The sequence below is a fragment of the Arvicola amphibius genome, chromosome 7 (assembly GCF_903992535.2).
Source record: "Arvicola amphibius chromosome 7, mArvAmp1.2, whole genome shotgun sequence".
In the NCBI taxonomy this organism is placed as follows: Eukaryota; Metazoa; Chordata; class Mammalia; order Rodentia; family Cricetidae; genus Arvicola; species Arvicola amphibius.
In genome coordinates this window covers 104,202,088-104,346,266 of record NC_052053.1, presented here as the reverse complement: position 1 = coordinate 104,346,266, position 144,179 = coordinate 104,202,088, and the positions used below count along the sequence as shown (strand labels likewise).

The 144,179-nt window shown below is 41.9% G+C and overlaps 1 protein-coding gene across 1 annotated transcript; it reads left to right on the top strand.

Annotated features, from left to right (window-relative positions):
• The first annotated feature begins 43,858 nt into the window (after positions 1-43,858).
• Positions 43,859-132,425, top strand: Syt16 (synaptotagmin 16). Its single transcript, XM_038337761.1, is given in 14 exon segments — positions 43,859-44,381; positions 101,853-101,999; positions 102,002-102,064; positions 108,161-108,418; positions 113,598-113,623; positions 113,625-113,705; positions 113,707-113,757; positions 113,760-113,810; positions 113,813-114,002; positions 114,005-114,039; positions 116,942-116,965; positions 116,967-117,044; positions 117,046-117,136; positions 132,112-132,425. Coding segments are annotated over 14 exon segments (1,932 nt in total).
• The last annotated feature ends 11,754 nt before the right edge of the window (positions 132,426-144,179 follow it).

Here is a 144,179-nt window from a genome sequence, read left to right as displayed (position 1 = left end):
ATAAGAACCTGTGAATGTAAGTGGAGGTTTAGAATGCAGTTGGGAATTACGCTAGTTTAGGAGAGTGGCAGTAGGAGTTCTTTTCCCGGGTCTGTGACCATCACCCATGGGTAACTAACCGGCTTATAGGTTTATAATACCAGACATAATTCCCTCCTGTCAAGTGGGAGTTCATTCTGATGAGATGGCTGTTGGTTGTCCTGAAGATACAAATGGCACTATTGTACCCTCGGGGCTATCTTGCCATGCTGTTTTTTTTTCTCATTTTTTTATTAAAGATTTCCATCTCCTCCCCTCCTCCTCCCCCTTCCCTCCCCTCCCTTCCACCCATACCCCCACTCCACCCCTCTCCAAGACAAAGAGCCATCAGGGTTCCCTTCACTATGTCATGCTGGTTGTTTTTGTGGTTCCTAGACTTTGCAGCTGAGTAGGACCATTGATTTCTTTTCTTCCTTGAGAACTTGCATAGCGCTGTTGGATGCGATGAGAACTAGGCCTCAGGGAGGAGGTTTCCAGGTCTGATTCCTCTAATTCTCGTGCCTGAAGTATGTGATGTCTTCAGAAACAGGGTCTTACCTTCAGGTTCTGGAAGGTGACTAAGGCCAGTGGGAATAGCCTACATTGTTTTGGGAGAGTCTTCAAATTGCACAACCTATAAATTGAGGGGAGCGTTCCATTGGGAATTACTTTAAGAATCACTTCATGTCAAAATATATTTAAAAATCTTCAACCTGTTTACATCTCAAGAATTGGTTAGCTCTTTAAACTGGCTTCAATCTGGCAGTGGAACTGGGTGGGGGAGGAGTTTGAAGGTATCCTTTGGCTGAGCCAGGTGCTGCTATTCAAGGTTGGGAATCAAGGAACCTCTTAAATAGATCTGTCATAGCTATGTTAGACAATCAGCACTCACATATGCCAAGTGGAGCCAGACCCGATATATAATCTTCCCTTGATGTGGAATGATAGTCACCAGTGGGATGCCCGGTACAGATGGCTTTCCATGCTTCAGTGCACGGCCCCTTGGGATATGGATGATGTGCAGTAGAATGACGTGGGCATGTAAGTGGGTGGAAATTTTCTAATGTGTCACAATAATAACAATACCGAATCCTCTTGCTGCTCAGCTTCTTCTAGAACTTCAGCCCACGCGGCAGCCTACTTGGTTCACATTCCTATGTGAATGCTAGACAATTAGCAACTGATAATGAAAAATGCCACGGGAACCAGTGGGAAAATAATAGCTTACTCCAAGGATATAATGAAATGAAATTAGCACAGACAGTAAAACAGACAATTTATAGTGTCTTTTTTTTTCTTTTTGTAATTAAAAAGAACCAGTAAATACTTAGAGTAGAGAAATCTGAGAATTGATTAGACTCCCCCATCTGCTTTGGAAGAGGCATTCCCCCCCCCACCCCACCCAGAAATCCATCTAGAGGAGCTGCCTTATTGGAAGGTACTTCTACTAAGGTACAACAGTTTGAAAAGTGCCTGTTTTATTTGAAAACCATGACAATTTTATTGCCCTTGTTACCTAAGTGGCTGTCATATGGTCCGTCATAGGCCATATGTCAATATCCCCTTAGGAAGGGATGCTAACACTAGATACTTGATTTTAGTGTTGGGGTTATACACTTTTGATCTTGGCTAAAGTATCAATAGATTTTGATGTTCTCAGCTAACAAATTCTTAGCAACAAGGTAAGCTTGCTTCTGTGTACAAGTAATTTTCTGAACACAAGAAAATGTGTTGTACATGAAATTAGAAATTGAAAGGCCTTTAAATTTTCCATGTCTAGCGATCTCATTCTCTGTAGCCTCGAACATTTAACCCTATAACATTACTTTTTGTGAGTGGGCAAAGTTTTTAAAAAAACAAAGCATTTTATAATAATCATTAAAGTATTTAATTGCTCTAGGGTACAAGAAAATGGCTTTATTTTTTTCTCCAAAAAGGGATTGGATTAGTTTCAAACAGTTCTGTTAAAATTTCAGTCTCCCTGTGTGGGTAGTCTTCTGTGAGTTGAAAAATAAAGAAGTCATAAACAAATCAAAATTATAGTCACTCCAAATGTTCTCCAAATGCATTTGTTTAGGAGTGTTGGAGAAAGTTGAATATTATTCTAAGATATTTTATCCATCTGAAGTAGACTTCTTTCTAAATTGCTTTTATTACCAAAATCTATTTACTTGAAAATTAAATTCCCCTGATTGATCTAAAAACCATCCCAACAAATACAGAGACCCGCAGCTGGACAATGTTTAGAAAGTGAGAGACCTTGGAACACTCGGTCCTAGATGGGATGTCTCCATCAGTTCCTTCCCCTCAAGGCTCAGGGAACCCTGCAGGAGAGGAGGCAGAAAGATTGTGAGAGCCAGTGGGGATGGAAGATGCAGAGAAAAGAAGGTTTTCTAGAACAGCAAGACTGATGCTCATATGAACTCACAGAGACTGAGGCAGCATGCACAGGTCTAAGCCCGATGGAGCCCCAGTACTGAGAGAAGTAAACACCAACCCCTATCCCTAACCTGGAGTGATTCCCAATTGATAAGCACTTGCAGTTAGTTTTCTTCAACAGAGTCTCACTGGAGAGACAACCCACTCTTAGGGGCAGTACCTGGACCACACAAACCCAATTTAGTGGTATTTCTGGGTGTTTTTTTTTTTTTGTTTGTTGTTTTTGTTTTTTCTCTCAATGTTTTGTCTTGACATTTAAAAAAATAATCTTACAGGTATTTTGCTTATATATTATGGCTTCTAATGTTTTTATGTTTTTGTGGGATTCCTGTGTCTATGAATGTATGTGTCTGTGTCTGTATGTGTTTCTTGTGCTTTTTGTGTGACTCTTTCTCTATTTCTTGTTTGGATGTTGTGCCCAATTCTTTCTTTGTTTTTATTTTGTCTTATTTATGTTTTTGAGATGCCTGTTTGTTTTTCAATGAGAGATAGGGAGAGAAAGAAAGGAAGAGGATTTAGGTGGGTGGGGAGGTGCCAAGGATCTGGGATGAGTTGGGGGAGGAGAACCCATGATCAGAATATATTGTATGAAAAAAAAATTTATTTTCAAAGACATAAAAAATCCCACCTACATCATACAACTGTATAAGCTCTGGCGTTTTCATAATATACGTTTTTATTGGGTACATGTTCCCAATTTTATCACAAGATTTTATTAAACTGAGTAATGTCAGATGGTAATGAATGCGATTGCCCCATGCTAACTATTCAGGGTTCTTTGCAAAGGCTAAATTGTACAAGGCCAATATATTGCTCCATTCAATTCAGCTATGAGAGCATGCTAGAGAGATTCCAACAGTCTAGAAATGTTGGCAGTGGCTTTAAAAACTGGCAGAATAACCTAATCCCTTGAGCTTCTTCTCTATCTTCTTTTCCTTCTGGGAAGATGAAGGATGTCTGGGCCGGTAGGGAGCTGTCACAGTGTCTAGGGGAACTCAAACCACGGAGGAAAGTCCCAAAGCCTCGGAGCTTCTGTTTGTGGACGACATTGCCGCCTTTCTGCCATTTTCAAGTGTTACTTCCAAACTGGTATGTTTGAGCAGTAAGGGAAAAGAGATCAAGCTTGGTTGATGAGTCTTGACTTCTAGAAGTGTGTGTGTGTGTGTGTGTGTGTAGGCTAAGTGAGAATTTGTAGTTGAACATGTAAATCAGATAGGTTATACCACTTAATTGTCAGACGAAGATGGGCACATTTCAACACATATATTACTATATTAAAGATAGCTCTCCGTGCAACCCCCAAATGTATTCTCAAGTGTTTTGAGAGATGATTGGTTGCTAGTGACTCCATATGTTGCTATGTTTTATTTTGGAACATGTTAAAATCTCACTTAGGTTTCATTAAGCCATTCCTTCTCCCCTATTTTTTGAAAAGTCTATTTTTTACTTCCAAAGAAGTTGTTTGAACACGTAGTTAACTTATCCTTGTTAGCTATTCCTAGGATGAAGGTTTAAGCGGCGCTGCACATTCCCTCACAGCGTGTGGATATACGTGTGTATGTGTGCACATACGTATGGAATAGTTCACAGTTCTAAGATTATCATTTATCCATGAAGGCTATTGAGTATATATCATTTAATTATGCCCCAAATTAGAACCATGATACAGTATGCTTTCAAATATCAAAGATAATGTTCATATATTTATTTTTTTATTGTAGAAGTTTTGTATAGGGAAAAGAGTAGGAATTACAGATCTTATTTGATAAAAATTCTGTTTTTAAAAAACAACTTTTTCAATGTTTATATTTTATTTTTTTAAATTTTATTTTATGTGCATTAGTGTTTTGCTATGGGTTTCAGGTTCCCTGAAACTGGAGTTATAGACAGCTATGAGCTGCTATGTGGGTGTTGGCAACTGAACCCGAGTTCTCTGGAAGAGCAGTCAGTGTTCTTAACTGCTGAACCATCTCTCCAGGTCCTTGATAAGAATTCTTAAATGGTTTATTTAACCTTGTTCTCTCTCTCTCTCTCTCTCTCTCTCTCTCTCTCTCTCTCTCTCTCTCTCTGTGTGTGTCTCTGTCTCTGTCTCTGTCTCTGTCTCTCTCTCTCTTTCTCTCTCTCTCTGTGCAATGTATGCATGTGTATATGCAGGTATACTTATCCATGCGTCCACATGTGGAAGCCAGGCATTGAATTTATTTTTCTTTCTCTGTTTTTCCACCTCAGTTTTTGCGCCCAGGTCTCCCACTAAACCTTGCCAGTAGTCTTCTTGGATCTGCTTAGTGTTGGAGTCACAGGTGTGGACAGCCACACACAACTTTTACAAGCCCTTTGGGGATCAGACTCAGGTCTTCATAACCTAACATAGCATAACATGTTTGCATAACATGTATTTTATCCATTGAGCCATCTCTTCAGCCCCCCACTCTTTCTTTCTTTCTTTCTTTCTTTCTTTCTTTCTTTCTTTCTTTCTTTCTTTCTTTCTCTTTCTTTCTGCCTTGTGAGTTGTCTTTATTTAGGTGTGCATCCACAGCTCAGCATTTAGTGCTTCCGAACAGAGTTAAAAACATGGCAGTGAGCAGGAGACCAGATCCATTGATAAGAAAACCCCGCGACATAGCACTCCTCCAGGTCCCTGTGGAAGGCCTGAAGAATGGCGCAGAAAGCAGAGTCCCTAGGGTCAGGGCCTCATGTTCCAGCTGTCTGGCTCCACTTCAGGGTGACCACGAGAGCCCGTGCAAACCTCTTCAGCATGTAAAAGTAAAGCGATAAGTACAAAAGGAACGGACAGAACTGTGTGTTAGGACTGTTGGGGTGCCCTTTCTCCAGGGGTAACCACCAAGAGGACCCTGAGCTCTGCCAGGTTTCAGTAGCCCCTTAACTGATTGGTTCACCTCGAGACCTGAGCTCCCAGCTGGTGGTGGTGGCAGGCTGAGGCACAGGCACCCCCTTTCCTGAATGGTGGTAAGTGTGATTTGGGGCTCAGTGAGGGGGACCTGGTCTTTCCAACTTCCTTTGATTATTTGGGCCACAGCAAGTGTCGGGTTGTGACAACTAGGGAGTTGAGGAGGAGGGAGAAAGCAGCACCCTCTGATAAGGTGAGGGGGTGAAACTGGGATGCTCTGAATTCTTCACTGAAGGCCAATTATGGAGGGAATTGGAGGATTATAATCTAAGTCCAACCAAGAGTATGAGTGGAGGAATGAGGACAGGTGATGGCCGAGAAGGCATAATACTTAAGAAAGAAAGCAGGGGTGAAGCCAAAGTACCCCAAATCCAGAAGTAGTTCCATGGGCTGCTACCTGAAGACTTACTATTTGCTCTAAGGGCTACTATGCAGTAGTAGCTGGGGGCACGGTGGAGCCAGCATCAGGTAATTGTGTGATATGTCTTGTGTCTGTGTATAGTTGTATTAATTGTGCCCACCGCTCCTGATGGGCACACCTTCTTGATTCAGGTAGGCAGACACTGGACATTGGCTACACTCATCAGGAGACAGTACACAGCACAACTTAGGTCTTTCAAATGGGCAAGAAATTAGGATCTGTACAGTATCTCAGGATGAAGTACGATCGAAGCTTCCTCTCCAGGACTTTGAGGTCCTAAAAGATGTATCTAGAACATTTACTACTGTGGAAAGTGAAGAGTTAGGTTGGATAGGGGAAGGGGAGGCTGGAACCCTGGTGACTAATTGCTGTAATATTGTCCTTTTGGCAGCTGTGGCAGCTTCATGTTCTTTTTTTTTCCCCCGCCATCACCACGCACTGAATTCCTGCAGATGACTCTGATGCTGTGGGAATTGTGCCTCTTTGCCAGCACCGCCATCTCTCTTGGGTCCACCACTCCAGTTGAACTACTAAAATCACTCTTGCTGACATTTATTACAAACCTGACAGACGAGGTGCTTCTGGGTATTTAGGGCCACAGTTGATTTTAAGGCTTGCATTCATTTTTCATGAATGGTTCCTGAAGAGCCAATTAGCCATCCCTGTCTGTCTTTAAGTGTCGCTGCTTCACCGACCTCTAGACCCCAGCCAACTCTGCCCTTGTCTACTCCTTCCTGACCTTCATCCAGCTCTTCCAATAGTCAGAACTCTTAAGGGCCTTTTAGTTCAGAGCCTGTGGTGGCTGCCGTCTTACACAGCCATCTCTCCTTCCTTCTTTCTTTTAATGAGATTTCCCATGCTTCCTAGAGTAGACTTTACACCTGAGGAAGGAAGAATCTGATCTTTCTTCTGTTGCAGTTGTTCAGTTATTTCCGGTTTCAACCTTACTATTTTTGTTAAATGTTCTTTTCACTTTCTTTTTCCCAGCTCTTGTGAGTCTGATAGCTTTGTTTGACCATGGAAGGGAATTTATAAACATCTAGAGACGGTGACACAAGACTTCTCTCTATCGCTCTATGCTCTACGGGTTCTTTGGGCTCTTGCTTAAAACCCAACAGATGGAGCCTTGCAAGGCCTTGCCAGAGATACAGCTAACTTTGAGGAAGTTTTCAGCATGAACTATGTGACCGAACTTCACAGCCATCTGATTTCCAATTTAGTAATTACTGGAATAATTAGCTGAGCTGCTCTGCAGATGGCACTTAAGTTTCATGACATATGTGTCCTTGTCATCCATAGCAGATGATATATGGAATATTTGTTCCTCACTATGATATGATATATATGATGCGAAATGCCTTTAAGGTTTTTCTTTCTAAGCTTCTAATTTTGTGTAGGCCCAAACGAAACATCAAACCTGCTTTGGCTTGCATTGTCAGAACTCTTGGCTTGCTGTGTTCGCTGGTGCATGTCATCTGTAGCGCTGTGCTGTTGGAAGCTCTGATGACTCTTACAGTATTTAAACTCTATTTATAATTTTAAATGTTGAATAATAAAATTGCAGAATGTTCAAACATGAGGATCATCATTTATAACAAATCTTAGAAAACTAGAATTATTCTTTTCCCCGTACATTTCCTTCCAGTCTTTCTAAAAATGGTATGTTTGGAACGTAAAGCTTATTTTTTTAAATTAAAATTCATATACTATAAAATCCGTACTTCAAAAAATTAAGATTAAAATTTTGGGAGGAATTTCCTCTATGTGTACTGTATTCACATCTTTTTAAAAAATAGAGATAGAGAAGTGATTTATTCCACTATACGCATGTACACAGTTAGTCAAGGAGAATAGCAGTCCCGATGGTAAGAGAGGTCAGCCATAGTGGAGATGGCATCAAACTGTAGTGGTCAAGGACCAATTCCTAAAAAAGCAACTTTTATCAGGGATTAATTTAATTTTAGAAACAAATATAATTTTATGAACTAGAAATTTCATTCTTTCACAATTTGACAGTTCACCTATGGTACAACTGTCAGGTTAGAAACATATCTTTTCAACTTGGTGGTTCCAAACTAAACACACACACACACACACACACACACACACACACAAAACATTTCGCAGAAAGGAAAAGAAAAATGGAAACAACTCAAAAATATCACTAATGAGCACATATATTTATGGGGAAAGAGGAATGTATAGTCTTCCCTGACCCCCTTTATTGAAAATAGATTCTTTTCTCATATGATATATCCTGATTATTCCTCTCAGTTTCTCCTACATCCCCTCTCCGGATCTGTTTTCTTTTTGTCTCTTATCAGAAAAGAACAGGCTTCTAAAAGATAAGAACAAAACATAACAAAATAAAATACAATACGATAAAAGAAGAACCACCACACTTTAGTTGGACAAGGCAAACCAACTGAAGGAAAAGAGTACAAGAGAAGGCCTTAGAATGATCAGAGACCCACTCATTCCCTCACTCAGGAGTCCCAACGGCTTGGCTTGGAGGTATTATTTGCATGAGTATCCCAAATTGTAAGTTTCTGATCATGAGCACCTGACCTGAGCAGATAGACCCATGGAGCAGATGCCAGGAAATGTCCTCTGCTCCTGCTGCATGTCCTGTGAAGATGGGCTTTGCACCCACAGCCTTATCTTCTTTAAGAGTTACGCTGAAAAGGAGTGATGGCCATGCAAGATGGTGGCTACCACAGGCTCTGGAGTAAAAGTCCCTCAAAATTTCTGACTGTTGGAAGAGCTAGAAGAAGCCCAGAAAAGACTAGGCAAGAACAAAATTAGCTGGGGTCCAGAGGACAGTGAAGATGTGTCACTTAAAAGAGAGAGAAGAATGGCCATTAGATCTTCAAGAACAATTTGTGAAAAATGAATATTGTATTAGTCAGGGTTCTCTAGAGTCACAGAACTTAGAAAATGAATCGCCCTCTCTTTCTTTGAGATAAAGAAAATATAGATAAAGGGAATTTATTATCATAATTTACAGGCTGCAGCCCAACTAATCCAACAATGGCCAGCTGTGAATGGAAAGTCCAAGAATCTAGTAGTTGGTCAGTCCCACAAGGCTGGGTGTCTCAGCTGGTCTTCTGTATGTGCTGGAGTCCTGAAGAAGTAGGCTTCAATGCCAGTGAAGGGATGGATGTTCTGGCAAGGTGAGGACAAGAAGGCCTATATAGGCTTTCAGAAGAAGGTGTGGCCCAGATGAAAGTTGTGCCTTCCCACCTCAAGATATGGGATTAAGGGCGTGTGCCATTCCTCTTCAAGATCCAGATCAAAAGCCTTTGTCATCCAGCCTCAAGATAAGGATCAAAGGCATGTTATCTTCTTCCTGCCTGAAGATCTACATCCCAGGTGTGCCCTCTGTTTCTGGATGGTACTTCATTTTAGATACTGTCAAGCTGACAACCAAGAATAGCTGTCACACCTACCTCTTGTCAACTTGACACACAATCATTTCTCCTTATGTCATGATTAATTTCCAAATGAAAACAATAACCCAGTCATAATAACGCCTAAACATAACCATCCCACATACAATTGTAAATGCATTATATATTTAACCAGGTTATAATTATGCCTAACATGATATAACTGTCCCTCATACAAGCACAAACACATTATAAATTTAGAATAGGGTAATGTCCATTGGGGGACATCCTTTTAACTTTCAGTATCTCAAGCTTAAATATGATAGACACTGATATTTTCTAAATTAATGTTAAAGAAATTGAAAGAAAATACAAAGATCTTTACAAATGCATTCTTCACAAAATATAACAGAAACACCCATGCATATCATAATCCTCCTTTCTGCAACTGGTCACGTGACCTTAGATGGGATTTATAGCTACCTCCTTCTACTACCTTTCTGTACATTTGTCACCCTCTGTAATCACCTCAGCAGGTCTTGGCTGTTTTCCTGGAGGAATGACCCATATCCTGACATGTCTGTGCCCTTTCTCACCCTGCCTGATTATGCTGTTTTAATTTCCCATTAACTTTAATCACGGGACATGATAGCACCAGGATATGCCCTAAAGGATCTCCTGCATTCCAGACAGAATCCTTCTTACCTCCATTGTAGAGAGGCAGTCCAGTTTCCATGGTGATCTGGATTTAGCACCCCTCCTGATCCTGTTATTCCTTTCTTAGCCTGTTGATTTAAGGGCATTAGAAGGCCAAAGTGACCCGGGGAAATCTGAGCTTCTGGTTCAATGGAATGTTTATTGTGGATCCTGGCAGGAGTACTCTCTACCCTGGAACCAAAATTTCTAGACCAGCAGAATTTAGGGTTGTGCAAACAGGAAGCAAAAAACTTTCTTAATGGGTCACTCAGGAGAGATGATAGTGAATGGAACTTTCCCTTTTCCAGTCCTGGACCCATGGATCCTGAATATGGGGGAATAGTACTATATATTGGACATTGATTCAAAGGGTATATTGCCTTCTGGAGAACCCTGTCACATCCCTCCATGCTGCTGTCACCTAATTGGCACTGTAATTGTGTCTTCAAAAGGCCATTTCATCTTTTAATCAGGCCACCTGCTCCAGGACAGTGGGGAATATGGTAAGACCAGTGGATTCCATGATCATGGTTCTGTCACACTTCTTTTGCTGAGAAGTGAGTTCCTTGGTCAGAATCAATACTGTGTGGAATACCATGTTGTTGGATAAAGCATACTATAAGTCCACAGATGGTGGTTTTGACAGAAGTATTCCATGCAGGAAAGGTAAATCCATAACTGGATCAAGTATCTACTCCAGTTAGGAAAAACAGTTGTCTTTTCCATGGAGTGTGTTGCCCAATGTAGTCAACCTGACATCAGGTTGCAGGCTAGTCACCCTGGAGGATGGTGTCCTAGCTGGGGGTAAATGTTGGTCTCTGCTATTGGCAGATCTTACGCTTAGCACAGTTTTAGCCAGGTCAGCCTTAGTGAGTGCAAGTCAGTGATACTGAATCCATGCATAACCCCCATCTCTGCCACCTGTACTTTGTTCATGTGTCCATTGGGCAATGACAAGAATGTCTGGGGAGTGAGGCTGACTGTCTATAGAATGGGTCGTCCTATCTACTTGATTATGGAACCCCTCCTCTGCCAAAGTCACCTAATGATGAGCATTTACATGGGACACAAACATCTTCACATTCTTTGCCCATTTGGCAAGACCTATCCACATACTTCTTCCCCAGATGCTTTTCTCATCAGTTTTCCAATTGTGTTCTTTCCGAGTCCCTGATCAGTCAGTCAGTTTGTTGGCTTCAGCCCATAAATCAGTGAACAACTGTACATCTGGCCATCTCTCCTTACAAACAAACTATATGACCATGTGTCCTGCCTGGAATTCTGCCCACTGTGAAGACTTCCCTTTCAGGGTTGTCCAGAAAGGGATTGTAATGCTGCAGCTGTCCACTGCTGGGTGGTACCTGCGTAACATGTAGGACCATCAGTAAACCCAGCCCTAGTCTGCTCCTCTCAGTCAATAGATCACAGGGAACACCCCATGAGACTATAGGTGCATGCTTGGCAGCAGACAGCATTGTAGCAGGAGTGGAAACCAGAGGCATTTGGGCAACTTCTTCATTGCTTGGGCCTTCAGGAACCACTCAGGTCTGATCACATATATACCACTTCCATATGATAATAGCCAGCTGCTCTGCTTGTCTTTATGACTGGGTGAGTCCAGTAACAGCCAACTCATGATAGGCAATTCAGGTCGCATGGCAACTTGGTTGGCCCATTGTCAAATGTTTGTTTTTACTTAGGCCCAATAGTAGGTCAGGAGCTGTCCTTCAAAATGGAGAATAGTTGTCTGCCTTGCTCCTAAATCCCAAAGATCTCTTCTGTGATTCACCTCTGGACCTAAATTCCTAGGAGCACCTCGTCTGTCACGTTTATAAAAAAAAGTCAGTACGAGTGATGTGAACAGTTCAAATAGAGTGGTGGACCCAAGAGCCATGGCAGTGCCAGCAAAAGAGGCACAATTTCCCCAGCATCAGAGCCATCCTGCAGGAACTTCCGTGGGTGGTGATGGCAAACAAAACAAACAAACAAATAAACAAACCAAAAAAACGGGGACAGGAAGAAAAAGGAATGGGTACATATAGAGAGCAAGTATTCTCAAAATACATTTTATCCATTAAAGGAGCTTGCTGCCTCCCAGACGGTCCAGATTGAATGCCCTGGAGACTTATGGGAGGAGAGAAGTGATTCACATAGTTGTCCTTTGACTTCCCCCTTCACCCCTCCCTCGGCAAACATGCCTCTAATTGGCATCTGCGACACACACACTAAGTAAAGATGTTACTAAATGTAAATTTAAAAAATCCCTCCTTAAACATAAAATGCAAAATTGAACAGAAAAACAACCTCAAAGTTTTACAGGAAAGCGAGCGACTCTGACTCGCACTTTTGTCTGGGGAAATGCGGGTAGGAATACAAGAACCCTCATTGAACCACGGGCTGCGGTAGTAGCTTACCGAAGATAGCAATGGTTCAACTTAGGACGATAACCTTGTCAGTACCCGTTCTGTAAAACAGATGTGCCACCATACAGAGAAACCTGGAGTGATCAGTGTTGGCATGGCGCTGGAGTTGACTTCCGTCCCTGCCGACGCCCAAGACACCTCTAGTCTGGTTGGATGATCAGAACTATGGTCTTTTAGGATTCAGGCAGAGTGTTGCTTGATACCGACAGGCTACAGCTGGTGCAAGACACGGACCTGGTAACTGTGGTCAGACCAGAGATGGCCGTACCATGGGTTGCGAGGCGCTGAGAGCATCGCTGAAGATGTATAGGGGACCGCCTTTGGTGGCGGGGCTCTCTCACTGCAGCGAGAATTTTTTAGTGTGGGTAAGAAATATGTATCTGTAAAGGGTTTTCGTTTAAAGCGTAGGCGTCAGTTGGAGGTCAGAAGAAGGTTTTGTATCGAAGTACATATGGTTGTGGATTGATCCTCTCCCCCTCCTCCCCTCCTCCTGTTTACCCAGGAGATCTCCTCTATTTCTGTTTCCCAGGGGAAATCTTTATGTCCCTCTTAGGGTCTTCTCTGGGGCTGTGAACTGTAGCCTGGCTATCCTTTGCTTTACCCGTAATATCTACTTATAGGAGAGTAGGTTTTAACACCGGAGAAGGAATGCTTCAGGAACAAGACAGAGGGACCTTCTAAAGTGTGAGGGCGAATAGGCAAAAGGCAAAAACTTCCTTCTTCCATGTCCTTTTGTGTGGGCTGCCGCCAGAACCTGAGGCCCCGATTTAGGGTGGGTCCTCTCATCTCTTGTGATCCAATCAAGAAAATTCCTCAAAGGTGGGCCCGGCTTCTGGGTTTTAGTTGATTCCAGATGTAGTCAGACTGACAATCACGATTAGCCGTTACAATGGGCTAACGTTTCTCTTATGATCCTTATTTCCTCCAGTTTCATGCACTCCAACGATTTGTTCTTACTGACGTTTGTTCTGTAATTGAGTCCTTTGTACATAATGATTTCTAGATTTTTTTAAAACTGAACCTTGTCTTGGCTCAACTGTCACTTCCAGTAGTCTTTCCTGAGCAGGACCTGCTTGATGTGCTCCTAGCAGAATTAAAGAACTGTGTATTAGGGACTGGTTAGAGTGTGTGGTATCATGTCCCATCATACTGTATTTTGGGGTCTGCCAAAGCACATCCCTTATTTGTCAACATTGATGGGCATATCCTTAAAAAATCTTTTTCAAGTTGCTTAATTTGTATGCTTCAGGCTGTTGTATTTTATAGTAGTGTGGGTTTATAGCACTGGACAACCATTTGTAGCTCAAGCCATTTGGAGAATCTGCTGTCATGTCTGTGATAGTGCATATCAGGCTTGTGATAGGAAGATAAAGAAGTTGTGGGGCATTCGCCAGAGCGGACTGTTCAGACCTGGGGTTAAGCCAATAGAAAGTCTTTATTAGCCGGCCAGCAACTACACTGGTTGCTGGGGATATCAGTGCAGCCCTGAACCTTTCTTGGGGTGAACTTTTTCTGGGTTGACATACTTCACTTAGCAAGAACAATGAGCTAGAAGCAGAACTACAGCGGCCCCAAAGCAAGATTAGTACATCTTGAGACTTTCTCAGAACTATATGGACTCTCATGAATCCGGCCTTTGTTTTAGTAGTTTTGGCAGGTGGTGATGTCTATGTGCTGAGTTTTACTGCCTGAATGGTACTTCCGTCATGGAGTCAGTTGTGCTAAGGTCTGTTACGAAAAGTGGTGTTCCGTGTTGAAGAAACCCCACATGCAAAGACATGGTGTCTGTCCTGTGAGAAATCTGCCTAGTGAGGTGAACCCAGTCACAGCTCCTCCCTTTCCCTTTAGCCCCTTTTGGGGATGTTACCAAGAGACAGGCTGCAGAGTGTTTGATATCCCCATGAGCTTAGTACCGAGTCTATTCAGTTGTGAGGAGCAGAAGTTGGGTTGTTGTAACAGTGGTGACATTTTCTTTTCTCCGCTTGTGTTTTCTTGCCAGTCACTCCTGAAGCCATCGGCTTCCTGTCTGCCGTAGGGGTCTTTGTTGTCCTGCTGGCTGTCCTCGCGCTCTTCATCAACAAGAAGCTGTGCTTTGAGACCATAAGAGGCCACCCACACCTGGAACAAAGAGGGAAGAGAAAGCAGTCTTTGAGAGACAAGACTGGAGGCCACCCAGGACTGGGTAAGCACCACATTTTATGTTCTCCTGAGCCTGGCAACCTGACGCCGCCATTTGAAGAGCTAAAAAAGCAGCTCTCTTTCCAAGGTGGCCCCATAAGAATTCACAGCTGAACTGGCCTGCCATAGCTGTGGTAGATATGATAAATGGCACCACCAAAGGATGCCTTAGCTCCTCCCGGTGTCCGTAGAGCTGATGGGGAGGACCTCCATTGGCTCTGCTCTTTAGATCTGTAGCTTGAAGAACCCCCACCCTCACCCCCACCACAGTAATCCTGAAGGAGAAAAAGTGTGCGTTGGTGGGCAGGAATTAGAAGTGTTTTACCTCCATGATGGAACAATACTGACTTGTTGCTGTGTTAGCTGTTTTTTTTTGAGATATTCATGTTCAAGGGCCATTCCCATCTTGGAACACAGTAGCCCCCTTTCCAGAGAGAAAGTTTCAGTTTCCAGAACTAACTCTATTTGATGAGGGGGAAGTCATCCGAAGAAATAACTTCGTTCTCTTGAAGGACATAGTTTTTCAGTTGCTTAAGTATAGAATTTGGTCTTGGAGGACACCATCCAGGGTCCGGGTTGCCACCCAGGGAGATTAGACATGGAAATGTTCTGGCTCTTGGTAGCCAGGTTCTCACTCTCCTCTCACACGCCCCTCAGGTGATGTGTTGTAACTGGTCAAGGAGCAACGTTGTATGCTCTTTGGGGTAGGCCCAAGGTTGTGAGAACACACCCTCCAGATCCAGGGGAGCTGTGGACCAAACAGAACATTTGGTTCATTGATAGGGCAGCTTCTGTAGCTACAGGTCATTCAGCTTTATTGGTAGTAGGGACATACTTTAGACGTTTAAGCAGGCCAATTATCTATTGTGTCATGACAGACCACTCAAAACTTAATAGCATACATATTATCTAAACTTTTTTTGTAGTTTTGGAAACATAGGAGTGGCTTAGTTGGCTGTTCCAGATCAGGGTCTCTTAAGAGGCTGTAGGTAAGTAAGTCAGTGGGCAAAAACACTTGCAGAGTGACTGGAAGCTCAGCTGCAGTTTTGTGGATGCCTCCAGGGCTCCTCGAATTTTCTCAGCATAGCAACTGGTTTCTGAGCTCAAGACCCACAGGGAGTAAGAAGGAGCCACAGTTCCCTTTTACAACCGCATCTACAAAGTCACACATTGTCACTTCTGTCCCCTTCTGTTCTTCACTGACTCTAGTCTACGCCCAGGGGACTGGGAATGAGGCTTCACTCTTGGAGGGACAGAGTATCAAAGAGGGTGCGAGCATGTTTCAGAGTCACTGTGGAGTCCATCACGGGCAAGGGTGTAGCAGCTGGCAGATGATCCGTGCTGCTGCTGGTGTCTTGCCCTTTTGAACTCCACTTGAAGCATCAGACTCATCTTTAGAAATTAGAACAGATTAGTTTATGGAGTTTATCATATAAAATCGGGGACTTGTGGATCCTTTAGCCACTACTATCCCAGCTGGGTCTAGGTTAAGGGAGAAAAGTAGGTATTGCTCGGCCATAGTCTGATAAGGAGGTGGACTTCAGAATGATTCTTCTCCCTTGGCTCTGACTGCTACTCTGATGTGACCTTGGTGAATGAGGGAACCATTCTGACCTCCGGTCTCTTATCTGCATGTTGGGATTATTGGATCCCAGCAAGGTTGTCTTAGAATAAATGATTTATTTTTGTAAAGGTTCTGGTGTAGCATCTACCGTGAAGGTCCTTGTGGAACTTTAACTATAGTTGTTGAGCAAACAAGGAAGCCTTCTGACGCCGATGCCATATGCCAATACGTTACATTCTTTACTTAAGCTGGGAGGTTGAAGCTGGCGAGGTGTTTGCCTTTGCAAACAATAATTACTAGGACTAAGGTTGGAGCTGTTTGAAATACCCCCCTTTTTCTCTTGTTTTACTTGCTAATTTTGAGTGTTTTAAGGACAATTCTAAATCATACCTGCAAAAACATTGAGATTTTAAGATCACATTGGAATACTAACGAGAAGGCACACAGTAGTGAAGAGTTCTAGCCTCAGACTCAGGGCAGAATCACCAGGAGTAGCTTTGGAAGGGGCCGAATCAGGAGCTTCTTCAGATGACCCCGGGAAGCCAACGCCTTCCTTTGACATCGCTGCTCGGAAAGGGTTCATTTGTCATGGATCAGAAGCCATAGAAAACACACTTCTTCCACATTTTACCTAACCTTTGATATTTTCTTTAATTGTCATCTCGAATGCACTAATCTCTCCACGAAGTCGGGATGTTCCTTACATATTTTGACAATCATTAAGGAAGGAAGGCAGCCGCGTGTGGTGGAGAGAAGCCCGGGGCAGACCCTTGGAGCTTGCTTTGCTGCTAATTGGTCACACAGTATTTTGGGAAACCCACTTCACCTCTCTGGGCCTTAAGTCCTCATTTGCAAATTGATAAGTCTGGACTAGTTTCTCCCAGCTCTCTTTCTGTGATCCTATTTGGCTCATAGGGTTGCCATAGCAACTTCAGGGGCTCTGTGAATGGAAGAGACCTAATAAGAAAGATTAAACATCATCTAGGCCATCCTACTCTTAGATGGTACCGTATGAAACCGAAAATTTTAAGGGCTAAAAAGATGGCTTTAGCACCCATAACTAATTAACCATTCTAATCCATGCAAGGGGTTGAAACATGAGACAAGTCTCTTAACTCATCTGGTGCTGTCAGAGATGAAGGAGCAGTGGTTTGCTTTCTGCATCTGCTGTGCAAAACAATTTGCCCGACAAACACTGCATCTTCCTCTAGGCTATGTGTTTTTCCATAGTCAGAGGTCTACTCGTATCACGGTGCCTGGAATTAGAAAGGAGAAGACGCGGTGAGACGGTATCTTCCTAGTAACACAGGCAGGAGCAGTGACAGCTGGCAGCTGACATTTATTTAGCACTCGCTATTGCTGTGGCCAGACCCAGTATTCCACACGTGTTATTTGCTTTCTTTATTTAAGGTGCTGTGTGAATCCCTGGGAGTGATTATTTTGGGGGAACTATCACTTGGATCAAAGAAGGCATTCTTCAACTTGGAGATGAGAAATTGATTGAAAATATAATCCCACAGTGAGAGGAGAGAGAAAAAAGAGAGAGAGAGAAAGAGAAAGAGAGAAAGAGAGAAAAAAAAGAGAGAGAATATAAATCAACTAAATGGATTTTATTTTGTTTTTTTGAGACAGGGTTTCATGCAGCCTTTAGACTTGTGGTATATCTGAGAATTATCTTTAATTTTTTATTATTAATCTTTTTTTGTGTGTGCTTATGAATACCCCAGAATTTTGTTGCATGTGCCCATGATTACCAACAGATCACAGAGCAACTTGTGGGTTGGTTCTGGTCTTTTGATGTGTGAGTTTTGTGGCTCCAACTTGGATCATCAGCCTTGGCAACAAGCACCATTTCCTGATGTGAGCCATCCCGCTGGGCTCCCAAGAATGACCTTACACTTCTGATCCTCACCCAACTGATCTACAGCCCCAGCCCCATCACCTTACAGTTCCTTACGGGCTCTGCACTTTCCTTGTTGGTTGTGCTGTCCTCACAGTCTGACTGACCACCAAGAGGCATGTGGGTACTTCCCAGGCACAGCTGTCAGGACAGAGTTTGATTCCTCTCCTCCACAGTAGCTAGCAGGAACAATGCATTGTGGTAAATCAGCTTTGATCTATGCTGCAGTGTTGTCTGCTTTCAATGATCACTGGCAGTGAGGGTAGAATTCTCAAGACCAGATTCTTTATCCAGAATGAAGCGTATTCAATCACATTGAGTGGACAAGTTGAGAGTTTAGTTTCTCAATGCACAACGTGGAAAAGGGCCTCCAGAGAAAGAAGGATGTGGGGTGGGGTGGGGTCCCCTACATAAGAATGAAAGGAGAAAGAGTTTTTATATTTAAGCAAGCAGACACATAGCTGGTACTCAGTGGACAGGCTATGGCAGCTGGTACTCTGAAATGAAGTTGTTGAAAGGTTTTCTCTCAGCCCAGTGGTGGTGGCGCACACCTTTAATCCCAGCACTTGGGAGGCAGAGGCAGGCAGATATCAGTGAGTTCGAGGCCAGCCTGGTCTACAAGAGCTAGTTCTAGGACAGGCTCCAAAGCTACATAGAAACCTTGTCTCGAAAAAGCAAAACAACTCTTTGCAGTTTCTAAAAGGCTCTGAATGGTCCCTTCTGAGCCCACTTCCACCTCCTCATCCTTATCTGCAACTGTGTGATTATTTACTGGTCTAGCAGAGCATTCCTACACACCCCGCAATGCCTTCTACTTGGGCTGTAATAGCTGCTATGTTTTTTTTCCCACATCTATGCATTAGGTTATATGTTCAAGTAGATATTTCCCATGATGTAGCTCAATGAATAAATCTATTTAATCATCTATTTTTACCAGCAAGGAAGCTGTGACTTACTAAGACAAATGTTTCTCCTAGGCCAGTGCTCAACCTTCCTAATGTTGTGACCCTTTAATACAGTTTGTTCCTCATGTTGTGGTGATCCCCAACCATAAAATTATTTCATTGCTGCTTCATAACTGTAATTTTGCTACTGTTAGGAATTGTAGTGTAGATATCTGATATGCAACCCCCAGGTTCAGGACTGTTCTAGGCTATTCTTAATTTCTGTTTTTCTACTTTGTCACCTGCCTAATTCAACCCGCTCCATCATGCTTTTCCATGAAGATGGGTGTGATAGAAATTGGACAGGTGGGTTTGGGGGTGCATTCCTTTTATGCAGCTGCTATTGCAGATTTCTGCATACTCGGTGACTTAGTGGAAGTTCTTTCTGGTGCAATGCAATTCTGGATCTGATCCTGACTTGAAGTTAGGATGCTTACGAGGCCACACTCTTCCTAGGGGTTTCAGGGAAGTCTGCTACTTGCCCCTCTCCTTGTCAGGTGGCTGCCATTGTCCTTGGCATCCATTTGCCTGTACTTGAATCACTCTGGTCTCTGCTTCTAACTTCACATCATCTCTATCTCCTATATTTCTGTCTCTAGTTTGTCACTTGTCCTTGTATTTAGTCCTCACTAAGATAATCCAGGAAGCTTGTCTCATCTCATATTGTTATTTATACCATCAGATAGTCATACCATTTTATTTCAAATAAAGCAACAACGCCCAGGTTCCAGGGCTATGGATGTGGCCATACCTTTCGGAGGACTACCATTCGGGTTATAGGAAGAGGATGACATCACCTGGGAATGTTTCTCAAGCACTGAAGTTAGAGTTGATAAAGTATGGGACACATGGTTCTCTTTTTATGGTCCTCTGGTAACCACTCCCCACACTTCCCAGGCAGGGTTAGGAAGGTTTGACAAAGACATAGGATCATAGCCTGTCAACTGTTTATGACGTGGGTGATGATGAGGTATCAGGGACGACAACTCTGGTCAAGTTGAGCTTTGCTGGAATTCAATCCTCAGCAGCTTTTTACAAAAGTTATTACCCAATGGCTACAGCAAATTGATTAAGAATAGGGAGTGACAGCAGCAGGGAAATGTGTATCTTTAAAAAGGATTCCAGGGACTTAGAGGTGAGGGCGAGGTGGGGTACCCTGATGAAAGGAGTGAAGATGAATACCCCTCCCTGTGTCTGCTTCCACCCACCAGTGTTTGGGGGCGGGGATTTCAGCCTTACTGTTTCTGTTCAACCTTGGATAGCGAGGGAGGTATGTTCTTCACATGTTTGCTCACCTACATACCATGACTCCTTGCACAAAGACTGGGTTCATGGAATTAAATAATGAGTATTTGTGAGTATCTAAGACTATGATATTATAGATGTTTTAGTTAAGGTTTCTGCTGCGAAGAGACATCATGACTAGACAACTCTTATGAATATAAGCATTTCATTGGGGGTGGCTTACAGTTGAGAGTTTTAGCTCATTATCAGCATGGTGGGAAGCATGGCAGCATGCAGGCAGACATGGTGCTGGGGAAGGAGCAGAGAGTTCTACATCCTGACTGTCAAGAAACAGGAAGATGAACCGGATTTGAGCATCTGAGACCTCAAAGCCCACCTCCAGTGACACACTTCCTCCAACAAGGCCAGCCCTATTCCAGCAAGGCCACACCTCCCAATAGTGCCAATACCTGTGAGTCTATGAGGCCATTCTCATTCAAAGCACCACATTCCATTCGCTGGACCCCATAGACTTATAGCTATATCATCATGCAAAATGCATTTAGTCCAACTTCAAAAGTCCCCATAGTCAATAATGGTTTCAAAGTTGTTTAAAAGTTCAAAGTTTCTTCAGAGACTTATGCAATCTCTTAACTGTAATCCCCTGTAAAATCAAAATGAAAAATCAGATCACACACTTCCAATCTACAATGGCACAGGAATACATTACTATTCCAAAATTCAGAGAGAGGGAACATAGTGAGGAAATACTGGGCCAAAGCAAGGTAAACTTCAAACTCTGTATCTTCATGTTGGGTGTCAAAATGCTCTTCAGATCTCCAACTTCTTTCAGTTTTGTTGACTGCAACACACTTCTCTCTCTTGGGCTGGTTGCACTCCCCGTTAGCAGCTCTTCTCAGCAGGTGTCCCAGGTCCCTGGCACCCTCAACATTTTGAGGTCTCCAGGACAATCCAGGCTTTATAGTCACAGCTTCACAGAATGGCCTCTCTAGGCCTCCATTCAGGTACACTTCTGACATATGCCTGCTTAGCAGCTTTCCTTAGTCATGGAGGCAAATTCCATAACCCTTTTCTTTAAATCAGAACCACATGGCTAAAGCTGCCAAGTTCTGCTGCTTGCTGGGGCTGGAGCATGATCCTCTCATTCAGTTACATCTTTACCAGCTTTCTGTGTCTGATGGTTTCCTTAACTGCCTAAGCTTGGCTGTCCTGAAACTTGATCTGTAGACCAGGCTGGTCTCAAACTCAGAGATCTGCCTGCCTCTGCCTTCAGAGTGCTAGGATTAAAGGTGTGTACTACCACCCCTAGCTCTAAGTTTTTCTTTAATTCCTTTTCACAAGTTGGAATCTTAGCTGGATGGGATCTTGCCCTGAGGTCCCCACTCCCTTTATTCCATTTAACATCAGAATTTTCTTTAATCTGTTTATCTCCTTGAACACAGATCTTAGCTCCATTCCACTTCCTGATGCCCCCTTTTTCTCTTGAAATTACACAATTTGTAACTTTCTCGTTCAACCTGCTCCTTTTCATTATAGATCTGTGTAAGTGTGACCACTAATAACCACTTGACACAGTCCATACTAGGCTGTTTTGAAATCTCTGCAAACACAGTTCAAAACTCTTCAGTTTAGTCCCAGACAGATTTTTTGGACAAGCGCAGAAAGCAGCCACATTCTTTACCAAAATACCACATGAATAGTCTCTAGGCCACACACTAACGTTTTTCTCCTCTGAAACCTCTTGAGCCCCACCCCCACAGTTCATCAGGTCACACTTGGCACCACCGTCTTCCACGAGCCTACTGGTACGGCCCATTGAGCATCATGTAAAGCATTCAGTTGCTTTTCTGATCAAAATCCCCGAAACCCATATTCTTTGAAACAAGAGCATCGTCAGGTTTGTCACAGCAACTCGTCCCAGTCCCTTATACTAACTTCTGTCTTAGGGTTTCTATTACTGTGAAGAGACACCATGACCATACCAACTTTTATAAAGGAAAACATTTAATTGGGGGTGGCTTTCAGTTCAGAGATTTAGTTCATTATGGTCATGATAGAAAGCCTGGTGGCATGCAGGTGGACATGGTGCTGGAGAAGGGGCTGAGAATCCTACATCCAGATCCACAGGCAGCAGAGAGAGAATGAGACTCACTGGGCCTGCCTGGCTTGAGCATCTGAGACCTCAAAGCCCATGCCCAGTGACATACTTCTCTAACAATGCCACACCTATTCCAACAAGACCATAGCTCCTGATAGTGCCAGTTCCTATGAGCCTATATGGCCATTTTCATTCAACCACAATAGACATATATTCTGAGACTCACAAGATTTCAGTAAACTTGTCCAAAACATAAAAGTATAGCTGTCTGAGCTTTGTATTTACTAGTGTTTTAGTGTTTATTTTAACAACACTGTCTTTCTTTTATGCCAAAATAAGAAAAGCCAAAGAAAAATTTTGTGGAATGATGTGAATCAAGATATGAGATATGCATGAGAATGGAAACACACATAGGTGTGGTCCTGGGTGTAGTATAGTATAGAGTATGCCTACAATTCTAGCACTTTTGAGGCTGAGGCGTGAAGGGGGTGAGTTTGAGGCAAGCCTAGGATTTACTGCCAGGTTCTATCTGAAAAAAACAAACAAAAAAACCCCACCAAAACAAAACAAAAAAAAAAACTTAAAAAAATTAAAGCAGCAAGGAACCAAAGGGAAAACAAGAGAGAGAATGTAGCTATATACTGTAGTGACCAACATGTATTCATGGCTCTGCCCTTTCTTTCAGCCCCTTGAGATGAAGAGGGGCCTGCAGGCATGTGCCCATTTTGCTGTCACCCACTTCCTCACATTTCAGGTTTAGTACAGTCGGTGAGTTACATATAGCGAGGGAGCAATCTGCATGGGTAATGTAAGAGCAGTGTGATTCATATTCAGCTCACTGGAGTGGTTTCCTGCTGTTGTATTTTGAGCACCGGCATCTACGTTTCCAGGTTTCTTTGGGATATCCTACTCAGATGAATTTTACATAACTAAAATATTTTATAATCCCCAGAGGCCCAATATTCTTCTAAGAAGATGATTTAAAAACTCTGTATGTCACTGAGGTACTTGAAGAAAACCCACAAAATTTAGGATTACACTGATTTTTTTTTTTTAAAAAAAGTATAGGTTGGATAACCTTTTGAAAGTCTACATCTCCTTCCCTAAACACTTCTTTTTCTTTGTTCTGAGTTCCTGGGTCACTCTCCTCCCGCTGGACATACACAAAATAAGACCTGATTTGTTGGCAACCTGAGCCGCACAGCATTCTCCTTCCTGATTTTAGCGCCGTGGTGTGCAGGATCTGTGCATGACTAGGAAATGCTTTTTCACTGGGCTGGAAATTTCATATGGCTCAACCAAGTACAAGGGCTGGAAGCACTTGTGAATGGTGAAAACTTGTATTTCCTACATGTAATGACAGGTGACTTTTTGGGTAACTCTGATTGAGACACAAATTGTTGTGAATTGATTTTGGTCTTGTACTCCAGAAAATGACCTAAACTTTGTAATAACTCAAGTGGGTCCATCATAGTTCGAGTAATCAAGCCCTGCTTGTTTGGTGGGTGGACATGCCAAAGCAGCCCATTGGGAGTTGCTGCTCTGAGAATACTTATTTCTGCAGGCATTAATAGTTATTGGGACTCTGTGTCCTGCTCCGTGCTGTGCTAGGGGCTGGAAGTGAAGTGGTACAGGCGAGTAGTCATTAATCTCTTGAAAATTTCATTCTGTTAGTGAATGCAGGTAAAACTAAAGCTAAAACCAAAGAGGCAAATAATTGATATAATTATAGGTTATTATAAGTGGTATAAGCACATAAAATTAAGACTAATTGATGAGACAGGGAGATTCTCATTAAATGGGATTGTAAATATACTTTTTATTGCTGGATAGAATAACAGAAAAGTTTGAGTGGGCCATTGTGTGTGTGTGTGTGTGTGTGTGTGTGTGCGTGCGTGTGTGTGTGGTGTGTAGAAGAGAGTGTTGGGAAGAAAGGAGGAGCAGAAGTTTGATGGGTTTTAGTGAATTGTGTGGCTAAGGAACCTGGCACGTTCCAGGTCTGCAGGGGGTTGGTCGACTGGACACCGGGCAAAGCAGTCCTGTCAGAAGTGTGTCTTCTGGCAGCATTCCCCTTTCTCCAAGTCTTTACTTCGTTGAATGCTTGAGGAGTTCAGATATGGCTTACCCACTGTAGGGGAAAATCCGCTTCGCGCAAAGTTCAGCATTTTAAATGTCAGTCTCACACAAAGAGCACCCTTCAGAAACATCCAGAATGATCCTTGGCCAACATTTTAGCACGGTGGCCCAGTTAACTTGACATATACAATTAACTTTGACAGGAACTTCTCTTCTGTCTGTGTGTTTCTGTTCTTATTTCCTTCAGTGAACTGTGGTAGAGAGGTTGGGGAAAGGTTGCCATTAAAAACCGTTATTAGGCAAATGTTCAATCATACAAGAAAGTAGGGAGAAAAGGGCATAATGAACCCATGTGCCCATCATCCATTGCTAACACTTAGGAACAAAGATGATTCATTTCTGAATTATACCCTCTTGTCTCAAGTTCCTTCTTTGTCTTTTCTCAAGAGGTGACGCTCCTTAAACGCCACCGTTCGACTCAGCTAAACAACTGTCTCCCTTCTTGCAACTTAGAGAGCAGGGATTTCATCCGGTCCATGAACTTGTTATCCATTCGGCTGAATGTGGAGACAGAGGCGTCCAGTTGGAAGGCTGCGAGGCGTGGTGAAACCCTTGACAGATCTGGGCACACTTACAGCTGCGCAGCTCTGCTTCCCGATTATTTACATACGCATGCATGGCGCGTTACCTTAGAAACAGATTCTTCTTGTGGCATTTGAGCTTCGTCTGGGATGCAGGCTATTAATAAAAGCGAGCCCGAGGCGCTCTGTGAGTATGGATCACTGCTGGAAACGCTTAGCACCTAAGTGTGAGAGCTTCCTAAAACACACATCATGGTTTCAAACGCTGCAGATTTCCTCTGTGATGCTTTATGTTACCGAAAACTGTGTAACATATGGGCGTGTGTGTCTGACATACAGAATTCCATCTTATTTTTAGCAGAAACTCTGGAGCCTTTTCTGTTATGAAAATGGCCATGGCATGGAGTTTCACTATGGAGAGTTCTAGACAGCTCTTCATAAGCCTCGGTGGTCTGCACGGACTCTTCCCGTAGTGTCTGTGACTTAGCCGATAGAAGTCTTTCCGTGGGCCTCCACAGGGTGAGCGGGGTGGGCGGGAGTCTGGGGAAACCCTCCAGCACACATCTTTTTGCTGGAGCTAGCGAAGGGATTTCATCTATTTTCTGGATAGTTTCGAGAGCTCTCTGGTGTAGTCAAGATGCAGATAATATTCCTTTTACTGTGGTATACATTTTTCTCTGCTCACACATAGTATTTTTAATCATAGGAGAGCAAAGTTATCATAAAAAGCTTCTCTTGCATATGTTAAAGAGTAGTACTATTGAACCAGTGTTTCCTCCTTGGCGTTTCCAGAGAGATCTCTCCAGGTTACAGGCAGTCTAGTGGAGACTGCGAGGCAGTGTTAGTTAACATTTATCACAGGAGTTTGGATCTTTGTGCTTTTGTCAGCCAGACAGTAGTGCTCGTGTGTATTTTAGAGAGACATATGCTTTCAATCTTTAAAAAAAAAATCATTTATGGGTAGGCGGCAAGGAAAAGGAGTTATTGTTTGAATAGAACAGAGTTAGTAGCACAGATCACTGCTCCAGCGTAGAGGTGGGTGTCTGGGGATCCACGCACTTCACTAGCTGTTCGAGCAGTCAGTTTTCAAAGGATGATTGAAGTAGCTGGTTTAGAAATTCTCATTGCTTACTTAGCATGGCAGGTTAAAATAAGTGAAAGAGCCGGGCTATAGTCACTTATTAAAATATTTACGTTCTTCTAAAACATGAGCAAGGAGCAGAGGCCTTCTTTATAAAAGCTCTCATTATAATGGAAGATCCCGGGATTCCTGGCCTGGTGATTGAAGTTTGGCAAGAAGATGACAGATATTGTTTGAAGTATGAGCAGTTAAGAATTCCAAAAGCATTTTCAATCTTAATTTTTTTCCCCGATTTCTCCACTCAGGATCCTCTAAACAGTTCTTAATACTTAGAAGCAATTAATGTGAGTGCCAGAGGATATTCTTATTTGCTTAAAACCTGCTTGTACTAGTTTCTCCCTCTCAAAGTCTTGACAGAACATTAATTCATATTGTTAGTCCATAAAAGTGAAGGGCATTTGATGGGAGAATGGTGGGAGGAGCCTACTCTTAAAATATGAGCACTTTAAATGTTTAAATTCTATTATTATATTTATATGTACATGCACACATTTGTACTCATACATGTGTAGGCTTGTGAGTGTTATGGTGTGCATGTGTTGGTTAGATGACAGCTTGTGAGAGTTCGTTCTCTCTTCTTCAGCCATGCATCTGGGGACTGAGCTCATGTTTCCAGACTTGTCAGGAAGAACTTTTAACCAAAGAGTCTCACTGACCCCGAGCTTGTTTTTCAAAATCACTACAGAGCAAAATCCAGATCCCAACCTTGCAAACCATCTCATAGAAGTTCTGGTGGGATCTTAGGGCTTTGCCCTGACTTTAAAAAAAAATTAGTCATCATATGTTTTTGTTTTTTATTACATTTATTTGTGTGTGTGTGTGTGTGTGTGTGTATGCCTATATGCCATGGTGTGTGCGTGCACATGCATGCATGTGTATAGTTTATGTATGTAGGATGACTGAACTTGTGGACGTTGGTTCTCGCCTTCCAACATGTGGGTCCTAGGGATTGAACTGAGGTCTTCAGGCATAGCATCTTACCTGCTGAGCCCTCTTACCCGCCCTTCCCTGGACTCTTCATTACAAAGTTCTTCATTTCCCCAGTTTGCATTCATAAAGGCCATTCCTTGTTGTGGTTGTTACTTGATACTTTTAATAATAAAAAAGCCTTAAATACACACACACACACACACACACACACACACACACGAATAACGTAGAGGACTATAATTAGTTAACCAGATTTGAGCTATTCCATATTTATTTTCTCCAAATGAAAACACAACATCTAGCCAGCTGGAAAAAAAAATTGCTAATGCTCTTTGGACTGAATCTTACCAGCAGGAAGCTCTTGTTTTAGGTTAGTCTTTGATCTTCCTTAGTCTCTCCATATCCCCATCCTCTAGACAGTAATGCTTCTGACAGCTGCACTTCATGCCTCTTTGTTCTAGTTCAGAAGCCTTCGCCATGCTTGTGAATGTTATTTTCCAATACTTGGCCTTTACATTTAAATTCCTAACTCTTATTAGTCTTAGGAATATTTTAGGGAAAGAATTCAACTTAGAATTTTCCCAAGGAAGTTGAACATGGCCAACACACACACACACACACACACACACACACACACACACACACACACACACACATATTGTGTGAGAGTTTGTTGGGACTGGAGGCTGACAGGAAACATCCTTTTCCAAGTGATGAGGATTTCTGCTCATTTCCTGTGCTTTTGCCGCACTCAGGGAACACTAGGATTCTGTTTGGAATGCGATGCTGCTGGTAGTTTGCTTGCAGACTGTCCTTCCTCCCAGGAGGGAGGCGTGAGTCCTAGTTCAGTCTGAGTGGGGCCATCTGAATGGAAGGTCATAGAGGTGTTTAGTGTCCTCAGCAAGCAATGTTTAGTGGCTTTTTTGTGAGAAACTGCAAGACTTGAAAGAGGAAGAGAGGGAAAAGACAATAGACTGGCATAGTGGGATTAAAATAGAAATATAACTAGCACTTTGTTTTAGCTGAATAGATGCAGTGATTGTTCGTATATGTATATACAGATATTGCTATGAAATAGGTCATATATATGTAGTTACTTAAGAGGCAGTAGGCTCCAGTGTTATACTCAGAAAATAGTGCTTCACAGTTCTCATGTGGAATTCTCTGCCAGTGGCGAGGGAAATGTAAAAGCAGTGTTTCCAAATGTTGTTTGGGGCCACCTTGTCTGAGCAGACCCGCGAGACATTGTGTACCCCCTGCCTAGCCTACTTCTGTTTGTAACCACAAAGATCTCATTAAGGCTGCTGATTCTGATGGGATCTCAGGGGAATCTGATTATTAATGCTTGCCAGACACAAAAGCATTGACATTGTCATGTTATTAGCGTCACTATCCTGAGAGCCCAGTCATCAAGGACGCCAGGAGACCTAATCTTCATAACCGCTAATGAAGGAGGTAAAATGTGTAGCAATACTCATTTTTGTAATGACTGAGTTTACCATCAGCTTGGCTTGAAAGCTTAAATAAACAACCGAAAGGAAGCCATAGGAAAAACAATAATCAGTTGTGATTATTGATTTAGCTTGAGAGTTTCAGCTCATGTCCTCATTCACAGACACGAGGGGGCTCCAGGATGAATGAGACTGTGGGACCGTGCCCTTTGACCTTGCAGAACTATAGTCAATGGGTTAGTAGTTTGTGATGGATTGGATTTCCGCTTATGCATGAAAATTTCATCAGATAAAAGATTCATGTTCCCCTCATTACAAAGCCAATGGAACCAGGTTAAAACCTGTTGCATAATTGTTGGTCATGGGGTGTCTTTTAGATTCAGACAAACCTCAGCAGTCTGTGTCGACTATGGGAACAGGGACTCATTGAGGCTCTGGGAGTGATGTGAACATTATCTTCAGGAAACAGCGTGCTCAGCCAACAGTTTGAAAGTAGTGTAAAATTTCTAAAAAAATACTTTGTGAAAAAACTTTTAAATTAGTTTTAGGGGCTTAGTTTTTTGATTATATGTATGTTATTTATGAAGACCAATCTGAATTCAGTTCATTTTGATCTAATACTTAAACTCTTGACTAATTACTATCATTTTGCTATATTTGACAAATGCCAGACATTTTGGTAAGTTCATTTATTTGTGTCATAGATATATTTGACCCAAAAGAGTTTTATGTGTTGGCTATCAACAGCAATGAGGCTAAAGAAAGTTTCTAGAAATACAGTTAGACTACTAACTTTACAAAATGATAGAGGCTTGCTGGGTATGTGGTTCCTATTTCATAGAGGAAGGAATGAAAGCCCAGGGAATGAAACCTCTTGTACAAGTCATTGCTACTTACAGATCTAGGAATGACACATGGGGCCTCGGGCATCTTAGTGCTAGCTAGCTTTGTTTCCTGTTTTTCCATTGTTTTATGGTACTGGGGATGGAACCCAGCATGTGCAGGAACTCGCTCTACCTTGAGCTATACTCCCAGCCCTTTCCTAAACCTCCCATTAAAAAAAATACTTGTTTTCATGTAGCATGACTAATAAAAACCCAGAGACAGATATTGGGGTTCAACCTGAAGGTCAGAAAAGCAAAACAGCCACCACTGGCTCTTACCTTTACTTCAGTCTGAAATAATGATTCTGCCTCCAGGAATCTCAGAATGAGGCTGCCTGAGGGCTGTCTCCTCCCATCTTATATTCCTCTGGCAAACTAGTGTGGCCACTGCCTGGTCTGTAAAGCTGACCAGGGTGGCTGTTTCACTCTCCGATCTTCAGGCAAGCTTTATTTATTAAAATACAAATAAAATATCACTACATTTTAATTTTATTATTGTCATGTTTAGCCCGCACCGCTTTTCCATGAGAATGACTGTGGGAATATTGATTCTGAGCAAGAAAGAAACATTGCATGTTTTATTTTAGTAGAAAAATATAGAAGTAAGCCTGATCTTGGTGAACTTAGTAGTGTGAAATTCATGGTATCCCAGTGAATACCGTTCTCATTCTGACGAAGCAGTTACCCTCTGCAGTATAAGGACTGCACAGTCCTCAAGATGAGACAGTTCCACAGATGCTAATTGAAAAAGAACTTTCAGACTCTGATTAAAAATGTTAGTTAAAAAAACCTTAAATCATTACAAATGGAAAATATAACAGACCATTGAAACATGTCAGTCATGATAAAATATGTGGATGTGTTTTTGTAAGTGTCTTAGTTAGGGTCTTCGTTGCTGTGTGCTGTGGAGTAGTCCTTTTGTATACTGTAAAGATTTGTCACTCAAATTGGTTTAATAAAGAAGCTGACTGGCCAATAGTGGTATAAGATAAGGTTAAGGGGAGAGGCAAACAGAGAATTCTAAGGGAAAAAGGAGGGCGGAATCAGAGGAGTAGCGAGCAGATGCAGTAAGAAGCCAGATGGACATACCATACTTAGAATTGGTACTAAGTCACGCTGTGAAGCATAGATAACAGTATGGGTTAATTGAAAATGTAAGAGTTAGCTGGTAACAAGTGTGAGCTATTGGCTGAGCATTTATAAATAATATTAAGCCTCTATGTGGTTTCTTGGGAGCAGCTTGCAGAACAGAAACTCTCATCTACACACCATGACCATAAACAACTTGAGCAGCCTTATTTCTTCTTATAACTCTTGGGTCACATGCTACTGCTGAGAGAAGCCAGGGCAGGAACCTGGAGGCAGGAGCTGATGCAGAGGCCATGGAGAGGTGCTTCTTACTGCCTTGCTCTTCCCATCGCTTTTCAACCTGTGGTTTTTTTATTGCAATTTTTTTCATGCATTTTGATCATGTTTTTTCCCCTCCCCCAATTCCTCAAACATTCTCCCCATCTTCCTATCTGCCCAATTTTGTGTTCTTTTTCATTCTTTATAAACAAAGCCAAAACCAAATGAACAACAACACACACATAAAACCACAAAAACAGAAACTGAAAAATGAAAACAAAAGACCAATACGACCAAAAAAAAAAAAAAAAAAGCCCAAACAATACAAAATGAGACAGACATCTATAAAATATCATTGAGTTTGTTTTGTGTTGGGCAGCGATTCCTGGGCAAGAAGCCTATTCTGAAGTGTGTGAATATACCTAGTGAAGCTGCGTTGCAGAACACTAACTTTTTCCGTTGCCAGTGGGCATCATCACAGATAGCTTCTTGGGTGTGAGTGGAATCCCGCGTCCACTTCCTTCTCTTAGTGCTGGAGCCTCATTTGGATTGAATCTGTGCAGGTCTCGTGCATCTGGCCTGCTTTCTCATGTACTCCACGGCCACCTGAGGTAGGCTCGTCCCTCTCACATCAATTGCTAATCAAGAAGGTGCTCTATGGGCTTGCTCACAGCATAGTCTTATGGGGACACTTTCTCAGTTGAGGTTCCCTCTTCACCCATGACTCTAGCTTGTGTCATGCTGACAAGAAACTAGCCAGCACAGTCGCTATATGCATTCAGTATTCACGAATATTGATTGTAGAATGAAGCGGCGGGCTGTGTCCCGCCACCCGGCTAGCTTTACCCAAAATAATTATATGGAAACTGTATTCTTTTAAAACACTGCCTGGCCCATTATCTGTAGCCTCTTATTGGTTAATTTTCACATCTTCCTTTAACCCATATTTAGTAATCTGTGTAGCACCACGAGGTGTGGCTTACCAGGAGAGATCTTAACCTGCGTCCATATTGGAGAGGAGAAGCATGGAGACTGCATATAGCAACTGCCTGAAGCCTCTCCCCACTCCTGCTACCCAGCATTCTGTTCTGTCTACTCTGCCTACCTAATTTTCTGTTCTCTTAAAGGGCCAAGACAGTTTTCTTTATTAATTAACCAATGAAAGTAACATAGACAGATAACTCTCCTCCATCAATTGATTGGCTGTCCTGTGACCATCAGGTGCCCTGCTACGTGCTGATAACATAACAAAGACAATAAAATCAACCAGCTATCAGACTTCCAATTTATTCTGAATTTATTAATGTTAATTTATTTAAGAAAACAGATGCGAAAAGAAATACATAAGCCACCATCAAACTACAGTTACATATTATCAAACTATAAAACATATTATTAAGAATGTATTGTGAGAAAATGGCTAAAAAATTCTTTAAAATGCTATTAGTTTTAGTTATCAGGAAAATGCAAGTTAAAACTGCTTTAGATGCCACCTAATCCCCATCAGAAAGCGTATCATCAAGAAAACAAATGGGAAACAAAGGCTGGTGAGAATATAGGAAATAGGAGCCCTTATACACTGCTGATGGGCATGCAAACTTTTGTTTTTATTTATTTTTTATTGTTTTTATTGAGCTATATATTTTTCTCTGCTCTACTTCCTTCCTCTCCTCTCCCCTTCTACACTTTCCCATGGTCCCCATGCTTCCAATTTACAAGAAGATCTTGTCTTTTTCTATTTCCCATGTAGATTGGATCCATGTATGTCTCTCTTAGGGTCCTCTTGGTTGTCTAGGTTCTCTAGGATTGTGAATTGTAGGCTGGTTTTTCTTTGCTTTATGTCTAAAGCCACTTATGAGTGAGTACATATGATATTTGCCTTTCTGAGTCTGGGTTACCTCTCTCAATATGATGTTTTCTAGATCCATCCATTTACCCACAAATTTCAAGATGTCATTATTTTTTTCTGCTGTGTAGTACTCCATTGTGTAAATGCACCACATTTTCCTTATCCATTTTTGGTTGAGGGGCATTTAGGTTGTTTCCAGGTTCTGGCTATGACAGACAAGCAATGCTGCTATGAACATAGCTGAGTACATATCCTTGTAGTATGATTGAGCATCCTTTGGGTATATACCCAAAAGTGGTATTGCTGGGTCTTGAGGTAGCTTGTTTCCTAATTTTCTGAGAAATTGTCATACTGATATCCAAAGCAGCTGTACAACTTTGTATTCCCACGAGCAATGGAGGAGTGTTCCCTTTCCCCTGCATCCTCTTCAACGTAAGTTGTCTTCAGTGTTTTTGATCTTGGCCATTCTTACAGGTGTCAGGTGGAATCTCAGAGTTGTTTTGATTTGCATTTCTCTGATGGCTAAGGATGTTGAACATTTCCTTAAGTGTCTTTCAGCCATTTTAGGGGAATGTAAACTTTTGTAAGCATTATCAAACTCAGTATAGAAATTAAAAAACCAAAACAATAAAAAGCAAACCTAAAGTAGAAGCAACATATTAGTCATTTAGAACATACTTTGATATACACTGGAAGCTCTCTAAAGTCAGCATACCACAGAGATACTTGTTTATCCATTTTTGCTGTTGCGTTATTGACCACGACCAGGAAATGGAGTCAGTCCCTCAATAGACTGTCTACTATTGTGGTTTCTGTCACCATACGTCATTTTTCCAAACTAGACACCCATCAGCGGGTATGAATGGATAAAGAAAAAATGGTGCATGCACAGGATGGAATTTACTCTCCGGAAACAAAAGTGAAAGCATGGTATTTGCATGAAAATGGGCTGATCTGGAGATAAATGAATCTAATGAAATAAGCCAGACTCAGAAAGACAAATATGGAGATCCATAGTGGTGGAGCACTGGACTACAGAAAGAGAAATACTGCTTGTTTCCTTGTATACATCGAAACTGGATTTAAAATCATGTGTCTGCATATATGTGCATATGCATGTATATTTACATATGTATATCATGCAACTAAAATGGAGATCAAAAGAGAGGAGGAGATCTTAAGAGAGGTGGGAAACAGGGGCTAACAAAATACACGTGATAAGAGAGCAGAGAGGGCAGCTATGTAAGATGGAAAAGGAACCAGATGGAGGGAAGGGGGGGCGGGGAAGAGAAGTGGAAGGGGAACAAAGTTTATTTTAAGAAAGAGGTGCATTGAGGGAGTATTTTAGGCTGGCTTAATTTTGTTTGGGTTCAGGGAGAAGGAAATGAATTCTGAAAAGCTGTAAACTGAGAACTGTAAAAAGATTTTGGGTGCTTTTGGGTGGGAGTGAGGGAATCCCAGAGGCAGGGGAGCTTCAGGGAAGGAGCTGTAGGATCTGAGTAGATGATGCAGGTGTAGACAGCAAGTAGACAGGAAAGGGCTGCACCAGAGATGCCCTTCCGAGTCCCCTGGAGTAGGACATTATGGGAAGAATGATGGGTATATTAGCCAAGGTTCTCTAGAGGAACAGGACTGATAGGATGAATATATACATAAAGGACCAATTAGTCCAACAGTAGCTGTCTACAATAAGGTCCAAGAATCTAGTAGTTGCTCAGCCCACTGTATGTCTCAGGTATAGGTCTGTATTTCTCAGCTGGACACCAGTAGACACCAGAATTCTGAAGAAGCGTCCTCTAATGCTGGTGAAGGAATGGACTTGCCAGCAAGAGTGAGAGCAACAGGCAGAGCGCAAGAGCTTCCTTCTTCCATATCTTTTATATAGGCTGCCAGCAGAAAGTGTGGTCCAGATGAAAGGTAGATCCTCCCACCTCAAAAATCTGGATTAAAAATGGTCTTCTCGTTTTGGATGATTTAATTAAAAATAAAATCCCTCAGTGGTGTGTCCAGTTGTTTGGGTTTTAGTATGTTCCAGATGTAGTCAAGTTGACAACCAAGAATAGCCATCACAATGGGATATCGTTGTAAACGCTAAGTGGTCTCATCAAGCATGTGTCTTGGAAAGATGCTAGAAGTCATCCTGGGGAAATGGGTGAAAGTGAATGTGGGGAGACTACTGAGGGGGCTGCTAAGTGGAATGGGTGGGAATCAAGGTGACTTGAACTAGCTAATGCCTGCACTGGGGCAAAGACCAATACATTCAAGAAGGAAGAGTGGGTGGGTCTGGTGACCAGCTCTAGATATCCTAGCAGTTGTTGAGATGATGACTGGATTCCTGTGTATTGTGATTTCAGCCCTGTAAATTGCAAGGACATGCAATTTCATATTTCTTATATGCAAAGGAACCAGTTGTATCAAGCAGTGAGATTCTAAGTGGTCACCTCTCTTTTTAACCACATTGTTACAGGACTGGCTACTTCTGTAGCTAACAACTGTAGAATGCTGGCATTCTGAGTTTTGCTTAGTCTGTCTCAAGAGGGCTACAATTACCACAGTTCCATATTTCCTCTTTATATTCGAGCCTAAAATGTATTTCCAAATGACATAAATGCTTTTCTCCTCTTTGAACAAAAATCAACTGTCTGGTATCTTTATCTGGGTGTTATTCCTGTTAATTTTTTTCTTTTCTCAATTTCATCTCATTAGCTCTCAATTATATTGCACCTTTCTATGGATGCTATTTGAAATTCCTGAATCTCCTTCATTGGGGACTTGTTGATGTATCTGCCAATGGCCTTAGGATCTGGGTGTCTTGCTGTTGAAAGGGAGGTCATGCTAATCACTCAAGGCACATTTTGTCTTTTTAAAAGTTATTTTAGAATTTTAAGGATATGGATATTTTATCTGCATTTATGCATATATGTGCTCCACATGTATATCTGGTGGCAGCAGAGGTCAGAAAGCACAAGATGACAGGGTCAGAACCTCTGGAACTGGAGTTGCATATGGTTGTGAGCCAACATGTAGGTATTGGGATCAAACCCAGGTCCTCTGGAAGAGCAGCCAGTTCTCTTAACCACTGAGCTGTCTCTCCAGCCCATACTTTATCTTTAAGAGGTATATATTAACTCCTTTAACTGGGTTTCTCTCTAAGAGCAGCAATAGTCTCTTTGGAAAATTGTTTCTGAGGCTGGGTTCAGTAGTCCCTCTGGAGTCACTGAGGACTTTGTTTGTGTTACAATCACTGGGTATTCATGGAGTGTATTTAAATTTCCTTGGCTGTAATAGATACTCAAAAATGCTCAATGGGCTTATGAAATCTGGGTATTTAAAAGGTGCCATCACTGTAATGGCCCAAACCTTGAGGAGCTTTGCTGTTCAGTTGAATTAAGTCTAATTTGTTTTACATTGTCGTGCTCAAGCATTCCCCAAGGTATTTATTCCATCGGGTTTAGAAATGGACTTTAACAGAAGCTTTCTGTGACTTAGAGAGCAATTGAAGGTATTCTTACTTTATTACACTTACTTTGGAAAATCAGTTGCGATAGTTTTGATGTTTAAGTGATTTCCATGAGTGAAACAGGCTGAAGAGAAAGGGAGTGAGATTGGCCCTCCGAGTCAGGCGCCGGTGAGGGGCTCGGCAGGTAGAGGCTTGCCACAAGCCTAATGGCTTGTATTTGATCCCTGGAACCCTGCAGTGGGAGGAGAAAACTGACCACTGCAGGTTGTTCTCTGATTTCCACACTCGCCCTACTCCATAAAATGAACAAACAAACAAAGAAACCAACAATGTGAAAAATGCCAAACCAGACAGACATCTCAGTCTGAACCCAACATCTGTCTTTTCCTGGGAAAACAGTCCCACCTTTGACGTCTGTTTTACGGAGGGCGGGCCCCTTGTTTAGTCCTGCCTGGCTAACTTACACCCAAAATAACCACACGGAAATTGTATTCATTTAAACACCCCCCTAGCCCATTAGCTCTAGCCTCTTATTGGCCTCTTATATAGCCTCTCACATCTTGATTAACCCATTTCCATTAATGTTAATGTGTATTGCCACTTGACTGTGGCTTACCAGCATGAGTCTAACGAGCATCCGTCTTGGGCAGGAGAACCATGGCATCTGCCACACTTCCCTTCTTCCCAGCATTCTGTTCTGTCTACTCCACCCACCTAAAGGCTGCCCTATCAAAAGGCCAAGGCAGTCTCTCTATTCAACCAATGAAAGCAACCCACAAATACAGAAGGAACTCCTACACCAGATGTCTCTAGAATTGCCACAGTCTTACAGGCCTTTTGTGAAGGTTTGGAATAGTTGTTTGATATTCAACAAGAGAGAACTGGAATACCATTTCTGTTCTTTAATCCAGATAATAAACATCATTGCAAGGCATGGACCCTTCCTGAGTCTCCATGTTTTCATCTGTAAAAGGGTAAAGCTATTGTCTTTTACATAGGGTTTTATTTGTGTAAATCCTCAAAAATATTGTATACAGTAACATGTCAGAGAAATATACTTTTCTAAGATACTAACATCAGAAATATTATAAGTATTCAATATATTTTTTACCTTATAAAACACCAGAAAATTCAACTTAATAAATGCCTGATATTAAGTCTTTGTTACACACTGGGTTCTTTCTATGTGTTTTAAAATGTTCTGCAATATAATTTACAAGATGAATTGCAATATAAGAAGTTATGATCTCTTCATCATGAATGAGAACATACACGTGTCCAGCTACATGTCCATAGTTTGGAAAACTGAAGGGTGGATTCAAGACAGTCTTGCTTTGTAATGATTCTAAAACAACTGTGCTCCCTTTTCCTCCCTTTCTCCCTCCCTTTCTTTCTGACTCACCCTTCTCATTATCAACTGGTAAATATGTAATTTGACTATAAGGAAGTGTTCATTTTAATTTATATCCACTGTTCTTCCTCCCCAAACCCAAAGTCCAGTAGTAAAGGTATGTCCAAGACCCTGCAATGACAATGTGGCTGTACTGTATTCATATTATTGCGTAAAGACTCCTTGGTAGCCCTCCTTTTGCTGTATGAGAGTATGTGCTTGTATATGTGCACACAAGGCCCTTGTAGGCTAGAGGTCAACACTGACCATTCTTCTTCCATTGCTTTTCACCTAATGTTTTGAAACTGGGTCCCTCACTGAATTTGAAGGTCACAGGTTTGGCTAGGCTGGCCGGTCAGGGAACCCTTGGGATCCTCCCTTCTTTACCTCCTCAGCTCTGGGACTACAAGTATGTGTTGCTGCACATGGCTTTTGGTGGGGCTATTGAACTCATGACCTTTGGCTTGAGTGACGAGCTCTTCAGTGACTAAGCTATGTCCCTTGCCCCAGTGTTCCATTTTTATATTTGTTAAGATGCCAACATATCTTAGACAAATGATTCAGAGAGCATTTCATTTCAGTGGCAAGTATTTCTACCCACATAACAAATTTGCTTTTAGAAGAAAACACCTGTGGATACTTCTGAACACTGTGAAAGATGGATGGCAGCCTATTTTGTAGTTCTTATTTTCACCACATGCATTATTCATTTTCCAGACCTTCTTAGGCAATTCAAAATGACTTTCTTCATCAGGCTTAATAATGGTAGACTTAATTAGCTTCCAGGCTGGTGTGTCAATAATAAATAACTACATTTTGTAGACCCAGGAAGCTATCTGACAGCTGCCTGTGAAGAGACACTCTAGATAAATCTGGTATTCTTGACTTTTCCTTAGATTGTCCTGTGAATCATGAAGAATAAGAAGGGTTTTTACAAGGTGACTTATCTTTCAAACAAATGCTCAACTTCCACACATGTCAGAAGGCATATTTGTATATAATTTTGACTTAGGATTTGGTTACCTGGAAACCATGCCATTGGAAATGTTTTTCCTGCCTTTCAGAATGTAGCTTATTCTCCAGGTGCTCATAAACCTTTAAAAATGACCCAGGCGTGCACACTCCCATCATAGATTTTTCTGGTTTTCTGCAAGCTGGTGTTTCTTAGATTCTAACTCTTCCCGCTCCCTGTAAGAAGCTGTCATTACAAGAAAAGGAGGTCAGAAAGATTTAACTTATAGCCTCTATAGGTCCATAAGCGTTCTTATTCTCTGTTCACAATTGCCTTTGGTGGAGATCTTAAAAAAATATATGAGAAAGCACATAACTCAAGGATTTCATAGGTATCCTATATAGAAACACAGTCTATTGCCTTCTGCTTAGTATTTTTCTATATTTAAAATGATCATAGTTCAATTAACTACCATTACAATTAAAGCAGAATTCTAATTAAAGTAGGATTTTAAAAATGTACTCCGTGGGAACACACCAATGGCTTTCCTTTTCTTTTTATCTATCGTTTGCTCTTTGTCTTTAGATTTCTAGATTATTCTGAGTACTTTGAGAGGTAATAAACCTTCGCAGATACCCTGCAACAAAAACTCATGTGTTTAACATACGCTCACAACACTCTCTCATGCATACATGATGTGGGATTCCCCTCTGTATGCTGTGAATATGTTTTACTACCATTGGGTAATAAAGAAGCTGCTTCAGACTATGGCATGGCAGAATAAAGCCAGGTGGGAAACTGAACAGAGATATATAGAGAGAGTAGGTAGAGTCATAGAGACACCATGTAGCTGCCAAAGGAGAAGGATGCCAGAATGTTTATGGTAGGTCACAGCCTCGTGGCTAGTCACAGAATAATAGAAATGGGTTAATTTAAGATATAAAAGTTAGTTAATAAGAAGCCTGAGCTAATGGGCTTATTGATACAGTAAGCTCCAGCCATTGACTGGGAAGATAGTCCTGACCTGTCTAAGGGAGCTAGCTAAACCTGAGCATGAATGAGTGAGCTGGAGCAGGTCAGCGTGAGGGAGCCAACAAACAAATCTGTGGTTTCTGCTTCTCATTCCCACCTGAGCTGTTGGTATGACTTCCTTCCATATGCATTATGACCCGGAATCTTAAAGTTTAAGTCAAACCAACCATTTTCTGCCCAACTTGCTTTTATTTACAGTGTTTTATCACAGTAACATAATAAAGCTTTTTCACCCTCTCCCCCAGCCCGTCTCTGTTTCTTTCCCATATATTCATCTGACCAGGAGTCATGTCATCTTCTCACCAGATATAAAAAAGTACTCCAAAGAATTAGAACCATAAATACACATTTGCATCACCCTTGGTGTGCCCTCTTAGTCAAGGTGATATTTACTTAAAAACATCTCCATGACTGCTTTGTCTGAACTGATATCCTTTGGGTTTAGGTTTATGAGTGGTACCCAGTATTATCAACTCAGTAGTTTACAGACACAGGTACTGTTCCTTTTCAGCTTTCTCGAATACAACTACTAGACATTTCGTCCCATATTTAGATAGAGATTTGGTCCCTTTTGCATTGTTTTTGAGATAGCATAACAGTTAATTATCATATTATCATATTATCAAATTAACAAAGATTAGAACTCATTCCTGAAAAGGCAATTTTACTATTGCTATGGGAACTCCTTCAGCCTTTAAGAAACCGGCCTACTTTGGGTATGGTCTCATGTACTATAAAGGCAGACAAAAAGCATGAGCAGGACTCTTGGCTGCTGGATTCGGTTCCAGTTCTTAGTGCACACAGAGGACTGTGGATCGCTACTCTTCCTGTGAGTTTATCCCCAAATAAATAAACCTTTGTTATACTCCATTCTGAGCTATTGTGGAACCCTTTTGTATGCCAGAATATTCTTAATATATCCAGTCTCAGCTACTATGCTGTTTGGCATATTTGCTATGTTCCTGAATTTTAGAGATGAAAGAAACTGATAGAGTAAGGGAATTCCATTTTACAGATGACGATAAATGACAGATTCAAGACCATTTGTTGTTAAGCATTTTCACTAGAACCTTCATCCACACACTCATCCACCCGTTAGCCCACCATCTATCCACTCATCCCTACACACACACACACACACACCCCTACCTCTCTATCCATCCACTCATCGACCCACCCATTCCATTCACCTATCCATCTCTACCCATCAATACATACGCATAACCATCCATCCATACAACCAACATGTCAGAGCTCCTCCTGCCTTATGTGGGCTCTGGAGCTGTAACCTGTAAAAATACGTCCCAAACTTGTGGACTACCAACCCATCAGAAGAATATTGACAAATAAATGTTATTTTATAACATAAGGACATATTCTGAAGTGATGTCTTTAGTTGTAGATGAAGAATTAGCAGAGAAAGCCATTAAAGCTTCAATGTAAAAAAATGAGGAAGGCTAGGTATGAAGACATCGGAGACAAACAAATAAAAATCAGGAAAAATCAAGGTCACTTATGGAAATTCTCAGTGTATCAGCATGACTGACATATAAGACCTCACAGTGAGGGGCGATAAGGAATGGCTGACTTCTCACTCCAGCAGTTTCTCTGGGGCCAGCCTATGCTCAGCTGGACATTCCATTGGGATGAAAAGTGGGGTTGTATGAATTGTAAGGACAGGAAAAGATGGCTAAAGTCACTGATTTCTCGGAGAGGCCTTCCAGGTCTCTATCGCCCTGGAGCGCTTTTGCTTAGGCAAAAAACTTTCTGGGTCAAAAGTAAAATAAATGAAGTCATCCAAGCAGCAGCGAAGGCAACCCAAAATGGTGAGTTGTGGAACTGGGTGACAAGAGCAAATGCTGACAAGATAATGTACTAAATAGGAAATTTGTAGACTAACACCCCGGAAGAGTTCCATGACAGCTCTGTGTAGGTTTTATTCATAAATGTAACCAAATGATTGAGTCAGTAACTTCCACTGAGCACGGTTCCAGGCATGATTCTAATGAGGTTTCTGGCTTTATTGGCTGATTTGCTTCCCCTGTGTTCAGGACAGTCCTAGGCACTGAGAACAAAAGAGATGGCCTCTACTCTCCACAGGGCCTCCATTGCAGGGGTAGAGACAGTAAATCCAAATGAAAGTCAGGCTGTGGGGAGCAGAAGGGTCGATGGGAGCTGGGAAAACCAAGAGATTGAAACAAACCAGGTGAGTGCTAGGAGAGAATGGGAACTTGGACAAGACAATCGCTGGAGAGCAAAAGCTAATGGCAGATTGGCTGGAAGGAAGAGGGGGAGTGTGTTGAAGAGAGAGTCCCAGCCGTGTGGTCCTGTGACCCAAGAGCTGAATCCCTGTAGCAAAGTGACATACTGGGTTTGAAATAACTGAATTTAAGATTTTAGTGCGGCACATTAATGCGTATCTGTTTCCATACATCAGATTTTTTTTCTTAAAATATCAACCTTTAATAGGGGTTGGGTCCTCCAAGGAAGATAACAGAAATGCAGGGGTCTTGGCCAGGCTTATTCCTGCAGCCAACCTAGACTTTTGTGCGCTTTATTAGTTTACTAGATGACTCTGAACTACCAAAATTTGCACTTCTGACTTGGACTTGTGAAAAGAGTAAGAAAAGAAAGAGCGAGTCAAGGACTAGATATGTTTATTTTGAGTTTATAAAAGTTGAAAATTAAAATAGGGTTTAAAGTTAAAATAGTTGAGTTGGTAGCATGCTTCCTAGAATGCAGAAGCCTCGACTTTGGTCCCAGCACCATATAAACAAAGTGCAGTTTTACATGTCTGTAATCCTAGAGCTCAGGACATGAAGACAATACTATCACAGGTTCAAGGTCATCCTTGGATATATAGCAAATTGAAGATCAGCCTAGTATACATGAAACTCTCTCAAACAAACCAACCACCCAATTTACCAACTAATCAAACCAAAGAAACCAAAACCAGCCAAAGAAACAAAAATACGGATGGGTTAGCCTTCCCAGCAGGTGAGTATAAAGGGGAATGAGAAGGAATGGGACAAAGAGTAGTTGCAAATAAGCCATTAGAGGAAGACAAGAGCTGCAAAGTTACCCATGAATTATTCAGTTTTAGAGGAGAATGCAGAGTCCTCAGTTTCTGTTTAACTGAAGTGCAGGTTCCATGAAGACAATGGTCTCGGGGTTACCTTATGCCTGGCATTATGCCCAGTCCTTAATAGGTACTTCGTCAGTATTTATTACTTGTTTACTGAGTGAATCAGTGGATCTGAGTCACTAACAAGAAATTTTCAAGAGGATATAAGCAGTTGTGCTAAAGGCTGAGATCAAGAGGGTTGAAACTTTAGGAATGGAGTGATTCTGAGGGGAGATGTTGCTATCAAAGAAACGATTAATGACATTTACCCTACACCGTGATTGCAGAGAGATACCCACACCCACGTATATGCATAAACTACCTAGGTGTGTGTTTGCATGTGAGTATAAAAGCATAGGTATATGCTATTTGGTCCTTACAGTGTCCTGTTCTATGAATGTCCAGTAGCTACCTCTTTCAGATTACGAATCTTGTGAAGTCTGTTTCAGAAGACCCACAGTTGCAGAGGGCTAACTTTGGAGATGGGGACACAGTCAAAGGTACAGGATATCAACGATCTATCTCCAGGAAGCTGGATGATCCATTTGCCATGCACATATTTTCAGTGATTTCTCCCCAAGACTAGGCATCATTTCTAGAGATTGTATAAAAACTGTAAAACTCTATTTTAAGATTTGTTGGAAGCTTTTACATCGCAGACACACATTTCCTTTGAGAGGATAAACCTTTGTGCCACGAAACAGAGATGCCTGTTCCTTAGCTCTCTGGGCTCTGCATGTTTGTTCACGAAACCTCCAGCATTTCTTGCATTTTGAAGAATCATGCCTGACTGGCTGTTCCTGTGGATTCCTTTACCTTGCCCACAGTGTTAAGCTGATCTATGGGGAGCAGGCTTCTCTTGGCCTGTGTGACTAGAATCCATTACTGCTAATGGAGGTTGTGTGTGAGCCTGAGGAGGCATACAGACATGGGGAGAACCCACATTTTAGATTTTCATGGTTATTTTTATTTAGCCACTGTAAGAGTTCAATATAAAGTTTCTTTGTTCCCCTCCCCTCCAAGTGCTAACTGACATTGGCTGTAGGTATCTGGTGACGGGTCTGTAGTTGTGACTTTAATGGGTGCAAGCATGTCTTTCCTCTGTTTCAGCCGAGAATTGTTGAGAGCGAAATGTTCCCAGCCATTAAGAGACTACCCTATCAAACACAGTTGCTCTGTCCCCTGCAAAGACCTACTCCATAGACCTTGGCGCAGGAACTGGCGTGCTGCCTGGTTTTAGTTACAGCCAACAGTGCTCACGTACTGCGCATATTTTCTTTATGTGTATATTAATAAGGTTTTGCGTGTTATAAAAGAGAGACCTCAAATTTCTCATCATGCTTGTTCTGTATTTCACGTGAGCCTGGAGTTTTGGAGGAACTGAAAGAGTGGACTCTGTACACGTGAGGTAGTTGGCCATGGTGTTGGCCATGGCATCTCAGGATGCCCAGACCTTTTTTCAGCCTTTGTCTTCCTGGCTCTCCCGGGTTTATGAAGCTCTCCAGCAAGCAGGCGATGCGCTGTCGGCGTCCCTGGTTCTTCTAAGCAAACAGGATTCGGCGTTGAGTGACAAGCCAGACCAGGACTTGGAGGATACTAAGTTTCAAGAAACCTACTTTGAAGATGGTGATCAGGGCAGTGATAGGAATTCAGAGGAGGCAAACTCCCTGTTTCTTGAAGAGGACCATTTCTCACGCTCTAATAGTGACCTTCAGGACTCTGGCAGTACGGCAAGTCCCAGACTTGATCAACAAGTCAAAGACTCATGCTCTACCACACACCAGTGGCCCGATCCGATCCCAGCTGGCCCAAAGTCCCTGCACATGCTTTCTTCTATTGCAGAGGAAGAACGTGACTTTGAGAGGCAGAGATGTGGCCTCCAGCTTGGCTTTGACACCCAGCTCCCTGGCTCTTTAGAAAAAGTTGATGGAGAAAAGCAAGGTAAGCTATTCAGTACCATTGTCTCTGTGCTCTCGACACCTTATAGTTTCCTTTTGATTTGCTTTTAAGTATCACATTGATTTTACTTTTTCTCTGCCGCTTACACATCCCCTCATCCTGGCTTCTGATTGAGAGATATACTCCACAGGAATATTTTTGTTCTATGGGGCTTTACAAGATCCATGTTTGGGCTCCATATTTCAAAATAATAGTTGTGAGCAAGTGAAAAGCTTAAAATGAATCCGAGGGTTCTGCTGGAGAAGTCCCCGTGCACATGCCATGGTTTTTTAAAATATCTTTTAAAATGTTCTTTTTCCCCCTTCCCTCTAGGTTAGGAATTTCTAGATGTTACTATATTATTCAGTGTGAAATCCTGTGCAAACAGCCATGCTTGTTGCAGGATTTGTAGTTGATAACGCTCCAAGAATACTTCTCTGAGCGGCTCACTGGGACATGATGCGAGATGGCAGTAGATGGGAGAGCTTTGACATTGGTTGGCTTCATTTGCTTTTAGCCTGGAGTAATAAGGATGCAGTTAATAAAAGTTGCCTATGACACTTTATGTTCTCAGAACTGAGTAGAGTGGGGCCTTAATAAAAGCACCATGGATATGACATAAATGTAATTAACTCTGGGAAAGCCATAGGCGTGTGTGGTGGCATCAATTTTCACAGTTCCAACCCATAGAGAGGTCATCCTACCTGGTTAATAGGCAGAGGCAAACGGTAGGCTGAGGCGAGGGGGTGGGACATGTATCTATGTGTGCATACACAGTCCACACATATTAGTAGATTATTTATACCCAGGCAAAGTCATGACTTCCTTTCTTGTTGGGGGGAGCCAACATTTCTGGGATACCGCATTGCCCTTTTCATTTTCGATGATTCCTCCTAGTGCCACATGGTTTTCAGGGAGGATCTTACCAGACACAGGGGATCTTGGTGTTTAAGAAAACAAAAGTATCCTATGCCTTTTGCAGCACTTTCTTCTCTCTGTGTGTGAGCTTGAGGGGGGGGGTTATGTACATGTAGGCTTGTGCATGTGATGTTCAGATACCGAATGCCTTCCTCAATTGCTTTCCACTTGTTTTTGAAACTGTCTTTCATTGAAGCTGGAGCTTGTCTATTCAGCTAGACTAGCTGGTCAGCAAGTCCCTTGAATCCTCCTGCCACTGCCTGCCCCAATACCAGGGTTATAAATACACACTGTGCCCAGCTTTTTGCAAGGGTTCAGGGAATCCAGACTCAGGTCATTGTGCTTCAATAGCAAGCAGCTTATTGACTGAGCCCTGCCCCCACCCCCACAATGCTCTCTTGACTCTTATTTGTTGAACTGGTAAAGTCAGACAGGCTAATATTCCTTCTCAAAGACTAAATATAAAGGACCACGGTTCTGAGTCATTTTAAAAATTATTTGTGAAATATTTGGTTGAATTTTAGATTTGAGTTGAAATTGCATTCTGATTTTTAGAAAATTCTTGCCTAATTTTAATTGTATTTGAAATTAATGTGAATTTGTCTTAACAGATGCTCAACAGTAATTTTTTTGGTTAATTTTCATAACTGTGAAATCTGAATAGCAACATTAATTAAACCCAACCTTCGAGTCAGACGATGGAGACCATGATGTGACTTGTCCATTGTACCCACGATGGTGAGCTCCATATGAGCTGTGAGGCAGGAGGAGGCAGAAGGCAAACTGATCCCTCTGAGGCGCAGCCTCTCTCATTTTCTTTTTATAATTGCAAAATGTAACCTAAGTTTCTACATTTGGGAAGACACAGAGTTTGGGTGGTCTGATCTTAGGGTTTACATGTTCTTTATTCCCTATTAAGATACAATTTACATAAGATGAAATTCACTTAGTCCTCTGTTTTGTTTCTGTTCAGAGCATCTTGTCATCATGAATAAGGTATAGTGTAATCTCACCACTGCGAAGAATCCCTGCACAGCTTTCTGTAGGCATCCTTTACCTCCAGATTGTGGCAAACATGACTTGATACTGGTTTTTTTTTTTTTCCTGACTCTGTTAACTCTTAGTGTTTTTAGAATGCCATCTAAATGAAAAGATGGATTTTGTGCCCTTTCAAATCTGGCTCCTTTATTTACTGTCACACGCTTGAGAACTGCCCCTCTTTTTTTTTTTTTTTGGTTTTTTTTTTTTTTTTTTTTTTTTTTTTTTTTTTTTTTTTGGTTTTTCGAGACAGGGTTTCTCTGCGGCTTTGGAGTCTGTCCTGGAACTAGCTCTTGTAGACCAGGCTGGTCTCGAACTCACAGAGATCCGCCTGCCTCTGCCTCCCGAGTGCTGGGATTAAAGGCATGCGCCACCACCGCCCGGCAGAATGACCCCTTTATGTTGTTGAATCCTGTGACATTGGATGCATGCAGTAGTTTGTTAATTGGTTTGTCTGCTGAGGGATAGTTCACTTTTCACGAGTTTTGTTTCCTTCTAAGAATTGAACTCTTCATTATTTTCTTGTCTGATTACATTGGACTGTCTCTCTATTACCATGTTAATAAGAATGGTGGGTGTGTATTTTCTTGTCTTCGTCCTTAACTTAGCATAAAGCTTTCATGTCTACTTCAAGGCTAGAAACAGGTTAAAGAAGTTCCTGTTTTTTTGTTTTTTGTTTTGTCAAAAGAGAATACTGAATTTGGTTAAACAGTCTTTGGCCAAACTAGAAAATCCACATCAACCTTCTTTTTTGCTGCATTGCAGTGAGTTGTATTGTTTAACTTTGAGCTGTTGAATCAGTCTGACGTAGCTTGCAGAAGATTGTTCTGGTTGTGCTATGTTATTGCTTTCATTAATTGATGAATTTGACTGGCTAGTGTTTTAAATGAGGACATTTTCATGTATTGTCATCAGGGATTCTGATGTGTGCTTACCTTCTGTGGTACTATGGATGAAACCCAGAGCCTTGAGCATAATAGACAAGTATTCTTTTTATTTTCGTTTTTATTATTTGATACTAAGGATGGTATTATTTCTGATTCAACTCTAAATAATTCAAATAACTCTTTAAAAACGAAAAGGATGAATTGTCATGGCAAGGTTCTTGTAGGAATGATAGGAAAACTGAAAATGCAATCTCCACCCACTGGGTTTGCAGTTAAAATGAGAATCAGTTGTAAACACAGATATGTACGCAGGCATTCAAGACACAGGTAACTACGTACAGAGCTTAAATGTGCTTGGAGCTGTATGGCACTACAAACAAATCTTAATTCTGCCTGCAGGGGTCCGAGAAGGTCACATATACTAGGAAATTCATGGTAGAGGACACAGAAGGCACGGTGAATGTTTTCAGCATGGCTGGAAAACATCACGCTGTGCATAGAGACAGTGACAACACCAGGATAGCAAGGTGGCACCCAGGAAGGAGGGATGGAGCTGTCTGGGATGTCCCAGGGCTGCAAGGAAAGTCCAGTAGTGCACACAGAGAACCACCGTGGTCAGACATTCTGAAGAAGATTTTCATTAATACTGCAAAAGGGGTCTGATGTATGGCTTGTCACCTACTGTGACAGCTTTGAACCAGTACCTCAAAATATCTTTTCTTTATTGAAAACAGAACTTTTCATACGATATAGTCTGCTTATGGTTTCCCCTCCCCCGTGCCTCCCAGACCTTCCCCATATCCTTTCCCAGCTGGATCCACACCCTTTCTCTCTCTCCTCAGAAAACAAATTAAGTATCCAGAGAAGAATAATAAAAAGATGTGATAAATAAAAAACAAATCAGAATTTGAAAAAAAAACAAACAAGGAGACAAGTCCTAAAAAGCACAATAAATGTGTATAGATGCAGAGACACACAAGTTCGCACACTTGGGAATCCCCTAAACAATCCCAAACTGGAAGCTATGATATACATGACCTATAGTATAGAAAAAAACAAAACAAAGCACAAAGTCTTGCCTTGATGTAATATTATGAGATAAGGAGCCTCCAAAGATGCTGTTGGTTTTATTTTGTTTTTTGGCCATCTACTACTGGGTATGGAACCTACCATTAAGAGTAGTTTGTTTCCCCAGTGAGACTCCCTAGGAGGAAACTAATTTTTCATTTACAACTAACTATCAATTGGAGATAGCTTGTGTGTTAGGGGTTGGGGGCACGCGTCCACGTCTTCTTTCATCTCTGGGACCCCATCTGGTGTAGATCCATAGGCCTTGTGCTTGCTGGCACACTCTCTCTAAGTTCATATGTTCACCAGTCCTGTTGTTCTAGAAGGCCTTGATTCCTTGGTGCCCTCCATATTCTCTGGGTTTTATAATCTTTCTACCTCCTCTTTTTCAGAGTTCCGTGAGGGAAGGGATTTGATGGAGGAATCCCTTTTAGGACTGAGTGTTCCAAGGTCTGTTACTCTCTATATAGTGTCTGACAGGGGGTCTCTGTATTTGTTCCCACCTGCAGGAGGAAGGTTTTCTGATGATGACTGAGCAAAGAACTGATCTATGAGCAGAACAAAATGTCACTGGAGTCGTTTTACTGCTATGTTCCTTTCACAGTAGAGTAATATTTAGCTTTCCCCTAGGTCCCTGGCCTATCTGGTCTCAGATTCCTCGCCACCCAAACAGCATTGGATAAGTGTTTTCCATCTCATGGAGTGGGCCTTAACTCAAATCAGGCATTGGTTGGTTATTCACACAAGCTTTGTGCCATTATTGTACCAGTGTATCTTTGAGGCATGTCATTCTTATAGATCAAATGGTTTGTGGCTAGGCTGGTGTTTACCTTTCACCTTTGGTACCATGCACAGTATCTTCCAGTACCATGAACATTAGTTTGTAGGGGTGAAGGCTTTCAGTACTCACCAGATCTACTTCTCTAAGTTCAATGAATTGTGTAGATGTTTCAATAGGCGCTCTTGATATGCTACTATCTGATTTTAGCATCTCTGCGATGTTCACTTCATAAAATGAGTTCAGAAGTGTTTGTCCTTATAGTCAGGAAACCTGTGTACATTTATTATTTATTAGCATTCAATAGATTGTTTCTTTTTTAACAGGATTTTATTTGTGTGTGCGTGTGTGTGTGTGTGTGTGTGTATGTGTGTGTGTGCGTGAGAGAGAGACATAGAGAAAGAGACAGAGACAGAGAGAGAGACAGAGAAGAAGGAGTGGGGGAGAGAGAACATTGGAGAGCAAGCATGTGGAAGTCAGAGAACAGCTTGGGGGAATCCATTCTCTCCTTCCCTGTATGAGTCCCAGGGATGGAACTCATGTTGTCATGGTTGGTGACAATCACCTTTACCCACTGAGCCATCTCATGGGCCTCTAATTAAGACTTTGAGTCTGGAATTTTCATGTTGGGAAGGTTTAGAATAAGAATTTAATTAATAGATATTAGATTATCTTGATTTTATTTTCTTAGGTGATTTTTGGCATTTTGTGCTTTTCAAGGACATTTTCATCTGTATTATTAAATTTGTGTTATGCTATTTCTTTTTTTTTCTTGGTTTTTCAAGACAGAGTTTCTCTGTGGCTTTGGAGCCTGTCCTGAAACTAGCTCTTGTAGACCAGGCTGGCCTCGAACTCACAGAGATCCGTCTGCCTCTGCCTCCCGAGTGCTGGGATTAAAAGCGTGCGCCACCACCACCCGGCGCTATTTCTTTATTACCTAATATTTTTAGGTTTTAAAGTGACATTAAGACTATTTTTGATTTGGTCTGCCTGTAGAGAGAATTGTCTGTTAACCTGTCTATATTTTCTGCAAGAAACACCAAGGTCTGCTGCCCCTCCCAGAGGACAGTGGGCTTTTACATATTTTTATGTACAGTGGACATTTCCTAACTTTCCCCTGATCTCCATGACTGGATACTCCATGACTGGCAGTCTCCTTCTCTGCTCCTGTTCTGTCCCCAGCCTTTCCTGTGGGTATCTGGTGAACCCTGGGAAGAAGAGCTTCTCAACAGATCTGCCTTCCTTGTGCTAGCCACTCCCATGGGTTCTCTCCTTGTGGCTGTCTACACCTGACCTTTGGAAATTACCTGGAAATATGAGTTTAATTCTCCTCACTATCGAGCCCAGCATCTGCCATGCCAGGAAGGACTAGTGAAAAAGTTATTTTCCCTTAACCATCAGAATGGCTGATTGTTTTATGAACCCCCCCTTTCTAGTTCGTTTAACCAAAGGTATTATTTCACAGAGATCTGGATTTGTGTTATTATTTAAAGAGAGACATGGTATCTTTCAATGCTCCATTTCTTTTTTGGGGGGGTATTTTTGAGACAGGTTTCTCTATGTAATAGCCCTAGCTGTCCCGGAACTAACTCTGTAGACCTGGCTGGCCTCAGACTCACAGAGATCCACCTGCCTCTGCCTCACAAGTGCTGGGATTAAAGGTGTGCGCCACCACCGCCCTGCCCAATGCCCCACTGCTTAAACAGAAGCTGGAACTGCAAGTGGTGTATGGAACACTGCACCCTGAGATTGATCTGGACGTTCTCATCAAATGGGAAGGTATTGGGATGGAGGGACGAATGAATGAGAAGCTGGTGTCACACTAAAGAGTTCTGAAGTGCATGGGAGACATGTCTGGCTGGTCCTGGGAATGTGTGTGTGAAAAGTTACAGTTGCACATGTGGTCACCTCTGAGATCATCCTGTCAGAGGTGGCCAGATAAGGATCTGCATAGCAGATGATCCAGGCTCGTGAACTGTGAGGGTGAGTCTGAACTTCATAGAGCGTGCAGGGAGAAAGGCACTCCCGAGGTAGGAGATCACAAACGTTCATGAATGCTCACACGTAGACAGGCTGACATCCCTGGGTCGTGGGGCTGGAGCTCAGGTCCTTGTGTTTTCTGCGCTATGATCGGCCTTTCTCCTGCAAGCAGCTGAGGATTACATAAATGGTCAGAAGAGTGACACCAGAGAGCTGTTTCAGGATAACCCTACCATCGGTTCTGAAGTTGGAAGGAGCAGCATATATGAGGGGGCCATACAGTAGCGTGGAAGAAGGACCGTGTAAGTCAGCATGGACATATGATAACAGAGGACCGCCAGTGCGCTGTCATTACTCCACCAAGAAGGCATTGTGTAAAGGAAGCCTTTGATATGGCTTTGGAGTTTGGTGGACATTCTTCCTACTAGAGGTGGAAGTCCAGGTCCTTGACACCTGAAGGTGTGATGCTCAGGATCAGATGAGAGTCAACATCTTGAGGAACCAAGGACAAAAGAAGGGAAGAAGACGCAGAGAGAGGGAGAGGGTCCATCTTCTTCCCTTTCTTCTGCCTGGCACCTAGAGTGTACTGGGAGAAGGAATGGGAACACTAGGCTTCTTCAAATCCAACCTCAACATTCTATTTTGCATCCCACCCACCCCTCCCATTTCACAGAGAGCAAAGAGCCATAGAAGACGGTGGAGGGAACCATGCATGTGGAGGCAGGGGCTGGACAGCTGTAAAGAGAGGTGCTCTATTGTGACCTCTCTTAATCACATGGGCATAGCACACCCCACTACACACAAAGCACTGTGGGAAACTGACAGGCACAGACAAGTCATAGGCTCCCCTTTTAGTTTCTTCCAAGACTCTGTCATTTGTCTAACCTGTTTCCAAAGATCTAAAAACGTTTTCAAATCCCTGGTTCTTGGGTATGGGGGCGGGGGATTGGTTTGTAGTGTGGCCTTTGAGTGGGACAGTCTTCTTAGTCCAGCTTACTCATATCTGTAGATGGAGGAGCATTACTAAGTTTCCTCTGGGGAACCTCCACTTTTCTCCCTTTTCCTGAGATGAAACGACCTCTGCATTTGCTCCAATTGCCTTTTAGCTATTGAGCAAATGCTCTTTTTTTTTTTTGTCTTTTCTCAGAATAAACATTGAGAGACGCTAGGATGCATGGCTGGACTCTCAGCTGTACAGATGTTAAGAAACCTGTAGATTTAAAATGTATATATATTAGCTCTGAGTTAATATATTAAAGAATCTTCCTGTACCCATTTTCCTCCCTTATTGCCCAGAGGTAGTGTAAGCCATTCTGCTGAAGAGAGCTATCTGGAGGGAGGCGAGAAAAATAAGCACCCTAATCTAAGATTTATGTGCACTTTTTGAAAAGCCTTATCAAGCTTGCTTTTCCCGTTTAATCTTGAGTTCTTTTCATAATGTCATATCTTGATTTTATGTTCCTTAATGTGCCATATTTTTCTGCACAATAGATTTTAAGCTAAATTGGCCCAAAACAAGAGGGATGCTGAATGCTTTTTGTAACCATGGAAACATTTCTGGGCACTTACTGAGGACCTGGCTGCCAGTAGTAAATGTAACAGAGAAAATAGACACGCTTCGTTTAGCAGTTGCCGATGATTAAGAGGCGGGGAGAATACTTACAGTGACATCCCAAGATAGGCTTTTTGGTTTAAAGACCCAAATCCAAACACAGACTTCTCATCAGAAAAGCAGCTGTGACACCCTTGATAAGTCACAGGAAGGAGTTCTCATCATGTTCGAAAAACATCTTTGTTTTCAGCTTCTTACTTGAGAGTTATGTGTGTGTGTCTGTTTTTTTCTAAACTCCATATATTTGTTTCCAAGAAATATGCTTTCTATTCCCTGAAATAGCCTGCTAATGGAATTAATGTGCTTCAAGTCCATTGCCATATAGAACTTTAGAGACACTCTTTGGCGAGATGGAATGTATTTAAAAGATAGAACAGCAGGTTTTGAGGGTGTGGTGACATAATTGAACTTTCTAGCCAGGTTTCTGAACTAGGATAAGGGAATGTGGAAGGGAAAAAAAATTCCACCGCATTCTTAGTTTGTGGCTAATGTCAACGTCATGGATGGAAGGCCTTGGGACGGATGGTAGCAGTTAGGAATAAATGGTGGCAGATCTTACAGTGTAGCCAATTCAACTTCAGCCAGGCTTCGTACTTCCTGTAGGATGTGTGCCTACGTGAGAGCTGTCTCATCCTCCCCTTTCTCCCTTTCGTTGCAAAGCTGGGCCCTTGCATTGCCATTGCACGAGTGTGATCCTGAAAGCAAGCCTGCCCCACATTAAATTTGTCTTCATGTGCTCACCTTGGTTTCACAGCGTTTGCCAGCAAAGTCCCTTTGTTATCCAGAACCAGCTAGGGAAAAGGTTTATTATTCTGCCACACTCTGAGAACCTATCCTCTGGAAGCCTTAGAACTCAATCTCCTTGATATTCTGTTCCGCACGTTTTAGAAGTGCTAACCATTAGTGATGTTCGAGGAGCTGGCCTGGGCTTTTCAGATCTTGGCACTGAAGGCAAGGACATTGCTGCTGCTTCTGTTAACCTGTTTCTGGAACTTCATGTCATTCTTTAAGGAAATGTCAGGGACATAACAAATTTTTAAATGGACGGAAATTTGGGGCTGGAGAGATGGCTCAGTTGTTAAAGACTAGGCTCACAGCCAAAAATATAAGAAATTTTGAAGGTCTAACTTATGGCCTGGATCAAAGTATGGAGCCTGTGTTTCCCACTCTGTTTTCTGCGTGCTGCTATGATAGGAGGCTGGGAAAATAGAAGGGTAGCTCTAATCAGCATAATGAAGATTTTTCCGCTATTTTTCCATGGTCACTGTTATTAAGAATGGATTAAAAAAATTAAGGCAAGTTACAACCCAAATAAGTTTCAACTCTATTTTATTAGTTCTCAAGGGATCACACATTCTTCTGTACTCATGGAATCAGTTAGTGAGAACTGTTCCGAAGTTTTCCCTGCCCCTGTAATATATCCGGGGTGCCCTTATTTTCAGTTAGCCAGCTTAAAGAAGGGGGCACTGGAGCCAGGCAGGAACCACCAGCTTCCTGATATGTCTTCATGCAGAGGGAGACTCTTGCTTGGTGTGTGTTTATACCATGGCTATGCATGCACAGTCCCTGTCCCCTCTGCCAGTGTCTCCTCTGTCACAATCCCCTCCTTCCCCCACTGAGATCCCTTCAGGTCCACACCTGGGGCTCTTGTTTCCACAGAAGAGTCTTACGCTAGGAAGCATGTCTGCACTGTGATTTAAGCTGTGCTTCTCTCTGGGGTTCCTGCTGATGATATCGAGGGGAAGTCGGGTCCCTACTAATGGAGTTCTGAGCGCCCTTTATATTTCTTAGCCTTTAAATCCGCTTGTGAAACATTTCAAAAGCATAGGAAAATACAGAGGACTATCACAAATCTGTCACATAACTTGGCCATGTTTTTAGCATTTTGCTATATTTAATTCAGATTTATTATAAAGCAGCCATCTAGGCCAGATGGAAATAAAGTCCCCTGAGAGAACCTCCTGTTTTACTTTTCTCTACTCACTAAGGGTGGAACACATCTATATTTGGGGGTTATGATTTCAACTGTGCTTTTATTCTGACCAGCATGTGTATCTGTGAGTTCTATATGGGATGCTTGTGTGACTGCCTGTACACGGAGAACAGAGCAACCTCAGCTGTCATCCTCAGGAATACCACCTCCCCGAGACATGGTTTCTCACTGCCTGGAGCTTGCCAAGGAGATTAGACTGGCTGCCTCAAGAACCCCAGGGATCCTGTCTTTGTCTTTTTAGTGCTAGGATCACATATATGTCACCACAGCCAGAAACACATACTCTTGCATGTTTCTAAAGCTTATACATGATATCATATTGGACATACCCTGTTACTTGCCTTCTCCTCCCATTCACTGTATGTTTGGAGACATAACGATGTATGCAGATTGGTTGATGTCATCTAATCTTGTAGTGTTAGTTAACCGTTCATTAAGCTATTCTTCATGCCTTGCTGGGACTGCTAACAGTTCGCTAACATGAATATCTCTGTGAACGTGTATATTGGAGTTCATTTTTATGGAGATACAATCCTAGTTCAAGTCTTTCTTAAACTAGACGTTTCTTCCCTGGTTGATGTTCTCTGAATAAGTTGCCAGTGCCTCTTGCTTTTTCCTCGGGTGGTTCCAATTGGTTCCTGTTCCCCTGTAGCCAAGAGAGTTGTAATCAATAGAGTACTTTAGTCACTTAAAGAATCTGACTTTTAGAAGTTGTGTAGTTTCCCACAGCCTGTAGTGATAAGTGATTGAGAACATGAATTAGTGGTATTTAATTTAGGGGATGTACAGGATCCTTTGAAGTGTAAAATGGTCTTACTCGTATGTCCAAAGGTGAGCTAAACAAGGACATTGTGGACAGCCCACAAAGCCTCAACCTGACATATAGAACGATAGACAACCAAGGAAAGCTGGGAGCAGGAGAGGTGGTCTTCTCCAAGGAAAAGTACACTATTGGTTGTTCAGTGTACCATGGTCAGCCCTGCGCACATATGTACACATAACATTATATGACCTGACCAGGTTATACTTAGGGATCTGTATGAATATACCTACATATATACATGCAATAGCAATTAGTGAAAATAGAGGCCATGAATTTGAAGGAAAGTGGAAAGGGGTAAATGGGAGGGTTTAAGGGAGGAAAGGGAAAGGAAAATGTATTATAATCTTAAAAATAAAATAAAAAGTAAGTTATTTACTTACTTATCTGCAAAAATTCAAGGGAGAATACACTATTTAAAATGTGTGTGGAATGTCATGGGTATGTGGACCTCCTGAAATTCATCCATGGTACTAAGATTAAAGTCTACTGAATCCGAAAGAGTAGCCTGTTGATAATATCTCAGGGGCTCCTACAGTTTAGATCTAGGATGTCCTCTGAAGTTCTGTGTGTCAAATTCCCTAGCTTGATTCCTGTAATGTGGTGTAACCTTTAGAGAGGTAGGCTTTCCTAGGTCATTGGTGATGTGCCTTGAAGGATACTGGAACCTCAGCCCCTTTATGGTTGTGCATTTGCCCTTGAAGTGAGCTGGTTTGCTTCACTAAGTCCTCTCTGCCACTATAAGCTCCCTCACTGCAGCCAACTGACTGTCCTGAAACCTCCAAACCCATGATCCAAGATAAGCCTTCTCTTTCCAACTTGATCATTGCGTGTACCTGTTACAGTAATGGAGACAGGGCCGACATAGGCAAGTCATCCATTGTACTAGTTTATTTGTAGTTTGTTTTTTTTTTCTCCTAAGAAAGTAAAATTGGAGATAGGCAGTAAGATTGGTATTGGTTCTTAGATTGCTGTCTGTGCCCACATCAATTCCTCTGCTTTGAATGTTTGGGATTAGAATCCCAAAAGTTGGATTCATTTTGAAGGAACATCCTCCTATCTTGTGCTAAGAAGAATATTAAAGAGGCATTGAGAGATGGAGTTGGGGGAGGCGTGGGGAGGACTTGGGGTTTCATTCACCGCTCCTATTCTTGGTACTCCAGTAACCACCCTGTTGTTAGAAGTTCATGCTGGCAGCCTCAGAAGCATCCAGTTTCTACTCCTTCGATGATGGCAACCCACTTCTGAGTTCCTGTCTCAGCAGCAGGCGACACCCCTCAGTTATCTCTGCTTTATATGTGTGGGGCCTTGCCTCATTCCTGAGCTGCTGGCTTCTGCTAACTTTGACTGCTTCCCTTTGTTTCCCCAGTCCAGGCAGGGGTAGGGAATTACTTCCTATAGTTACAACTCTTTATCTGCTTGGTGGTGTTCTTTCTGCGAATTCAGTTTTTACTATTTGCGAAACCACTTCTCCCTGTTAAGTTCCATCTGTTGAAATAGTTCCTTCTTCCCTAACCAAAACTTGGCCATCATGACCGTGAAAGTGTCATCTTGAGGTAAAAATAGTCTGTATTAGCTGTGCAAACGCTAGAACCTTCAGGTTGACTGTGACTTTGCAGATCTGAGTGCAGTGAAGAGCTAGGTTTTATTCATATCTAGCCACCACTTGCTAACGAAACATAGTGTGCTTGGTAATACGTGCTGTACAGAAAAACAAGGAGAATAAGGAGATACAAAGTGTGGGTAGGTGCTCTTTTGTGTAGGCTTGTCTTATATTTTTTACATAGAATGACCTCTTAGGGAGTATCTAAGTCGAGATTTAAGCAACGGAGAAAAGGTGTTCTGTGGATACCTGGGAAAAGAAAAATATTCTGTATAATAAAGAAAATGGGCCTAGATGGGATGGGGTGAATATGCTTGGTAGGTTGATTCTCAGGTGTGTTCATAACTGGACCTGCCCAGTTGTTGCTCAGACATTTTTACCATCTTTGATATTTCCTAATTGTCTCCTAAATTCTTGCTTAGGGATGTTGGGTGTGAGATTATTACAGGAGATATTTTCATTCAAACATTGCGAGAACTTTTATACCATTTCGAAATGATTTCATTGGTGGAAAAGAAATCATTCTGAAGCTGAGACCTGCAGTGCTGCGTTCATCTTCTCTGTATCATAGCATGCTTCAAAAGCAGGATGAGACCTTCAAAAGCAGGATGAGACCATCACACTTTTCCTGGGACTCCCTCGCCTCTGCTGTTTCCATCCTGCAGAAAGGAGCGCTGATTAAATCTACGTTCAGAAAGATGGCGAGCTGTCCTCTGCTATGTAAGCCCGTAACGAGAACCGACTCTCACTGAAACAGTTTGTGAGTCGGCATTTCTCATCCTTCTGCTTCTATTTGCAAAGTTGGACTCAACCATAAAAGGCACTATGACTTTTGCCTCAGGAAGGACCCTATTTCCCACCTGAACCAACCATAAACTACATGAGGAACTTCCCAGTTTCTTGTAAACAACAACAACAAGGGAGTGAGCTCAAATAACTCATCAATCTTGGTGCAAGTTAGTTTTATGAGACCTTTATCTAGAAGTTCAATTCTTCTTTGGGATATAGTCTCTTTTCTTCTGTCTCAAAGTTCTTGTCTACCTTTCCCTCTGGGTTGGCTCCATTCTCAAAAGGCATGATAATGAGATGACTGCTAAATACTCATATATATATATATATATGCATATATATAGTTACAATTTGGTAGAGAAAAATATCCCCACTTTTTGAAAATTAAAAATATTAATTTTGGAATCTGTACCACCTGGTCTGATTTGCTTGATTGGATTTGAATTATGCGGTGCATATTAATGATATCTAAAATCATGGGAGTGTGATGCTCTGATTAGCCAGGCCTATGTCTTACGCCACCTCTGGAGATGGAAGTAAAGAACCCTTTCCCTGAAGTGTAGTCTGGAAGCGAAGTGAGGCAAATGCAGATTCTAGAGGCTGGGAGAAGAAATGTTGTCTTGCACAAGCAGCTATGTCGAAGGAGTAGATGTCTTTCGTGGGCATTGCCCCTGTTCTCAGTTTAGATTTTGGTTTGGCTTACGAGTTAGTTTCAGGAATAGGTCTAGTTTCCTGTGTCACTGCCTGTGCCGTATGTCACCACAGGTGCCAGAAACAGCTGCCTTCTAGTGCATATGGATGCATGTCTGCCAAATCAGGCAAAGCACTACCTTATCTGCTGCCTTGTATCATCTGTCATTGCTGATTTAGTTCATGGCTCCTCTGGATGTTAGAAAATGCCCTCCACACCTTTCCAGGCTGAGGCGACGACACAGAATCCGTTTTAGTTAGCTGCAGCTGTGTAACAGATCATCCAAAAACACGCATTTGTTTTGGTTCCTGTGGGCAGGGGTCTGGGTATATTCTCGCTGAGTCCTTTTCTCAGGTGTCTTAAGGCTGCAAGAATAGAACAGCTGGTTCGTATTCTTACGTGGGCTTTGGACAGGAGGAAAATCTACTGCAAAACTCTCTCAGGTTCCTGGAATATTGGATACTCCTGCAGACACAGGACTGACAGCATTGGACTTCCTACCTGCAACTCCTAGAGGCCACCTACACCTCCTTCTGCAAGACAGTTGCTTACTTTGTCAAGAGAGTCTGGGAGCACGAGGAATGCCATGTTATGTAATGCAGTCATGGGTGTGGCATCTTGCCACATTTGTCATTTTCTCCTGGTCCAAGCAAATCACAAACACCATCATGGAAGGCAGGGGGACCAACACAGATGTGAACAGTAGAGTATGGACTATGGTGGTCCGCCCACTATTGGAGCCTAGGTTGGCCTTTTAAAGGGAGAAATGGCACGAAAACACTACTAAAATATCTTTATATGCGTTATTTGTTCTTGTGTGGTTTTTTTTTCAATGTGGAAAATGGTATTTTTATCTTGAAAGGCAACTGCTATTTCATCTTGTCTGTTCTGCAAATGGTACATTCAGGATCCGTTCTTAAGAAGCCTTTGGATAGAAGTTAGATCTGTGGACTCAAATTGGTTTTGAAATTGTAAGCAGTGTAAAAAGAAGCAGATTTCACAGCGAAAGCTAACATTGGCACATGGTTTCTTATGGAAAATCCCCAAGCTGGGAGGCGATGCCATGAGTCTTTATTGCTTTGGTAGAGCATTTGAGGTGAAAACGGTCTCAATTGATAATACAGTACTAATAAATACAGCACTGATAGGTACTCGTGAAACTGTACGTAAAATTATGGGCTAGCTATTATATCTTAAAATTGTCATCATGAACTCTCAAAGTATAAGCAGGATAAGATAGATTATTATCTCTTCTTTAAAATAAAATATTTTTAAGTAAGTAATTTTCTCAGTATCTCCAGTGATAAAGCAGCCAGGGTTCCAAACAACATGTATCTAACGCACATCAAGGCTGTTGTCTGGAAATGGGATGGAGCTCGCCCATTTCCATCTGTTGGCTAAAGTCTAACTCAGTAGCAGTTACTGGCAACAAAGAAATTTCTTGGCATTATACTTTCTTTTTTCTTAAAAAAAAACCCTTCATTTTTATTACTTTTGTATATATGATTTGTATGTGTGTGTGTGTGTGTGTGTGTGTGTGTGTTTGTGTGTGTGTGTCCCATATGCTGTGGCTCTCAGGCAGAGGTGGGAGGATAACTTTGTACAGGATGTTCTTCCCCTACTTTTATATGAGCCCTTGAGATGGGACTCAGATGGTCCAGCTCGAGAAGCAAGCACTTTCCTGCTGAGCCATGTCCCTGACTCCAGCATTATAGTTTCCGCAAGTTAGCTTAACTAAGTTTATGGTTTAAGGAATTCATGGGGAACATCTCCTCTCTCTTCCTTATTTCTTATGGTCTGAATAAGAAGTGTCCCTCACCGGCTTGTGTGTTAAGGCCTAGGTCCACATCTTGTAGTGCTATTTTGGTGAAGCTCTGAGAACTTTAGAACAAGATAGCCTGCCTGGAGGAGATGTTATTGGAGGAAGGGTCTTGGAGGCATCTTGTTCCTGGCTCTTTCTTTCTTTCTGCTTTCTGTCTTTCTGGAGGTGGACAGCTTCGCCACATGCTTCTCTACCCATGTTGTTACCCTGCTCAAGTTCACAAAGCCAAGTGACCACACACTGAACCTGCTGAAACAACAAAAGCAAATGTTTTGCTTTAAAAGTTGTTTCTGTCAGACATTTTGCCACACTGATGAGAAAACCAGTTTTCTCGACTCATTCCGACCTGCCTTGCACTCCCCTCCTAACAAGCAGGCTTTCCAGACTTTGAGCATGCTCCTCAATTCCTTCACCATACAATCTGTCACCTCTCCAATCTGACTTATTTTGACAGTATAAATTGTTGATTTGTCCCCCCCCCCAAGTTCACCCATTATCTGGGTTCTAGATCCGACTTGTCCCTAGCTTTCTCCTTACCCCATCCAGGCATTCCTTTTCATTTACCTTATACACTGTCTGTAAGTCCCACCACACCCTTGTTTCTTATCTGGACTCTTTTTTTTTGTTTTGTTTTTTGTTTTTCGAGACAGGGTTTCTCTGCAGCTTTTTTAGAGCCTGTCCTGGAACTAGCTCTTGTAGACCAGGCTGGCCTCGAACTCACAGAGATCCGCCTGCCTCTGCCTCCCTAGTGCTGGGATTAAAGGTGTGCGCCACCACCGCCCGGCTATCTGGACTCTTTTAATAGCCATTGACTTTCCTTGGAATGGTGTCACACCCCCCAAAATTTAACAAGTTTAAAGTATAACGGATCATCTTCTGTGATGGAAGTCCAGTCATAAGAACAAGATCGTAGTCCTTCTCAACTCCCCTCCACCATAGATACCACCCCAACTTTATTAGGTCCATAGATACCAAAACCGTTCTCTGTCATCTGAAAGCAACTTTTGCCTTCACTATCTTGCTCTGGGTCTTCTGCACCCCTCATGTTCCACTTTAGCAATGTCCTATCTGCTCTTTGTTGTTGTTGTTACTCCCTTATCTTTGTTCATTTGAAACAGCATCAGCTCTCTTTGTCTACAGAGGCATTTCAGTGAAGACATATAACCTCTGATGATTTGAGCTCATAGCCTCCCAGCATCTCAAGACACTCAAATGTCCCTCATACCTGAAACCTTTGGTTTCCTCTCCCTGCCCTTGTGCCTACCCATGGACTGTGAAGAGTGTGAAGGGTTGGGTGACTTCCCTTCTTCCTCTAGAGTTGGTTGCAAACATCATCCCTTCCAGGAAGCGAGCCTTCCCTGTCTTCATTCTTCAGGCGGTATTACATTCTATAGGGTTCCCTGCCTCACCCTGACCTGGCCGCTGGCTTCTTTGCAGTGCTGAACATCACACTGTGCTGGTTAGTACTGTGCGTTTCATGCTGCAATTTTTAAAAATTAGTGCTCATTCTGTTTTTTTTTTTAAATTTACATCCATGTATTTAGCACAACATCTGCTTCATGAAGGAGAAGCAACAACAAAACAAAAAACAAATTATTTAATGAGAAAAACTGAACCTGATATTAGTTGCTACAAATGGATCTTATCATCCTTAGGAAGATGGTCCATGTGTGACATGCAATTATAGATTATAGAACTGGAAGAATGAAACTCTCCAAGGTTCTTACATTTTGACACAATATTTATCTTAGGAAGAGATCAGGCCAAAGTATAGTATCTAACAATTTATATTGATTTTTTTTATATCCGGGAGCAATGTATATCTAAAAGGTAAGTGCTAGGTACTAGGTTTTTTTTGTACTTTTCTCCTGAAAGTTTAGGTGCTGAAACTGAGTCAACCAAGCTGATGGTATTAGGATGTAGGGATTTTGTGAATATGAGTAAATCTGAGGCTTTTCCCTGACCAGCAAGATTAGTGTTGTTCTTCAGGGCCCTAAAGAACAGTCTTGCCTCTTGTGCCATGTTGGAAAAGAGAAAGAGTCCTTTATCTATGATGGAGGAATGTAATGGTGTAGATAAAATGCTGTGCAGTTCCCCAAGAGCCAATGGCAGGCCATGAGGGGCAACGGCAGGCCACTTCAGGTGGTTTAGGGCAATGGCAGGTGGGACACCACGGTGTGCCTCTGTGGGTCCCAGGCAGGTGGGAGGTGGGGGGGTGAGAGACCTCCATGGGGCAGCTGGGCAGCCAGTTGTGAGAGGAGCTGTGGTCGGTGAGATAAGAGAAGGATAGGTACGCCGTGCAGAGAAAGTTAGTTTATTTAGTGGGTTATGGAAGGGAAAGGAAAGGGGGGAAGGAGGAAGATGAGAGAGAGGCACAGAGAGGGTAGAAGAAGAGAGAGAAACAGAGAGAGAGAAGGAGAGAGAGAAGGGGGAGAGGAGGGAAGGAGGGATGGATGGAGGGAGGGATGGAGGGAGGGAGGGAGAGAGAGAGAGAGAGAGAGAGAGAGAGAGAGAGAGAGAGAGAGAGAGAGAGAGGAAGAAATTATATGCCCAGAGAGAGCCCAGGCTGGAGGAGGCAGGACATCTTCTTCCTGTGGCAGAATAGGAGGGGTTGGGAGAGAGCAGGGCTTGTCTCTTAAAAGGACAGGGTACCCAGGTGACAGACCAGGCCAACAGATCATAACAGTAAATCCTCAGGACGTACTGAATATGGAGGTGCCTCGATCTTGGCTGTGTCTTAGTAACTGTTCTATTATTGTGAAGAGACACTATAACCACGACAACTCCTATGAAAGAAAGCATTTAATTTGGAGCTTGTTTACAGTTTCAGAGGCTTAGTCCATTATCATCATTGTGGGGAACATGGTAGCATGCATGGCACTGGAGTAGTAGCTGAGAGCTAAATCCTGACCCACGGGCAGCAGGATGAGAGAGTGAACTGCATCTAGCGTGGGCTTTTAGAACCTCAAAGCCCACCCCCAGCGACACACTTCCTCATCCAAGGCCACACCTCCTAATCCTTCCCAAATAGTCCCACTCCCAGAAAACTGAGCATTCAAATATATGATCTATAGGTGTAGAAGGAGGCAGCTTGTTTGTTTCCCGGCCACACAGACTCCTGAAATAACCACACAAACTGTGTTAAATAAATCACTGTTTGGCCTATTAGCTCTAACTTCTTATTGGCTGGCTTTTACGTCTTAATTTAACCCTTTTCCATTATTTTATATTTTACCACGAGGCTCGTGGCCTACCAGCAAGGTTCCAGTATGTCTGTCTCTGGTGGCAGCTCCATGGCTTCTCTCACTCTGCCTTCTTCCTCCCAGGATTCAGTTTAGTTTTCCCCATCTTACTTCTGTTCTGCCCTGCCATAGGCTCAAAGCAGTTCTTTATTAACCAATGGTAATCACAGCATACAAAGGGGAATCCCACAACACCTCCCCTTTTCTGTTTAAATAAAAAGGAAGGTTTTGACTTTAACATAGTGAAATTACATATAACAAAACAGGTATCAAGCAAGAATTACAGTTACAATATTTATATCTACTTTATCTTTTATCATAACTAAGGAAAACTATAATTGTTTATTCTTCAGCTCCATCAAAGACTCCAGAAGGATATAATATTACCTAAGTAAACAGGAAGTGCATTATAAGCAACTTCCAAAGCTCTAGAATTGACAGAGACATCTTGCTGCCTGGACAGTCACCCAGAGTTCTTCTGTACTGTTGGGGCATCCATCCCATCTTCAGCCCCCAGGTCCATAGTATCTGACAGACTTTCCCATGAAGCAGGAATTTTCAAAGACAGTTCTGCCTATATTGGCAGTTTGTCAGTCACATTTTTCTGTGTCCTGCAGATTGTCTAGCAGACTCTTTCATGAAGCAGGAAACCTGAAGGATGGTCTCACCTTTAGGCAAAGTCAGCAGTCATTTCTCTTTGGGTCCTGTATGTCCAGTTCACATAGCATAACATTGAGCAGTTCATGCAAGAGCAGTTTCTTGCCCAAATGGCTAACAAACTCAATAAGAAACCTCTTCGATGTTTATCTTCCTCTTGAAGTAATTGGTGCTTCCAGGAGCAGATGTGTCTCATTGTCATGAAAAGTCCTAAGTTCTTAAACATTTAAAGTACCATATTCTGTAGTCTTTGAAAGGTTTGAAGAATGCCTATCCATCTGAAATACATCTCTGTACATCTAGAAAATCTAACTAACATTACTACAAGCTTGGCTACTATAGATGATTACATATTAACCTGTATTTCTTAATTATACATTACATTTTTAAATGAGCTGCACAAACACAATGCCTTAATCAAGAGCAATACATACATATATAATAATGACCTAAAAATTTGCATCAATAAATCAATATCCATACCAATACAAATCTCTATAGCATATCCCCCTTTAAATGTTAACAAACATTTATAAATGATCATCTAGGGAATTTGGGCATAGTTCTCTCCAAACTGCTTCCTGCTTTTTGTTGGGCAAAGTATTCTTTGGGGGTATTAATGGTGATCTTTCGGGAGGTCTTGGTCCATTAAACCATATTAGTCTGGAATGAATCCACAGGTTCTCATCCTCTGTGGAAACAAGAGAAGAACCTCTTTTCCAAAGCACATATGCGTAGACCCAAATTCTGAAATCAAGATACCTTTAATCAAGATACTTTAGCAGCCCATACAATGAAATCTCTTTCTATACCTAGCTCCTTCACAGTCAAAAAAATCAAAGAAAACACAATAATATACATAATCCAAACTCTCTGCATGTATTGCATCTTTGTGTAGCTTATTTGTTTTTACTTTATTGCTTTTTCTACAAGTTTAAAATTTATTTTATTATCTTTACCCCTTTAATCTATGGCTGTCTGCACTCTGTCTATTTAAGGACTGTGTTTTATTTTTTATAAACCATTTATTTCTTTTTATAACTCTTTATGCTCTTTTTCTTTTTCTCCCAAGCCTACATACAGTTTTTAAACACATTGTGTCTCATTTAGAGGCCTTTTATGTCTGAATCTGTCCTATTGTGTATCTGTAATCCTTTTCTGTTCTAGAGAGCTTTTAAAATGGTAAGTAGCTTGGTTGTAGGGCCCTGAGTGCTGGCTCCACCTCTCTCTGCTTTTCAAAATGGAGGAAGTATCATCATCACCAGCTCTGGGACCGCCAGGTAGGAGCCATGCTCACCACTTTAACTCTGAGAAGGAACGTGCAGCACATTAACCCTTTCTATTTGAGTAATAGCCAAATCTGCCATGCAGTGCAATGTGCAGTCTGAAAATATCCCTATGTATGGTGGCAGGAATCTGCCATGCTCTCCTGCCTGTGCATGCCTAGTAGACCTGATTCCACTGCCTGCCCAGGTGGGGAGCACGGAGCCATGGGCGTGGTCTCAGCTACTTTGCTCTTGACCCTGAGTGGGCACACAAGCACCTGGGCCCACAAACGCCATTCAAGTGTTTGGCTTCCTGAAAGCCAGAGTTCACACTGGCAGCACAGCCCAGGAAGCCACCATTTGAAACTCGTGGGGTTTTTGTTGTTGTTGTTATTTTATTTTATTTTATTGCTACTACCACTGAATCAGGATGACTTCTCTTAAAGGACCTGCAGCATGCTGCCAGCTAAAAAAAAAAGTGTGGCTAAACTTTGGTTTTTTGTGTGTCTAGAGTTCCCTTTCAAGCTTTCTCAGGTTTTAGATGGATATAGTCAACCATGTTGGAGCACCAATTTGTAATAGGAGGCTGTTTCTTCATTTCCCAGCTGCCCAGACTCCTAAAAGAACCACACAGAAACTGTATTAATTAAATCACTGCTTGGCTTAGTAGCTCTAACTACTTAATGATTAGCTTTTACATCTTAATTTAACCCTTTTCCATTATTTTATATTTTACAAGGCTCATGGCCTACTGGCAAGGTTCCACTGTCTCCCGTAGCAGTTCCATGGTTTCTCTCACCCTGCCTTCTTCCTCCCAGCATTCAGTTTAGTTTTTCCCATCTACCTCTGTTCTGACCTGCCATAGGCTCAAAGCAGTTCTTTATTAATCAATGGTAATCTAATCACAGCAGAAGTTTAGTCCATTATCATCATTGTGGGGAACATGGTAGCATGCATGGCACTGGAGTAGTAGCTGAGAGCTAAATCCTGACCCACGGGCAGCAGGATGAGAGAGTGAACTGCATCTAGCGTGGGCTTTTAAAACCTCAAAGCCCACCCCCAGCGACACACTTCCTGTTACAAGGCCACACCTCCTAATCCTTCCCAAATAGTCCCACTCCCAGAAGACTGAGCATTCAAATATATGATCTATGGGGGTCATTGCTAGCTTCCAGAACTGTGAGACATGTGTTCCTCTTGCTCATAAGTCTGTAGCATTATTACAGCAGTCTGACTGGACTTGGTAGTCAGTGACAAAGATCCGAGACTGTGACAGTGCCACTTTTGACGTTTCTTTCACTGAGATGTAAGGCAAGACAGAGTTTTGCCCTGGGCCTGTAGTCCCATAGTTCTAGCTTCTGTGAGGCCTCTGTGTTGTCCCCAGGAGAGCTATGAAGGCACTGATGTCAGCCAGCAGACTGCTGCAGTGTCCCCTAAGAGCCATCTCAGACGCTCTGGCAGTAGCTATTGTGCGTTCTCTAAGGACAAAAGGTCAAGGGAGCACTAGCTCGTCTTTGGCACTCCAGCTGTGGAAGTGATGTCACAGCATTTTAGCTTCATTGGCACAGCCCCGAGTCATTCATAAGATGTGTCCCTTTATTAAAAGTTTTTCAGCCAAGACGAGAGAGATGTTATATGTGCTAGAGAGGTAGTCAGTCAGTGTGCTGAAATATTTATTTTGTTCATTATTAATCCAGTCTTTAATGTAAAGTACAGTGTACTTTAAAGTTACGGCAAAGATTACAATGGAATTATTGTCAAGTCATAAATATTTGAGCCTTAAGTATGTTACTAAAATGGCCAGGATTTAAATTCCATTAACTTTCTGTCATTTTTTCCCCCTGGAATACATGTTTGGGACCCCCTGCTAGACTGTAAATGCCTGTAATGGATAGTCTTAGCTTTCAATTTGACACGTTTGGGAAGGGCGAACGCCAGTTAGGACTGACTATATTAGATTGACCTATGGACATGTCTTTGGGGGGAGGGCACTTTCTTGGTTGTTAATTCATATAGAAGGGTTTATCCAGCTATGGGTGGTGTCTTCCCTAAGCAGGTGGGCCTGGGCTGTATAAGAAAAGAGACTGAACAAGTGGCTGGGGGTAAGTAAGCCAATAAGCAGAGCTCTTCTAGGGTCTCTGCTTCAATTCTTGCCCTCAGGTTCTTGCTGTGGGCTTCTGTCCTAGCTTCTCGTGATGATGGACTATAAGTGGTAAGCCAAAGAAATCCTTCCCGAGCTGCTTTTGGTTGGTGCTTTATCGCAGCAGCAGAGAAGCAGAATAGAACAGTGGTTTCTGCCAGGAGTGGAGTCGTTTCTGTGACGGCTCTAACCATGGTTTGTACAGAGGTGATTGTAGGAGATCTGGCACTTTGTACAGGAAAAGCCTCGCGTTGTTCACAGGTCAATGAACTGTTCTGTGGGAACATGGAAGCTAAGAATACCGAGGGCAAGAGAAAACCAAAACCAGAAAATGGAGGACTGGCTTGTTAGGTTTTAGTTTGAGAGACCCTCAAAGACTTATCATAGTAGTTTGTGTGATAATGTATTTGTATTGAAAATCATAGAAGGGAAACCTGTGTTTCACAGGAGCAATAGATGCTGGTCAGCTGTGCTGAAGGATTCTTTATAGGTAATAAGAGGCCAACGTATTTGAAGTGATCTTTTCTGGGAAGTGTTTCCCCAGAGTTATCACATAGAAGCTGTGGTCTAATGGGGGAAAGACTGCATTTCAAACTGGCAGTAAAACTTGACAATATGTAAGAATCTCCCACATGGTATTAGTTTTGAAGATATGAAGGAATCAGAGAGAAGCAGTGACTTGGTACCATGTGGCAGAGTTAAGAGATAATTCAGAAAAGCCCAGAGAAGCCATTAGTGAAAAGTAGTAGGGAATCCGGTTTTCTATTCTTCGGAACAGAAGGAAATTAACTTACCACCTCAATTAATTTTATTATGGAAGCCAGGCAGTGGTGGTGCTTGCTTTTAATCCCAGCACTCGGGAAGCAGAGGTAGGAGGATCTCTGTGAATTCGAGGCCAGCCTGGTCTACAGAGTGATTTCCAGGACAACCAGGGCTGTTACACAGAGAAACCCTGTCTCAAAAAATAAAACAAACAAACAAACAAACAAAAAACTTATTACAGAGTTGGAGTTGTATTATTTTTGGGGGAGACAGTAGCTGTTGTGATCCCACTTTCTAGTCTTTCTCCGTGGTCCTTTTTATTGTTTAGTAGAAGTCTAAAGTCTGTATTTTGCTTCCTCTATCCCTCCCACATACGTACTCGAGGCAAGACAGGAGCTCCCCACCTTCCGCGCCGTATTACAGGCACGTATGTTGCCAAGCCCGGAAACCACCCACAATTTGCCCAAGATTGGTTGAATTGAACTAGTAAGAATTAATTTTCCAAGGCAGGAGAGGGGCAGGAAATGGAATACCCAGAGAATCCTTCCCCTTTACCCCCACTCTTCAGGACTCGGTCTCACCAGCCGGTGTTTGTGTCCAGCGTGAAAGGTTTCGGTATGCTAGGTCCGTACCTGACTCCATTGAGTTTTAAGATCATGGATTCTTCACGGAGTTGGCTGAAATTATTACAGGCATCTGGGGCATCTAGAATTAAACTGGAAAGCCATTCTAAGAGAGTTTGAATTTCATAGGAGTTTGGCTGTTTATTTTCAGACCACCCCTGCCCCCACTGCTGCTGCACTTCCGGTTCCCAGCCGGTGGATGGACAGAACACCAGCGCCGCTTTGGGGATTAACTTGTACATGGACACTGCCTTCGGTCCACTGGCATTTTTTGTTTTTGATTTTTCCTTTTATTGAACATAATTCTTTTATTACATAATATATCTTTCCTCTACCCTTCCCAGTATCCTTCCTCTCCAGATCTACTCCCTTTCTGTCTCTCATTAGAAAAGAGAAAGCTGTCTTAGCATCAGCCTGAGTTGTTTAGGGATCTCCACGGGACTCTCTCGATTAACAATTCAACCCAAGATAACCCAGTCCCACAATTGGACGCCTTTCCTCACTACAGAAGATGCCCACTTCGGATTCCCTATTCTCCATTACTGGGGGTCCTCATTAGCATTACCCTCAGAGGTTCCAGGCAGTTTCCATTGTGCTAGCTTTCCACATCCCTCCTGCAATGTCCCCAAATTCCAACAGTCTCTCTCCTCTCTCTCCGCACTCTCTCCTATCCCATTTCCTGTCGCTCACAGGCGCGCCTGTTGCCAAGTCCCACCAGGGAGCTCATGCCTCACATTGCCTGAATGGGCAGGAGCTAGAGACTGGATTGCCCAGAGACCTAGGTAAGCCTGGATTGAAAAAAAATTATTGATGGGATTGATTAAGGAGAACATACGGGGGAAAACCATCAAAGTATGAGTGTGTAGGAAGGCTAACATCTTTTTTCTTTAAATATAGTATAGTGAGTGTTGAAACATTACATTTAATAAGATATCATTTCTATTTTGTATTGAGTTTAAAAGTCCATTTTATTAATTTATTCACGTACGCATTAATGAATTAATGAATAAATGAATTGAGACAGAATCTCTTTGCATAGCCCTGGTAGTTCTGGAACTCGCTCTGTGGATCAGGTGGGCCTTAGACTCACAGAGATCTTCCTGCCTCTGTCTCCTGAGTGCTGGGATTAAAGGCATCACCACCATACCTAGCTAAAGGTCCATTTTTAAGAGGGAATTTTAAGACTGATTTATAAATGTGAACTTTAAAGAACTAGGCATAGAAATTGTTTTTCTTTTAGTATCATCAAGTGGCAGGAAACAGGAGAAACTGAATGAGACATTTCAGTATTGAATTTTGGGAACTATTTCTTAAAAGTGGAAATAGGGATGGAGCCATGCAACTCAGGGGCAGAGAGCCCTTACCTAGCATAGGAAAGATCAAAAGTTCAATCCCTGGCATGAAAGAAAGAAAGAAACAAACAAAAAAATGGAAACATCTCTCTCTAGTCCTCTGCAAAATTCAGTCTGAGACTGGGGTTCCATGTCGTGTGTGAGCCATTGTATAATTACCCCTCATCCCGCTGGTTTGCACAGGGCCAGGCTGGGCACTAGGATTAGGGATAGAATGGTCCTTTTGGATGAGCGTTTTGGGTGAATGCACTATGAAAAAGGAAACAGGAGTCTGCATGCTTCTAATCCCTTCGGCAACCATACTCAAACGTGGAGCGAGCTCCAGGCTTCCCCACTGCACCTGCGCGAGTGAACAGCGATGCCCATGGTGGTTGGTTTGCTCTCGATTGTGAAGATTCTCGATGAGTATCTGGAGGTCACGTGGGACTCTAAAAATGATATGTTACACTTCCTTTCGGGAATTCTATTCCAAGAATAGCATAGTTCTTTGAAACCCTTATTTAAATGAGCTTCATGATCCGTGGAAGGTGTGAATGCTCACACCTGCTTTGCAAATTGATAAGCTACACCCCAAATTCCTAACAGGTGGTTTGCTTGAAATCAGGTAATGAGTCAGTGGCTCTTCTGTCGCCTGCCCGCGACACTCTCTGACCTTCCTTTTCATGGCACTTGAGTTGGGGAAAGGAGTTAATAGTAGGAGCATGCTGACCGTTTTATCTTGAGGCCGTTGCATTTCCCTGTGTATATGTGTGTGTACACACTGATGCTGCTTGTGTGTGTTTCTGTGTTTGCCCGTGTTTTCTGAAACGTTTTTGCCAAGTGGCATCTTCTTCCCACTTCCCAGATGGTTGTTCTGAATTTTTCCCTTTTTGAAATTGCTCACAAATCAGGAGGTTCTGCCTGCCAGTTAACAGATTTTAACAGCAGCTGGTAGGTGACCACCCTGTGCCGCCCATTCCTCCCACCTCCTTCCACAATGAGGCATTGCTGGGTAGTTCAGATAAATGATGGAATCTTCAGTTTTGAAGAGGGGATAGGCAACAAATAGATTTGATCACTGTTAAAAGCATCCTTTAGGAATCTAACCGAAACAGGCCTTTCTGCTCAGAGAACCATTTGACCATTTCTCTCTGATCTCTCTAACTCCCCCCCATCTCTCTCTCTCTCACACACACGAAGAGAGAGAGAGAGACAGAGACAGAGACAGAGAGAGAGACAGAGAGAGAGAGAGAGAGAGAGAGAGAGAGAGAGAGGGAGGGAGGGAGGGAGGGAAGGAGGGAGAGAGGGAAGAAGGGAGGAAGGGAGTATTCCTTTGTAATACAGGAGTATTTGTCTATTTTATATAGAACTTCTAGGGACAAGTAGTTTTTAAAAGGGTAACAAACAGAACTTTCTCCTAAAATATTGAAGAAAATTGAATTTGTAAAACGTGAAGATTTCCTATGTGGAAATTGCTTCAAACTCTTGGAATTTGTACCAAGACAGGTACGCCCTTATTTATCTTAATTTGTTGGAAAATAAGAGATAAACTAAGATCATCTCCATTATTGGTCCAAATCCTGTCTACTTTTATACTCCAAATTTTGCTTATTATTTATTTTCATTTATTTGAGACAGAGTCTCACTGTGGAGCTCTGGCTTGGCCTGGTACTCACTATGTAGATAGACCAGGTTGGCCTCTGCCCACCAAGAGCTGAATTAAAGGTCTGCGTCACCACACCCAGCCTAAATTTTGTTTGTTACTCTTACTTCCCCTTTTACAGCTAGACTACACCTTGGCTTCTTGTTGGACCATCGTCATTTTGATGACCCTGTGCAACAGTCTGGAGGTTTTCATTTGTTTATTGTTTGTCCCACCCAAAGGTGGCTTTAACCCTTCCCTTAGCAAAGAGTGCATTGTCCTGTATTGAAGTCCATTGAAGTGGATTTTTCAGATTGTAGCCTTTTGTGCAACTGAAACAAAATCCTGCAAGGGAAGCAGATCGGGGCCATGCACTGTCTACTACACCGAGCTGCCCACAAGTGTCCCAGATGCTGCATCTTGGTTCTGAGTTGACTAGCATGGTGATCTAGAACCACACCACCTAGGATACAGGCATAGGTGACTTTAGTAATTGCTCCAGGTCTCTAAGTTTCTTCTGTTCAACAACTACATGGCTAGTTCCTGTAATATTGCTGGGAGGTCTGCATGACAAATATCTACAGTGCCTAAGCTACTGGGTGGATGTATATTATCTGGAGTTATTAAAATCTACCTACTTTCGTATTTCTCAAATTTCCTTTAAAATCTGTATAATGTGTTGAAAATTGCCATAATACGCATGATGAATAACCCCCCTTCTTTCTCTATATTAAATACAAGTATGCCAAAAAAATCCCCCAAAAACCTGACTCTTAACTTGCTTGAGTTCAGAGAAAGAGACTTGACAATCTGGATTTCGAGTGAGCTAAAACGCATTAATTTGCAGGTCTGCTCACATTTAGCACCAACACTATAGTTAGAAAAACACTGCGGAGCTGTTCAGAAACTGAGATGATGTTCACAGTATATTTTTAAGGTGGAAATAAAATAGTTCAACCTCATTTGAAAGGCAAATAATTCCTAATCTGCATGAACAGGTAGTTGAACTTTGGGGCATCTTTCTGCTAATCATGAATATAAGCAAGGCCAATGCAGACTGGAAAGAAGACTGATAGTATTTCCTGGCTGAAAATAATCTAGAAACCGGAAGTGTCTCCCCAAGCTACCACTGAGGAAACAGACCTGGAAAATATAGTTGCTTGCTCTGAATTGCAGGAATCGGCTTCTCAAGGGACAGAAATATAACTCAGGCAATAACTTCCTAGGATCTCACCTCCTTGGGTAAATCAGAGTCTTGATTTGTGGTGACTTCCGCAGATGGATTCTTGACACCCCAGAGGCAGGCCTTGTGATAATTGGAGGCAGCTAAACGTGTCTAAGTGTGGTGCGGAGAGGAAGGTTTTATATTTATGTTTCATTTATTTATCTTTGGAGAGACGTCTGAGCCCGGGGAAGGGTCTACAGAGGCGTGATGAACTTCTTCTGAACTTTAAAACCAAGAGACTCTAGACATTAACATTTTAAACAGCTGCAGCAACAAATTTCAGAGCATGAAGCTGGATGGGAGTTTAGCTGAGTGTTGAGCAGCAGGCGACTTGTCTGACAGTGGCCAGAAGGGTGACAAGAGAAGGGTGGATAAAGCAGGAATGCTGGCTTAGATGACCTGATCAGCCGAATGGATGGAAGGGCATGAAGTGGATGGAAGGCCAGGTTACAAAGGCAGACGGTACAAGCTTTCTAAAAAAGAAGAGATGTGGATAGCATTAGCAGCAACTGAACATTTTAATAAAACTGAAAAATCCCAAGTCACGTTAAGATAATTTTTGTCATTTTCTTCTTTGTGGGGGGAAAAAACACTTATTCTTTCTGGATTTCAATTACATCCTCTGCAAGATAGGGAGCAAGATAGCACAATCCATTGAAGGTCTATTAGTGAATGACATTTAAAGGCATCAAAGACCAGGATGACAGGATGGCTTAGGTCTGCGGCTGCTGCACAAGTCTGAGGACCCAAGTTTAATCCCCAGAACCCACACAAAGGTGGGAGGTGAGAAGTGACTCCACAAAAGTTGTCTTCTGTGGCACTCATGTACACACACACACACACACACACACACACACACACACACCCACACACACGTATATGCATATATATAAAGGATCCAGGGGGAGGGTGGAGGAGGAGGGGAGAAAGGAAGGGGAGTGGGAAAAATGTGTAGCTCAATAAAAACAATTAAGAAGGGATCAATTAAGATTCTTTCAAGAAGGGATAATTTATATCCATTAATTTGTATCCATTATTTTGTAACTTTTATTACCATGGGATGGATATGTCTACCTAAGATACAAAAATTCATGTTTGAAATATACTATTTAGTTTAGTTCATAAGACATAAAGGTTAAACGTACTAGATATCTTTTAGCTCTAAATGTTTAGTTTTGCAGCAAAGCTCACCTAGAAATTTAGGAAATCTCTTTAAACATAACAGTGCTAGACTGTGGAATTAAAACTTAGTTAAAAACTCATTAAGGTAAAATTGACACATTTTAGAACATGAATTTATTTGTAACAGAGTATTTGGGTAGATTGTTTTCTTTTTTGTTTGTTTGATTCAGCACATTTCTCTAATGAAAATATCCTTATAATAAATGAAAGAAAAATTTTATCTTTAATTATTTAGCCATCTGAATTGGATTTTAGTTCTGTAGTTTTAAAAATATATCAACTATTAAATGTAGTAGTAGAGAGCATAAATTATAGAATCATCAATGCTTAAAGGACATTTTATGAAATTCAAGATCTCTGTACTGTTAGCACAATAACCTTAAGGAAAAATATCACCCTACCAATCACAAAATATAATAGTTCAGAAAATTCATAAGAGACTAAATGTTAATAATTTAGTTTTAAAATATTAAAAAAAACAGGATAATTGAAATGTATGTGCTGTGATATTTTAAACAGCAAAATTTAAGCTCTTCCTTTGGGTTGGGTTATGAATGAACTCAAGTTCGATTTTTTTTTCTCATGCCAAAGAGGAAGTGGTTTTTCAACAATATCATGTACCAGTAAGTAAGTGTAAGTCTTGGCTATCACAGCAGGGACATCCTGGCTCCCTTGTCATAAAGCACAAATCAGGACTTTGCATAGCATAGATCAAAGCCAGGATACACATTCTGGAAGAGGTTTAATACCAATCATGTATCCACTGAGTAGTTTGGCAGTAAGATGTTCACCGGCCGGCATGAAGACATGGCAGCCAAGAGCCCAGAAGAGGTGAAGAGGAGAAGCTAGGGATGTGTGCAGGTGATGGAGATGAATGATGTGAACGAAGCCATTTAGCTTACAACTGTGCAGCCAACATCCAATTAAAAAAAGCAAAGCTTACTTATACCACACACAAATGAACTCAAAGTTGATCATGGACAAAAATGTAAAAGCTAAAATCATAGAACTAGAATGTGTCGAAAATACCTGGCTGTAAACCTTGATGACTTTGGGTCAGAGAAAGTGTTATTGAGTCTAATGCTCAAAGCACAAGCGAGAGACTGAAAAATAGCTATGTTGGATTCAACCAACATTGGAAACTTTTGTGCTGCGTATGACATCACCAAGCAAAGTGAAAAGACCCTGTCAATTTTATATCGAATCAGAGACTTGTTTCTAGGCTATAGGAAGAATTCTTAAAACTAGAGAAGGACTTGAACAGAAACATCAGAGAAAATATATCAAAGAGTCAAGGAACACACAAGCATTTTAATGTTATTAGCTATCAAGGAAAAGCAACTTGGAAGCACACTGAGCTCTCACTATTAGCATGACTCTAACCCAAAGTGTACTATAACATTAGTGAGGACGCACAGGAAGGAGAACCTTAGTCTGTTGGTCATAGACAGTGGGAACTGCTGCAATCTCTCTGTCAGTCTGGTGGAGTAACAAATCCACACAAACCGAGTTGTCCAGTCAATCCCATCCCAGACATGTATGTAAGAAAAGTGAAAACACAGGTCTATACAAAATTTGCATATGTACAACAGCATCATTCATAATAGCTAGAAAACAAAAACAGCCTGCCAGTGAGTTCATGAATGGCCAGGCGTCATGTGCTATGTCTATATAATGGAAAGCATTACTTACCTCTAAAAAGAATGAACTCCAGCTTTTCCGCCTGTGTTGGTGCATGCTATAACAAAGACAAACCTTGAGAACATTATGTTAAAGGAACACGGGTGGCATATTTTATATAAAAGAGTCTGTAATACACTATTCTATATAGAAAGAAAGTAGGTTAATGGCTGGCAATGGCGATGGAGGTTGGGTTGGTGATGGGGGAAGCATAGAGTTCCAATCTGCTGTGATGAAAGTGCTATAAAATTGATCATGGTGATAGCTGTAGAGTTCTTCATATCACTGAGATGTTTATTTTAATTAACAAATTGTATTTTATGTGATTATGCCACATTAAGATGTTAAAAAAACCATATTCCTTAAAAAATATTTCACAGATTTGTTTTCCAGAAAATGATAGAACATTTTGTGTTCTGAGTGTGGGCTTGACTGACCATCACATCCAGATATGACATTTCTAAGTTTCTTTTGTGACTTTAATGGGTGTGACAGATGTTCTGTCTTTTGAAGTGGTTTAGAGTAGTGTGTGTGTGTGTGTGTGTGTGTGTGTGTGTCCTCTGTATCCCCATTCCCTGGTCCACTGGAAGTGTACTTTTTAATAGGTAGGTTTAAACCTTCCAGAACATGTCTTTGGAAAACAGTGGTTGAGGTCTGGTATAAGCTTGGTATTGCTAAACATGGTCTCTCTTCAAAGCCATTGTGTATTGTGATCAGTTTAAGTATGTGTTCTAGAATCCAGTGTGCAGTAGTTCCCAGGGCACATGGACCAATTGCTTAGTATCTTAGTTCTGAAGCCATGGGTTGTTTTTATTAGTGCTGTACACTGCTTTGTTTTCTTCATACACACACGCACACACACACACACACACACACACACAGACAGACATGCACATATACATACATATGTTTCCTAATTAGCTCATTTCTTTATCATATTGTATAGCTCTTATCAATTGAAATTATATTTATTTTTGTTTTGTGTGTGTGTGTGTGTTATGTATGTAGGCACACATGTGCCCTTGTGGGTGCTAGGCGAGAGTTGGGGAATAGTTGGATCTCTCCTTCTACAGTCTAGTTTCTGGGGATCAAACTCAGGTTTTTAGGATTGACTAGAAGTATCTACCAGTACTTCCTATTAATTTGGAATCCATTTAATGAATACAAAGACAAGGAAAGGAAGGCAAATATCCAGGGATATGTAGATAAATCGGTGTTAATTTGAAGTTTAGGGGACCATGATGAAATCAGATGAGTAGAGCTGAATTTGAGAGATCGTGCTCCACTTGTTACCAACACATCAAGCTCTCCAGTGCTGCTATTTTTAGCTCAATAGGTATTTTTTTTTTTTTTTGCTAAAAGTTGGGGAAGAATTCCACATCTCAAAGCCTATTAAACCCATATGCATATGGGTCATGAAATGACAAGCCTGTCAAGATAATGCAGTTTATAATGTATCCTTTCAACAGATTCCTGTTAAGCGGTCACTCAGCACTGGTTGTGGTGGCGAATGCTTTTCCGTGTTGGCTTTGAGGGGTTCTGATTCTTACAGTAGTATGGGGCTAATTAGTGACTGGCTCTGTTTAGTTGATTTTCGTTGAGCATTTGATGGGAGCTAGACTCTCTGCCCACCACCCAGAGGATGTAGAGAGATGGAGACTGCTAGCACATTTAAAGTGCTGTCAGTCTGTAGAGTCTGCAGGTCCAAATGCAGTGCTGAGCTTCTCTTACTTTGGTGAGTGTAGAGCGCCGGAGAAGGAAGCTTGAGACTGAGACAGAGCACAGGAGAGCACGGAGCAGGTCTGGAGCAAGGCGAAAGCTGAAGCACTTGAAGACAGAGGTTCAAGCTGGGGATGGGTATGTGGGGGTAGGGGTCTCTGTAGCTATGGAGAAAAGGATCTGAGGAAAGGTAGCACACAGGATGAGGCAGAGCTGGTCAGGCAGGGTTGGGGTGTGGAGGGAGCAGGCACAGAAAGCAGGTGTTGAAGTATTAGTTCAGAGCTTTGGAAGGAAGGGTGGGAAATCGATACTGCCAGTCAGCATGGAGCTCAAGTCCTGGCTGCTTGTAATATGAAGAAAGAGAAGAATACTCACAGCGGGCCCATGAGAAGTACCATGCCTGACTGTAGAGGCTCTCAGGACGAGTGGAGAGAAAGTAGCCAAGACATGAGATTGTGTTGTCATAGGCACAGAGGGAGTATAGTCAATGCGCCCCATCCTCTCTGGGTGGAATGCTGGGACTGAAAAGCACCAATAGAATTTCAGACTGAGGCACAAGCCATTGAGCTTTTAGGCACTTTTGCTCTTTATGACCAAGTCAGGTCTTAGATGCCCTGTGACACTGGTACCCGCATGATGGGAGTTTGAGGCTTTGGGACTTTTTGTGTTTTCAGCTTAGTTATAGCAAGAGTCTTGTTCAAAGTCCCCTTTATTTTCTAGCGTTTTCTTTGTATTTGTAAAACTTACTTGTTAACTCTGCTATTCCCAGATCCTAGAACTATGTATTGCTCCACACATTTACTTTCTGAAACCTTAAAATGAATTTTAGCATTAAAATTTTGTAAATTCACCAAAAACTTTGAGAAGAAAACCACATGATTTTATTAAATAGCAGCAGGTGGTTCTGGGTGTCTCTTCTGGAAACAAAGCTTTTGTCTGGAATTGATACTTTCAGTATTGTCTTTAATAAAATTATTTAAAAACTCGTTTGGTGTTCCAAAATCCCAAACACCTAAAGCAGGAGTGTTCGCCACAAGGCCAAGGATGGCTTTGCTGGACACGAGGCTATTTAGAAGCTTCATTTATCTCTTGGTGTAGATACTCATTACTTATGTGTTTTACTATAAAGTCTTGCCCTGGACTCTTCTGGTCTTGGTCCACAACATCTTTAAAAAATAGAATTACAGAAGATACTGTAACTCGAAAAACATATGTTGCCCCAAGATTTCCAGTAATGAAAATATTATTTCCAACAATGAAAATATTTCTAGCAATTGGCAGTATTGACGGTCACGATTCATCAGGGCCATTTCTGATTTCAGTAGAGAGTTATTCCTGGCTATCTGTTTTGTAGGTCCATCTTCAGTCCCCTAAATCTTTCAGCATCATAGGCAGGAGAAGTGATGGTCTTGTAATTGCTTGTCGAGGGCACAAGTCTGATAGTGTTCACTGTTCCATGCCGAATGTCAGTCATGTCATAGGATCAATATTAAGCAGATGAACTTTTAAGCAAGTGAATTGGCCTCCATTTGCTTCTTTTTTTTTTATCATGCTCTCAGGCTTGGTTAAAGTACTGCTGTTATCGGGATTTTAGCAGATTTTTCTTTCAGGGTTCGTATTGCCAAGAGTTTGATTTACTGGCCTCTCTGATCATTGTATTGTGCTATTTACAGTGACTTTTATAGACTCTGAGGCCACAGATGGTTCCTCAGGACAGAGTGCTATAGCCAGCTGGCATCTTCTGCTTTTGATTGAAGGGAAGAGTTGTAGTGGGCCTTGTTCCTCGCTACCGTGTACAACGAGGACTCCCTGGGGCCCATCTTGATTTCTATTTGTTCCATTTATTTTCATTTTGAGCCCCGGCCCACTGTCTGGCCTTCATCATCCCCTGGATCTCAAGGACTGGAACACTTGACATTTGTACTTTATGTTCACCGAGGAGAACAGAGAGATGGAGGAACTCACAGAGAACTGACAAGCTGCTCAATTTTCCTGGACCACAGCAGCTTTATTGGTTGAATTGAGGATATAACAGTTACCTCTGAGGCTATTTTATTTTAAATGGGTTATTACATATGATGTGATGAGCATGTCCACACTTCCATATCTATGTGCAGGTCAGAGGGTAAGTTTGTGCAGTTGATTCTTTCATCCGACCTTTATGCAGGTTCTAGGGATTAAACTCAGTTAAATTTGTTTAAGCACTTTACTGGAAGAGCCAGCATGCTGGCCCTGTCACTATTTTTGAGCTTGGGTTGTGCTTCCTTGCTGAAACCTTCCTGCAGCTGCTCTTACAGACTGGTACCCAGAGGTGTATCTCCTAGGTAATTCCAAATCTAGTCAAGATGCCCATAAAGAATAGCCATCACACACCTCTTGGAGATTTGGCTGGAAGCATTTTCCTGAAGAAAATGAAGATGCTGTTCTGAAGGAAGGAAAGGAGCTATAAAATAAAAGTTAAAATGTGTGATCCAAGGTGCACTTAAGTTTTTAGACATTCCTAGAACAGAGTTAAATGATACAGTCCTGAGTCTTTATATTTGCCCACATTGTGACTTCAGGTACTCATTTTTTTTAGTGCATCCAGCCGCCCATCTGCTGTTGTTCTTCTGCTTGGAGAACTTCCTGAAACAGTTGTCTTGGAGGCATGCCGCTGATGCCTTCTTTCTGCAAAGCCTTTCTGTTGTACCTCCAGTTTGCTTCACTGCAGGATTTCACAATGAGGAATCAGTTGTCTGTAGCTAGAAGTATTCTCCGTCCCGCTGGTTCCTCTGGACTGGTTTCTTCACCCGCCCGTTCCTGAAGTCACTTATGAAATAACCACTCTGAGTCTTATTGCAAGTTTAGCCAATGTCTTAAGTTTCTTACTGGCTAGCTCTAACTATTAAATTAACCCATTTCTATTAATCTGTGTATTTCCATGTGGCTGTGGCTTACTGGTGTGGCATGCTACTCCTTCAGCGGCTACATGGCATCTCATTGACTCTGCCTACTATCTCTATATCTTTGTTCAGATTTCTCACCTAGATTTACTCTGCTAAGGCATTGGCCAAAACAGCATTATTCATGAACCAATAAAAGCAACACATATACAGAAGGACATCCCCCATCAGTTGTCCTTGTCAAAGGGACTTCCCTTCTTCTCCTACTTAAAAAAAGACTACTTTTAAAATATTTTGTGTTTACGGAGATAATGAATAGAGAAGACTAAGAATTTTCACATTTTCTGTCATCTGACCTTACCCATTTCCTGCTAGTAACACACTGGATCACCAGAGTACCTTCTTCCCACTTGGTGAACAAGTGCTGATATACTATTGTGAGTTTGACCCCATGGTTTACAGTAGTGCTAATTCTTTGTGTTGTTTGTTTCTGGCTATGTTTAACTGGTTTTAATTCTTTAATTGAAATGTCTTAGTTGTACATATTTATGACATTAAGTATGTGCACACAGGGCACACTGAGAGAATCCAGCTTCCTTTCCCCACTCCTGGTAATCATTATTCTATATTCAGTTCTGTACTTTGCAAACTTCCACGTATGGGTGATAACGTAAGATATTTGTCATGCTGTGCCTGACTTGTTTTACTTAAGACAATGCTTTCCAGTTCCATGTATTCTACTTCAAACAATAGAATAGAATTGCATATTTTTTATGGAATCCCCTCCACACTTACAATTTTTCTTGAATGTATATACAGAGGTGGGTCAGCTGGGTTATGTGATAGACATGCTTTAAGTATTGTATGATATGTATGAGCTGCCACTGTTTTCCACAGTAGTCTACATCCTGAGAGTTTGTTTTATTTTCTCCCACATCCTCAACCAGAAGTTTGTCTTATAGCCATCCTCACTGGGGCGAGGCACTACGTTATTGTACTTTTTAGTTGTGTTTCCTTGAAAGCTCATGGCATTTGGGTGGCAATTGAACAGAGTATTTCCTATTTATTTATTGGTCATTTGTATCTCTTCTTCTGAGAATTACCTATTCAGATCATTTGTCTGTTTGTAGTTGGATCATTTTTTTGGTTAATTCTTTACATTTATAAGGAATATAATGAATTTGATATGCTTTGGTATAGTTTTCATGATTTTTCTTGGTTTGGGATCGTGTTGAGCTTCTTCAATTAGTGAGTTTATGATTTTTTATCAAATACAGAAAATAAACAAAGATGAGTATTTTTTCACATACTTGGTTTATCCACTCCCAGGTGTATTTTGCTGGCTGACACCTGATTGCTCACTGCTGCCTTCTTCGTGTTCTTCTACAATGATCATTTCTCCGGGTACCTTTTAGATAGTTTTTATTTTAGTATGTTTTCATGCTTACTAGTCTTTTTTATGCATCATCCAAGTCTGATATCACTCCTAATCTATGTCCCCACCCTGACTTCAGTAGTATTAATTTTCATAGGTTTCATTTGAATCATTCATCTCTCTGTCTGTCTACCCTGGAGACCCAGCCTCATTTGCTAGAAGTAGGGAGACGACTTACTACTTTAACCTGGGTCCTCTTTTCTGAGCATTCTGGGTGGCCAGCTTGTGTACGTGCAGGACATTCTTATTTCCCACATCTGGGGAGTTCCTCGGTGGTGGCATCGTCCATGTTCAACGCCCTGAGAACTGCTGTTTACGCCTAAGTGTTGGCATGTGTCACATTTGAACGGTCAAATTTAGTATTTAGTTTTCCATCCTTTCCCAGGCTGAAGACACATGGATGAAGTCAAGAGTTGTAGTGATTAACTGGTTTCTTTGGGGTTTTTTCATAACAACATTTTCTTCTTAAATTTTCATTTCTTGCTTTCCAGTTCATGGACTTAGTTTACTCTTCCCATCTTGCAGTTAGAAGGCCTCTAGCACAGTTCCAAGGGAAGAGATAAGAAGAGGATATCAAGTAGCTCTGTTCTTTGTGTATAAGGAGTATAAAATTCTACTGGTGCATGTAATTCTTTTCTAGTTCATGTTGAGAATGTTGTCTTATTTGCTAAGAATTTTTCATTTATTGATTTGCTTATTCCCATCCAGAATACATACTGAAAAATTTCCAAGTGATTTTACATTTCTATTGAGCTGATTATATATTTCTGTTTTTATTAACGAGGTTGATTACATCGACAAGATTTCCCCCATATTCAGACATCTCTGCTGGCCTGCCATAAACTGTTGCTGCTGTTGTTTTTGTTGTTATAGGGGACAGAGTCTTGTTGTGTATCCCAGGTTGCCTTAAAGGTGTGATCCTTTGTATTACTCTTGCTAAGATTGCAGTTGGGCATTACTATGGCTGGCTACACTATTTTTTGATGTATTTGTTTTTATTTTTAATATACTATTCATTTTGTTTGCTGCTATTTGATTGAGAATATTTGGAACTAAAGGCATAAGTGAAATTGATTTCCACAAATTACTTTCCTTGAGTTAACACCGTTCTCATATAACGATGTGGAAGTGTTCCTTTCTAGAATGGCTATATTAAAAAGAAGTTCCCTATTCTGTGAGATTAAGAAAATTCAAGTAAGGCTATTGGGAATGTAATAAGGCTCTTTTGGATTTTTCATATTTAATGGTTATTTTTTAAAGATTTATTTATTTATTATGTATACAGTGTTCTGTCTGAATGTGTGCCTGCAGGTCAGAATAAGGCACAGGATCTCATTACAGATGGTTGTAATTCCCAGCTACCATATGGTTGCTGGGAATTGAACTCAGGACCTCTGGAAGAGCAGCCAGTGCTCTTAACTGTTGATCCATCTCTCCAGCCCTATTTAATGGTTACTAATACTTATGTTTTCAGTTTTCTTACACTTTTATCTAAAGTTATTATTTCTCATGGCTTTTAAGTGTTGTTATTGTAATCTTGTCAATGAATCTTCTTTAGCTAGCACAGTATTTTCATCTTCTTTAGTATTTGTTTTTTTTTTCCGTTGATGTTTTTATTCATCTTTGCTTGTATGTGTGGGGGAAGAACCTCGGCTGATGTCTTCCTCTGTTGCTCTCTACTGTAGTTTTTGAGACAGAGCTTCTCGCTGACCCTGAAGTTCAGCCACTCAGCTTGAAGGGCTGGCCAATGAACTGCAGGTGTTTGCCTAGCTCTGGGTTTACCGTTCCACTCTCTTTGGCTTTTCCTGGTCGCTGGGGATTCTAACTCAGATCTGCATGCTTGTATGGCAATCAGTTCTCCACCCTCATCCTTGCTTGTACGGCTTCCATCTCTTGGTGTTTTGCTTTGGTTTAGATGATTAGTTGGGAACATCCTGGTTAGACCATTTTTCATGCTGATTTTTTCAGTCTTCATCTTATTTTTCTAATAGCTACACCAAATTAATCTGTGAATCTCTTTTAAGTACCACTTCATATGCCACAAGTGTAGAATATGGGATAGATCATTATTTTCTAGTTGTAAATATTTTAAAATTCTAATTAATGTTTCTTTGACCCATCAACTATTATAAAGAGTGGCTTCTGTCTCTCAAAGTGTTGTTTTTTTTCAATCTTTAGTTTTTTTAACCTAATGATATTGAAATTAGAATGTAGTCTCACGGTATTTTTGAAGCTTTCTTTGTGGTTTAAATATGTCTAAGCAAAGCGTGGGAGGATAGCTTGATTCCTCTTGTTCTTATAGTAAAATCCAGAATTAAGCAGACAGGAAGTAGACAGGTTTTCAGAATGTTTTCCCTAATATCAAGCGGGCTCATCTAATCAGCTGAACCCTGACCTCAACAAAGCGATAGAGAGAAACTTCACCTGCTTCATTTCTTGAGCTGGAATCTCAATTTTCTTCACTCAGATTGGGAATTTTGCCGTGAACTCTCTTGGTTCTGGGGTCTTTAGACCTGAGTGGGAACTGCACCACTGGCTCTCCTGGCCACGTGGCTTGTTGACTGCAGGGCTTGAACATTCTCAGCTTCCATAATTGCGTAAGTTAATTTCTCATAATAATAAATATGTAGAGACCCATGTACTTGGGTCTCCATATCCATGTGGCTGGCATCTAAGGACTCATCCAAGTGTAGACAGAAAAGATTTTAAACAAAATTTTGGAAGATTCTGAAGGGCAAATGAGCTTGCCACACGCTGAGCACTGTGCTGAATCCTCTCTGCTGAAGTGATGTGTAGGCACACCCTGCTGCAGCCTCCTACAGTTTCACAGACTGTCAATCTCTTCCCAGCACTCATTATGTGAGTATTATTTGCCTTGAATCTCATTTGTGCACTCTGTAGCTTGGGCCTAGGGTGAATGTGTAGACTGAACATACACAGACTTATTTCTCATCATTATCTCCTTAGCAGTACAGTCTAACTGTTTACATAACATGTCTGTTGTGTTTGGTATTATAAGCAACCAAAGGTGTTTTACAGGAAGGGTGGGCATAGATTTTATTCAAACATTGTATCATTGTGCATGGGGGACATGGGCATCCTCATCCATAGAGGAGTCCTGGATCTAACCTTCTGCAGATATTACATGTATTCTATTCATTGTTCATTGCCTGTTGAAGCATTTACTTTATTCGTAGTCATATGCCTGACACCAGAGTCAGACATTAGAGAATAATGAGCTAAGATCACAGTTTTGTGGGCTAGAGAGGTGGCTCAGTAGGTGAGAGCCCTTGTTGTGTAAACATACGAGGGTCTACCTTTGGATCCCTGCAGCCACACAATAGCTAGGCTGTGGAAGGTGAACACCGGAGGATCCCCAGAGCCTGCGCTTCAGCAGCACAGGTCACAGTTAAGGTGACAGTGACAGCATAGGGCACCTGATGTCCTCTTCTGCCTTCCATGCATGCACAGATGTGCACACATGCACACACATGTGCATTTATCAGAATGCACATATGAAAAAAATCTTAATGAAACCCAGTGTTTTGTATGCTAACTAAAAAAAAAATTTAAAAAATTGACAGGAAAAATCTTTCTAATTAGAGAATTTGCAATTCATTGACTCACATTTGCTCACAAGCATTTGTGAGAGTAACAGGGAAATATGGGGGTGGGGAGGAACACAAGAGCAACCTTCCTAGTTCTGTGCTTTCTCTGCATGTGCTGAGACTTAATTATCAGGTCACCTCAGTTCTCAGCCATGGAAATTATAGTCTTGGTCATTAATTTGTATGTAAATGCCATCGTAGTGGGGAAACAATACAACACTTGGGTCCTATCAACTAATTTCCTTGTAGGGAGGCTTGCAAATTAGAAAGCAGAGCTGAAAATGCTCAGGGAAGTTGACAGTTAGTTGTTTGTTTTGTCCAGAAGAGCTCAGATGCAGACACGTAACAGCTCTGCGTGATTGTCAAAGTCAAATGTGCAGAAAATATCAGTGCTTGAGACGGTCTTGATAGTGAGAGAGAGGGCTTGGTGAGCCCAGTCAGGTGCAGATCTGTCTGGTGCTGTCTGTGGTTTCTGGTGATCCCCAGGGACACAGTCATCGATTCCATCACTCGGGACTTTCATTGCAGCCCTTCACTTGTCTTTGATGAATCTGGCTTGCGACAGAAGAGAAATAACCTCAAAGAGACAACAGGGTCTTGGATTTAGGGCTGACCCCCTTAGCTGAATCATTAGCAACACAAATTCCTGTCTAGATATACAGGGGCATTGGACTCAATCTAGGCAAACGCTGTTTCTGGCTAATGCGTAGGAGAGTCTGGTTGTGCCAGTGTTGTCTGTGTTCAGATGCAGTTCCTTCCATTTGTGCCTGTTCACACAAGAAGAGGCTCCAGGAAATAACAGCATGGGCATAAGTTCAAGGCTTCCTAGGAACTGAGAATGTAAATAGGAAAGCTGGAACTTCCGAGGTATGTAGAGAAAGGACTAGGGTTAGAAAGAAAGATGCTGCAACCAGTGGTACCCAGGACACCAGGCTTCTTTCCCAGGTTTAGAGCAAAAAGCGTGGTCTCGTCCTCTGACTGTGGACTTGAGGATTCACTCACAGAAATGGCTTAAGGCTGGCATTTGAGACAGCTGGAGGAGTCTTTGTTTCCCAATATAGGCCACAGGTAACGCTGCCAGAGCAGATAGCTTTACTTCAGCCTACTATGTCCCTTCATATCTGAGTAATATTCCATTTTGTGTAGGTACTAAATTTTCTCATCTGTCCATTTGTTGATGGGCATCTGGTTTGACTCCATTCCCTAGCTCTTGCGAATAAAGCAGCAATGAACACAGATGTGCAAGGGTCTCTGTTGTTGGGTGTAACATCCATTGGGTGTGTGTTCAGGTATAGGACATATGGCAATTTTATTTCCAGATTTCTGAGAAACCTCCAGATCTATTTTTGAAATGGCTGCACTAGTTTGTACCCCACCAGCAGTGTATATGAGTTTCCCCTTCACCACATCCATGTTGTATTTGTTAGTATTTGTATCCCTCGTGATAGCCATCCTGACTGGGGATGATTAAGGATGCTTAACACCTTTTTAAAGTTTTTACTGGCCATTCTCTTTAAAGAAGTCTACGTTCAATTCCATAACCTATTTTAAAATCTGTTGTTCTTAATGCTTTATTTTTTATTAGACTATATGGTAACTAGTAATTTTTGTCATCCTGACACAAGCCAGAGTCATCTGAGAGGAGGGCACCCCCAATTGAGAAAATGTATCCATAAGACCTGGATATTGGCAAATCTATGGAACATTTTCTTAATTAGTGATTGTTGGGGGAGGGCCCAACTCACTTTGGGCATTGCCACTCATAGGCTGGTGGTCTTATGTTCTAGAAGAAAGCATGTTGAGCAAACCAGAAAGTAGCATTTCTCCATTGCCTCTGCATCAGCTCCTGCCTCCAGGTTCCTGCCCTGACTTTCTTTGATGATAAGCAGTGGCCATGATGTGGAAGTGTAAGTGGAATATACCATTTCCTCCCCAGGTTGCTTTTGATCATGGTATTTTATGACAGTGTGGTAGTTTAATGTAATTGGCTCCCATAATCTCATAGGAAGTGGCACTATTAGGAGGTGTGGCTTTGTTGGAGGAAGTGTGTCACTGTGGGGGTGGGATTTGAGGTTTACTATACTCAGGATGCCGTCAGGGTTTCAATTGACTTCCTGTTGCCTGCAAGATGTAGTATTCTTAGCTTCAGTACCACATCTGCTTCCACTCTGTCATGCTCCACATCATGATAATAATGGACTGAACCTCTGAAACTGTAAGCAAGCCACCCCAATTAAATGGTTTCTTTATAAGAGTTGTCAGGGTCATGGTATCTCTTCACAGCAAAGAAAACCCTAACTAAGACATATAGCAACAGAAATTTCCACAAGGCATACTAAAAGACAGAAATCACATGATAATCTTGACAGTGGCATTAAAAATCCTGTGGCAAAAATTCACATCCTCTCATGTTAAAAGAGTAGGGATGGAGGGAGCATACCTCAGTATAAGAAAGGCTGTATATGTTGAAACTATAGCAAATATATCGAGTGGAGAAAACCTCAAGGCATTTCCACTAATACATGGGACAAGGAATGGGTATCTACTCTTCCTATTTCTATCCAATTTAATGCTTGAAGTATTGGAACAGGAAGACAAGGGAAGGGAATAGAAAGAGTAAACACAGTAAAAGAATTAAAAGTACCATTTTTCAGATGATGTGATTCTATATACGAGACTCTACAGACTGTCAAAAGAACCTCTCAGAGCTGACAAGCACACTTGGAAAAGTGGGAGGCTATGAATCAACATACAGAAGCAGTAGCCTTTCTATACACTAATGACAAGACAGACAGTCCTGTTCATAATAGCGACACATAGAAATAAAACGTATACCTAAGAACAAACATAATCAAGGAAACAAAAGACTATCTGCAATAAAAATTTTAAGACATCAAAGAAGGAAACTGAGGAAAATACTAGATGTTAGAGAGACACCCCATGCTCATGAGTCAGAAGAATTACTTCATTATGACCATCCTACCAGAATGGTCTACAGAGTTAATGCAATTGCAATACAAGTTCTAATGCTTATTCTTTCACAGACATAGAAGAAATACAAAAATTTATACAAGGTACCAAAAACCAAGAATAGCCAAAGGAATACTGTAGGCAGCAACAGCATCCCTGACTCTCACTCTCTCCTCTCTCTATTACACAGCATACTATTGACACAAAATAGACACATGGAGTACTAGCATTAGATTTGGGGACCCACATATATGTCCACACAACTACAGCTACCTGATTTTTTTTTTTAACAAAGATACCAAAAACACACAGTGGAGAAAAGAGCATCTTCAGCAAATGATGCTGGAAAAACTGGATTTCAACATAAAGAAATGATACTTGATTCTTTCACCTTGCACAAAGCTCAGCCCTAAATGGATTGAGGGCTCAACATAAGACCCGATGTTCTGAAAGTGGTAGAGGAAAAAGTAGAGAGTATGGTTGGACTCTAGTTACAGTTAAGGATTTTCTGAGTAAGACTATGTAACACAGGAAACAAGACCAACAGTAAAAATATCTTGAGATGATGGGATCTCATGAAACTAAAAATCTTCTGAATAGCAAAATGATCTGTGAGTAGGCAACCTAGAGAATGGGTAAAAATCTTCACCAGCTATTGACTGTAGGTATTTGTTCCCAGCTGCCCAGACCCGAAATAACCACACAGAAACTGTATTAATTAAAACATTGCTTGGCCCATCAAGATATTGCTAGCTATATCTTATATCTTAAATTAACCCATTTCTATTATTTTATATTTTACCACTAGGCTTGTGGTTTATCAGTACCTGCGCGTAGGCGTCTTTCTTCTCTGGTGGCTACATGGTGTCTCATTGACTTTGCCTACTCTGTCTCTACATCTGTCTGCTTGGAATTCCCACCTTTCTCGATTCTGCTAAGCCACTGGCCAAAACAGCTTTATTTATTAACCAATAAAAGCAACACATATACAGAAGGACTTCCCATACCAATTGATGCAACAGAGGATTAGAGTATAGAGCACACAAAATGCTTAAATATTGATGATGCAGTATAACACCAATTTTCTTTCTTTCGTCGTGTAGCAAAGATTACATTTTGTTTGGTAAACAACAGTGTAAACTGTTGTTTTTGTAAGCAGTGTCCTGCTATGTAGCCCAGGTTAGTCTTGAACTCACCATCTCCCTGCTTTATCTGTCTGAGTGTTGGGATTACAGATGTGCTTCACAGTGCCCAGCCATCCTCTAGATTTTATGGGTTTTGATTTTATAATTTACAGTCAAAGTTGCAGTTAATTTATGCATGTATGCACACAGTGAGGGATGAAGGCTGAAGTTTATCTTCCCCTTATACATGTCCTCAAGCATTCCATATTTGAAAGATTTTCATCTCTCCTGTGGCACCTGCTCCTGCTTCTGGACTTGGTTCTGGTGATATCTGATTTGAGTCTTTTAAAAAAGGACATAGCCATGTAATAAGTCATAAAGTCAGGTAAGTTGTCCTTCTTGCTTTGTCTTAAAATTATTGTGATTATCCCAAGCCCATCACATTTCCTTGTAATTGAAATACATATGTCTATTTTTTTTAAAAAAAATAATTGTATACTTCTCAATGAAGATGGACAATGTCTATCTGGATTTTAGTTTGGATTGCATTAAATCAGACTAGTTTCGGGGAAATGAATTCTTGTGACTGGTTTCTTTCTGTGTTCTCTTAACAATATTTTATTGCTTAATGTGAGAGTTCTGAATGCCTGTTATTAAATTTATTCCCAAGGATTGATGGGTACATTTGGGTGATATTCTAAACAGTTTTAATTTTAATTCATTGCTAGACTATAACTGACTTTTATAGACTTATCTGCTAATTTCACCAATTAGTTGCCTTAGTTGATATGAGCTGCATTGTTTTAGTAGATTCTTGTTCCTCTTTCTGATTGGAGAGTGTACCCTAATGTGCTAATTTTTTTCTGTTGGTTTGATCAGAAATCAGTATTAATCTCTGTTAGCATCTTTTCTCCTTATGTTGCCACAGTTATTTCTTTTTCCTCTTTTTTGCAGAATTACATTAGTTGACTTTAGTATCTTAAACTAATCTTGCATTTGTTTGTAAGATATGTCTCATGTGAGCACAACATATGATTACCTAAGTACATATTTTGTTCGGGATATTTTGTTACTGTGATCATATGGGATATTGGCACATAATTTTCTGTACCTGTGATGTCGTTGTCAGAAGATGTCTGTGACCTGTGAAGAAGTGTCCAACAGTTAAATGCTTGTGAGTTTGATTTGTAGAATGTACATTAAGAAAACCAGCTGTAGCGGCATATGTGTGAGAGAGAATTCACTGTGTTCCCTGGACTTACTATCCAGCCAGCCTCCCTGCTTGATGAGATCCAGGCCTCAAAAGAAAAGAAAATAAATAAAACAAAAGAATGGATAATCAGGTTGTCTTATGGCCTCCACAGGTGCTCACCACTTTACACACACATGCACACACCCGTGTATGCATGAACAGGAACATGTACACACACTGGGGCTTGTATTCGGGTTATGCTGACATTATATGATGGTTGGAGAATGCCTTTCCTTTCTCTCCTGCACGAGTTGTGCAGAGGCAGACATTCGTTGGCACTCCATTGAACAAGAGCAGGGTGAGTGTTTCAAGTGCACATCATCACGGTCAACTATCCATGGCATCATGACACAAAACGATGTAGTTACTGATTGTAAGTTGCCCTCTAAGCTGAGGGAAGAGTGTGTTAAAATCTCTCACTTAAAATCGACACTTGTTATTTTTCTCTTTTTGTGTGTGCATGAGTGCATGTGCCGTGTCACACACATGGAGGCCAGAGAACAGCTCGCAGAAGTTGGTTCTCTCCTTCTACCAAGTGGATTCTGGGGCTTGAACTCGGGTCATTAGGCTTGGTAGCAGACCCCTGTTATCTGCTGAGCCATCTCACTAGCCCTCTGACTTTATTTTATAAATTTCTTTTTCCAGTTTATTGCTGTGTTCCTCCTTTTTGAAGCCCCATTAATAGATATGTGAACATCTTTATTTCCCGTCTTCCTGATAAATTGGCCACTTTATCATGGTAAAACACACTGTATCTAACATAATACTTGTCTTGAAGGCATCTTTCTCTGATATGAACACTACAGCACTAAATTCCTTCTGTTTATAGCTTGCAAATATATTTGTGTATGCAACCTACCCATAGTTGTTTTTAAGATATGTCCCTTGTAAGCACTGGGTAGTTAATCTCACTCTCTAGTTTGGCAAGCTGTCGTTACACATGGGGCACATATTCGTTTGAATTGAGTGTATGGGCGTCACCTGATTTCACTGTCTAATTTTGTTTTTTATTTTCTCTTGGTTATATTTTTTCCCCTCTAAAGTTTCTTTCATTGCTTAAATGGATGCATTGATCACCCGTCTTCCAAACATTCGATTTTAACTCCTTTATTGAAATTTTAGCTATCCCTATGTGTAATTTACTCAGTGGGTGGTTGCTCTAGGACCACATATGCTCATTTTCCCCCAGTCTCTGGTGTGTGCTTTGCATGATAGTGCTATGTAGTGTGTGCCACGCGCTGGCATGCAATCTTACTACCTTCTTTTTTTGTGGTATTGCCCAGGATTTTGTTTTCATACTTTATCAACTCAATGATGTAATATTACACTCATTCTTAAGTCAGTTAATTTTTTTTAAAGAAAAACTAAAATTGAAAGTGTCTTTTCAACTATTTGCCACTTATTTATAATTTCTATTGTCATTCATTTTTCTATCACCTCTGAAATTCAATTCTTTTTGTATTGTGTGTGTGCACATGTGTGTGTGTGCGTATGCATATATATGTGTGTGTATGCTATAGCACGCATGTAGCAGTCAGTAGATAGCTTGTAAGAGTCACATCTCTCCCATATGGGTCTTGGGGATCAAACTCAGGTTGTTGAGAGCAGGTGCCTTTACCCATTAAGTAATTTGCCAACCCCCCTTCTTCTTTCTTGCCATTTTTTCCTAATCATTTTGCCTTTACCTTCCTTTACCACTTCTTAAAGCAGGTCTCTTGAATTCTGTTTCTATTTTACATGAAGCTGTTTATCTTCCTGCTTGAAGGATATTGCCTGTGGATGTGGAGTTCATGGCTGGCCATCTCGTTCACATATGTCATTCTATTGTGTCTGGTTTCCATTGCTTCTGGGAAAATCAATTTATAGTACTGTTTGGCTGCACTTAATGTGTTTGTTTTTTATTGATCTTGTACTTATCAATCGTCTGTCTTTATTTTTTTTATTTAGTTGACTACAATACTGACTGTCTGATATTGATACTTGTAATCGGTGTGCATGTTTGAGAGACCCTAGACCATTATTTTTCAAATATTTGTCTTCCATATTTTTGCCTTTTTACTTATTTGCTTTTGATCCCAGAGAAACATATTTTGGGCTGTTTGGTGTACTAGGGACTTGTTTACTCTCTTCAGATGCTTATATTCTGTATACTGGTTACTTTCTCCTGTGGTTCTTGGACTGTTATCACTTCCGATCACCTGCAAAGCCAGTCCAGTTGCATTTCAAATCATCCGAGAGACAGTTTTCAGTTTTAAGACATTTTGATATATTTTTTTGTAGTTGTTCAGTTCTTTTACATTGAGGTTCACATTCTGCATATTCTTTGTGATCATTCTCCCCTCTGACATCCACTTCTGGGTTATGCTGGGGTTAGTTCTGCTGGCTCATTTCCCACCTTGACATGAGTACTTCCCTTGTTTCTCGGTGAGTCTGGTGATTTCTGGCTGTGCACTGGGCATTATGGGTGAAATGGGAAGTCATTGGAATCTTTCATCTTTCTCGAGGGAGGGCTGCTTTTCTCCAATTCAGATGACAGCTGCGTCCTTTTGTCTCATGAAGAGTTAGTTTTATGTCTCATTAGTTTTATGTTTCCTTTTGACTCTTGGTCTCACTTCCAGGACCAACCCTCCAGAGTCTGGTGACAAGACTGGGGTAGTTGACAAGTCCTCTAACTTGACCTGATTTTAACTCCTAACTCAGTTTCCCTTGAAGCGGGCAGCTTCGGGCACATGTGATCACCTTTTCCAATCTTCTGTTTTAGGGTTTCTCCCCCATACAAAAATACTTCAGGTCTTAGTTAAAGGTTAAGTTCACACATAGATATTGGGGTTCCTTTTCCATGGCTCCCTCCATTTTGGGAGCCTACCCTGCTTATTGCCAGCTGCTCTGATTGCCTTGAACTCTGTTTTCTGATCTCTCAAGTCACTAAGGCCTCTGACAAGAGTCCTAAAGCCCTGTGCCTCCGAGATGCCAGAATACTTTCAGCAAAAAAAATCTATAGCTATGTGTTTCACACAGCAAAGAAGCTTTCTTTAAATTAAAATCCAGTTTTTGCCTGCTTTTGCTCTGTGTTTACAACTAATTTGTTCAAATTTCTTTTTTTGCCACAAATCTGCACTTGTATTTACTTTTTTATTTGTGGAATCACCCTAGTGTTATCACAATTGAAATAATATTATAACCTAGTTTTGGTGTAGTGCTCTCTGTGTTGCTAAGTTTAGTGACAGATATTTGACTTGCCTCATTCCTATTTAGCTATTATGTGTTATTTCATTTCTTTGTTCCTATATGAAGGAGAATTGTTGAAATAGCTTGTGGAAGGTCTGGGGCTGCAAAACAGGGGCTCACAGGACAGCCAGACCCTGACCCTCCCTTCTCAGTAACAAGCTGTTTGACTCTCAGAAGTAATTCCATGCCTATAGGGTTCCACTCTGCAGGATCAAAGGCTTGAGGGGTATCAGCAGTTTTCAGTGCTTTCACATTTATCCAGTGGAGAAAGAAATAGAAAAGAGAAACCGTATCAAAATAAAATAATCCCGAGTGTTCGGGAAACAGACCCCGACGTTCACAGAGCGTCGGCCAGCACCCCAGCTTCCACAGAACTCTTGGATTTCTTTGAAGAACCCTTGATCTTCACAGAGCTTAATCTGGAAATCTTATCAGCCCTTTCCTTGCATGAGTTCAGGAAACACACTCTTAGAAAGGGGACTGAAGCACGATTAATAAAAAGTCAGGAATTTGGGGTTCAACCTGAGGATCCGAAAAGCAAAACACCCAACCACTAGCTCTCACCTCAACCTCAGTCTGAAATGGCGATCCTGCCTCCCAGAATATCAGAATGAGACTATGTCTGAGAGCTGTCTCACCCTGTCTTATATTCCTCTCTAGGGCTGGGATTAAAGACATGCACCACTGATAATTAAAGGCATGCACCACCCGATTTCTATGGCAACTAGTGTGGCTATGGGATTAAAGGTACATGTCATTGTGGTTACTGGGATTAAAGGTGGGTGTTACCATAACTGGTCAGGTCTGGAAGGCTGACCAGTGTTACTGTTTTACTCTTGGATCTTGAGGCAGTCTGTATTTGTTAAAATACAACTGAAATGCCACTAACAGGGGACCTTGCCCCATAGGATTTGAGATTGTCCCATCTGACATCCCTTCTGCTTTTTTATTTTAACCAGCGTCTTGCCTTCATTTCTGTCCCTTTCCACTCACTGGGAAGATATTCACTGTGGGGCTTTGAGAAGCTGTCTATCAAAGGGGTTTCCTGCAGTTGTAGTTACAGGTGGCACCAGGCACTGCTCTGCACAGCCCACGCTCACCTGTCTCCGCTCCCAGCCGATAAGATGTGAGCAATTCTTGCCTCCACCTAATTGCTCTTGTGTGGGTGGAAGGAATTAATAAGCTTTGGAGCTGCAGTGATCTTTTACATTTTTTTTCTCCATCTGTAAAAACAGAGCAGACAAGCTCGAGAAGCCCTTCTTTTGCATTGCCAGTTGGTAGGATTTTTTTTTTCCTTCAAATTTTCTTTTTCCCCTAAAGAAGCAACAAAATGAGCAGGTGTTAGGCACTGCCCACTTTCAGACAGTGCTGCTAATTCCCACAGAGCACTCCACCTCCAGGCTTGGGAGAAAGGATTTCAAGGCAAGGTGAGAAACACAACCCACACGATCATTTTCATCTCCTACTATCCTAGCCCTTGTTTCTTCTACTGTTTTCCTCTGAAACGCCTGATGGTTGACTTTCAAATCAGACCCCGAGAGAAAACAGGCACATGTGTTCCTTTGCATGCCAGTGAAACTCCATGTCAAGGGGCTTACACACAGGGCAATGGCGTGATGGCAGTTGTAGGAATAACAGTTAATGTCTGAGTATGCTCTGTTGCCAAGCACAGGTAAGTACAAATGCCTCGTTCATCTCCTTTAGTTCTCTCAATAACGCTCAGAAATAGGGCATGTCGACAAGCGGACACTGATGCTCCTGGTGTGAAGACTGTAAATTTCTTAATGGAAGCTCTCAGGTTCCAATCCTAGCAGCTTCATTCATGCTCTTTTTGCACGTCTAACCTTGGCTGGTGCTGCATCCAGCCACTTGTGTTGTTCTGAACACTTCCTGTCTTGTCTCCCTCACCTGGAATATAAAAGCAGAATTTCTTTTGCTCCTGCTTAAACTAGAAAGAAAAACGTATTGAAAATTAGAGTGAGGGGTATTCTGTGTCTACTACAGTAGGGACTTGGCACTGATCGGTCACTGTCATGTAGACTCCCTGGATTGGCCAGTTCATGAACTCTGGAAGTGTGAGAAGCCCTCGGTTGTAGCCTGGCAGTGTGTAAATAAAGAAGGCAAAGCTAAGTGGTCATGCATCCTAAGGATGGCGAATGACTCTGACTTCTCTTTCGTGGAGGGTGTTTACATGCTATTGCTAAAATTCCTTCCAAATGGGAGATGTAAACACGTCTACCTCTCTTTTCAAGGTCCCAAAGACAAACCCAGGCACAATTAAAACAAGTTTGCTCTGAGAATCAATGAGTTTTTTGGGTTTCCTCACAGAGCATAGATAATTATGGAGTATTTTTTCCCTGTCACATTGGTAGGCTAATTGCTAAAGGAGTCAAGATTTTAGTAAAGAAAACATACCCCTGTACTCTTTTCAGACATCTATCTCAAAAGGAATTTGAACTTGAAATTCACGTGGTGCTCCACCAAATACTGCCTTTTCTTTGAAATAAGTGTTATAATTTATCCGAGACTGATTTTTCAGAGGCTAAATTAAATGAAACCCAGATCAGCTATTTAGTTGTTGACATAGTTTCATTTCAAGGCAGGTAAGTGGATTATTCAAGCGGATAATAACCAAAATTTGAATTTTGTGGAAGACCCATTAGGAAGCGAGACTGGAGAGTTGTGTGGCCACACAGTTTATTGCAAACACTGGAGAACTCGAATTGGTACTGGCTTGGGCTGCCTATGGGCTAATGACTTTCCATCTTTACATGGAAAATAGATGCTCATAAGAGAATTTTTCCAGCTCAAACAATGTGATTTCATTTTCCTAGCAAGAATGCACAGTTTATATAAGATGTAAGGAAGATTGATTTTGATTTCCCCTTGAGGAAGTATTGCCTTTGGAGCAAGAATCTTGATTCCCTACTAAAACTGTTACTGACTGCCACTAAGCCTTAGGTCCTCACTCGCCAAATAAGTCATGCTAACATTTAATGATGTCATTGGGTCATTGTGTAGACTAAATAAGTGAGCATCTGTCAAGTACAAGAGGAATGCCTCCATCCTTGTCTTAGTCAAAGTTCTGTTGCTGCAAAGAGGCATCATGATCATGACAATGCTTATGAAGGAAAACTTTTAATTGGGGCTGGTTTATAGTCCAGAGGGTTAGTCCATATTGTCACAATTAGAAACATGATATCACGTAGTCAGACATGGTGCTGGAGAGGAGCTGAAAGTTCTACATCTTAGCAGGCAGCAGGAAGAGAGAAAGACACTGGGCCTGGCTTGAACATTTGAAACCTCCAAGTCTATCCCCAGTGACACACTTCCTCCAACAAGGCCACATGTACTACAGCAAGGCCACACCTCTTAAAGGTACCACCCCATGGTGACCAAACATTCAAATCTATGAACCTATAGGGGCCCTTTCTTTTCAAACCATCACAACCCTGCTGGAGGCTGAACATGAAATTGCTGTGATACTTGACTGGTGTCACTGTCATTGTCCAGTGGCATTCAGCAGCAATTGCAGATTTCCTTCTTACACCAAGAATGCTCTGAGATCCTTGGGAAGTCAGGTTTAGAGCAGCAGGTACAGTTATATTTAAATCAGACGCAGAGTGACAGGCCAGTTTCCCTGCAGCCTGCCCACACTCGTGTAGACCAGCTGCCTTTCTTATGGCTCTTTTCTTTCATCTAGGAAAGAGAGAACACAATTTTGGCAGATTTAAGGCTAAATGGTGAAGCTCTTTCTCTCTTCGCTCAAAAAGTAGTCTAGCCATGGCTCTATTTCCCGATGTGATGACATTTGCTGGTATGTAAAATGCTTAGGAATAGGGGTTCTGTGTTCAAGTTCCAGTTTTGCTACTTTCTGCACTTTTTTTTACATGACTTACTGTTTTCTGTCATGGTTTATCTGTTCAATGAAAATGATGATAGTCCATAATTAGTAAATGGAACATACAGAGTTCCAAGAAGACTGAGTGCTGAGGATATGGTAAATATTAAGTTACTATATGATTATTATATTGCTCTGTAGATTGTCAGCAACTCACTGGGGAAAATGTCAAGGAACGTGTGTGCATATATTTTAATTATCATTAGTAATTGTCTAGGTAGGGAAATATTCTACATTGGCATGTGTATATGAAATGAATGACTTGTGGCTATTTAAAATTTAAAAACTGGCCTAAGTATCCAAATGGAATTGCAGACTTGGGAACAGTGCTAATGCATGTCTAAGTCAGCCACCCCTCCCGTACATCCCCTTGCTACCTCCTAGGCTCTTAGCTGTTGTTGTACTCTAAGATAGAGGAAATTTAATTGTATCCCTGCTGATTTTTGGTTCTCTCCTTCATAGAGTGGTCCATACCATACCTCAATACTAAGCCCAACACTGTAGACATGAAGAGACTATTCATTGTTGGGTTTTCTGGTTGGATGGAATGTTATCTGTAGACCTTCTTGGATATTTGTGTGTAGAGGTGTAGTTTTTTTTTGGACATTTTTGTGGTCCTAATATGGTGCTATAAAGTAATAAAAGTAATACTGAGGGTAAAATAAAGCATTCTTATGTGTGAATCAGATGCTCCATGAAGAGCAGTGAGGAACAGATTGGATATCGATGCCCTTTAGTCAGCAGCGATGGACTTAGAGGAGTTGAATGCTTACAAAAAACATGGGGGAAATGATGGAGACATTAAAAATGATCCCAAATGAAGGACACAGGGCTTCAGAGATTAAGGACTTAGCTACAGTAGCAGCTAACATGAGCAAGCATTGTAAGGACCCTCCCACAACACCCATTACTCACAACTCTGGGCTCCAGGGCTCTTAGGTCAGGCTGCGTTGACTTAAATATGGGTGTGTAGCCATTTATTGGTTGCATAATCTGCAGCTATTGTTGGACTTCTGTCTGACTTACCCTTGCCTTCCTTCTCCCATGACCTTCCCAGCATTTTGTCTTTTCCATCCTCTCCTGTCCTTCCTTCCTTCCTTCCTTCCTTCCATTCCTTCCTTCCTTCCTTCCTCCTTCCTTCCTTCCTTCCTATTTCATACAGGGTCCCCAAAATAATAATCCCTCAATATTGTAGGAATGGCCATTGGTAAGGTAAAAAACAAGAAGGATTTTTATATAGCACACGAAGGAGCCCCTAGCCTGATTTAAGGGGTAAAGGAAGGATGTTCTGGATGATTTGATATCTAGACAGAAAACTCAAAGATGAGTTACATTCTTAATAAGTCTAGATGGGAGACTGGGTATGAGCATTCAGTAACAGAGGGCAGGTGATGTAGGTGTGGTGGGGAGCTCAGACTTGGGCAACATTAAGTATTCACCAAATGCTCAATATTTAACAAGCATTTGTACTTACTGTGTAACGACATTGTTTTACATAATAGGATGACATCAGTTAGCAGGGAAGCCATAGGCTTATTTTGTAGATGTTCTAGAGGGAGAAGAGAGGATGGAGATGGGGCTAGTCAAGGGAGGATGGGCAAGGAAGCTTTCAGAATGAAAGGACAGCCCATCTGAGACCTGAATGGGAAGGAACCAGCCTGCTGAAAGGCAGGGAGGCAGAAGAGATAACAAAGGCAAAGCACTCAAATCAGAAGCATTCTGGGTATGTCGGAGAGAGTGAGAGACTCCAAGTGTGCTGGTGGGAAAACGCACAAATACTCTAAATGGTGTCTCATTAGCATGACCGCGATCAGAAAGAACAAAGAGCAAGAAGCGGGGACCTAGTTGCTGTTGGTGGAAGGCTGGCTGGTGAAGCACTGGGCAGACAGTTGGAGGGTCCTATAGGAATGCAAAGTGGAGCTGCTGTATAACCTAGCCGCCCCTGTTCTGAGAGCACACTCACAGGAAGTAAAAACCATCTCATAAAGGTATCTGCATCCCATGTCCATTATAGTGTAATGATATGGAAAAGGCTTGTGTTTTTAAATGAGAGATGGCTAAAGAATACATGTGCATATATGAGCGTGTATACACGTTTCTAAAAAGTGTATTATTTAGCCTGAAATGGACTGGATTTTCCATTTGGCACAATAAGGATGGATTTCACACCAAGTGAAATAAGCCAGACACAGGGAGTGGTATGTTGCATGATCCCACTCATATAGAAAATAAAAATAGGAGTCCAGTGTGTAGAGAAACAGAGGCATGATTAGGCATTGCAGAGTTGTGTTGGGAAGGGAAGGGGGACATGTGGCTCAAGGGGATGCAGCATAGCAGATACGAAGGCTAAAGCTTTTCGTGTTAAAGCACAGCCTTAGGGTCCAGTCAATATGCTGTATTGTACTGGAGATTTTTATTACATAAGTAGATTGTAGTCTCCTTGTCACATATTAAACAGGTAGGGATTTGAGAAAATAGGTCAGTTTTCTCACTACAGCACTGTTTTTTTCCCATAGTATCATATAAACCTCAAATATACGCAAGTGATATATATGCAAATGTGTATTTGTCTACATTGCATATATACATATTTGTACATGTATATGGTGCAGCTGCTCATGTACATGCCCCGTGTGCTCATATGGAGGCTTGAGGTTGATATCAGGTATCTTATTATTCTCTGCCATATATGTGTATATATATATGTGTGTATATATACACATATATGGCAGAGAAATATATATGTGTGTCTATCTATCTATCTATCTATCTATCTATCTATCTATCTATCTATCTATCATCTATCTATCTATCTATATATTGGGACCTTTTACTGAACCTGGAGCTTATGAATTGGCCAGATCTATTAACCAGCAAGCTCTAAGCATCTGCCTGTGTCCATGCCAGCAGTACTGATCTTACAAATGCATGCTGGCTCACTTGGTTTTTCACATTGGTCATGGGGATCCAGAGTTCGGTCCTCTTCATGCATGCATGGCAAACACATTAGCCATTGAGCTATCTCTCCAGCCCCAGTAAAATACATTTAAAAACAGTAATTTGGGTTGAGTTGAGAAACGTTTAGAACTTTTGTGATTCAAACGAGTAGAAATCTCATACACACAGTGATCTCTCTACAATGCAGGGAAAGCCTCTGGAAAATTCTAGCTGCAAATATCTCTCCACTGAAGAAGGGTGTGGCTCCGTGTGGCTTAGTAAATGCAGCAAAGACAAATGCACCTTTTCCAAAGAACTGCATGTTGGGCAAATGTGCCCGTAGCAGCCTGCTTTTCCAAGTTATGGTTCTATGCACCATCACCAACAGCAGGACCATTGGCCAGCACTATATCTCAGGATGGTCATTGTGCCAATGATGGGCATCCTACTGTTTCCTCCTGGGTACCAGCCATCTCTCTCTACTTATTCCATGAGCTATCCTTCAGTGGAGAGTTCTGCTTCAAGAGTGCTTTTAAATCCTTTCTATCCAGTTTTGAGCTTGTTCCACCCAGGCTAACCACCCATGCTTTTTTCTCCTTTTCCTGGTTTGTTCCGTCTCTGGGTTGGATCACAGGGCACACAGGAGACTCCTGACTCTGTTTACTTCCAGCTAACAGCGTTGGGGACGACGAGGAGCCGTCCATGTCTTCTGAGAGTGATGAAGATGTGACCAAGCAGTTTGAGATCTCTGTGTCCCGATCCCAGAGTTTTCGTACAGGAGCACCTGAGAAGGGAAAGACAACAGAGTTGGAGCCGAAAACAAATGCAACCATTTGCTGTCCGTCCACCGGGAAGACAGTGCCGAGGTGTCTGCTTGTGAAGGTATCAATTCAGCTTGTTTCTCCTGCACCTAGGCAAGGGCTGGCCAGTGGTGAGAATGCTGGTGGATTTAATTAAGTGCATGTGCTGTAGAGTCCAGAGAGGGAAAAGAAAAGAAACCATGGAATGGGAAAGAGTCCACAAAGAATAGTATAACCTTTCTCAGGCTTCTCATCCTCTTTATGCCCAGAGTCCCGAAAAGAGGTAGATGCTGAACCAGAGAAGAATCTGGGAAAGGCAGATAAAAAGGCTAGAGAAAGTGGGCCCCCATCTAGCTCTATGCTCTATGCTCACAGGACTGCACTGGCCAGTCTTCTTTCTCTCGTGGGGAGTTCGGCAGCCACAGCGATGGGGACATCACAGTTACATTTCTTCCGCGTTAACTTGAGAAGGAAACTAGACGACGAGCAAACGGTAATTTAGAGACTTGATTTGCGGGGCAGGAAAAGCTTGTACTCATCATGCAGTTAGACTTATTGACAACAGCTCACCAAGACCTATTTTAGCAAACCACAGCATAAACTGGCTGCAGACCCTCTGCCCTCCCTCCCGACTCTCTCCTGTTCCCCAGTGCTCCACTCTGCATTGCTTTCTTTCACAAGTAGGCAAATGCTGGCTAATGAAAGTTAATAGTTGATTCCCCTGGGAGTAGCTTGTTTAATTCTAAAGCTAATGGCCCCATTTCCCAGAAGCCCAGGCGTCTCGGGTCTGATTATATAACTGGCGAAGGCTCAGAGAATGGAGCCCAGCCACCCTGCCTTACCTTCCTGGAATCCACGGTAACTTAATTCCTTGTCAGAAATAGTAATTCTGAATTTTTGACAGGTAGTGATAGAAAAGATAAAATTCTGTCTGTTGGACAGTGGACAGAGTCTACCACCTTGGATGAATTACTGTGAATTCTGAAGAAATTCCAAAGGTTTTTATAGAATGCTGCACGGTAAAATTTGAGGCCATCAAGGCTGTGGGAAGATTAATGTTTGCTTACTTCTCCTGCCATTTCCTTTTATTCATCCTTATGCCAGCGGAATTACTTAAAGATAAAGAATACATTTTTCTTTATAGTTCACCTCCTTTCTGTTTAGCTCCTTTCTTTATTTTTACTTAGATTCAGTTTAATTGTAGACCATTTTCCCGTTTAAAAGTGCATTAAAATGTTGGACAGCAAAATTAAATGTTCAAAATCCAAGTAAAATCTTTATTTGGAATGAGTTGCAGGTATCTTATCCTATGCTTTACACTGTTGCCAACTCATTCCTTCACTAAATAATTTATTCATTGAGAAACTTATAAATGTATTCAATATATTTTGATCTCTCACACACTTTCAACTCCTATGCTCCAACAACTCCACCAGCCTCATATCCTCTTTTTTTTTTTTTATAAACCAACTGAGCCCAACTAGTGGCTGCACACATGACGTGATGGTAAGGCCATTCAGGGGAGCATGGGTAATCTACAGTGGGCTCAGTGAGCAATGACTTCCCTTCCACACGCGGACCCACTACCTGCGGGTAGCTCCTTAACTAGGAATGAAGCCTCTCAGGAAACCCCTCCCCTATCCATGCTCCATGTTGACTGGCTTGATCTTGTTCAGGTCTGTGCAGGTAGCCTCTGATGCTGAGGGCCTGAGTACAGTGGCCATGTTATGGCCAGAAGATGGCATTTTACAGCACTCTTCCCTATTATATGCTGATTCATTCTCCTGCATTTACTTCCCTCCCTCTTCACCAGATCCCCTATCCGGTCATTACTTCTGTCCTGTCATTCCCCTTTACCTCCCTCCCATCTTCTTCTGTATTTACCTCCCTTCCTATTCCCTATTCCATTTCCACTTGTGCTATATGCTATTCCCTCTCATTGCTTCCCCACATGCCATATCCTGGCAATGATCCCATTTTTTCTTCCTGGTTTCTGTAGTTACTACTGTATAATAGTATATAGTATACTACTATATGCTTATATCTCCAGATTTGGAGTTAGGAGCCACCAATAAAAGAGAACATGCAGTGTTTGTCTTTTTGGGCCTAGGTTACCTCTCTCAATGGTATCTTTTCTAGTTCCATCCATTTACCTGGAAAGTTTATGAGTTCTTTTTTCTTGTAATGGAAGGCAGACTGTGAGTATATAGCTTAATTGTTGACTTGTTGGGTCTGCTTTTTTTGATTTATTTTGAGCAGTCATCTTAAAGCTAATTAAGAATAGCTGCTTGTTATCAGCATTTCTAACTGCAGCCTGTGGACTACATGTGGTCCAGGAGAGCTACAAATATACCCCAAATGCAAAATAATTAACTTATTTAAAACATTATGAGACATAAAAATATTCATAATGCTACTGTGGACTTTCTGAGTGTCAACTTTGTAGATGACAACAATGTCAAAAACTTGGGTATACTCGCTGAGATTTTTTATAAAAGATAGATATTGTGTTTTTCATATCACTAAAAACAACTCATGTCTCCGATGTCTGTGGCCAGTTTTGTTTGGGATGATGTACAAACCAGAGAAATGGGACTAGTAACACACACACACACACACACACACACACACACACACACACGCACACATATATACATACACACACGTGTGTGTTTATTTCAAGAGATTTCTTTCAAAAAATTAGCTGATCTGATCACGCTGGGTAGATACAGAAATCTCCAGCTCTGCCCTCCCTGGAGCAGGCTGTGAAGAAGTAGATGCAGTCTCTCAAGTATGAGCTGGACCTTCCATTCTTAGATACAATTCTCCAGGGAAGCCTCAGTTCTTTCAACCTTCCAGCTAACTGATTGTCTCCTGCTTCAATCACACCTGCAAAATAGTGTCCCATCAAGTCCTATTAGTGTTTGAAAGATTGGCATCCATAACCCAGTGAAGATATCATACAGATGGAGCACTGTGGATAGCAAGTGGAAATCTTTATATATAGTGAGATATAGAGTATGGAAGACAGTGATTGGATAATAGAGCTTTCCATTAAAGTGACTCACAAACCAAACAACTTGAATACCATATCTAATCACATCAATATATTTGATGTCACATAATTAAAGCAAATAATTTCTAAGAATCCAGGATCTATTTCTCTGACAACAGGCTATTACCTTTGCATATGTGTTTAAGGTGGTGTGGCCCTCTGTCATTTAAAGGCAAGGGAACCTTTCTGTTGTATAGAAAGGTGACCCTACCATTTCCTTTCCTTCTTGTTGCTACTTGACTTGTAGCCCAGACTTGATTTTCTAATTCATCCCTTGCTTGTCTGTCATGGCAAATGCTTTGTTACATTAATACAGTTCTATTTTTTCAGTTATGAATAATGTTTCAAGTCTTAATGCAGCCGTTGAAAGTCCCACATTACTGATCTAGGTATTAACGCCATAGGAGTTAAAGTCACGAGACAATTTTATAGGGATAATTTCTTGGCAAACTTAGATTTGGTGCTGAAGTCCTGCTGGGTGCTGCACACATTGATAGATGGCCCACTGTTTAATAGGACATCTCACTGTTCATGTATGTGAGGAATGGGTGTGCTAATTAGAGACTTATGAGAAAATCCTGCTTTATTGTTGTAGGTTTTTGCATGAGGAGTTTCCCTCGTTCTGTCGTTTTTCTGTGGCATTTAAAAAAGTATCTTTTGCCAAACAACTGAAAGTATGAATCTAGCATTTTTTGTGGCATCCTGTGAAAGCGTTTCCTAGGAGCCTGGACTGAATATTTAAGAATAACACAATAGAAAGAGGAGTTTTTCAGTGACTGGTGTGGTGTTGAAAAACTAGGAATCCAGAGTCCAAAGTTGTGCTAATTTGGTCTACATGGATAGTATTTTTTAAAAATATACATGATAATGAATATATATTATATTTATACTTTATACATTTTATATTTATGATTATAGTTTATATTATATATGTATATAATATAGTTTGTGTGTGTGTGAGTCTGTGCCTATGTATGAACATGTATGTACAGGTTTGAGGCTGATGTTGAGACTTCCTGATCATTCTCTACTGTAGTCATTGAGTCAGGGTCGGTCAGTCAAACTCAGAATTTGCTACTATGCTTAGTCTAGCCAGCCAATTTGTTCTGGGAATCCCTTGTCTCTGCTACTTTGACGCTGGAATTACAGATGTGCCATCCAGCCCACCTAACATTTACGTGGGTTCTGGGCATTCAAACTCCTATACTTATGATTTCATGACAAGTGCTTAAGCCCCGGAGCCATTTCCAAGCCCCACATCATGTATGTTGAGCTTGAATCAATATATCAGCCCTATATATCCTAGTTATTACTGTCGCCAAGATTCCACATGATTTTCCACCTGACTGCTTCAAGTACGTCCTACATGACTACTCTGGAAAGTCATTCAAAAGGTTTAGTGGAAAATAGCAGCAGACAGACTGTGTGTGTTGATGTCTTCTTGGAGCAGATGCTATACAGCTCATCTGAGGAACTGCGAGGGCACATAATAAACTAGGGCTGTCTCTTTGTTGCCTGTCTTAGCTGTGATGAAACACCATGATCAAAAAGCAAGTTGGAGAGGGAAGAGTTTGTTAGGCTTACACTTCCACATTTCAGTTTATCATTGAAGGACATCAGGACGGGAACTCAAACAGGTCAGGATCCTAGAGGCAGGAGCTGGTACAGAGACCATGGAGAAATACTGCTTATTGACTTGCTTCACGTGGCTTGCTCAGCCCACCTTCTTATAGAACCCAGGATCATGAGCCCAGGGATGGCACCACCCACCATGGACTGGGCCCTCCCCTCATTGATCAGTAATTGAGAAAAGGCCTTCCAGCTGGATCTCATGGAGACATTTCCTCAACTGAGGCTTCTTCCTCTGACGACTCTAGCTTGTGTCAAGTTAACACAAAACCAGCCAGTGCACTGCCCCGCTCACTGTGTCTATGCCTCTCACTTTCTTGCATCCTAGTTTGGGGAGTATTGAGAAGGACTGGGGGGCTAAGGAGATTAGACATCTTACCTGGGGTAGGAATGTCAGGGCTGAAGCTGTGATTTGGGAGAAACCTGTTGGGTTTGCTTTGTCTGCTGACACTAAGGGTATATAATGAGATGAATAGGATTTTGAGACATATGGGGGAAGGAAAGGAAAGATAAGAAGGATTGGAGCAAAGGGAGAGAGGATGATAAAGAAAAGCACTAAGGTTCTTATATTGGTACTGGACATTGGACCCAGGTCCCTGTACTTACAAAGCAAGTGTTTTATCAACTCAGACATTCCAAGACCTGGTTTAACACTTTCTCTCTCTCTCTCTCTCTCTCTCTCTCTCTCTCTCTCTCTCTCTCTCTCTCTCTCTCTCTCTCTCTCTCTCTCTCTCTCTCTCTCTCTCTCTCTCTCTCTGTCTGTCTGTCTCTCTCTCTATCTCTCTTTCTTTCTTTTTTTGGAGGGGCACTCAAGACAGGGCTCCTCTGTATAGCCTTGGATGTCCTGGCACTCACTCTATAGACCAGGTTGGCCTCGAACTCACAGGAGATCTGCCTGACTCTACCTTCTGAGTGCTGGGATTAAAGATGTGCACCACCACCTCTTGCCATTCTTTATATTCATATTATTAAGGAGTAGGAAGTATTAAACCAGGGCTGTGGGGTGTCTCCGGTTATAAAGAACTTGCTTTGTAAGAACAGGGACCTGTGTCCAATGTCCAGTTCCCATATAAGAAAGTTCAGTGTGGTGTTGTATGCTTGTTATTCTAGGGATGGGTCAATCAGTGTAACTGAATTGGTGGCCGCTTGGCCAATGAGAAACCTTGTCTTAAGGTGAATTGCATTCCTAACAATGACACCTGATGTTGTCCTTCAGCTTCCACATGCATGGCCACACATGCATGCCCACCATCAAACACAAACAGACATACATGCATGAATAAAGTATTAAGCCTACTTATTTCACATAATAAGCTAGTAGTCTTTTTGAGTACAGGGACAACGTTTACCCATCATGTGGACAGTATTGTCTTTGCTATTATTATATGTTTTGTTGCTGTAGTCTTGACTGTTGTAGCTACTGTTGTTCAATTTCTCTAGCTCAAAAGATATGAAATATAATGTATTTGAAATGCTTTTATATTGCAAACTTAGATTTGGATGGAACCAGCCAACTCAGTTATTCTGAGATTCTGTCTTATGAAGATCAGCCCATCTCTACCCTCTCACAGTCTCCCCGTGAGAGCAGAGACACCAGACACCATGGTCCTTGTCATCAAGAGACTGGCATGGTCCGAAGCCTCGGTCGTCCTTGTGTGGAGAGCATCCTGGAGGCGGAGACCGTGTTTACTAATCGGGGCTTTGAAGATTCCTATGCCGCTCACAGCTCCTCTGTGTGGAGTCCAGAGGCGAGTTATTGGCTTTCTTTCCTTTTTTGGCAAGTTTTTTTCTATCCTTTGTTTCAGCGCCATGCAGTCACTCCTTCCCCCCACCCCATTGGATGTCTCCAGACAGGAAGTATTGCCTACTCTAGAAAACCTATTTGACCAGACCCTCTGTGAATGGCAATAAAAAAAAAAATACATTCTTTCAAAATGGAAGGGGAAGAAGAATGTGGTTGGCAGAATGGAGAAGAGCTGCCAGGGAATAAACTTTCACGGGGTTGTTCTCATACAAAGGGGCTTGTAGATCTTTGGAGAGCCTGATTGCTTTCTTTTGTGGAAAAGTGGATGATATTTTATTTTACCCCAAATCTTCAGCTTTGATTGCTAAAAGAAAATTTACTGGATAATTTAACTAAAGTAAATGTCCCTCAAAAATGAAAGTACACATGAAATGGTAATGAGGATCCTTGTAGATTTGAGTTGAGTTGAAGTTCTGGGAGGTAGCGATGAGGGTAAAAATTCTCTGGCCATTGGTATTGCTTTTTGTAATAAACATTTGATGGAAGATGCAACTTATGAAATCTATCTTCCAATTAAAGCTTGTTTATTATGTCGGAGGTAGGACTAATTATGACAACGATGGCAGCCACGATGGAGAGGGACCCCAGCTACTACAGCCGGGGATTTTACAAACATTGTTTTATCTCCTAGGCATTTCTGATTGTTCTTTGTGAGCTCCACATATTCTATGATTCCCCAATGTTAAGAAGCATTAGCTAGTGGTATTTAATATCTAATTTGAAATCAATGTAGATAAACATTGTGTAGTCAACTTTTATATGACCCATATGATGTGTGGAGATGCAAGTATAGAATGAATTGATTACGACAACCAGAGGAAATAAGTGTGTGTGTGTGGGGGGGTGAATCTCTCTAGAAGGACCCAGAGTTCACCATGAATAAATGCTTAAAGAAATGCAAAAGAAAATTGTAGAAGATCATGTTCCAAAGCCTTGCCGTCTTCATGTTAGTGGGCAGATGTAGGGTGTGTGTAAGAATTCCTGTGTGCACATGATTTCATGCGTGTCCTGGTGCCTCTGTGATGCTGTTTCTGCTGAGAGCCAGAAATGGACACTTAGATTCCCGGTCTATGGCTTGTTAGAGTCTATCCTTACCACACAGGCGCCCAAAGCCACTGGCTTCCATCAGTTTTGTTAAAACCAAAAAGAGACAGAAACAAAATGCAAGTCTGCTCTCCCATGGTGTCGCCGCTCAGCATCAAATCAAATCCCACACAATATTTAAAAATATTCCCTTTGTCTCCCTCGCTGCAAAAAACAAACCAGAACTATTTACCTGCCTGCTGATAACTCTGTCTCCCTGATAATGGTGCCATTAGGTTTGGGCTTGCCTTCTCCACGTAACCTCCCATTTCCCTGCCTCCTGGGCTTTAATAGATGATATGCTGAGGGTACTGAATGTTCTCAGACTCCAAAAATACCCAGACAGCTCCGTGTGCGCCATTCAACCTCCTATCTATTTTGAGACAAAAACTGTAATTTGGTGCTCCTACTGTAGAACTTCAGATCCAGCCCAGGCAGTTCCCGTAACTGGCTGCTCTGCAGGCGTAGCTTGCCTCTTAAGCATTGATTTATTTGTCTCTTAGCTGTGTTAAGAACCTTGTCTTCCCTGGTGTATCTGGCATCCAGAACGTATCGTGGATCCATTTACTTTGGGCCACAAGATGACATCAACACTATCTTACTAAAACAGGAAGCCTTTTCGGTTTGACAGAAAATCTTTAAACTTATGGGGGTTTTGACAGTTTCATGCAAGCATTTCCACCTTAAAGGGGAAATCAGGACAGGGGAGCTCAAGGAAATCATTTATTTTGTCCTCAGAAGGAAAGCACTCGGTGCGTGTGGCTACCTGTTATGATCATGGATTTTTCTAGTTTACCCCTCAGCTGGCAAAGACCATTGACTTTTCTCCTGCAGACCTAGGGCTTGGTAGGAGAAAAAACAATGGGAAGGTGGCTGGAAATTTCAAACGTACAGAGAGAGCCAGGTGTCCCACTTTCCTCTCTGCTTTCTACTGATTAATTGGTTGGCCTGAGAAAGTTAATTAAAAATCTGCCAAATGGGGATAAGAAGGAAGAGAGTTTTACCTTGCAGGAAGGTCAAACAGATTAGCAGTATTAACAGTACCCATACAAGGAGCTCCTTTGGTGGCCTGGTGATAGGTAATGTGTATTGAAATAATTAATTGCTATGAAAATACAAACCTCCACAATCTCTGTCTCAATCAACCAGGGAGAGGCCGTGAAGCCCGTTTTCATGAGCAACACCTGGGATTGGCCCGCTGGGAGCCCAGCTGCTGCCCAGAGCTGTACTTCGCCCAGAGTTCTTCAGAGCAACTTGCAGTAGAGCTCTGCCCAAGACTCCTCGATGCCCACAGTGCAGGGAGTATCATGAGTAACTTGATGGATGTGTGGGGTATGATCCCGTATCCACCAGGGCATTTTACCTTGGCATGGGAGTAGATGATGAAGCTAGTGCTCCTGCCTAATGCCAAGAGGAGAGACCTGAAATGGAATGAACTTATAGTATTGTCACCCAGCTTCCATCCCTACTGCCTTCCATCCTCGTCTCACACACGTAAGGCATATAGGAGCATCTACAGTGAAAAGTTTGGCAGCAAGAAGTAGGTCATGTGGCTTAACACAAGGCTTGAGATTTTGACTATTCAATACTAGGTAAGGTATGCTGTGACCCTGGGATTGGAAGAGTATTAGATACAGAGCCCATTTTAGCTTTGGTTAAATAACAGCTCAATAGGGCAAATCAGAAAGCACAGTGTTTCCTAGCTGGGTTCCCCAGTAAGACAGAGCCAAAGGTGAAAGCTTTTGTTCCCTACCTTGCTATTGGGCCATTCTCAATGGATGAGGGAATGAGGGGGAGGGAAGAAAGAAAAAGGTTATGGATGAGAATGTGCCATTGAGTTGGCCACCACCCAGTATTACCAGTCGCTCCATCCCATGGGACATACTTCATGAAATTATAACCTGTTCTCTAGTCATCCTGCCAATGGGAGGACATTTATTGCATGGAGTATTAATGAGGGAACATTCTGGCCTTTTGAAACATGGTGAGAAGCAGAATACTTTCTAAGCTATGGTATCAATGGACCAATAATGAGAGCTGAGCATTATACTTTATGAGAAGAAGCTAAGAACTTGCTGGGTTGTGCCAGGCTGCAGCTTCTTAGAGCCCAGGTATGCTGTGCCTGTAGAGGAAACTGGAACAAGATTTGAGTTCAAGGGGAGTTGAGGTGTGCAAGAACTGCCTTTTAAAGTCTATCACAGACTTGACGTGGTACCTGACATTAAGGACTTAAAAGAGGCTAACTATTATGATTCGCATCTAGACAAGCCAGGTAGATGATCAAGAGTATGTTTAAACCAGATGGGAGTTTTAAGGGGGAGAAGGAGCTTAAGAAAAGATTCTGCTTGGTTTTTTCAGTTAGCCTAACTCCTTGGAGACTCGCTTCTAATATTATATATACACTAGTCCGTTGTATTCAGAGGTCTCTATAGCAACGACTGCTATCACTTGAAACTGAGTACCTCTGAATAGAAAGGATCATGCATGATTGCATGTGCAGGGGAAAGGATCAGAAGAAGCTTCCCCTTATTTTACAAGAAAGCTGAATTTTCTTGGCAGGGTAATTTGAATCTTTAAAAAGGAAGGGCATTTATTAGATGTCTCCGATATGTCAAGTGCACAGCATCTCTACGTAGTGGGTATTATCCTATTTTACTATTGAGGAAAAATAATGGAAAGTATTAGGTGATTGCCAGTGTTATGAGCTTATAAATATCCAAAGATCTGACATGTAAAAGAACATTTGGTTCTACAGCCCGTTGTGCCTTCCCCTATGACTACGTGGGAAAGTTCTGTGGATGAATGTGCATATTGATGTATTTTATTGTAATTTTTTGAAGCAGTCTCTGAATTAGCAACATCTAGAGTTCAATTCCATAGATAAAGAACTGATTTACTTTAAGAATGGGTTCCACAGTGACACCACTTAGTTATAGGTAAGACTCAGGCCCTCAAGGAAAAAAATTAAAAAAAAAATATATTGACATAGTAATTTGTCGGCGTGGTGGTCATTACAGTAAATTGTGTTCAGTTTAGTTTTCCAGTAAGGGCAATCAGATATGAATAGCTACGTGCAAACTGATGGCCAAGAGTGACATTCTGTAATGAGAGAAGCATCCTTGAAAGAGGTAACTCCATGCCAGTGTAGGGAATAGATGGGGAGAGTCTGTGGGAAGAGAAATTTTCATTTTTGCTAAAACTTCCCAACCCCACATTCTTAAGTAGGCATATACTAATGTACGCTCTTCAGCTTTGGCCAGGACCCAACAGAACCAGTGACAGAGTTAGTATTTTAACCCAGGTTTCCTGGCTCCAGGAGTGCTTTTCTGCTGACTGCTGTGACTGATCTCTTAGCCTTTCTTTGAATGATCTGCTTAGACTGGGCTTGCTGTGGCCAACATCCCTGGCACAGCATCTCAGAAATGCAGTTCTCTCGGCCCCAGCCCTTGACTTAATGAGAATCCTTGAGTGACTCAGCTGGCCATTAGGGGAGAAGCTCAGCTGTTAGTCTTTTCTCTCAGGAAATTTGAAAACACACTGAAAGATCAGTTGTTTGAGGCCCCCACCCTGCCTCCCACTGGGATTTTGCCCAGGGAAAGTTTCTTAGTTCGCAGACAGCAGTTCCAGGCTTAGCAATTACTCCCTGGGACTCAAAAGTGCCTGTTGGCATTTACACGTTGGTAGTTGACTTAATTAGGGACTTCATATCTTAGTTGGCTTCAACCATAGTGGGCACTTGTACTTTTTCATGAGGCAGTGCACATTAACACAACTTGAAGATGTGTCTCATTCATTTTATTTTTAAAAAAAACATTCTCAAAAACTGACCCTATGCCAGGCACTGTGTCCTCCACGGAAGTCACGTTTGTCAGAGAGGGGCTAGCACTCTGACCTTTCCTAACACGAAGAAGGCCATGTGTTGGCAGTCAGAAAGCTTGGGAGGGCAAGGAAGCGCCGAGGAGCAGCAACCCGTTCACATCCTATAAGTCACCATCATTTCCTGTCCTCATTTTTTTATTTTCCCTTTGCTTGTAACCGCAGCAGGATGGGGACCAGCCCTGCAGGTGCCACCCCAAGCTCTTGGAGCCTATCTCAAAATGCGGTTACCTAGATATCATCTTTGAATATAGAGCCGTAACCCAGAAGCTCACCGGTGACTATTGTGAGAGCACAGGGCCTTCCAGATAAGGACCGGAGTGGTGTTCAACTCCTGGCCAAGTCCATGTAGTGCTGCTGCCCAGTAAGAAACCAGAGGGGCCAAGACTAACATCCAGAGAGGGCCTAATCCTGTCTTCAAGGAGAAGGTCACCTTCGCCAAGCTGGAGCCTAGGGATGTGGCTGCCTGTGCTGTCCGGTTCCGCCTCTATGCTGCCCGTAAGATGACCCGAGAGAGGATGATGGGAGAGAAGCTGTTCTGTCTCAGCCACTTGCACCCAGAAGGAGAAATGAAGTGACTCTGGTTCTGGAGCCCAAGAAGGTAATATAAGTGTGAGTATATTAAATGGTGCTGGTGCTGATGGGATGTGTTCAAAGACCTGGGGTTGCCCGCCCTTAATTTACAATGCTCGGCTTATGGATTCATAGATGTTAATTTAATTTTACATTTGGCTCTCCTCCTCATTAGCAAGCCATGTTTGTGCTTCAGGCACAGTCGGTCTTCCAAGCCTGTCATCTGGTAACTTGATGGATATATTCTCCACCCATTTTGGGAAATGATAGTGGCAGCGTGGTAGAGGACATGGGAAGACCGGGAGAGGCTATTGACTTTGTGGATAAGCATCCCTACTCCCCCCATTCCCAGGATACATTATAAGATTCTCAGACATGGTATACTGTTTTGCTGTTGTTTTCTTGAACAAGAGTCTTACTACGCAGCCCGGGGCTGGCCTCAAACTCATCTGTAGCCCAGGATGCCCTCCAACTTACGATTCCTTGCCTCATCTTCCCAGTTCCAGAATTCAGGTGTGTGTGCCTGAACTTGTTGAGGCAAGGATTTATTCAACAAGCACTCAAAAGCATCCTACAACAGCAACCCCTGAATGGCTGACACTTCTGAGACCTTCCCTTCTTATGACTGGTCTCCTACCGTGTGTCTTACTCCTAGGGCTTCAATAGCTTGGAGATCTGAGAGGTGGACGGCCCCACTGCTGCTTTTGGTTATCTGTCATGCAATGTGAAGAGCTCCTTCTACAAAACTGTGTAGAAAGAGCAGGCAGTTGTGGTTAAGTCAACCAATCAGTCATCCATCCGGAGATGTTTTCTGACATGTGCTACATAAGCCAAATAGCTTACAGAAGCAAGGAGACAGCTATTATCCCTTAGTCTAGTGGAGGAGGGTGTGACAGGCCAAGCTTTGGTAAACAGAGCTCCAGAGGCTACAGCTGGCTTTGAATGGCCAGGAGAGGGTTCTTTTGAGATGGTGAAAAAAAAAAAAAACCCAAAAGGAACCTACATAGCTCAAACAATTGGGGGAACAAGACTGGTGACATGTGTGGGTGGATTTTCAAGACTAAGGGAGGGGCACACACAGAATTGTGGAGGAAAAAAAAGCATTCCAGGAAGGTCCATCCATCTGAAGTTCTAATTCTGCCTTAACATCTATATACTGGAAACCCTCATTTTCGCCTCTCTAAATCTATGCCACCTACTGTCTTCTGAGACCCGCCTGCTGGCAAGCTCATCTTTCCGGTTGCCAGCTCCAAAACTGTAGCGCTCACCCAATGACCTCTCTCTGAAAGCTATGCTTTCTCTTTAGATATAAGCGAAGCCTGGCTCTTCTGGTGGGCTAGTGGAATAGTCCCCCGCTGGTGGTCTCCAAATCTCTGCTGTTTTCTGACACAAGGGTTAGAATAAGCTCAAGAAAACACAAGCCAGATCATGTCTCATGCCTACCCAAATCCTTCCTTTACTTCAAATCATGAAATTGTACAGAACAGAATTCAGAGGAGGAGTCAAAAAGAGACCCGCTGCACTGTGAAGTGCAGGCATGAGTATGGCCACACCCATTCTTGTCAGTGCCAGACCCTGGGCTCTGGATTGGGGGCACAGGCTGATGGGGAGAAGGAGCCAGTGTGAAGGAGGAAATTATCTCACATGTCATCTATGGTTGAGCATGGTTATATGCCTGGATATGCATATATGCAGGAGGGGCTACTAAGTAATGGGTACAGATTTAAGAACTTGGTAGGGGTAGGGAAGCAGTTACTATGAGAGACACCACAGTAGACGTTCTGTAGAGGTACAAGGATGGGCACCCTTCCTTCCAGGATGCAAGGCTTCTTTGTTGTACTTCTAACTTCTGGGCATCAAAGCACTGTAAGGCCCCCATTGAACCCCCCTGGCCATCCTGCTTACAAATCATGATCCAGGAAAGCTCGGAGGCTCTTACAAAAAACACACATGATTTGGTTAAGATGATGCCTTCTCCTGGACATGCACAGCATTTGATGCCTTTATTGTTTTTGCCCTATTGGGATGCTGGCAGGAAGTTTTAGAAATAATTTCAGATATGGATTGAGATAAGGCATTGTGTCCCACAGAGGAAAGCAGTCGGCTAGAGGGACCGCTGGCTTGCTCTAGTCAGGTGATGCTTGCGCATGTCCTTAGTGAGATCAGGTTCTTCATCTATCTTGTTCTCTTTTGTGATGGGTCTGGTGCATAACAATGGCACTCAGAAGTGTGCACATGAATAAACATGAGAAGAAACAAAACCCAGGGTCTCCTCCTCGGTTTCACCTGCGGCTGCCCGGTTCACCAAGGTCCACAGTCCATGTATCTGATCCTCTACCAAATATTCAAATAGTAGAAGTGCTCTCACTTCCTGTGTAACTTTTTTTTTCCATAGGAGACAAAGTTCCTATATGAACCACACTTCCTTAGCAGCTGAACCAGACACCAGGTGTTTTATATACTGGCCAATACCCAGTGGCTTTTACCTTTGAGACAAAACATCTTCTTGTATTGGCCTATTCATCAAGAGTGAAGAGAACAGAGATAGAGCTTCGGGCCCGGATGTGGGTAGGTTCCACAGAAACATTCAGGAACAAATTACACAGGAGGGAACCTTGGCTATATTAAATGTATTATTCACACTCCATGTATCTTGAAGGTTTGATTTTACACTAGCAATAACATCTTTGTCCGTCCTCTCTTTAGAGAGGAACTATTGAATGGAGAGCACTCTTGGAATAAATATGTAGGCTAGTTCCACAGACCATCTCATACATGGCTGCATTCCCCAGCACATTGGAATTCACACGGAGTGCCGTTAGTAGTCTTTGGCAGTCATTAAGACCGGGTCACAGGTTTCACCAAACATAATATCAGCTTTCTCTCAGAGAGAGGGGCGCAGCACGGGCCAATGAACTCTTGTGTCCTTTCCCCTCCAGAGTGGAGAGTCTCCGCTTAGCCCAATCTGTGGTGTCTCACAGTGACAGTGCTTAATCCACACAGTCCCTGTCTCATGGAGGGGTGCCAGAGCTGTTGGTGGGACTTGTCCTACAATGCCACAACAGGGCGATTATCTGTGGAAATGATTCAAAGGCAGCCATTTCCGCAACCCTCCGCTGCTAACCGAGCTCCTGGTAAGTGGTGTCTGCTGCTTAGCGCTGGCGTTCCCAGATGGCAAGGGAAGGGGCCTTGTCTATTTCATCTCAATTCTTCAATTTTTTAACTAGTAAAAAAAAAAATAGACTCTGGTATAGCTTGGGCATGCTTTCATGAAGCAATACCTCTGGCTTTCCTTAATGGCTTCTATTTAATGAGAAGGAAAAACTTCTGTGCTATCTAAATATACCTTGGCGTGATTTAGAATGATATGTGTCTATATTTCCAGAAATGTGAGATATGCAGGGAATTGAAATCTGCCAATATTTTACAGGTCGTACAGAGGCACAAACAACCCTGACTTTGGAGGGGGGCAGACAGCTGTGATTTAATTCCAGCCCTGTTGTTACCCATTCCTTTGCTCTGATCTGCACAGTCAGTCTCCTGAACCCTTCTGATTCACCCAGAAAAAATATTAACCACTACCTTCCTGATAGGAGTGCCCGTGATATTTAGATAAGAAATTTATATGAAGGACTTAGCGTAGTGCTGCATGTACACTGAGCACACAGATGGTGTTAGTAATGGTTATTACGGCAAAGGGCATAGATCTGGGGCAATGCAGGGAAAATGACGACTTCTGAGGACACTGTTATGAAAGAAGTGCTCGGGACGACCCTTCCTTCCCTTGGATGGAAGTCAGGGTTCCAGGAAGAGTCAAATAACTGCTGCTTACCAGTTGCTTCAATAGCTCTTCAACACTAAGAAGTGGATTATGGACATGGAAATAATACTGTTACAAAATTACCTCATTTTTTTTTAAAGATCTTAGTTACCTGATAAAGAATATTTGGAAGGTAAACTTTAGCTTTTTGGACCTTGTGTATATTACATCTGACTAGAGGAACATAATTTGCATCTGGAATGCTAGCTGCAAGAGAGTCATAAACGCGCTGCAGAATTATTTTCTAGCCTCTCCCGAACAAGACGGTGAATATGAAGGTGGGAAAGTAGAAAGGAAGGAATCTGCTCCCAGGGGGGAACTAGAATCTCATTACACAGAATGACAAATCAATACAAAGCTGACGGTGATGAAGGCCTTGGCTTCACATGGGAGATGGAGGTGAAGAGTTCCTATAGCTGAATCTGAGACTTTCATTCCCCTACCCTTCTGCTGCGCTGGGAGACTACCAAGCATCTGTTGTAAGTGGCTATCTTGCTAGCCAAACTTTTAAAGAGAACTAAGGGGCTAGCTCAGCCTAGATAAGTCTTGGCTTTGTAAGTACGAACACCTGAGTTCAGGTCCCATAAACCCATGTGAAAATGGTAGTAGACATGTGTAGCCTCAGCACTGGGGAGGAGGAGGGAAACAAGGAAGATCCCTTGGGCTTGCAGGCCAGGCCATCTAATATAGCTTAATTGTTAAGTTCCAGGGCAACAAGAGACCCTATCTAAAAAGAGGTATATAATGTTCATGAGGATGGAAGCCCAGGTTGTTCTCCATCGTTCACATTAATGTGAACTTACAAATGAACTTGAACACACACACAAATAAACAGACTCCCTTTGACACACATGCATTAACAAACTGCATTAAAGCCAGCCAAGAAAGCCCCAGATCTCTGGGGAGTGGAGTAGACTGGGCAGTGTATAATCCACATTCCATGGCACCATTCAGGCAGGTGAGAGCTATGTAGAATGTACAATAGGTACTGATTATTAATTGTACAGCTAGAGGCTCGGATAGACCCAGCTTTTCTTTATACAACAGCCCAGTACTTGCTAAGATCCTGATTTAAGGCTCCTCCCCCGGAGCACCTGCCAATCTCCTCTACCCTGGTGCTGATATCTGGTACTAGCTGAACAATATTTGGGGAACGTGATGGAAATGCAAAGAGCCATGAAGCTGTGGATTTTAGTCATGGCCCATTCAGGTCCGAGTTAGGAAGCTCTCCTCTGTGTGTGGGTGGTATAGCCAATTCAGGGAAGGATGCGGCATGGTAGCTGAGAAAGAAGCATCTAGAAGCTAACAAACCACACTGGTTCTCCTAATTATTAGCTGTGAGTTTCTGAACTATTCTGAATTTGTTTCCTCATCTGCAAATAATATATATTTTTAGGTATGGATAATACACATAGAGTTGTGATACCTAAGTTTATACTTTTGTATCTTCATATAATTCTATTTTAAAAGTGTGCCCAAAGAAGAAATTATTGTAATAAGCATTAAACCCGAATAGAACAAAGGGTAAGTCTTAACTTGGAAATGGTTTTAATTCCATAAGTTTAAGCTCATATACATGAGTGTAGAATTTTTTATAGGCATAGTGTCATGATTTAACTGTGACTGGCATACTTCGTCTCTGAGACCAAAGCATTAGAAAGCAAGGCTGTGGTGAAGCTCTTCATTAAAACCGAAACCACGCAGTGGAAACAAAGGGGTTTTTGTCTGTGTAAAATGCTGGTTGTTGAGGAAAAGCCAATTAGGAAGGGATGAGAAAGTAAAAAAAAAAAAAAAATTCCTCTGTGGAGCTCCTGCAAGGGACCTCCTGGTCCTTTCAAGGACTTGAGGGGCTGACAGGCTTAGTTGTGCATTACGGCACGATCACTAACGAGGCTGACATCTATTAGGCAAACTTCGGTTATGGATTTGGTGGCATGAGGTAACTAACTGAGCAGAGATGGAAGAGGAGGAGAAAGAGAGAGGATGGGAGTCGGTCGATAAATGAGCTGTGGGTGAGAAACAGGGCAAGAAGGATGCGGGCTGCAGGGCTGACCACAGCAGGAGAGGGCAGCCCATGAGCCCTTGCCTGTGTTAGTGGATGCCCACGGGCCTGCCTGCTAGGGGAAAGGTCTGCCTAAGAAGTGGACACAGGTGGGGGGGTCACAAAATGCTGCTCTTAAGGCTCTCAGCGCAGGTGTCTCCACTCCCGTGCAAAGGGAACTCATGCCTACATTGCAGGTGGCCATGATTGTGAGCGGTGGTGGTGCTTGGGTGGGGAGGAGGCTGAGCCGGAACATGGGGAGCTTCTCTTCTTCACAGTATTGTTAAGGGCTTAGTTTCAGGAAGAGAGACAAAGGGTGAGGTTTAGATGTGACAATCTCTTGTCTTCTGATGTATCATAAAACAAAAGAACTTTGAACTTGCTGGTTTAACCCCGTCAGAAGGTTGCTGTGGTGTCTTAAGTTTTTTTCTCCTTAAGCAAAATAGGCAATTTAGAAAAAGAGTAGATGGAATTCGCTTCCTTTACAAGAGCCTGCGAGGAGACAGGCAGCCAAGTTGTAATCAGTTCCCCCACATCGACGGCAAAAACCTTGGTGAGGGGACTCAGCAGGCCAAGGAAAACAATGGCGGAGACGTGAGTCACACCTATTATGAACCATGCCAACCAGAGTCTCCCTATCCTTCATTTATCATCAAATGGCCAAAACCAGAAGGTTTCATGATGTGGGGAATATATGTTCATGATGGTCAGGGTTCTCTAGAGGAATAGAACTTACAGAATGAATCTCTCTCTCTCTCTCTCTCTCTCTCTCTCTCTCTCACACACACACACACAGAGAGAGAGAGAAAGAGAGAGGGAGGGAGGGAGGGAGAGAGAGAGAGAGAGAGAGAGAGAGAGAGAGAGAGAGAGAGAGAGAGAGAGAGAGGATCCATTAGAATGATTTGCAGGCTGTGGTCCAGCTAACCCAACAATGAAAGGTCCAAGAATCCAGAACTTATTCAATCTATGAAAAAGGCTGTCTCAGGTGGTCTTCAGAATCCAGAGGAAGTAGGCTCTAATGCCAGAGAAGGAACAGACTTTGAAGCAAGAGCGAGAACAAGTAGGCACAAAGAGAAAGACCTGCCTTCTCCCATGTCTTTTATATAGGCTGCCAACAGAAAGTGTGGCCCAGATTAAAGATGGATCTTCCCACCTCAAAGAGCCAGGTTAAAAAGCTTCCCACTTCAAATGATTTAATTGAGAAAAAATCCCTCGCATGTGTGCTCAGCATTTGGGTTTTAGTTAGTTCTAGAGACAGGCAGGCTGACAACAGACTAGCTGTCACAGTGGGAATATAGGCTGAAACAGCCACTTTGACCACCTGAAAGTTTCTTACCTAATTTGGCGTGCTCTGACATTCCAGCAGGTCCTTCCATAGCATCAGCCTAAAGCCAAAAACAGAAAAAGAAAGTGTGTGTAGTACTTTTGCTGGTCAGTAATGCTACAATTGCCTATAAGGTGGTATAGACTGGTCTATAACTCTTCCAGTGGAAAAGGAGAGACCATGTTCACAGCTGGAGGACAGGTGAGAGAATAAGACCTGGTGTCTGGAAGCTCTCTGAAATCCTGTGTTCCTTACAAATTCCTTTGCTTAAGGTGTCAATCAGTACCAGTCAGAAACATTTGATTGTCTTTTGAACTTGGTTTCCCGGAAAAGCAATTCACTTGAGGTTTAACACATCTCCTGTGGTTGGCGTAGACCTGCCACCCGGTTATTGCTTGGTCCTGCCATTTGATTGAACTTCTCCGAATTTAATTTCCTTCTCTATTAAATAAGATTAACAAAGGGACTCCACAGACACGCAAGCAGTGACATCTTTTGAAGAAGTCATCTCTTCTGCTGGCGACTTCTCTTTCTCCATCCCCGCTCTGCCTTCATTGACAGTGTGTTTCTGCACTGTGTGCGGATGTGTACGTAGCCACATAAAATGGGGCTTGTCAAAAGCTATCATTAAGACATCCCCTCCAGTTAAAACCAGCAAGCACCCCAGCTTCTCAGCATGCGCACGATTAGCCACGTGTGATAATTACAACCCAAATGATAATACTTAACAGCAGCACTGTATTAACCTCGTTAGGCATGACAATAGCAGAGTAGAGGAAAGAAAAACAGAAAAGCAAACCTATGCTGCCTGTTGCTGGCTGTGGAGATGTGAAAGCTAAGGGCACAGTATAGAAACAGAGTGCACAGGGAAAAGGCTTCAGTGAAAACGGGTATGCATGGAGCCTAGGCCTTCTTTTAGAACCATTTTAACAGTGTTTTAGCAGCCACTGTGTGCTTATAAGAATGATCAGTTCTTATGAAGACTGAGATATGGTGCTAACTTACCAAGTGCCTATGTGATTCTTCTAGAAAAGCTCAGTTGTCATAATAAAGTCAGAAGTTATTGAAAGTGGCCTGGAGGTGTATTAAGTCGATAGAATGTATGCCTAGCATGCACAGAGCCATGAGTTCAGTCCTCAGGGCAGCCTCAGTCAGGAATAGTGGTGCATACACTTGGTAGAGGATGACCGGTCATCGTCTGTCACATGGCAAGTTCAAGCCAGCCAGAGAGACACAAGCTTAGTCAAATGAAAAAAAAAATCTTAAAGGTAGTGGGGAAAGGCAGCATTGTGTGTCAATTCTATCTGAATAAAGACATTTAAAGCCATGGTTACTGATAGAGGAATGAGGGTAAACTGACTGAGGAGATGTACTTCTGAACCACCGAACTAATACTGAAGTCTGACAAGGTAAACGACATGTCACCTCGTAGACTTTATCTTGAATGCGGAACAGGATTAATCTCTGAAAGAATCCAGAGTGCTGTATTTCAGGGAGAAAGAGGAGTTAGAGCGAAGTAACGGGTGCAAGAAGGAGTAATGAAGAAAGGAGCTGACAAATACATAAAGGGTGTGAGTCCACATGGGTTGTGTCAGACAAAACAGGAGCAGTAGTAAACACGGCCAGTGTTGGGAATCAAACAGCAGAGCGAAAGTCAGATCCGAGGCAGATGTAACATGACGGATGGGAAAGAGAGTTGGCAATCAAAGGATTCTAAGATCTTCATTTGCTTAAGAGATGATCACATATGGTCGAATCCTTTTTGACAAAGATGTTTAGCGCACTTAGCAGTATATGTATATATATTAATGGGGCTGGGGAAACTGAATGCATTCAAAAGTATGAAGTTGAATCTATACCTAACATCATAAACAAAAGTCAACTTGGAAAGGATCAAAGACATCAGCATAAGGCCGAAAATGTGAATTCTTTGAGGGAAACAGTGAAATCATCACACTGTTGGACTTGGCAATGATTTCTTGTACTTGACACTAAAGGCACAGGCAGCAAAATAAACACAGACAAATGGGAATCAGAAAGCAACAGCAGGGACTGGCAATATGGCGTCGTGGGTAAACTCTTGCTGTGCAGATATGGGGGCCTGAGTTTGGATCCTCAAATCCATGAGGATTGAGACGTGGAAGCATAGGAACAGTAACCCCACTATTCCTATGATGAGGCAGAGGTGGCATCAAGAGCATCTCCAGAAGCTCATGTGCCAGATGGCCTGGTGACACCTGTTTCAGACAAGGTAGAAGGTGGGGACTCCTCTCTGACCTCCATGTATGTAGAATGGCACACATGCACACATATACATATCTACACATTCACCCACATGTTCACACAGAGATTAAAGAATAGATGACAGTAGAATAATGAAGCAACAAAAATAATAATCATTATCTATAAAAAAATCATGCAGAGAATATACAGATAATTCCTAAAACTCAATAGCAAAAAGTATGATTTTGAAATGGGTAAAAGACTTAAGTACTCATCTTTCCAAAGAAGATATACCAGTGGCCATCAGTAGTATTAAAATGTGTTCAACATTACTGTTCACCAGGGAAGTGCAATATAGACAATACATTAAAACAGAACATGTTCAGCCTTATACAGGAAAGGGAATCCAAACATGTTCCACTCGACTTAAACCTTGCAGACATCACACTAGGTAAATAAGGCACAGAGAGAACTTACTGCATGATTTTGTTCACATGGGCTATTTAGAGGAGTGACAGTTGTGTAGACAGGCAGTAGGGCTGCATTGCCAGAGTGGAGAGGAGAGGGAGGGAGGAGAATCAGTTCTGAATGTGCTTAGAATTTCAGGCTTCAGGGGTGGAGATGGCTTAATGACACTGTTATTCATTCCCCGAGAGAAATGGCTAAGCCAGTAGATTTTATTTTAATATTTATTGTAATATTTAATTGTAATATTGATTGAATATTCATTGTAAATAACTAGTGGGCTTCATAATGACACTTTCATGTAAATTTATCATTTACTTTGAGCCCTACAACTTTCTGCCACTCCCTCTTCTTACTAGACCTTTTTGTTTCTACTTTCATGACATATTTATATAGATTTTTTTTTGCTCTGGGAATAGAAAAATCTGAGATTTATAAATTAAATATAATCACTGTATTTGTCTTTCTGAGTCTGGCTTGTTTTGCTTAACAGGATGACTCCTAGTTATGTGCATTTTACTGCAAACAGACCATCATTCTTTATAGTTGTCTTATGATTTACATACGCTGCTTTTTCTTTAGGTAGGGCCTTGGGCACGGTGCAGGAGTAAACATGGTACGCCAGTGTTTCTGTGGTTTACTGACTCCAACCCTTCAGTTATATGCCTGGGTCTACGTTTAGTACTCTAAGCAACCCCCACACTTATTCCCATAATGGCTGCACCAGTTTACATCCCCAGCAGCAGTCTGTAGGGGTTTTCCTTTCCCCAGTCTCTCCAGCCTCTATTATTTGTTCTCTTGATGACAGCCAGTCTGAATGAGATGACATGGAGTCTCAGTGTAGTTTTAATTTCCATTTTCCTGATGGCTAACAATGTTGAACATTTTTAATGTGCTTGCTGGCCGTTTCCCCTTCATCTTTTGAGAACTGCCTGCTCATTTCATTAGCCCATTTATAGAGTGGGTTGTTTGGTTTCCCACTGTTTCACTGAATTCTTTGTATATTTTAGCTGCTTCTGTCAGATGTGTAAAGATTTTCTTGTATTCTGAAGGCCGCCTCTTCCTTTGATTGTTACCGTTGCTGTGCAGAAGCTGTGCGATTTCGTGTACTCTCACTTGTCAGTTCTTGACGTTCTTCCCTGGGCTAGTAAAGTCCTTTCTGGAAGTCTTTGCCTGCACCTAGATCATGCCGTGTTTCCCCAAGCACCTCCAGTTTCAGGCCTTACGTTAAGGTCTTTGATCCATTCTGAATTGATTTTTGTGCAAAGCGAGAGACAGGGATCTAGCTTCATTGTTCTGCATATGGAGAGCTCTGGTTTCTCCATTACAATTTGTTGATAAAGCCTGTGTTTTCTACAATATGTGTTTTTGCCATCTTTGTGAAAAATCGGGCGGCTGTAGCTGCATGGGTTTCTATCAGGGTTTCCACTCTACTCCATTGATCTGCCTGCCACGCTGTTGTTGGAATTACAATTCCTAAGGCATAGCAATATCAGGAATGGTGAGGATTATTCTTTTTTTTCCTCAGAATTACTTTTTTTTAAAACTTTCTAAGTACTGGAAAAATATATTACAAAGGTATCAGAGGGTATTATAAAACCAGATTAATAGGCCACATAAGATTGACTGTTTAAACTGATGCAATGTTCAAAGAAAAATAATTAGAAAGAAGATATTATTAAGAGACTAAGGTATGTGGATCAGGGACTATATGGGAACTTTCTTGGCCTTCTGCAAAATTTTGTTTATAAACCTAAAATAATCTATAGTAACAAACTTTAGAGATGATCCCTGAAAGCATGGTCTGTTTATTCTTTGTGTCTTTCACATCATACAACTCGATCCCATTGATTTCCCTGTCCCTTCATATCCACCCTCTGCCCTTGCAACCTCCCCACAAAATAAATTTAAGAGGAGAAAAAAAAGGAAAAAAAATCAATCTTATCATGGAAGCTGTAGGGTGACACAAGAGTCACACAGTAAACCCTATTTTCCATACATCTTTACTTACAAGTGTTCTTTGCAAAGAGTCATTGATTTGACTCGAGGCCTCTAGTTTCTGCTACACTACCCATGCTGGGCTCTCAGTGGGGCTTCTCTTGGGCATCCTGCTGCCCTGTGTTGTGGAGATCCTGTGGCTTTGGGTCTACTTGACTGGCTCCTTCACATGCTCTAGCAGATCATAGATGGTGTGGAGGTTGGGATGGGCCAACACTGGTTCTGGACCTGGGTAGTTGCAGTCTTGGTCAGCCCGCTAACTGTCTCTTGTCCTCACCTGGAGGGGAAGAGGCTGTATGGGGATTGCACTTGAGTGGAAACGGTTGACTGTAGAGGTGACGGAAGATGACAGAGCTGTTCATAGGCTGTCGCTCAGAGCTCAGCCCCATGGGCCAGCCAGTTCAAACTGTCTGGAAGGCCACAGCTTTAATTACCTAATGCCTTTCACCTGGCAACCTTTCACAGACCTCTGTTTCGCACAAACTTTAAAAATCTATCTTTTACTGTTTGGAGATGTAAAACAATCAGATTTCTAAATACTGAAAGGTCTAAATTTTTATGTTATTTCCTCAAATATGGTTGAGTTCTACATGAGTTGGTTCTTTTCCAAGGCTATCTTTTCTCTCTTATCACCTAAATTAAGCCAATCACACCAAAATACATACTTCTCAATTCTGGAGTTTGCAGAATCTCTATCCCGAGAGAAACATGCCCATCGGGTGTGTGTTTTCCCTTCTCAGTTGTACCCTCTTGGGGGTGTGGATTGCCACTCTCCTTTTTTTCCTGCCCTTTGATTCATTCTTCATGAATTGGCTGTGACTTCTAAGTCAGCTCTCACACTTGCTTTTCATGAAGGCGCTATTCCTGTGGAGATTGCCAGTTACTGTGTCCGTCAGATTTTTGTCTCGAAAGCAGAGAATGATCTAGGTACATCATGTGAGAGGATGCTTATTATCAAGCTCAGTCACTGCAAAGCTGGAGGATAGCTGCCGGGAAAGCTGTTTTTAGGATTCTGAAGCACAGACTTCACAGGACTGTCGTGTGTGTACACAGAGTGTTTCTTGGGAGTTTCATACACACTGGACGAGACTTTTCCCGCGTCAACAATTAATGCTTCCATTTTCTACTTTCTTCTGCTTTGCTGTCTCTTGTGGGTAGCATTCATGACTGGAGTCTAGTTGGGGTCTGACTGGCAAGAATTTACGGGAATTTAGTCTTAAGTCTTCATGTCTCCTTGGTACCAAGAGAGTCTTAGAAGGATGTACATCTACCAACATGGGGCCCAGAGGAAACTCTCTTAACCTGACAGTGACATTCCAGGTAGCTTAATAGCATAGGATACAGCAACAAAACAGGTAAAACTTTAAAGGAAGAAATGAAGCTAACATTATATATAGAAAATTTGATTCTTACATTAAAGCAAGAATATCTAACAATTTGTATGGATTGGAAGTAATACTTGTACCAAATTTGCTATATTCAAATACATCGGAAAAAGTTAAAAGATGAAGTTTAAGAATATTAGTATTATAATGCAAATACATCATCTGAGATCCCAAAGAACAACTTTAATTGAGAGCAAGTGGGAAAATTATAGAAAACATTTTGGGAGAAAAATAAACAGCAGAAGAAAACTAAATTGATAAGTTGATGGATACACCATGTTCATCGATGAAGATACTGCATATGTTGTAACAACAGACTTTCCTACATCAGTCTATATACCCAGTACAATTCCAATACAAAACTTTTAAATGATATTTTAATCATGTATGTGTGTCTGGGGGGGGGGGTGGCAACTTGAGGGAATTTGTTCTCTTCTACTGTGTGAGTTTGGTGAATTGAAACCATATTGTCAGGCTTGGTAGCAAACACTTTCAGCCACTGAGCCATTCCATTGACCTCTAACCATGGCTTTGAACTTGACAGGATGATTCTAAAATTCATGACCAGGGGCCAATTAAAACAAGCTGAAACTTAAAGTAACTAAAAGTCATGCTTTAAAGATTACATAACGATTACCCTATATAAAACTTAAAGACACGTTTTTAAATATGACCCAGAGATTATCCAAAACTACAGACATAATTTAAGCTGATTATAATAAATTACCAAGCCTGAACCCTGGAGACCTACTGGACATTGTGATTTTTTTTTGCTAATTAATGTACTAAATATTGCTTCTCATATAAAAAAAAATAGATAGCTTCTTATCTCACACTAAAACATTAATTTTAGCCAGATTAAAGATCAAAGGAGAAAAATTAGGATTTGTGGAACAAAGCACAAGAAGACTATGAGGTTTGAGTAGGGTGTTCTGGTCGCAAAAATCAGTAAATAATAAAGCATTCCCTGGAAAGAAAGGCATGTATAAACTTCTCGATCAGTTTTACAATACTAAGAAAGGTGCTGCGAAAACAGCAAGAAGAGAAGCCACTGACAGGGAGAAAATATTGTCAGTAAATACAAGCGGCAAAGATTTTTCCCTCTAGAATCTCAGAGAACACAGACATCCATCTACATCAATACAAAGCAGATGGAATGCCGAAGTTTTTGTGTTCCTTGGTTGTTACAAACAAGCATCCCGTCTCTGAGAAAATGGATGAGCAAGTTGGGATTCATTGATACGCTGGAGCAGTATATGTGGAAATAAACTCATCTGTCTCACAAATAGAGAGAGAAAACTTAAAATTGAATGTTGAGTGAAAAAATATATTTATCTGGGTACTGGCTATGTTATATTCTAATTGTATTTGTGTCTCCCAAGCGTACAAGCCTTCTCTCAAAAGTATGTTCTTTTATAACACATATTCAGAGTGTTGTGTGTGGCATTGCAAGCCTAGGAGAGCACTTGACAAAGCTGATGTCCTCCACTGAGATGGTTTGTAATGGTGGTCTTTGGCAGGTTTTCATTTAAAGATGTTTGCTGTTCATTGACAATGTATGTCTATTGTATAGTAAAAATTTAATGTATTTTCATCATGAAACTGCTACATGGCTATCAAAATATGAAAATGTTTCAGGAAGATACACACTAGAGTGTTAAATATGTTAATATACAAAAGCACCAGTAAATATATTTTGGCTTTCTTTTGTTTACATGTGGTAAATGTCTAAAAGCATACATTGGAAGTGATGAGCTAACTTTAGAAGTTGAACATGCCAAACAGTGCTGCTCAATATGGCTTCTTTTGAGAGAGTTTGTCTATGTAGCCTCAAACCCACCATGTAAGCCCAGGTTGGCTTCAAACTCATAGCCCATCTACCTCGGCCTCTCAAGTGCTGGAATTACAGATGTGAGCCATTATACCCAACTTCTTATTTCTTAAAAGACAAAAAGAAAAAGAAAATATTTGTAGCAAAAGTGAAAAATGCTAGCCATCTCAAATCGGGACATGTGATATTAGTTTCTGTATTCTTATAAGTATATAAAAATGCTTGAGAAGTACTAGTCTGCTAAAAAGGAACAGAGAGTTAAATAGCCAAATTCCTTTCACTCGCCCTGATTCCCAGATATTTGAGTCACACAGAACTCTGCTCTGGAGGCTCATTCTGCAGTAGTTGGCAGACCATCCCTTGAAGGCTCACTCTGCAGTAGTTGGTATAGCATCTCTGGAGGCTCGCTCTTTAGTATTTGGAACAGCATCCCTGGAGGCTCACTCTACAGGAGTTGGTACAGCATTTCTGGAGGCTCACGCTGAAGTAGTTGGTAGAGCATCCCTTGAAAGCTCACAGTCCCTTGAAGACTCACTCTGCAGTAGTTATCACAACATTCCTGGAGGCTTGCTCTTCAGTAGTTGATGTAGCATCCCTGGTGGAGGCTTGCTCTGCAGTAGTTGGTAGACTGTCCCTTGAAAGCACACTGCAGTGGGTGCAGCATTGCCTGGAGGCTCACTCTGTAGTAGTTGGTAGAATATTGGGTTGTAAATGGGCAGGTGATTTGAGTGGGCTCTTTCTGTGACTTCTTTGGGGTAGACGATGCCTTCTGTGCTCCAAATGACATGCTTTTCTGCCTTGATAAATTGTGGTTATTAGCTCTTATAAATAAAATGTAAATATATTATCAGAGTCACTTCATTGATCATTTTTAGACTTTTGCCTACAATTCTGTTTCTAACTCAGTCACACACTTCTCTTTGAAAATTCAAAATATTAGGGTACAAGTGACATTTTCCTCTATGCCATGAGACAAATGACCTGATAAAGTCACTGATCTGTCAAGGGACTCTGACCCATTTAGCCTTTGATGATGCATCTGAGCTACTAAAGACACTATAAAGATTTCTGAATCTTTGTAAGATAAAGTTTTGTTCAATGTTGTTTTAGTTTCTGTGATCAACTTTCAAAGAAATAAAATAGTGCTCACTGGCGTCAGTCGTGGGACTCCGAAGACCCAGGTTGTGTCTCTGCTGGTTTCACCCAGGCAGGAGTTACTGGGCATGCTGAGTAAAGCTTCCCTCTTTGAATTGTATGTTGCCTTCCTCTGGTTCTGTGACTTTTGCGTTGTTTATGAAATGTTCATCTTTCCATGCCATGTACCTACACCCCAGAGTCAGTGGTGAGGTTAGCGGTAAGTGGCCTTTCTTATAATTAGAGATCTAGCTTGGGACAGGTGGAAGCTCAGGATGTTCTCTACAAAATGAGCAAGTCTTTGTTTGAAAGATTAACTCCATCCCCACTGCTCCAACTGGCAGTATTGCCTGAGCAGATCAACGCCTTGAGTGAGCTTTCCTACCGGGTCCCTGTTGCTGTTCAGCCGTGGAAGCGCAGGCTCATTCCCCATTGTGGGTTTGTTGACAGCTTTTCCGTGGAACAGTTTGAGGAGTGGAGAGCCCTGTTTCTGAGACAGAGAAGTGTTTTCACACCTGAAGTGTAATGTCACACCTTGTGTTTCTCAGCAGATAAGTGCATAAAATAACACATCAAACCAGAATAAGAAAAAAGATCAACGTACAAAGAAAACTGTGGGTTGTAATTTGCTTCCTACCTTACAGTGCTCTGAGAGGAAATTACAGAGATTTGGGTTTACACTTTCAAAGAGTTTGCCTGGTGACTTGATGGGAAAGCAAGCTGCACACACTAAGCTCTCTGCCCGCACTGAACAGAAAGTACAGAATGATGGACCTTAGGCAACATCCTAACATTTTGATGGGTTTTTTGAATAGTAGCATTTATGTAAATTAGAAGCAAAAGTTTTAGTTAAAAGTCCAAAAAATGATCAGTGAAATGATTTTGGATAACATGTATTTTCAAAAATAATTTTCTTTGTAACGATTCATTCAGGAATTTTAGCCAAAGTAGATTATGCTAGTAAAATTTGGATGCTTTCTTTGCCTTTTTGTAACTAAAAAGAAGGCCTTAGTCACTGCTTCATGGTATTCTAGTGTAGGTAGGGGGTTTTAAAATGGGAGGTCTTGCTTGGTTTCATTGTTTGAAAACATGAGCTTGAAAGAGAAAAAGGTCTGGCTTTCTGTCTAGTCATGGATGTTCATTATAAGATTATTTGTTGAAAACCCAGCCCCAGTTAGGAACTAAGCCTGGCATGGAGGTTCTGTGCTATGTAAGGCAAACCCTCTCTTTACCTCTGAGGAACTGGCAGTCTGTGGATGAGCAACCAGGTAGTGACCATGAGTGCTGTGTGGTAGGGTCAAGCTGGGTGCTGACGGAAGTGGAATCACACGGCTTTTAAAGAGAGTGTTGGTATCAGTTAAGGAAGGTGGGTAGTCACTCTATATCAGGGCACTGAGAGCCTGCCCAGGGGAGTTGAGGGGGTGAAGCTTGTGGGCTGGGGTTCCAGCATGAGATGGTTCAGAGAATGTGTGGACTATGAGGAGAACAAGAAGAAAAGATACTCTTCAGCCTAGACAGAAAACAATGATTTGACTCTGAAAGAAAATCCTACACGTGAAGGAAAAGAATGCATATTCATTTTGCTACATAAATGAAGCTCTGTCTGGATGACCACAGCCCATTGCACATATCCCTGCGTACCTCCAGACATACTCTGTGCAAACAGAGGTTCTAACGAACCTTATAATGGACCATACTGACTTATGTGAAACAATAGACATATCAGGCAATACTCCTCCTTAATAATCTCTGCACGACATGGTGGTCCAGACCTGAAGCTACCATGGTGAGGAACAATTTGCAGCCCATGTGAAGAGTACAGCTAAAGCCAGTGCAGGACAAAGCACGGACCTTGTCTCACCCCTCCTCTTGTTTGTTTTCACTGTAGATACATACGGAAAACTCTTCCTCCTCAACTGCGTGGGTCAAGAGATGTCCCGATGCAAGACATCCATTCGACGCGGCCAACCCAACCCTGTCTACAAAGAGACCTTTGTCTTCCAGGTGGCCCTCTTCCAGCTCTCTGATGTTACCTTGATGATTGCCGTTTACAGCAGGCGCACTATGAAGCGGAAAGAGATGATTGGCTGGCTCGCGCTGGGCCAGCACAGCAGTGGGGAAGAGGAGCAGGAGCACTGGGAGGAAATGAAGGAAAGCAAAGGCCAGCAGATATGCAGGTGGCATACACTGCTGGAATCCTAGGCTTACCAAGGGGCTTTTGTGCGGTGTATCAGCCTTGGTCATCTGACACCAAGTCAGAGCATTGTGTGTGTGTGTGGGGGGGGGGCTTTCAAATTGAGAATTTTCCTAATCTTGGGGCATTCTGTGGTTTAGAACATCACCAAGGGTTTGGTTTTCATTTCAATGTTGTAATGAAGGGAAAGCTACTTGCAGGGCCAAGTGCGCAGTTTGGGAAACAGTTACTCTAGTTGAGACCACTGGTGATGTCATAATTTGTGCTAATGGATGATGGCTGTGTTTTGGTTCGCACTATGGGATGCAGCTTCTCCTGCTTTCTCTTTTCGCTTGGAGAATAGACTGAGATTTCCAAGGAGCTGGAACACTGTTTTCCGTCACTGAGGTGTACGAATCAGACTCTTCTCGGTGTTTGCATTTCCAAAATAGAGAAAGGAGTCAGATGCTGAGGGTTCCAGAAAGATGTAAACAATCCATAACCCTCTGCCATGCCTACTCTCTTTATGAAAAAAGGCTCTGTTTATTTAAAAGGTAATTGTTATAAATGTGTGCTATAAAATAAATTTGTATCCATGAAATGCCTCTTTTTTTTTTCTCAATTAGGTATCATGATTTCTAAAAGAATTGGGTTAGACAAATCATCTTGAAGTTGTAAAAGAGTTCAACACTGACCGTTATCTGACCTATCTCTTTTTGAATATGTAAGATTTCCCAAATCAAGGGTTTTGTGCTCTTTGTTTTCTTAACCGAACCAATACCTAAAGAACAAGAAGAAAAACCAAGGCGATAATAAGGTCTTGGCTGTCTTGATGTTTCCAAATCTGGCATTCATTTGGATTATACCTTTTCTATAGACAATTACATTAACTCACACAAGTGCTTTTTGTATGGACACCTGTGTGCCAGCCACGTTCATCTTTATGCTATGTACCCTGCCAGTAGAACATAGTAAAATGTGTACAGTGGATCGTAATAAATACTGATTTGGTTGACTTGTGGGAATGAGCATGTGAACCCCTCTGAGAGAAGGCGCAATGTCATTTTGTATAGGAGCGACACTGAGAATTCTTTGAGCGTTGAGAATCCCCAGCACTGCTATTTCTTACATGCGACAATATGCATTAGTGACTCCTTGCCTTCTGATCATGTGCTCTTCAAACGCTGACCGTCTATGGTTCTGGGCATAGGGTTTTACTTATGAGCAGCTTTCCATATTTTTACAGTACCCTTTTATTTGCTTTATTCCTAGATCTGAGTTCTTAATTTCAATGCCTTTCTCCTGGACGTGATAGAGGGGGAGGGAATGCACACTTAACCCTGTTCTCTGAGCAATTGCCCAGTCGTTTATTTTTAGCTTTCGATGTTTTCTTGTTGACTTCCGCCCTGTCTGTGGGAAGAGTGATAGGCAGAGATGGATGCGTACAGCCAAAGCCACGTCGCTTCCCCCTCGGCTCTGCATTTGGACAGATTGTCGGCGTAGGCTGCAAGGCTTGGGGAACATATTTATTCCTTGCAATTTGTAATGGTTATCCTGACAAGACCAGGCAAGGGCATGGGATAACTCTACTGTGATCACAGGAATCAGCTCTTTGGAAGACATTTCTTTATATGGAAGGACAAGAATTTTCAGAATAAATTAGTATCTGAGTTTCTTCGTTTCTGGTTCTCTGGGTTTTCCCCTGTCTTTCTTGGGAAGACCCAAGAGTGCTTTCTCAGCATCATGTCCATTAACTGCCTGGTGGGCTTTGCAGCGTGACTGTGTCACAGGGTAGAACTGAGTGCAATTGATGGAGAGTGCCGAAGAATTGGCTTTTCACATCCCTCCCTCTCTGTGCGCCTTGTGTTTAAAGGGAAGTAGAGCAGCCTCGTTTTGCTTCCCTTTATGCCACTGGCATAATAGCAGCATTCATTTTAAAATTTACATTTGAAAAAAAATCTGTATATATTGTACAGACAGCCCTGGGTTTTCCTCGCTCATGTTTGCCTGCTCTACATGTTGCCTGCATCCAGGGCTTTGCGGTCCCCAGTAATCACCGGTGCTTTCTGTTCTGTTCCTTGACTTGTCCACTTTTAGGGTTTTCTGCTGGGATAGTGAGCTTTACAGCCTTGTGCCCCATTCAAGAGGAAAGATGCCTGAAAAAGCATTTCCCCCACTTTTAAATCATTTCCTTTGTTTTTACCACCCGCCATACAACACTTGTGCGTCTTGGTTATCCAGCGGTGTTCACCCTCCATCGATGGTACAGACATCAAATTCTAAGGACAAGATGCTTTGAAATGCAAGGCTGAACATTTTTTTTTAAATCTCAATTTGAAATTCTGCTAGGAAGATCTTTGGATTTTGTGCACTTAGACTCTCGTATTTTCTTGGCAAAGTCTAGACCCAAATGCATTTAACATGTTTTTCACTTGAGCGTTTACAGCTACATTTGCCTCTCAAAAGAGTTATGAAAGATAATTAGTTGGCTCTGTGGTGGGAAAGCTGCCTTTGCCTGCTTTAGCTAGCTAATGATTAATATCTTGTGCAGAGCTTGACGTGGAAGCAATGCTGGGTTTTGTTGCTTGCTAGTTCTTTCCCGAAGAGTGAGCTTTGAAAACAATGTCATTGAGAGCACAGAGTTTATGGAAATATGTTTCATTGTGGGCCTTCTTTCAGGGCACCGGCTTCTGCTGACTTGAGAAGGGCTGATTTCACCAATCACGGTGCTGGCTGTTATATTCTCTGATTCCCTCTGACTGTTTTTCTTTTTCTTTTTTCTTTAATGGACTATTCACCAGAACAGACAAACACCTGCTCTGGGTTCCTTCTCCTTCACTGGCTCCCCATGAGAAATGCATAGTTGTTTTGGACCCTGTGCTTGCTGATCAAATAACTACTGGGCAGAGGGAATCCTGCTTTCTCTAACATAAGAAAAATTTGCAATGCCCATGAATGTAGTATTCTTAACATTCCTCCAACATGAGACCCCAGAAATGAGCCACACCACGTTTGCAAAGAGGCACAACATTGCATCGGTGATGGTTCAACTTAGGTGCCATTGGCTATGATGTGCTTTGATGACAGTTCGGCCATTGCTGCGAATGTTGGCATTCTCCACAGTATACCTGAAGCACACCTTCTCTCTCTTCAACCTGACATTCACAACATTACACAAATGACAGTTGCCTCTTGCTGTGATTTATGTTGTTGCTGTACTAGAAAGTGTTATCTGAGAATCCAAATTCTTCTTTCCTAGTAATTTAGTCTCCTAGAAAGTTTATTGGCCCATTGATCTTTCAGTGTGGACACTGACCTGTGTATTCACCCAAACCTGGCTTTCCTTTCCATGCAGAGAACTTAGTATATGGATGTATGAAAAGAGTCCTTTTTAAGTGACATGAAATCACATGGAAACAATTTGGGGACTGCGTCTTGCTGTACATGGAATGTACTGTATAGGCCAGGCTTGCCTTAAACTTGTGATCCTCCTGCCTCAGGCTCCAAAGCATTGAGATTACAGTAGTCATGAACTGCCATGTCTACTTTGAGGGCATACCCTTTGCTGAGAAGTGAGTAGGCCAGAGAACACATGTGATGCTACCCCTTGAATTCCGCATGGAACTGTAAGCGAAGACAATTCCATTCTAAATTCCTAGTCAAAAGCAAATGATAGCCGGGCGGTGGTGGCGCACGCCTTTAATCCCAGCACTCGGGAGGCAGAGGCAGGCGGATCTCTGTGAGTTCGAGACCAGCCTGGTCTACAAGAGCTAGTTCCAGGATAGGCTTCAAAGCTACAGAGAAACCCTGTCTCGAAAAAACCAAAAAAAAAAAAAAAAAAAAAAAAAAAAAAAAAAAAAAAAGCAAATGATAGATGATCTTGAAATGACAGAATTTTTATTGTATGAAAAACTAATAATTTGTTTAGATAAGGCTATCAAAAAACAGTGTGGAAGAGATAAAGGAATGAGTGTGTGGGCATGTTTGGCATAACTGATGTATATCCGAGAATCTATAAATAGACCGAGAAAGGCATTTCAGATCAACCAGCACTCAACAGTCAGTGGGATTCTGGACAATACTTGAAGGTGTGGAGCAAAACAGATCCCAGGCAGTGGAGCAGGCACAGGCCATGTGCTCACAGCTTGGCTTCAGATGGAACGCTGCTGTGTGGCCTTAGTCCCAGCACTCGGGAGGCAGAGGCAGGAGGATCTCTGTGAGCTTGAGGCCAGACTGGTCTTACAAGAGCAAGTTCCAGGACAGTTAGGGCTGTTACATCAAGAAACCCTGTGTCAAAAACAAATCCAAAAAAAGAAAGAAAATGACCTAGCCAACCACATCCCAAGAATTGGTGCTTGCCTCTAGGTTTCTTTTAAGAGATATCAATGAAGTCCCAGCTGTAATGTGACTGGACTAGAAGCTGGCACAAAGCTAATATCCCGTGTTTCCTCCTTAGAATTGTACTTGAGAGAGAAGTACTGGGGACTGACTACTTTTTCCAGGAATGCGATTACAACACCAGGTGGAAACGCAAAACATCCTTTTTAGGAACTTGAAGACCGCACCTTATGCAGCTGGCCTAGGTTTGCACAGGGAAGTAGATCTTGTCAGGAGATGAGCATGACAAATGACATCATGATAGAGATCAGCCGAGGTGTAACCAGACCTCTGTCTATTACCCTCTTGGCTTGTAAAACCTGAACCGTTGATGTTTGCATCTCCATCGGCTGCTCACAGGTCTTTCCTCAGCCCACGCTACTGGGCACTCAGTGTCCCCATTAAAAAGCTGAAGTTTGGTTATATTGTTTTAACTTGGCCTACAAGAATAAGCAGTGCGGTACTCCAGTGGCAGTCTTTAAAACAGATCCGTCTTTAAAGCCCGCATTCTGTACTGTATAGCTTTACAGATGAGGAATTTTCAGCAGTGAGTACTTAAATCCGTTGTCCAACTGAAGGTTCCCATTTAGAACCAGTTGCATCTCATTGTTCCCACTAGGTCACAATGAAAGGGGTTCCGCCACCCTACAGAACTTCCTTTCAGTTTAAGGGTCCCTGGTTGACACAATGGGAAGTATGTCCAGTTGTTTTCAGACAATTAAACTACAAGTGATGAAGTTGTCCTGAAAGCCTTTGTTGACTTTAACCCACAGACGTCAGGGACAAGGGACCTCAAGTGTTCCTGGGTGCCGTGGGCCAGTCATCTTCTGCATGGTGGGAGTGGTGGAAGTTTCGAGATGGGATCTCCTGTGAGCCTGAACTCACTGAGTAGCTGAGGACGCTCTTGAACTTCTGGTCCTCCAGTTCCCATATTCAGAGTGCTGGGATTATAGGTGTGTGTCACCAGGCCTGGTTTGTGTGGTGCTGGGGCCAGGGCTGTGTCCCCATGCTAGGAGACACTCTACCAACGGAGCTCTGTCCCTAGGCCCAAAGTGACTCTGGGATGGGAAGCTGTGAAAATGCACTTCTGCCCACTGCCAAGGTGTCAGCAAACTATGTTGAATTCCAGGCTTCCCAATTCAGGGACAGCAACACAGAGACATGGGACACAGATGATTGGACTTAGTGCCTTCCAATGGGGATAACTAGTAGGGATGATAAAGCTGTTGAATGGGAGGTTGGAAGACTGGGAAGTGACTTACAGAACAATGACCCAGAAGATGGAACCCTACTGAAAAGACAATGTACAGTTTCTGGTCTTGGTAACATGGATAGGGTCAGAGCATCCACAAACACTTATGCCGAGCCTTGAATTTAGACATTAATTGTTTCTCATTAGCTTAAATGTATTCGTTGGATTTCCTCTTATCCAGCACTGGGTTATTTGGGATGCTGTAGAGCTTTAATATCTTCCTGAGGTCATTGGCTAACATTGAAACCACAGTGCTTACCAACATACAATCATTAAGTGTTTTTTTTTTAAATTATTTCTAGTCTAAAGTAGATTTTCTAATCATGGGTTATGGGAAGAAGTGAGATACATTTGGCTGAGCGAATCAGGGGAAAACTGCTGGCAGTCCCTGATTGGGGGCCAGTCTTGGTTGCCCAAAAAAAGTGAATTAATTGCCAAAGAGATCCCAGAAGCTTGGTTTTTAAAACAGGAAGTTGTTCTGGCAGTGTTAGTTCTGTAAGAATGGGAGGACACTCAGGAAACCAGTCTTTAGAAGGTTTCTTTTAAATTTAGTACCTAGTATGTAATCCCTATATCCTGGTCTGGACTCTTCTCTGTGGTTTCGCCACATGGATTTTTCTCTGCTTCTTAGGCTTTCTCTGGGGAGTTGCCACTTGGGTCTTGTTTGAGTAACACTGGGTGCCCACAGGCTTTGGCTGGCTCTCCTCTCTTACAGTGCATCAACTGTCGACCGTTTTCATTCCCCTTGGGTCAGGTTGCCGTATCCTAGACACGGAGGTGATAATCACCTATATTTACAGCCCACGTGGAACCTGTGTGCAGCTTGAGATTTTACAGTGCAGACACGGGCGGCGGCCATGGAGGTCGATGGGTGTTCTTAGAATCACACTGCTGAGCTCTGTGAATGGCTCTCGGTGCTCACTGATGCTGCCTCAAGTGTCCCAGGGGAGCTCTTCCTTCTCACCGCCATATGACAATATTACTAAGCAACTTGGAGGTTCAGAAGAAGGCAGATTTCCCCATGGTGTCACCAAATGTATGTGAAATTTTTGATGACTTAATTTTTCCCTTAAATTATCCATTTGAGTTTTTTTAAAATAATTTTTGGTTATATTCAAAACATATTCACTAAAGTCACAGAGGCTTAGGATGTTCTTGGATCTGGGCAGGGACCAGAAGGTGCGCTCGTGAATGATAGAGTTCCACAATATTTTTGCTTCTAAATAGCCTCTCCTTTCGTGGCTGATTCTTGACAAGGGCTGCAGGCAAGCAAAAATTTACTTTTATTATCTTGTAATTTGGGACTTAATATATTTCTACCATGGCTTCTTTTCCCTTGTAAAGGGGAGAGGATTTAGAAGTTATTACTCTGTGTCTAGTTAAGGAATAAATATCCTTGGCAATTTATGCTTCCCTTCAAAATAAATGGGTGTTTTATATCTATAGAGGGAGGAATGCAGTGTTCCGCTCCTGCAAAGAAATGAGTTACAGCAGGAGATGGTGGTTAGATGGGGATTTGAACTTTTGTGACTGAATATTGAATTCCCTTTATAAGGCAGGAGGATTGCAGCTCTATACAGGCAGGCGTGACACGGTTCTTACAGGCTCTGCATAGCAGAAATGGCTGCTCCTTTCTGTTTGGATGTGTGGATTGGAGACTAGCTGTAGGAGACACGGGTGAGGATGTGAACGGAGAACCCTACTGACCTTTTAAAAAACTTTTTAGTAAAAGTTACCTGAGATCGTATTAAGAACAGGTGTAGTCAGAGAAATATTACATATTTTCTCTCATTTTGGAGCCTCGACTTCATAGACAGAGCCATTTTTATATGCAACACAGAAGGAGAAGGGAGATAGAAGAAAGAGGGGAACCAGTGGGAGTGAGGAAATGGGGGAGAGGTGAAGGAAGTGGGGTGCATATTGTCAGAGAACATGTGATGTCAACTGTCTTTATAAAACTAAGCACTATGCACAATGAAGAACCTCCACCCCAGTCCCCCCAAAACTGTACATTTGGGGGTATCCTTGTAAAATGTGTAAGATCAATATCAGGTTGTTTTCACATGGAAGATGGGTTCACATCTGTTTTCTTGTGCTGATTTTGAAATCGATCTGAATATAACTTGGTTTTGTGCTCTAGGAATCAATGCTCCCCCCACCCCCGCCCTTACCGAGGGCACGCTCTGGTTGAGCCAGCCCCCTCATCCTGGGTATAATACTTGCTACTTTCAATTTAATAACAAAGAATACAGGTTATATTCTTTCCCCAGTGGGTTTATTGTTTATCAATCTTAACATTATTAAAGTTCAAGTGTCCACTAAGCACATCTCAGCCAAAGCTACCTAAGTCAGAGTCTTTGGTGACCTAAAACAGCTTACTGAGGAGTGTTTATGTGTCACTCAGTCCATGGCCCAGAAGAAGTGCACATATCTCATCTGATAGTGACCTTGATAGTTGAGAAAAGGCACCAGAAAGTTACCTAAATTGTTCCTCCTACCCTGGCCAGGGAGTCTCCCGCATGGAGTTGTGCTGGCCTCACCTTCTTTGTGGGGAAGCCCATCTTTGTCTCGCAGTTTTCAGCTCTTGTTGTTCTGTCTTTGTGAATTTCTCTGTCTTTGAGATGGAGTCTTTTCCTTCCTTCCTTTTCTTTCTTTCTTTCCTTCCTTCCTTCTTTCTTTCTTTCTTTCTTTCTTTCTTTTCTTTTCCTTTCTTTTCTTTTCTTCCTTCCTTCTTCCCCCCCCACTTTCTTTTTCTTTTTGTTTCTTGAGGCAGGCAGCCTGTCCTGGAACTCACTCTGTAGACCAGGCTGGCCTTGAACTCACAAGAGATCCACCTGCCTCTGCCTTCCAAGTGCTGGGATTAAAGGTGTGCGCCACCACTGCCTGGCCCTGTTCTTTCTTATGCTGACTCTCATTCTTGTTGACCTAGTCATACAGGGGCCTTCTAATGTGTCATCTTACCTGAAATTGCCAATTACACTCTGATTAATTGAGGGACGTGTTCAGGAAAAGAAAGATAATTCCTCGGAAGCAATTCTATATAAAGGACTTGCATTCTAGAGAGCCACTTCTTTCATAAGACGATTGGTGTGCTTCCTCATGTGGTCATATGGGCAGAGCTCACTAACTTTGCTATACTTCCCTGAACCCCATGGTAACCTTTACTAATGCCCAATTCTTCCACAGCATAAAGCAACATTTATTATGCTACCAACTAATGCAGCCACATGTTGATTTTTATTATTATAAACTACAAAGTATTTCCCAGAATTTTAAAATATAATTTTATTACAGTTTTTAAAACTTTGAATAGGAAGAGAGAAAACGTGTAAACTCTCTTGTGAAAAATTTGTACGGATGACATTTGAATTGTATTTTCAGGTTAAACTATGATGCTTTTGTCATACGTTTAATAAAAATAATGAACTTTCTTTTTCATTGTGATTTTAGGCTCACGATAAAATCTAAAGTTCCCACCTACCCGTGCCCCCATTCACACCCCTTTCACACCTACCCGTGCCCCCATTCACACCCCTTTCACTGTCAGCATCCTGTCTGCCATGGCATTGGGTCTGGTACAGTCAGCCAATCTATGCCAACACATCCTTACAGGAAGTGGGTCTTTCCTTTCAGGGTTTTTCCTGAGTTACATATTCTGTGGGTTTTGAAGCCCATGGAAGAGTCATCTTTATTTTCCTAATAGCACGTGGGGGTATTTTCACTGCCCTAAAATGCCTCTGTGTTCTGCCTGCAGAATCCCCTCTCCCCACTAAGTCCTGGCAACCACTGATCTTTAGAGTGTCTTCATAGTTTTGTCTTCCAGAATGTCACATAGTTGGAATCAATCAGTGTGCAGACTTCTCAGATTGTCTTCTTTTACTTGCAATCTGCATTTACATTTTCGTGTCTTTTTATGCCTTGATAGCTCATTTCTTTTAAGCATTGAATACTCTTCTGCTGTCTGCGTGCAGCGGTTTATGACCTATTTACTTTTGCTTCTAATCCCATTTGCTATGACACATTTGAATGTGAATCATCACAGGAAAAACATTATTTCCTATGGATCCAACATTTGCTACTGTGTCTGGATCTGAAGCTGACTTCTGTTTCCAGTCTATATGGCCTCCCCTTTATCTCTTCTGCAGAGAGAAGTGTTGTGATCACGTACGTTGCCTTTGTCAGCAGTGCACGTTGATTAACAGTGGCTTCTAAGCACCTGAAAGCTCTGCGTTCTGAGGGGAAGGGTGAGCTGCTGCATGTAGAATGGGTGACCTGTGACAAGCAGGTGGATGTTGGCATGGTGATCCTGATAATCACACTGAGTGAGTGAGGAAAAGGCCTGGCCGGAGAGCCGAATCTGAGACGATTACCCAATTCTGTATATGTGGCATGCCGTATGGTTTGTGCCAGCAGCCACTTCTGAACCAGGCCCTACAGCAGAGATGTAGGTATACCTGAGTAGTGAGGGTCGGATGCAAGTTAGCAGGGCCTGCATTCTGGTACCCTGCCCTCCTTTCATGAGCTTTAAGAACACTGGCAAACTTCAAGTCCCATCAGCCTTCCCAGTTTCTATCAGCCAGGGTTATTAGTCCATTTTACTTATTACACTAGGGTGTAGCAATACAATCCTTTAAGGTTCTCAATGTAACAAGCACTGTGAACCCCTACTGTGGATGTAGGATGAGATCCTAGATGGAAAACATTTTTTTTTTTTTTTGCAGAATTTTTGAAGACACACATGCTTTTGGAGACTTTAAGCTGTTTTATTTTTATATTAAGGTCAGATCCACTTTTATTATGTTGCTATATCAAAGTAATTGACACTTTTAGATCTCTGCCAATAATGTGACTAAAAGTTACAGTTGGAATGTTCTTCAGTGATTCTGCCTCTGAGAAAATAGTGTGTTAGATTCTGATTTAAAAGGTTTTAAAATGTGTGTGTGGGCATGTGTGTGTGTGTGTGTGTGTGTGTGTGCGCGCGTGCACGCGTGTGTGTGTGTGTGTGGGCGTGTGTGTGTGCGTGTGTGTGTGTGTGTGTGTGTGTGCGCATGTAGGCATGTCATGTATGGGTAGAGAACATGCCATAGTGTATCTATGGAGATCAGAAGACAATTTCACGGAGTTAGTTTTCTTCATCCATTTTCACTTGGTTCCTAGGGATCCGACTCGGGTCAGCAGGTTTGCATGGCAAGGATTTCAACTTGTGGCATCTTGCTGGCCCAGGTTTGTGTCTTTAAACACTGACAACATAACAAATTACGACTCCACTTTTATTCACGGGTTTGCCATCTTGAGTGCACACATTCCTTTATAACAATTTGAGTACAGGGAAAGTATTAAATTAGTTGCCCCCACCCCCATCCTCCAAATTGGGATCTGAATGTAGTTTATGGAAAGAATTTCACCCCATCCCATCCCCCACCTAAAAAGGCTGAAATCCACCTCATTCCTTTCAATTAAGATCGTGGCTGTCCCCTCCCCCACCCCAACAGCCTTCCTCACTCACAATCACTTCCTTTGTAAACATATTTCCATTATCTCCCAGAAAAAGGAAAGATCAAAAAGTCATTTTTTTGAAGGAACATCCAAGATTTCATAGCAATATTTTGTGTTCACGGTTCAAGATAAATCTGAGTATTTCTGATTTTTTTAGTCTTCATATGGCATCTGAAACAGTTGTTCACATTCGCACATCTCTGCTCCGCCATATGCATACCGTGTGCGGCTCTGTTGTTTTAAAATATTTTATTGGTTTTCTTTCATATCTCAACTTTTGATGGGTGTCCTTGAAGAACTTGCATAAAAGATGTAAATGTGAATGATTCATTCATTCTGAGCACATGTAACTATTTCGGGAGCCGTCTTCAGGAGGTTTTACCCTACGGTGGAGCAGGCTGTTCTCAGTGGGGAGAGCTTCCCAGGGCTGCTCTGCTCCTGGCTGGATACTGAGGATGCAGGGGCATGATCGTCTCTTCCAAGTTCATGTTTCCTGCCAGGTACCAACTCTGTGTGCTGCGCTGCTCTTGCTCTTTGATGGTTAGCAGTAGTTTTACACATTTTATTTACAATATTCTCTTAGCATAAAATTGAGTCTTCACCTAGATTTCCAAGCCAGTAGCAGAGTTTTTGATAAGTTTATTGTTGAAGGCCAGGC